The sequence below is a fragment of the Mchenga conophoros genome, linkage group LG13 (genome assembly GCF_057382185.1).
Source record: "Mchenga conophoros isolate Kocher_MC1m ecotype Shallow Benthic linkage group LG13, M_conophoros_male_GT1.1, whole genome shotgun sequence".
NCBI classification, from domain to species: Eukaryota; Metazoa; Chordata; class Actinopteri; order Cichliformes; family Cichlidae; genus Mchenga; species Mchenga conophoros.
This window is the reverse complement of record NC_140538.1, coordinates 10464477-10608655: the sequence shown is the minus strand read 5'-3', so window position 1 is coordinate 10608655 and position 144179 is coordinate 10464477. Positions and strand designations below refer to the sequence as shown.

The window sequence follows — 144179 nt, the reverse complement described above, 5'->3', positions numbered from 1 at the left end:
ATGTTTGCTTTGCATGTGTTTGTGTGAAGAGAAAGAGAAGGGAGGGTTTTTTAGCAATTCTTTACAAACCTTCTCCAGACCCCCAGCTCGCTACTCTGCAGTTTTCCAAACATGCACACACTTTCACCCTCTGACACAAACACACTCAAGGGACTGCTGACAGCAAGCAGGCAGGCAGGCCCGTTGTGCATTGGTAGTGTTTCTTAAGATCTGTGTGTGTTTGTGTGCGTGTGTGTGTGTTAAAGTGTAAGGCGTGTGCTAGGACAGGCAGACAGGGCTAGCTGCGTTATCCTCTTATCCCCACTGTTGTGGAATAGAGAGGCAAGCAGCTGGAGGGACTGCAAGCAGACTGATAATGCCAGCACTATTTTCTAACCCGCCATCTTAATCTTGTTACTCAAATGGTTGTGAAGAGAGAGTCATGAATTTTAATTTCACTCGTACACACACACATACACACACAGAAAGAGAGAGAGTGTGTGCATATGTGTACATCCCCCGTCTCCCTCACATGCATAAATAGTATCCCCACTGTGTCCGTGGACTTGCACTCTCTTCCCTGCCTCCTTTTTCGGGGCCTCTGTTTTTCTCTTCCTCCTCTCTCCCCCCTCAGCTGCCTGACTTAACCCCCCCCCCCCCCCCCCCCCAATTCTCCGACATATCTTCCTTCACCCTTCTCCGGTCTCCCTCCCTCTGTTCCCCTCTATCTTCCCATTTCCTACATCACGACCCACTTCTCTATTTATTCAAGCCTGTCCTTCTATCCCTTCTTCAACTCATCTCTCCATCCACCCAATCCCTCATTCTCTGTTTCCTAATCCTGCTGAGAGAGACCCCAGACATCCGGTTCATCCCAGCTTCCCTTGTCTCAGAGCCCCCTCCTTCCTCTTGTTCCACCTTGTTCACTGTTTTTTTGGTCTGCACAAGCAGGGCAAGAATAAAGGGGAAAAAAAGAAGAGGGAGGCAGAAGCTGGGCCGAAAGTGGCAATAAAATAAATGACTTGCACCTTGGAAAGAAAATAATAAAGAAAAAAAGATTTCAGGGAAGGTGGGGTGGGGGGTCGAGTTGAGAGCCGATTTAGCCAGCCACCCATGAAGCTGATTAGGCGGCCTGCGATCAGGAGGAACAGCTTTGCTTGTTAAACTTTTCACCTCTGCGAGCTCTCAGCCCTCACCGTGTTAAGCCCCCCCCCCCCCCCCCCTTCTTCTCGATCCCTCCATCCTTCCCTCTCTATCCCTCCATCCCGCAATCTATCGCTTCCCTTTTCCTTCTGCCTGGTAGAATTTGAATGTGAATGCTGGTTGTAGTCCCCATAGCAGGCTTAGTAGAGGGGGCAGGCAGCTGCCCATCCACGCCCAACCACCCCCTGGGTCGTCTGCTTTCGGTCTCCCTGCCACCCTCTTTCTCACTGACTCTCTCTCTCTTCAAGGGTCACAGGTTGAACTACGGGCCGGTGCCTGGAGGGATGGCTACAGGAAGATAACACATATAAGGGGAGGGAGAGAAGGGAGGGACCAAAGGAGAGAGTGGGGGGCAGGCTGGAGCTGATTGTTCATCTTCAACAAAAAGGAAAAAGAAGCACGAGAAGAGATGGTGTCGAGTTAGCATTGCATATTTTATAAGTCAAGGTGCGGGAATGACGTGTGATGAGAGAGGTGTGCCAAGCAAGCCATTAAAGTGACACCAACGTCTCCTGCAGGATATATACAAGAGCATCTTTGTCAAATTATATTCCTCTGTACAGCTGACGTGGACGTCTAACAAAGACCAATGAATAAGCACTAAACACTTTTTCTGTGATGAGATATAAGAGAAAAAAAAAACAGTTTAAAAAACACTAAGTCAAAAAGGTACAAGGAATGTGTGGTTGAACATATTTTAACCTTAAACATACTGTATTGTTGGTGAAGTTGCAGCATATAGCAGCTGAAAGCTGGTAGGTTATTGTGTCAGTCTAAAATCAGATAACTAAATCAGATGGCCTGTAGGGACTCAGATTTCACAGCACCCTTCTTCAGAGCAGAAGTCAAAAAAATCTCTTTTAGACATTGTTTTTTTAAAAATATGGCTTTACAATTGTGATATGGAGAAAACCCCTGCAATGTTGGTTCGATTCTGCTGTGGGCCCATTGTTGAATATCATCCTTGCTACGCCTTCCTCCTGACTCTTTCTATCACTATCACATAACAAGGCAAAATGTCATGAATAAAACAACCTCATGGCTTTATGACATTGGGTCAAATTAATTATATTTTTTTAGGTTTCAAATGTGAATTGTAAATTAAACCCCCCCCACCCCCACCCCCACCCCCACCCCCACCCAAACCACAGGATCATGATTTTCACGAGTGCTGCAAAATAGCTTAATTTGTTGTAAGAACAGCACATAATCAGTATTTGAGTTTGCGATGTAAGTAGGCTTGGGTTACTTTCAGAGCACTTGCTTGCAACTGACGGGAACGAATCTGAGGTCAGTCTCAGTTTTTGCTTGTTATGAAGAGTCCTTTTCACACAGTTCTCGACTATCCTGTTCTCACCCTGTACACACAGACAGGCACACACATAGACAGTCAAACACTCTCACATGAGCAGACCCACTAAACTCACTTTCATAAGCCTCTGATCATTTGGCCAGACACTAAGTGAGCTGATTAGCTGGTGCATGCACAAACTGCCAAGTCTGCTTAAAAGGGCACTGAGTGGGCACCAGGGGGGAACCCCACAAGGCTGTCTGTGTGAAACAGTGTATATATGTGTAGGGGGTATTCATATTGGAGTAGGAACAGTTTGTCAGTTAATAGATAGATTATCCTTTATGCACAAATGACCAACTCCTGAATATTAGCATCAGATTGAAGAAAACATGTAATTTCAATTACTTTAAATATGACATGGTTGTTTTTACCACATGGGCTGGTCTGAGTATGGGGATTTTCCACACAACATTCTGTAGGGTTTACAGAGAATCACCCACAAAAGAAAAAATATCCTGTTGGCGTTTCTCTGAGCAAAAATATCTTCTTGATGTGAAGTGTCAAAGGAGAAAGGGCAGCCTGCTTCAAGCTTATAGAAAAATCACAGCAACTCAAATAACCACTCGTTACAACCAAGGTACGCAGAAGAGCATCTCTGAACACACAGCTTGAGGCAGATGGGCTACAGCAGCAGAAGACCATTCCAGGTGCTCCTCCTGTCAGCTATGAACAGGGAACCAAGGCTAACATTTACGAATACAGCAAAATTAAAGATTAGAAGTTTGGAAAAACATTGCCTGGTTCGGACGATGGGACAATTTGGCCTAAACAATATGAAAGCATGGTTTGTAGAAACAGTTCAGGCTGGTGATTTTGTAATTTTCTTTAGACACCTTGGGCCCCAACTGAGCATAATTTAAATGCCACAGACCATGTATCTTTTTATGACCGCAGTGTGCACATCTTCTGATGGCTGCTTGCACATCACAAAGATCATATCAATTCAAACAGTTTTTCAATATGTCAATGAGTTCATCTGATCTCAATCTAGTACAGCGCCTTTGAGATGTTGTTATTATTATTATTGTTATTATTATTTGTAGCAAGTTATATCTAATAAACTGCCGAATGTAATGGATATAGGTGCTTTTAAGGTGTTTTTATTTCCTGTTAACTTTCCGTGTATGTGTCTCATATAAAATGTTCAGTATTTGAATTTATGTATACATTTAATTAATATAGTCAGTCTTTTCTTTTCTTTTCTTTTCTTTAACACACTGGTGTCAGAAATGAAACAGAATCCTGAATGAATATCTAATAAGAATTTCTGTAAGGTTTTTGGCCTGTTTATTTATTGTTTTCTATGTTTTGTGTTTTTCAGATGCTGAGGGAGGGAAAAGAAGTATACGATGAGAATATCCACTATCCTCACCTAATCACATTGACCAAAGGACCCCAACCTGTCAGCCTCACTCAGTAATACAGAACAAGTGAGCCTTTAACTGTATACAGTTCCTTTGTATTACTTGCTAGATATTTTAATTTAGCATCAAAAAGCTACTGTCCATCTAAAAGTAGTCTCTCACCAGCCATCCCTTTAACCAGGTGGCCTGCCATTCTTGTAATTGACCAAACATCTAAGCTCTAGTCAGCCTGTTACTCATCCCTTTTCTTAATCTTTCATCCAAGAAAGGGGATCACATTGCTAAACTGTCATCTGGCCAACCAGGTAACCTTTGAGTACTGTGTCAGACCTTTAGTGACCTTCACTAGCCAGTTAGTTGCTTAGTCAGTTAACCAGCTATTCAATCAGTCAGTTGCACTGACATTTTCTCCATCGTTCCTGATACAGGTGGCAGTTGTTCAGTCAGTTGCCCCGATTAAACTTAGTCAGCATTAATCCATGCCGCTGTGTTTCTGGCCTCAGCATGGAGGCCTGCTCTACTTCATTAACTGTTACAGGCTGCTCACAGCTTCCTCTCTTTCCTGTTTTAATGTCTTTAAATGCAACTCATTCATCCCAGTCAGAGGTCAATATTAAGAATTTATTTTCTACATTGCATTTGCATATTATGCACGTTCAGACTAACGAGCTACAGATTGGATTTGATACAACAAAATTGCATTTTCAAAGCTCTGTTGATGATATATTCTGTGTTTTAACTGTACAACAGACATTTGTTCTGAGTACCTGAAACTTCTGCTTGACTGGTATTTTGTTTTAAAAAAAAATCAAAATGCTGTTGATGAAATTATTAATCAGACTTACTTGTCATCCTCAGCTGCATATTTTCAGCAGGCTGCACTCAAAACAGTTACCGACAGTGCAAAGATATGAAACATAACAGCTACTGGTTTGAACCTTCAGGACATGTGTGTGTATCTAAAGAGAGAAGAAATACATACACAAATAATGACATCACCATTTGCATTTATTGATAAGTGACCCTGAAACTGTGGAATCAATAAATTATATTAGTATTTTTTTGTGAAGTAGATTTATTAATTATCCCTCAATTTCCACTAAGTAAAGACAATCTGCTGCTATTACTAACTGGCATGTTCACCATGCTCTGTGACTGCAGCACCTTGATCTAAAGTCCTGCCAGCCAGGAGCAGCTTAGATCTCTCAGTGTGACATGGCTGTATGTAAACGCCTATGATTTATTGAGCGCATTGCTTTTATTAAACAGTAGGCCTATTTGTTAATTAAGTTTTTCTTGTGTGGAACAAAAATATTTTACCATTTCATGAATCAGAAAAGGGTTTGTTTCTTTTCTTTCCTTCCCTGTGCCACAAATACAGAATACCTAAAAATATCTTTTTTAGTATTCATGTGACTAGAATACGAGAACAGCAACACACAGCTCAGTGATTTTAATGATGATGATGATGAGGATTTTAAATTAAAAATTTTTTTTTGTGGAATCATCCCTCAAAATCAATACGATAATAATATGATAATTGCTTTTACTTCTGCTGCTTACTGCATTTTTTCCCAGCTGCTCTACTCAGGTCTTTTCTCATGCATTCACCTGTTTCCTGTTTCTGCTATCGTTACAAAAAAACAGCAAGTGCCAGTGGGTCACTCAAATCTAAAGCTGTACCTAACACTGCAGGGGGGTTTCCATAATTCACTGTGATTCATTACCTTATACAGCAGCCAAGAAGCTATGCAGAATCTCCTGGTCGCCAGTGTTTACATTGTTCATATTTAAAAAGAATTCGCTGGTAGAGAATGCCAGTTTATTAGTGGTTTTGGGGGGTTTCAATTATTCAAAACTGTTTCCAGTGCAAAGATTTGAAAGGTTATTTAGTAATGTTATCTTTCTTCTGTACTGCAGTTTACTGTGTATGTCACATATATGTAGGATAACATAAATGTCCTCACAGCTGATTCTGAATATAGTGTTTTCATCACTGTCTAGTGTGACATCACCAGTGCTACCAGTTCGGTATTAGGCATCACTGTTTACTGTGGCCTCTGTGCTACTGTGCTGCTTCTTTCCAAATTATTGCCTGTGTTACTGGCAAAATCTTCTCCTGTGACGCCTTCAAACATGAACACACCGTCAGTTCTGTATTTATGATACTAATGCTTAGACTTAACACTTCTCACTGTGACAACAGACATTCAAGAAACTGCTGACAGGTGGCATTATTCTGATTTTGCTGCCTAATATCAGAAATATGGGGAAATCCTTAAAAAATGTTAATTTGCAGGCCATGTCCACAGTACTTTGTGAGAGTGTAAGGTTGGTTTTTGTTTTTTCCATTGATCTTTGTACAGAGCCTCCTGTTAGTGGTGTGGAAGAATAGCTGTAAGAGTTTTTATAATTGAGTTTTTTGATTGCATAATATTCAGATAAAATGTCAGATATATCAATAAAAATGTAATGACTTTTATGTATGTGGACATGGCCTTATGTAGTGAGTTTCTCCATTCAGTATTTTCCTTCTTCAGTGTAAATTTATGAGTGGGTGTTTTTTTTTCTTTTCTTTTTTTGTGGACAAATAAAGATAAACACATTTGCTTCAAAATGCTGACTTTCTCTTTAATTTGTCAATTTAAAAAAATATGCTGTACCAGTATATCATGTATTAAATGCTTCCATATACTGCTTTATCCATATACAAAACAAACGTACTTTTAAAATGTCAATGCAACAAAAACCAAGAAAACAATTACAAAAACACAGTTTATCCTTCTTAGATAGATTTTATTAGATGGGATATATTTGTTATTTTTCCTGAATAAATGGTCACTATAGAAAATTTGTGTCTCACTATTGAAATTTAGACTTAAATGTTCACAAATGTACTTAGTTTTCTCCAGGCCCAGATCATCTGTGGACTGTGTTTGAAACACAATGGCCTCCTGCAGGCTAAGCTGGCTGCAGACAAGGTAACACACACATATGCGCTCACACACATGCACACATATCAAGCCCAGTCAACAGTCTTCCCCTCCACAGGAAGAAAAGAGAGAGGGATAAAGGAGGGAGGGAAGGGAGTACACAGCAGCTAATCCTGCAGGCTCACTCTTCTGTTTATCTGTCAGAAGAAGGGGGGGAGAGTTTGTAGAAAGGGGGGCAACCAACGAGGCCTCCTGATCTGTCTTTTGATATTTTAAAGAGGTCTGTTCTCTCCTCCCCAACATTCTGCTGGAGAGGCGGAGAGGAGAGATAGAAAGACACTACAGACAGCAGCAGAGAGGGAAAGGCAAAGGCTGGAAAAAGACAAAAAGGCAGAGGAGGAGGAGGAAAACGAGAAATGGGACAAGATACGCTGAATGGCAGGGAGCAAAGGCAGATTGAAACAGCTGGAAATGAGGTGAAACTAGATCGAAACAGCAGGGAAAAGCTTCGGCCTTGAAAGAAAAGGGAAGTTGACTGAGAGACTGAGATTGACCGGCCAAGTGAGTGATCGAACAGAGAAAAAGAGCGCGACAGAGTGCTCCCAGCTCGACACAAGGGCCCCATTAACTTGACCACTTGCCCTTTGCACACAAAGGCAGGGCCAGCCCACTGCCCCTCCCACCCAATTATCCACGATTAGGCTCAGTGCACTGTGTCAAGATGGAGAGGGAAGGAAAAGAAGAGAGGGGAGAAATGCGAGCACAGGGAGGAGGAAGAAGGGGACAGAAAGAGCAAAGGAAAGAGAGCAAGGACTTAAAGGGGGAACGATGACAGGAAACAAAATTGTCATTAACAATGAATGCATTCGAACATTTTATTGAGCACCCTTCATGCAAAGGAGTCTTGTAGCCGTCAAGAGTTCAGCACACATTGTCTCCTGAAAATTTTAACCACTTTGAATTATAGCTGTCTGTTTTTTCTGTTTGCATGGTTCTTTATGTTTTATGTCTGTGTAGGTTCTCAGTCATCTGGGTCATAGTAATCTGAGAAGCTTGGAAAGAAAAGTGACTGGACTGTGACTTTAAGTTCGTTGAAGACATTTCACCTCTCATCTGATAAGGCTCTGAATTGAAGAACTGAAGAAGCTTCTCGGATGAGAGGTCAAACGTCTTCAAGAGACTTAAAGCAGTCCATGCTCCTTAGTATATATGTTGCATATGTTTTATCTCAAAAGCACTGAGATGTTTTTTTCTTGGGTTTTTGATGCTTGTTATTTTCCCTAGAATCAACGATATCATTAAAATAATCCCTTTAAAAATGCATATGCTTGAAGATATTGTTCCCTAGACATTAAATAACAAAGAGCAATGAGAGCATTCATTTGAAGCTGTGTTTCTGATCTTGTGACCAGTGGATGGCTAATATTCACTCTTGTTCCCTCTGTTTTGGTTTCTAGCAACTCTCTCTTATGCTTCCCATGTTTTCACTCACTAATATATTTTTTGTTTGGTACTGGCCAGGAAGTATACAAAGGGTTTTAGCTGCCCTCAGGTACTTTCACACTAATATTTTTATGTGCTACATTTACACCCCTACTCCACTGCTCTTGGAGCCCTAAAATTGAGACTTCTGAGACAATTTTACTTTAAAAACTGTGGGATTGTGTTTTAATATGGTAGCTAAAGATGGTATTACAAATTTTATAATTTAAATTTTGTTTCGTCCTACTTGTGAGTACTCCTTTCCCAGTGCTATAGCTTACACTAAACAATGATAAACCCCGTGCTACGCATATATATATATATATATATATATATATATGTGTGTGTGTGTGTGTGTGTGTGTGTGTATGATGCCACCTCCTACAATCTGTGTTATGCTTCACATAATTGTGGGTAATACTGCAGGTCTTAATCTTAACCAATCGCTGTCTTTCACCCATAGTATGCATTTTATTTTTAGTTAGTTTTATTTTTTTGTATTTATTTTTTTTGCAAGCAGCCCGCCCTCTGAGCACAAACATGCTCAACATATCGTACATTGTCATTTTTAAGCACAATTTCACACTTGTATTAGTTTGGTTGTACCCTCAGTAAACTAAAGCAGTTTGAAGGGTATTTAACCCAAACAATGAGCCGAAAAATGCTTAAAAGCTCAGTGAAGCTTTACCCAGCAGAGATGGGTAATAATTCACATCACACATTAACAGTTTTTTAATCCACTCTTAGTAAAATGGCGAAACTAGAAATGGCTACTTTATATGAAGTACGTTAAGCCGCCTTCAACTCTGTGTGTGTGTGTGTGTGTGTGTGTGTGTGTGTGTGTGTGTGTGTGTGTGTGTGTGTGTGCAGTGTTTTTGTCTCATGTGCTTTGTTCAAACTAGCTAGCATCTTTGGGGCCCTGGGTTGGTTGCCATTGCAGAATGCCACACATGCTGGAGTCCTGTATCATTACAATTAATTTTTCCACTTTTCCATTTTCACTAAGATGTTTTCGGTGCCCCAATTACTGAAGAGTTCCCCAAAATTTCTTAAAACATACTAATTTTGTTTTTTAAGTACAAGGTCAAAAATATGTATTTAATGTGGGATAAATGGATTGACTGTTTTGTTCAGCCTTTGTGTTTTATTCAATTTACCTTCATTTTACGACATTCCCAATTTCCATTCCATTGTTTTGTGTTTATGGGGGGGATTAGTAGTGCACAAACAATTTAAAGGAACCTCTTATTCATGACCTGCAGAACATGCACTAGAAGACATTTACATGTTTTGTCTTATACACTAAAACCACTCTTTACAAAAATGTATTTGTTATATTATGCGATTAAAAATAATTACTATAGATACTTAGATACTATAAAAGAATGTATACAGATGTAAATGTGTATAAATAGAATAAATATGTGTTTGTGGTTAATACATTTAGAAATGTCAAATAATACCAGTCCATCCACCTGCAGTAGATACTCTATGGCTGTTTGGTCATAAGCCAACCAAATGTTGTAATAAAGGAACAAAGAACATATGTGATGTAGGATGTCAGCTAAACTTTTACTTTTTCAAAATTAACACAATTTTGACCTTGACAGCTATCTACCATTTCGACATCATGCGGACCTGTAATGAACTGAAAATTTCACGCTGGATAAACTTGAATTCATCACTGATTTAAAATAGGCTGACGTGAAGTGTTTGTAGTTGCCTGAAATTTTATAGGTCATAATTGGCTAGACTTTATTTTAGGCTGGAAAGCAACACTCGTAGGATATTTGGCTCAAGTATTTAAATACAGATGCTGCAGTTGGGGTAGTGTCTTACACTCCTGTATGAGAGAGTGCACAGTGTGTGAGTTTCACAACCCAAGATCTTTACAAGACCACTGCTCACTTACTTTTGTAACCCCCCCCCCCCCCCCCCCCCCCACCACCACCACCACACACACACACACCAACCACCCCCACCTCACCACTCTGTCCATCGGTCAAAATCTCTCAAAACCTTTCAAGCCTTTTCCCTCTCTCCTCCTCCTCAAGGCAATTTAAGGAGGGCTTTTTAAATGATCCACTCATTATCGGTAGTGGAGTCACTTTGGTTTTTCAGCTTTGTCTGCTTGCCTTCCTGCTTCCTATCCTTACTCTCTCCTCTTTGCCTCTCACTGTTTTTTAAGGGTCTTTTTCTGCTTGCGCCCCTACCCACCCTCACAGCCTCCCACTCCTCCCTCCAGAATGGCTTTTTGGTCCGTTTGTTTGTGCTCATGAAGTGGAATGCAGCAAAGTCCCTGAGAGCATTTTTTTTTTTTTTAATTTAGAAAGCCATCGAGTATGAGTTGACGTGGCTGAGTGGGAGCTTCCCCACCTCTCACAAGTGCACAGAAACACACTTTTACAGCCCTGTACACACCTGATGCTGGCCTTGACGACAATAATGTTTTTCATTACAGGAGAAGGAACTGAGAAGCATGTGGAGGTGGAATTCTGTGGTATTAATGTAGTCACCTGGAGCAGAGTGGAATAGGATGTGTGGTTTTGTGTACTTTGTGCATCATTTAAACAAAAACAAAACAAGTTTTGCTGCTTCATGATACGTTTAACACAAGTATACACGCAACATTAAGTGTAAGTGCAATTCCCATTTGTTCTTTAGAAGGTTTGCCTGGCTCGGTAGGCGGCTTGTTGTTATCCTCAGTTACCTGTTCAGGCTTTCCATCTTTAATACCCATTAAACCTCTCCATCTGGACATGCAGGAGGCTAAGTTCACTGACTGACTTATTATCTGACTGACTTGAGGGAGCTGAGGTCAGTCCAGAGACTGGCGATGCATACACACACATTCAATTTCACACAGTACAGTGATGCTTACACATGAGCTTATAGCAATGGACTGCTAATTGAGTGGGCTGCACTGTTGACGAAAGCACTCGACTTATCGCTGATTAGGTCAGGCTGGGCGGAAGTGGGATACACTTAGACGGAAAGCAGAAAACAGGCTGCAGAACGTATAAGACGGCACGAGTGGTTTGTGTTGATTGAGAGTCCTTCCTATAAATGTTGACAGTCTCTTGTGGCAGTGTTTACCCTACTTTTAATGGGAGAGGGCCGACATTAGCCACCATAGGAGCCATGCTGAATTAACACCTGCCTCTTTGCATAAAGGCAGCTTCTTTCTGAGCTATTGTCTGTCTGTGACTTCATCACTCATTTAATCAGCGAGGCCACAGTGCGTCTGTGGAAAAACAGCTTTGTCAGTGAGCATGTAAATCTTAGCATTTAATGGCTATTCAGTGAGGAATCCAGCTGTATTATTCGAGAAGTAAGAGTTATATGAAAAAAAAGTGTTTTACTCTTACACAACAATATAGTTTTGTATATTTGATCAAAAATAGTATAATTTACACTTAATTACTATTGTAAAAACAAAACAAAAGGCCAATTTCCTGTGTTGAACACTGGACCACAACTGACTTCCAGAGAAGGTGGGTCACTGCTAGATTATATTTTAGCTGTAAATGCATATATTGTATTTTAAAGAGCAAAAAAGTGCAGTTTATTTAAATGCTCCTTGACTAAACACCTTTAGTAAAATGCCCAGCATTAACATGTTTACAGCCTGGTTTAAAGAAAATCCTTCCAGTCTTTCTCCTTGATGACAACTATAAGTTGCACTTTTTTTTAACCTAATGAACGGGCTTTTCTTGTGTTACTGACCACTTAAAGCGCTATAGACTAGCAACCACAAATAACCATACATGCAATACATGCATACTGTGGTGTGCTCTCAACACTTTTTCTTCCCCAGCCAGGAAGCTGGAGTACCCAGAGAGAACTACGTGTAGCCACTGCACCATTGCAGAATTAATATGGCCTCTCTCAGCTCCAAAAAGTAGGATTGCAGTGGCCAAAATGCTAAAATCAACATTTCAAAACTTGACTTGCCAAACCAAGTTGGTTGGTGTTGCTATTCTATGTCCATCTTTTATATAGCTTTACCTTCTAGGGAGTAATAGCAAAACTGAGTCATTGTGTTTAGGATTGCATTGTGCATTTTCTTTCCTCACCCGCCTGTGGTTCTCAAAAAACAAATAAGTTGTGGAATTTTTAAGTGATTACGTTTAATTTCAGTGACTTTCCCCCCCAGTTTTAATATGAATGTCACCAAGCTATCCACCTGTCATACTGTCTTTAAATCATCCAGCATAGTCATCTGACAGTCAGCCTCTTCACCTTGTTGTTTCCATCTAGCCATCATTTTTTTCTCCCCCTCTCTCTTGCCCACCCACCTATCCTCTTTGGCCTATGTGCCTGTGGTCGCCAGGGAAACGGTTCTAACCTGCCGACCCATGTTCCCGTGGGCCATGGGGCCATTAGGGGCCAGTCAACGAGCCTCTCTTCCTGCCACAAGTGGTGCTGGCGGGATGGAGAGGGCCCTCGTCTCTGCTTTGAAGGTCAATGAGGCCGCAGCCCGGCACTCTGCCATTGACTCTTAGGCCCCCCACCTCACAAACCAGCACTGCAAAATTCAGCTTAAAACGAAGGTCCAATTCAACCACACAGATATAATCATTGTTAGAAGCCCCAGGTATGAGGGCATATCCTGGCCATAACAGCAAAATTGCTGTTACACTTTTGCCCCATACAGATAGATCATCCTTAAAATAATCCTTTTTTGTAACTACATGCAGTCTGACAAATCTACTTTGAAAAACTTAATATAGCTTAAAATAACCTTATTGTAAACATGTATTCTCTAAAAGACATCACTATTAACTCTGAATTAGGTTTAAATGCTGCTTCCTTTACTAGTTTTATTTGAATTTTCCTTGCACACACGAAAGCATACCCATTTGCGCTATTTTAAGACAATGAGGTAATAATTGGGAATCTCAGGAAAAGATGATGTGGAGAAGAAAAAAACGATTGTGATTCTCTTCCATACCAGTAAATGAATCAGTAAACAGAAAATTAGATTAAGCATTTGACAGAATGCAAAACCGCAGTTTAATCAGTCACTTTTCCCACAGTCAGGGTGGCATGCACCTGTTCCAAACAATTTTCTGGTCATTCTGTTTGGGGGAGGTAAATACTCCAGTAGCCCTCTTGTCTGCCTCCTTAGGGGGAAATGTACATAGATTATTTCTACACTAATCCTTCTGCGACAAAAAGGCATTTTGCTTCAATACGGCAATTGGGTAAGGGTTTCAACAGATACACTCTTACAAACACACACACGCATTTCCCGTCCATATGTGCACAAGGACATTGGTGCAATTAACCTTTAGCTGATTCAGTCCTAGTACTCTGTTTGATTGAATAGAGCTGGAGTGTTCCCTAAGCCATAACCACAACCTCCTGTGAGTGAGAGAGAGAGAGAGAGAGTGTGTGTGTGTGTGTGTGTGTGTGTGTGTGTGTCAGTGAGAGAGAGAAACAGAGAGAGGATGAGCATTTCTTAAATGCTGAATTTTGTTCTTTAGGTAATAAAGAGTAAAATAAAAGTAGGGTAGGTGGTCCCTGTCAAAGTTCTTATCTTATAAATTCCAGTGCAGTCCTGCCTATAAATGTTTGTGAAAAAAGAGTGTGTTTGTGTATGTGTCTGTGCTCTTGTCCCTGAAACACTATAAGTGCAGCCACTTCTCCAGCCAATGAGTTTAGACTCTAAGTGTCATTGTTATGGCCTGGGTTTATCCTGCAGAGGGAGAATCCTCTGTTTCAGCTTGAGTCTAGCCTGTGGCCCTGGCACACTGTCATCTGTCAAGAGACTACTAGCCTCAAGTTCTCTCTTTGTTATTGGCTTCAATGGATTGAGCTAAGTATGTACTAAAAATATTGGAACCCCCCAAAATATTGGCAAAATTCAAAGGAGTCAGCTTACTGTTGCCCTGCATGTGTATATACATATATTATGTTCCTCTTTTTATGCATTTTATTGTCTTGCTTTGTGTACATGCATGTGTCATATTGCATCTATGATTACCTGTGCAACTGTTAACTTAGTATTAAGCCCAGTCTCACCAGGATCTAAGCCATGTAATACTGCCATTTGCCTGTAGAGCAGTTTGTGCCCTTTGGTGCCAGCTGATTGAAACAAGTGCCCAGCTGCTGAGACAAAAACTGAGCACTTTACTTGTTGCAGTTGCTGGCCTGATTCCCATGCAGCTTTGCTGTGCCTGCCAGCGAGCCTTGATAGGAAACAACAGTGCCAACATTTACCCACTTATGTCTTTGGAGAAATGATGCAGACGTAGACCTCTTCAGTTTTTCTGAATCAGCCGAGACTGGATATAAGCTTTTCATATATCGATTAAAAACACCACTAATCCAATTGTTTATTTGGCAATATAATAATCAGATACATGGATGTTGCTTTTACACATGCCATCTAAAAACTGTTGCAGACCGAGCATAACATCTACTCAATGGGAAGAGAATTCCCTGAGGACAGTGGCCTCACTAACACAGACACATTGCAAAAACTGCTCAGAAACAGTTTGAGGAACAGACCTTTGAACCAACTACCTTTAAAATTCCCAATACATCTGTGATGTACAACAGTTTTTATCTTTGGGGGTCACATTTCTACAGTACCCAAAGGTACTTCATCCAGCATCCCGGAGTCAGGCCTCATGAGTCACCCCCAGATGTGTTCGTACTCGTATCAGAGCTGTTTTGGTGGCATGAGCCAATAGCAGGCAGATCGTTTTGCCTGATTGTTGTGCCTGACATGTTGATCAGAGAAGCTACATGTCAGGATTTACGTCACTTCATTATTATTATTCTTGATAGATAACCTTTTTAGAGTTGAACTGACATTTAATTGATCATGTATCAGTTTTTATTTCACATTTTGTTTTTACTTTAGTAACAAAAATGAACTCAATGAGTGGTCCCTCTTTAATCGTCGACTTGTTGTCTGGATTCAGCAGACAACAGTATAATATATAGTAGTGACTGGAGAACCCAGTACTATGTTAGCTAGAACAGCTATTTAAATCACGGCTAACAATGTAGTAATACTTCAAAAAAGTTGCAGTAAAAGATTGTGTTTGCAGTCTTATTTCCATCTTGTGTCTCTACTTGTCCGTGTAATACTGTATGTTCAGACAACTTATCACCAAGAAGCTGATTTCAGTTAATTGAGCCTCAAATTAACATTATCTGTAGCTATGCAGTTTAATATTATGCTTTTTATACTGTTTAACATACTTTTGTCTCTAACAACTTAGTGATATTAATTGGTAGGTTTCCACGTCTCTGAGTATTTATGCATAAACATCAGCAATCTATTACCGTTTTGTGTTTGCTGGGTGTTGGGTAAATGGCCATGTTTATCCACCTCTTTACTTGTATTTTTATAGGTATATATAGTAACTGTTTTGAAACATCTGTGACCACATGTGTAGAAAGTGTGTCTGTGCACACGAGTGTTACTGTATAGCCCCGCGTCCCCTGCAGCGTACTCATGTTATAACATGGCTTCGCTAGCTTAGAGTCATGCAGCTTTCTGTTGTGTGCTGCTAACTCACACTGCTCTATTAATTAGCTGTTTGATGCTGTTAATTGGGCTCCCACTGCTGCACTAATTGATAACGCCATTGCCATTGACAACACGAAACACAAACACAGAGAAGTCTCTTGCCGACAACCTATTCAAGCTCCAGAGACTGAGAGTGGGTTGAGTAAAAAGCGGGAGGAAGTGAAGGATGAGCGTCAGAAGCAAAAGGCTTGAGAAGGAATGAAAAGAGAAACAAAAAGTGATGAGAAAGAGTAAGATGTTGGAGTTTTCATGTTTTACAATGCAATTTCCCAAAGTTATTCTACATACTGATTACTGTTTTGGTATTCACGACTTGTGGCTAACTCTCACAAACAACAGTCTGTGTTTAGGTTTCCATTGGATGAAAATGTAAATGCAATCTCATGTGTCAACACCTGGTAATAGCAATATCATCTTTCTATTGCTCTGTGATTTGCATAGCTTTACACCCCTCACCTCTCTAATGGCACTGTTCAGCTATTCATTGAAATGTCTGTTATCATATATAGCATGTGTTTTTACCTGTCACTATCTAAAACCTGAGATGCCGATGCTGAGCTTTGGAAGTCAAAACAATATTATATCAGCAATCACACTGTAAAATTCATTTTGAGAGGAGGAATTTTTATATCAGAATTTCACCAATTAGTATTTCACGCGGGTGCCGCTGAAAAGTGCTGTAATTGTCACTTTTTCAAGCAAAGGTCTCGTTCTTCAGAAGCTTTACCTTTATAGTTGAGGGCCCAAAGATTCGCCTTCAATTTTCACACTTTGAGATGGATCTCAACCACTAATTTATTTAACCTGTTTACTGAACTCGAGATGTATACAGAGCAGAGATAAAGGGGCTGTTATCGTCACCTTAGCCAGCCTCAATCAGGATGTCGGTCCTGATCAGAACTGAATAAATGGTTGCTCACACTTCCATTATCACCTGACTTTTTATCTAGTAGCCAAATTTGTTGAATATTCTTAGGTTTAAAAAACAAAAAAACTACATGTCTCGACACTATTGGAAGAATTCCCCTCAAGATGAGGATGAGTTGTATTATCATGGAAAGTCCAAAAACTGCAAAAGAACAAATTGTACAAAACAATGTTTTAATATATGCGCATTTAGCGTGCTAACAAAAACAGTGACTAGGGTGACCACTATGAATCTTATCTGGTAAATATCAGGATGTTTTCACTTAATTCAAATCAGAATGAGAGTGTAGCTCTACAGAGCTGCAGATATAGACTTAGCCTTCTTTGTCCTTATGTTTTCTCCTTTTTTGTCCTACTACAAGTGTGTGCATGGTTCCATAGTGAGTGCAGAACAGCCTTTTAATGGTGGCAGTAGTGACAAATTACAGACCAGACCAGGCTTAATACCACACACGTGCACGCGCGCACACATACACACAAATACACAAATCTTTGGACATCTGGACACGCACGTAACCCACCTTATGGTAGACAATGCAGCAAGCTCAACAGTACACGCACACAAACACAAGCACACAGTCTTTTGCTAAGGCTTTTTCATCCATTTTCTAAAGAAGAGTACTCTCACTCTTCAGCTGGTATATGGCCTTCCTACTCTCTTGCTATTATATGTCTTTCCATTAGAGGCAATTACGGCTCAGACTACATCGCTACCTCCAACATTCTCATACGGTTTTATCACTTTTGGTCAAAGAGCTTGCTTGTTCATGTCAAGTATGCATTGTACACGCCGGAAAACAAGTTATATGATACTTCGGTTAATAATGGCATCTAACTTAGTATTTTTTTTTAAATGCAAAGCTTCGTAACCTATATGCATTTAAAAGTAATGTATTTTTTAATTGTAGTCTAGTTTTTTTTAATTCAGCTTCACTATACCACATGTTTTGTTAAAATTAAACAAAGATAAAAGATTGAATTGATTTATTATATGCATAAAGAAATGAATCATCATAAATCTATTAAATCTATTGAGAACAGCATGCATTCTTCTTGAACACTTACAAAGCCTTAGTCAAACACTTGCTGCCCTCAGTTTAGATCTGCGGACACCATACAGTAATAAACGTCTGTTAAAGTCCCATTGCTCCTGAGACACTCATAAACCAGCCAAAATGGCGTCTGACAACATAAAAGACAACTTCCTATATTTGGCCCCAGTGGCCAATAGTGGCCTGCTCTCATACATCAAACACAGCTCAATAGGAAATGTCCCTGCGGAGACAATAACAACCTTGGTGGCTTTGATTTAGCTGGAAACCCCACTGTACAAACACTGCACGCAAGGTTGTGTCCCGAGGCCAAAAGGTACCCAAATCTTCCTAAACCGGATAAAGGTTTTTATTATGTTCACTGTCCAACTTCAAACACTCCCTGAACTTCCTGCCAGCAAAAAGAACATGTTTCCTATGTCACCGGGCCATTGTGATTGTGTGCAAAATGCAGTTTTTTTTAATGAATTTGCATAGATTTGTATAGTATAGATTGGATAGAACTGTAACCTTTATATATGTATATTTGGCTGGCTCAAAAGGCAGATGGGTGGATAGATAATGTATACACAACCTTGATTGTCATCTTTTAAAAAGCCACAAAACAAACCATACCTCTGCAAAAATTTGGATTTAGTTGGATTTACTTGTATTATTGCATAGCCGTTTGTGCTGTGTATTATCCCTAAAAAACAGAAACCAAAAGCAGAATGTCTTCTACAGAGAACAGATTTGCATATCTGCCATGCCTCCTGACAGGCGGAGAAGTGCTATCCTGACAGGCCTAATGAACTAGCCGTTTAAGTGGTCAAATTATACACTCATCCCTTTTTATCCTCTGATATCCTGTCTTTGTACAGGTGATGGAAAGGCAACTTTCCCCATTCACAGCCCTTTAGAAAAACCTACCTCTCCTAATCCCTACTCCCCTCTCTCTCTCTCTCTCACTCTCTCTCTCTTGCTCTCATTCTCACTCCATCTCTCTACCCTCTATTCCATGACATTGGTGGAAAGTGCAAGCATTCATAGAATCGTAGAGAGAGGGAGAGAGCGGCAGAAGGGAAAAGGCAGTGCTCTGAGGCCCTTTGTGGAAAGAAATCATGTCGGAAAATAGAGCTAGGGCAAGAGAGAGAGTAAACGAGGCAGTGAGAGAGAGAGAGGCTGTCACAGACCTCAATGGCAGCATTATGTAAATGGCTGACATCCCCTGATGTAAAGCTGAATAGAGACACATTAATGTCTTGTGTATATTTAAAAAGCCTGGGCCCAACTCCTCAGGATTGCGAGCGGCAGATCCCGTAATCATGTTGACGAAGTAATGGCAGAGAATTAGTTGTCCATTAAAAGTGTATTATGCACCACGCTGGCACATGAAATTACTCTCAAATAGTGGAATGGCTGAGGGGGAGTGACGAGGGAGAGCAAGATAGAGATGGAGGGGAGTGGGAGGAGGACGTTGATGGATAGTTTATGCATGTGTATATGCATGCTCAGGGGTGTGCACGGGCATTCATGTGTGCCTGTGTGTATGAATTCCCCTGCTCTGACTTGGGGAGGCAGGTGATTGACATCTTTAGACTTTGAGAAATCAAAGCAGTGTGAGTGTGTGTGGATGGGCGCACAGCGGGACCTGAAAGATTCTAATGAGGTTATAGAGGGCTGGGTGTCACACACACACACACACACACACACACACACACACACACACACACACACACACACACACACACAGACATTTACATGTGCACAACAACACTCTTTCCTCCACACACAAGTATACATGGGTGACAAGTTAAAAGTATGAGGGAAAAGCTTGTAATGGGATAATAAGATGGAGAAAAGGGGGGGGGGGGGGGGGGGATCTTCCAAATTAGTGAATAGATGAAGGCTTATTCTTTACCCCCTTGGCTTTTGTTGTTCTCTTGCACCGCATGAACCACAGCTGACGTTAATGTAGTACTTGATATGAAGAAGAAACATTTTTGTGATACAAAAAGTGGCCTCCTAAGTGGCACTCATAAAAGGAAAAATCTTGCTGTACATGCAGGTGGTGTCAGTTATCTCTTCTCAGTCGTCTTTGAGCGACAGTCTTTAGAGTCTGCTGTCATCTTTGTCAGATTGCAGTGTCCCTTTGTCAGGCCTCATGTGTGGTATTTGCAGACCGCAATGTGAGAAACTCCAGAAGTTAGTGATTCTTGAAAAACAGCTTCCAACACAAATTCCCCCTACATTTGTTACACTTGTCAAATAACACGAATATCACTTTTCTGTGAGCTCTTTCCCTGCAGCCTTATTCAAAGAGCTCATGTCACATGCACCGAGGTTTGAGTTTTTTAGATGCCAGCCAAATACAGTGAAGTTAAAATAAACATCTAAGTGATGGTTTGCCGTCCCACCTCCCACCCTCCTCCCATCTTTCTTTTTTCCTCCATTCTTCTCTCATGTCTGAGGCGATAGAAATGTAATTCAGATGTCAAAACGCCCCATCTCGCTCTCTCCCGCTCGCCCTCTCCCCCATCTCTCTGTCTTTCTCTGTCCTTTTCTAGTCCGTCGTTCCTATTGTTCTTCTGGCTGCTCCTTTATCGAGCGAGACATCGCCGAGAGGGGGAAGAAAAGAAAAAGATGACATGCTTTCTCAGCCCGTTGCAGCGCGTCCCCGGCAAGAGTGGCTTGTCATTTGAGCGATAGAGGAGTGACAGCTTCAACTGTAGAGGGAACACCCCTGCGCCATAATGGGACTGACTGGGCTGCCACAGACCTGTCTGTCTGCCTGTCAGTCAAACCTGTCCATCAGCTCTCTGTGACACAAACCTGTCTTTCCATCTGCACTGTACCACTGTTTGGCCTTTTGTCTGTCTTGCAGCCTATAGGGAAGTGTACAATCTGTGCCATTTTTTTCAGTCTGTTTTATTTACTTGATTGCATATTTCACAGATCGATCTACATGTGGCCCCTGTTCTTTTTCTGAGTCATTTACTCTCTGAACCTGCATTTACCCAGTATTTCTCCCTATGACATCCTACCTTTCCATCCACTACAGTATGTATCGGACCATCTAGCAACCCAGTCAGCTGTCGAATTACACATTTGACAGTCATTTGATTGCTATGACATTTCAGTATAGTTTATCCTGCTCTTTCCATAGCACCCTACTGTACATGATATATACAGTAGAACAATAAGATGCAGATGCCCTCCTCCTGTTCTCGAAAAGTGCACTTTTCTCACACCTGTAAATGGAGTTGCTGGAAGTGCACTGACTGGCTTTGGACTTCAAATGGTATGAAATATAGATGATAGGCTGCTTCCATACTGATTTGATCACATCAGATGGTACAAGGACATCTTTAGCTTTTTTATTGCTTTACTTTAAAGCTTGCCATCATTTGACATTTCTTGGCTTTATTTTCTTATGGAATTACAGTTGAAAAAGGTAAAAAACTATGAATTTGTAACATTTGACACCTGCCAAATAATTGTACAGATATAATGTTATGTCTGTCTGACACAATGAAAAGGTGAAGTATCTCCCAAGAAACATTCGTACGCCTTCACCCCCCCCGTATTGAAATGAACACATGAACACATCTGTTCACTACCCCCTAAGCCGTTCCACTATTCTGAGTAATTTCATGAAAAAAGATTTAAATTATTTTGTCAGATAATCAAAATGTGCACAACTAAACACGAAGCACACCCAGCGCTTCATTATCAATATAAATTTTACCTTTTTTAAAAGGTGGGTTCCAGTCAAGTACACCCTAATTTCAAACCCAATTTTTTTTCTCATCTCCTTTCCTCACTGCCAGTCTAAAACCGACAATAGCCATCTGAGCCCCTCCAAGGGAGGCCACTGGGGCACAAAAGCACAACGGAAATGAGGGATAACTTCTAGGAAATCTGGCCTCTCCTCTTTATTACCTCCCTCTTTCCTCCCCTCTAGTATATTTCTCCTTGTTTCTCTCTACCTACCTTTTGGAACTAAGTGATAACTTTTGGAGCACATTAGCCACTCCTGTCCTACTCCTATAGCACTCACCTTTATGTCTTTTCCCCCTTTTTAACGCAACATTCTTTTTGTCTTAGTCTCTATCTGTTTCTATCCTTCGTTTTCTCCGTGTAGGCTAATTTGAGGGGAGGTTTTTGTCCCTCGGACGCATTCAGACCTTGTGGTTTCTCAGCCATGGGTAACATGGGTTTACTAAGTCATAGTTAAAAGACCTTTTCTGTAAATGTGTGAGTATGTGTGTTTCTGAGGGGTTACAAGTGAGAGGAAGGGGGTCAGGAAAAGGAACAGAACTTTCTCTTTTGTGTTGTTTTGTGTTGCTCAGAGGAAGAGCACAACAAAAAGGGGAGAACCCAAATTATTTGTCTGCCCTCCCCTCCTTCCGTCCCCCACCTCCACCCTCCTTGTTCACGCACTTACTTATAAGACCCTGCTGAATGGGCAAAAATAGCCTCGAGGGTGAAGAGAGCCACACAGACAGATGGACCACAGTGTGGAGATGTTTGTCCAACAGAGAAGGAGAAAGAGCTGGAGAAAGAAATGGGGAGTCAGGACCACCAGAGTGTCACCCTCACTCTGTCTCCCCTGTCTTCCCCTTCCTCTTCTTTGGCAGTAGGTCACCATTCAGTCCAGTGTGATGACAATGATGTCCAGTGTGTAGTCTGGAGAAAAGAAGTCAGTGTCTCAGGGACAGCTTGACTGCTTCGCATTAACTACAGTGTGTGTGTGCATGAGTGTGTGCAGGGCTGAAGGGGTTAGAGTGCATAAAAAGGAAGTCGCTTAAGATGACTTAAATGTCTCCAAAATTGCAAAAATCTGGACAATATGGACATGTTAAAAATTCTATAGTCTGACAAAGTGAAGCTGTTGGGTTTCTCAAGAATGAAAAAATGTATTACACATTTTCCTTCCCGTTTTCAAGTCTTTCTTTTGAATTTCTATTTTGAGGCAGAACTGTCGAACACAAAGTAAAACAACTTAATAAACGTGTTTGTTTTAAGGTCCTTTCATTCATTTCAATGTCTGTACTTTTTCTTAATTTGAGACAATGTGAACAATGGAAAAATTACTCTTTCGTGTAATTTTCTTCCCACTCAGGATTTTCATTTTGACTAAATGAGAATCTTCTCAGAATTGTTTTAATTTATGTGTGTTGTTTGTTTGTTTTGTGTGTGTGTTTGTGTGTGTGTGTGTTATTTTCTGTGCTATGTTTGTTACAGAGCATGATTTACTTTAACATTTTAACCCAAATAATCATTAGTAAGTTAACTGAAAAGGTGAAGCAGTTATGTCTATTTGGGTATTTTAAACCAAAGACCACTTTGGGATAAAAAAAAATAGTTGCTGTCTCTTTTGCTTAATGCCTATTCCTGTTTTGGAGACTGACTGCTTCGCTGACTCTCAGCTACAATGGCTGGCTTCCTACCTAACTTTATACAATACTAGTTTACAAAAACAAAATAAGGTAAAGCCACCTGGGCTACATAAAAAATGGATTAGAATATTGCAATGTTTCCATTCAGATTACATTTTCAATATATACTCGTGCACATGTAACAGCAGCTTGATATTGGCACTTACAACAGTTTGTTAAGGTCAGTGAAAGATTACGGTCTCTTACCAAACTCTTACCAAAGCAACAATCTTTATATGTAAATTAAGCACCTTGAAACACATAATTTAAGAACACATTTGAATCACATTTTGATAGTAGATTTCCTGTCATAAAATCATTGGTAGGATAAAAATGGATTTTTTGCAACAGACTAACTTAATGAAGGCCATATTTTTAAAAAACAAAAAAAACAAAGAAAAAACAGCTCCCCCCCCCCCCCAAGAAAAAGCAAAACAAAAACTGGCCTTCATCGAAGATGGGAAATAATAATTATATAATTAGGAAGAATGTCAATACAAGGCATCAACGGTTTGATCTGTGGTTTTAAATAACTTATATTTTGAATAAAAAAGGAAGAAGTTTTTGTTTTACTTAATTTCCACATTTTTCTTTTACACTCCTAAAAAGAAGTGTTCATTTCAGTAAAAGTTGTTTCATTTTTTGGCACATCAGTGTGTCAATATAAGGCCTACACATTTCAGGTTATTTTTAACACAGCTACTATGTCGACAGTATTAACACAACTTTTCTGTTAGATATTCAAACACAGCGATTGTGTAAAAACTGACACAGTATGTGAGCTTCTTATAATGACACACTGACACATACATTACTGTGTTAAAAATGTCATATGGAATCACATGAAAACACTCATATATTTAAAATAAAAAAACAAAATTCTTCCAATATTTTTAACATACATATTTTTACTACATTTTATAATTTAAAATACGCGTCTAACATTTTATTATCATCAAAATATATAAATCCCCCCCCCCCCCCCCCCCCCCCAATTAAATTTTATCATGTTAGGTTATCAACAAACATTGCTGAAAATAGCTGGCATTAGATTGACCCACGTAATGATGTGTCTGGGATTTAAATAAGCTCTATCTTCCTTCCTTGCAGGGTCATTTATGTTGTTTTTTTCCAGCAATCCAACAAGTGTAAAAATTTGAATATGTGTGAAGAAATTCAACTAAATAGAATTTTGACACCAATACTGTTGCACTGGACAACCGCTATCGGCCGGTCCATGACTGTTTTTGCACATCTAATGCTCCTCTGTGACTGACAGTTGTTAGGTGACAAATGCAAGTGAGCTACAAATAGAGCAGTGAAGTCATTAAGAGCTGGAGAATTACCTGCTGGATCTGTTCCAGCCTCTACTACAACTTTGAGTCCAGAAATGTACACCTTATAAATCTGCTCCAGGAACCAGAGGACAGCCTGCAATTAGACAGGCCACACAAAGGTGCAAACCTTGAACAGCTGTTCAGCAGCACAGATAAGTCCTTCATCCCCACATGGAACAGCAACAATGACTGCATACTTCTGCATACTTCTGGGCAGTTCGGTATCTCCTGCAAATGATGCAAGATTGGCAGGCCTTCCCTAATGGTTCTCAAGCAAACACAAGGTACTTATTCTAGGCTGTATCACAAAAAGTTTGAAATACTATATTATGAAACCAGTGCGGTGAGATGACCACAAAGCAAAATCAAAAGAATGAATTGAGTGATACAACACTGCAGTGATTCCATCCTGCTCCTAATCCTGATGTCATCGGTGATGAACACATGAAGTGTTGTGAAGTTTCATGCCTACATGAAAATAGATAACAAATTAGATAGCTGATCCTTACCTCAGTTATCCCGAACAATTTAACTGTCTTATTTATTGCAATAAAACCCCCAAAAGCAGTCCTCATCCATTTGTCTTCTATTTATGAAGGAAAGGGTCATGTTCAAAATCTTGTGATTAAATAAAATCTTATGATTTCTGTGACATTTGTACAGTGTATTAAGAAGTTATTGGTGATTATAGCAAGAAGGAGTTAGTTAAGAGGTGTGGGATGCCCACGAATTGTGGACACTAATGATCAGATGCAGTTGCTGTGTGAGGCTGAACCATAGTAGGGTACAGTGGTATGGTGTAAGGCAAGAGAGCTGGAATAAGGCATCAGTCACTACAGTACAGTGCATTTAAAAATAAAAAAAAACTCAAGCATAGTTTTAAGGCAATTTAAATTTACTTGCATTTCATTCGCTGTGTATCATTTGTAACAACTTATGATCCTTATCTCTCCACAAAATCGTCGACAGTAACCTTTAGATCCGTTACATTCTGGAAATAAGTCTGGGGTCATCATTTGTATCTGTGAGTTTGAGTGCATTCAGTTCACAGCCATGAGTACACACATGTTAAGCTACAGCAGTATGATAAACAAACTGAGGTTTATGTTACATTTATAATGTATGTTTAGCAAGGCAAGAACTATTAGCTAGCTGGGTAGGTAGGTCTTGAAGGTTATTAGTTAAAGCTAATGTTGCATTTAGCTCAGACTAACATAGCACTCACTGCCAAGTAAAGTTCTGTGCAAAAGTCTTCAGCACCCCTCAATGTTTTTATATTTTGCTCCCAAAGAGCAAGAATTTCTTGCAAATTTTAAAGTAGTAGCGGTAGTTCTAAAGGCTTTCTGAAGGCATTTAAAAATGTTCTTTGGACATTGGCAGCTTTACACTCATTTTCAGTCCAGTCCTTGAACATTACTGTTTTCAGAGGAATTTTTGTTAAGACACTTAATGCTGACCTATGAATTGTTCAAGCATAAAAAAAAACACATCTAACTCAAAGGGATGTGTTGTGTCAAAACACAACAGACAACTTAGCAAAGAACCAAGTTTAAATTGTATCTTTAGAATTTGTTACAAGCAGCTTGTTGCAAAAATGCATAATTTGTTCCCATGTCTTTGGATCTATGAAAAATACCACATCCCACATGCAATGGCATCTGGAAAGTGTCTGATAGGCAATGGTTTTGATTTTCAGTTTGACAATGATCTAAAACACGCTGCCAATTCTGTAAAAGCATACCTGGATAGAAAACATACAGTGGCAAACTCTGGAATGTCTCAAGAAGTCTGGAGAAGATTCCTAAGAGGGTTTGGCCTGTCAAAGAGGGGTGGACATTGATTTTCAACCGCATCGTTAGAAATGTATAAGCTCTGTTTTTACCTTATGTTCTGTATTTCCATGTATATTTGCACATGGTTAGATGATTCACTACACATATGTCCCATTTTCCTGGCAAAAAATCTAAAGAAATGAGGGGTGGCTCAAGCCTTTTGTACAGTACTGTATTTGTAAAATTTCACTTCCTGCAGTTTTCATCTTAACAGCTGAAGTAAAAATCTGAATTCAACATTGAACTAAATCTCACCAAAATCTGCTTGTGTTACCCTCGAGCTGACCCCATCATTTTTCCTCCTCTTTCTCTTCACTTGTTTTCATTCTCCATGGCTTGTTTTCATTCTCTTCTTCTCAGAATAACATTGAGTTTGGCCACACGGTGTGTTAGGTGTACACTAGAGAGAGAGGGAGAGAGAGGCCTGTGTCCCATTAATCTGCCACATATGGTGGATCTGCAAATGACAGATCCTTAATGGTAAACATTGACGGATAGCGTTTGCTTGTTTCTATTGGTGAGCTGGATGGGTACACTTGTGATAAGTGCTCCATTGCCGAGGAGAGAGATGGTGTAAATGGGGCAGGAGAATACCACTAATAAAGCGCCCCCAGCCCCTACCCCCACCTCTGCTCCTCAAGCTAGACCTTTTGTCCCACCTGCTATTCTGTAGCTGCAAAATTAGGCTGCACCCCTCCTCTTTCTCATTCCTCCTTTCTTTATCCACCTCTTTTTCTTTTGGGTGAACGGCCATGTGAAGAGGTTCATTACCGCTGTGGCTGGCTCTACTCAGGTATGGCTGGGTCTGTTCCCACTATAGACCCATAGCTCTCTCTGTGTCTGGCCCCTCTGGCTCCCTGGAAAAGGGAAACATGGCACACAAAGGTCCTGTTAGCACTTCCTATGAAATCAGTAGTTTTCTCTAGAGGTACAACGCTCCAATTACCTAACACTCAGAAGATGCTATACCCCCCACACAACACAACTCAGGTCTTCAGGGTGTGTGTAGTGAGTGTCTTAGCCCTCACCATCATGGTATTCTTCAAGGAATGGCCCATGCTAGTTGGCTAATTAGCAGTGAAGACACTCTTTTCTTCCTCCCATCCTTGTGCTTTTCTGCTCCACCTCTTCTTGCTTCCTATGAGTGCATTTTATTATACATTCTTTCTCCAAGATGATGAACCCAGCTTCCTCTTATACTCCTGCCTTAACACTATACACTATACGCGCAGCTCATCTAGGCCTACTAAAATGCTCAGTGAGGACCCAAGAAGAGCCTTTCATGACAGGGCATACTACATGGAGATCAGGGGTCCTGGGTCCTTGGATGAATGGTTGTCCTTCTTGCTGATGCTCTCGCATCCTTGTTAGGGTGTATGTAGACTTTATTAATAGAAGACTTTCCTAACTAAGGATTGTGGAGGTTTGAATAACCCTTGTAAAACTGTAACACATTTTAAAAGCAACAAATAGGGTGGATGCGTAAAACTGCCTCGCTATTTTACATTACCACATGCAAACATCACTTTACATTCCAAAATGCGAAATTCATTCAGCATAAAATCCTTGACTGTTTGAAGGACAGCAAAACATGTCAATCTGTAACATTATGTAATAGTGGTGGTTTACCTACATACCAACAGTCACACTGTAATTTAATTTTGTAGTGAAGATCTTAAGCCAAACGCGACCCAGAGGCCAATACAGTTAGAACCTGGGTGGTCTCAAATATCACCATGAGAGTTAAGTGCAGTGAAAGCAGCGCATAAGTGAATCAGGAAGAAGGGATAAAAGTGTCTCCTCAGTACAATAAGACAGGTGTGGAGAGGAAAGAACTGCAGAGGTGGAGGAGGGGACAGAGGAGAAGAGGGAGATGAGAGGAAATGTGCATTCACTGACCACAGACGCGGACTTACGTTTCACTTTGCAAAAACATAGCAGCCCTCTTTTTTTTCCTTCCTTTCTCTTTATTTTGATGTTTTTGTTACTATTTAAAAAAAAGAAAAAGATATAAGACAGAATTTTAGATATTATTTAAAAGTTTGCCTTATATTTAAATAAAATGGCGAGATAAGGGAAATAGCATTGAATGTCACCTTAACAGCTGGTTTTAGTACAACAAATTTAGCTAATAAAAGGAAATACTTATTTATATATAAATTTTATGTATATAATAGTAAACAGAGACAACAAAACTATAGGTATTATTACAGTATTATTACAGTAACATTACCGCTAATGGTGTTGGTGCAGATTCTCATCTTGATTCCTATCATATCAGTAGATGGGATTAATGGATTCCTGAGCTTGATGCTTGAATTAAAATACACTTCCCCCATGCAAGGCGTGGAGATAAACACATTCAAGTCTGGACCTTTGAACCAGCAACAACTCTGCCCATCTGCCACTCAGGTGTAGGAATTTTAAGCCAAGGGAACATTGATACCTCACTCACCACAACTGTAAGCAGCCTACAAACCAATGATCTGGTTTGCAGGTTGACCTTTGACCCAGAAAAATTACTTTCATTTCAAATAATTCAACTATATATAGTTTATGCTGGTGATTGAGCTAAAATACTTAAGAAATCTGATTATGCTGTTGCATCCCTTTCATATATGTGAATTTCAGTTTTATCTTTTGCAATACATTTCAGTGTTTGTGTAGAGCACAGGCTCGAATGAAAGAGGAAAACACATTTGAATATTTTGAATGAACTGTCTTGGAATTTCCAGTTTTCATCATCAATACAGTGATATTAAATAAATTAGCGGTTGCAGTCAAATAGGCTGGCTTTTACATTGAAACACAAATAATAAGAATACCAACAACAACAACAACAACAACAATAATAATTATAGTACTACTACTACTACTACTACTACTACTAATAATAATAATAATAATGGTATCATTTGTAAGAATTAAAAAATTAACATGTACGTTATTTAAAGTTTTCCCCCCTTTTTGTGTGTCATCTATTTTCTCCTGCAGTTAAATATGTACAAATGAGTTTCAGCTCCAGAATAAAAAGCGATTAAGGCAGAGAGGATTATTTTGAATGAGGTCAGTGTTGATGTGAATTAAAACAGCGTCTCCACTGGAGGCCTAGTCACTCAACCAGACAGTGCCGAGGAGGCTTATATTGGGAGAGGCGTTAAAATCCATTTTCTCATCTCTCTCTCTCCCTCTCTCTCCCTTCCCTGCACCACCTCTTCTCCATCTCCCTTCTCGTCTGAGAAAGCCGAGTACTGAAAGACAAGACGCATCATCATGCCATTAAATATTTAAGCAAAACACTGAAACTATATGAAAGATTAAGGGTGCATAAAAATAATTAAGGATTATCGCAATGAAAAATGCATGCTCGGTGTAACCTAGGAGTTCATGATATGAACAATACAATATTAATGATCTGGAGTGGAGGACTGTGCAGGCAATTCCGTAGCCTCATTAAAAGGAATGTGTTTGTGTCTGGCCTGGGCAAAGCTGCAAGCTACAGATACCAGATCAGCCCTCACTGTTTACAGGTCGACTAAACAAACAAAGGTAATGAATCCATACAGTGTAATAAGAAGTGTGTGTGCCTGTGTGTGTGTGTGTGTGTGGTGAGATAGGGATACTTTACCACGGGTCTTTCTTAATAAAACACGCTGATATTAAACCATCTAGCAGGTTATGTGTAATGTAACATTTTCCTACTTGCACTTTTAGATTACACTGAATTGAATGCTGCAAAATAAAATAAAAAAGGCAGTGCGACTGTGCCAAAGAAGGTCATTTTCAATGCAGGTCGAATACCGGGGATATATTCAGGACCACAGAAATTAGAAAGCACCAATACCTTAAATTACATTACCATGAACATACTCCATTTCTTTCACTGAATTATAACAGAACAGCCTCATATATCTTTTATGTCTGTGGCCCACTTTTGAGGCGAAGTGTGCTCATTTCTCGCGGGACATTGATATTTTAACAGTTTTAATTATTGGACGAGAGAGGCTGCGAGGCCGGTGCTGTGATGAGGTTTCCCCACATCGTTGGTTTTTAACAATGTCAGCTCTTTGACACATTTTCAGGTCATTCTACGCTGAATGAAATACAAATGAAACCCATCGCCAATTGGAATAAGGTATCAATAATTGGAGGCACAGCGTAAAAGGCCGCGACCGGAGAATTTGGCTGATATGACCTCTCCTCAAGCTGAGGATTAGGGGCCAAACATAATAATGAGAAAGTCATTGTGTCAGCGGATTATGCAACTATCTTTAGGTGCCAGCACACACCCTATGTGATGGAGTGAAAATGTGTACGTTTAAATGAAAAATGTTAGAAAAATTAGCTCATGGTGCCTAAAGGGAAAATGCATCGTGCATATCCATAATAGCGCTCCCGGGAAAATATATTACTAAATCGCATTTATTAAACATCTAGTGTCCCTTTCAAATGATTTTACCAGTTTCCCTCTCAAAATGTGACATTAAAACGCTTTACTAGTTTATAAAAGACGATCATTTACTTGAAAATCCCCTAAACCAGTTGTAATCACAACCTATTATCCAACTGATTTAACTTTAAAGATAGAAAAATGATTTTTTTTAAACAAATGACGCACTGAGATTGATCTTTTTATACACTCTTGCGCGCATCTTGGCAGCGCTGTTGTCGGTGCCTTCTCACAGTGAGACGCTACCTCCATTAGTGCGGGTGACCGCACACTGCGACTCTGTGCGCGCCCCCCGCTCAAGCTGAAAGATTAGACGCAGATCCCGCCGCTATTATGAATTCAAATACATCCTCCCGTGATTGAAGGGAACCATTACAATAAGTCACGGGCGGCTGCTGATAATGGCACAAGGCAAGCACAGCCTTCAGCAGCATGACAGGATATTGAACGAAGGTGAAAAGTTAACAAAATTATCAAATAGCCAAGACCGTGTTCGCTCAGATGTCATCGGGCTGCGAAATAAAATAATAATACAAGAAAAAGCGGGGTTCTGCACAAATGCCAAAGCCTACAAGTCTAAATTATGCCCTGACATTCACTAGTAAAGAACAGAAGCAGCCACCATTATTGTGCGTAACAGAGTAATAGACTTGTGCAGCTTTACATGTGGTAGTTATACCTACACGTTAGCCAGGGGGCTATACAGTACAAAGGCAACGTAATGACTGTGCTTGGTGATTGGGTCTCATGTTACAAACTAATTTTTAGTCCGTTCGCATTTATGCCCACAACCTCTTTGTCAGTGTGTTTTTATTTTTAACCACACGTCGAAATTAAAAGGGTGGCCTTGCAGTGACTGTCTATTCTCTCCGCAGCCAGACACAGAGGGGCAGCAGCAGCTCCCTAATCAACTCAACAGACTCCCTGCCTTGTATTGTTCCTCGGTGGCATAATTTTGCTCAGCAATTGTCAGAGTTAAGGCTAGCACATTGCAGCTACTTAAACGGAAGAGAAGGGAAAACCTAGCAAATAATACCAGCAACAATTAAATAATCGGGAAAGCTCACCATTTAGAGGTAACAGAGAGAATAAAAACACTGCGTGATAAGCGTTTACTGATTCTACTGTATACTTTACTTTTAGTACTGAAAAAAATGGTTGTCATTTTAGTGATTTGCCATTTTAAACAGGTGATGATAATGCACTTTATTTTCCACACAAATGCAAAAGTTAGAGTTTTTTTTTTCTTTAAAAAAATATTTATGCTAATGTGAGTGTGCGCCTCATGGAGTCGTTCTGCGGGGAGAAATGATAGTCGCATTAACCCTTCAACTCTTATTTCATGGCTGCCTCGTTAAGAAGCTTGTGGATTTAATTACCAGCGGTGGAGGCTGGGAAGGTACAAGGCCCCGTGTCGCCGTGTAATTGGAAGCATTTCTCTCTACACCCAACTTAACATTTTCCACCCATCTCTAATTGTCGAGTACAATTCGTGCTCATTAATAAGGAGAATTATGTAATTTTCAAAACAGGACTTTGGTGTAGATGATTGGGGGCGGTAGGGGGACTTGAAGCCACATTCACTACAAATACACTGCATGGCCTGTACTGCCGCATATAGGCAAAGCTATAATTAAAACCATCAATTTTAAAAGGCTGCTTTTGTGCATACATAGCATTAGTGTTTGTGCAACTCCATGTGGCTATACAGTCTGTACATACATACCATATTTTAGCTTGTGAAGTCAATTTCAAAATAGCTGCCTTTTAAAATCTATTGTGCACCAGCTAATCTCCAGAACATTAAGCTGTCCTAACAAATCAAAAGAAAAAAGAAAAAAACAAACACCTATTAACTCATCTACAGTTTGCTTTAAATGGTTAAAATGTGGCTTGTACTGAAACATTACAAACTGGGGACCATCCTTTTTCTTCATACAGGTAAATCAAGCCCTTACCTTCCTAATGTATACAAATTGTCTAAAATTGTCTACTGTCTAAGCTTTTAAAATGAAAGCTTCAAGCTATCAAGTTTCTTTTATTTTTTAAAGCAAATACAAAATGAATTGTTATTAGATGTTTTTAATACAGACGTGGTTTGAGGAATTCAGGAGTACGTTGAGAAGGCTGTAAAAAGTGCTAAAAATATTTGACCTTTCCTTAAGAGCCTCAGAATCTAAATTAGTTTGACTCTTGTAATAGACAAGATGTCTTTTCTGTGGCTACTGTATGGCTGTCGCGTCTTCATTAATTAACTCCACCTCCTCTGTCCTTATCAGTTCTCTTTTTATTCACTTCCCTGTTCTGTCTCCTCCACACATAGCGGCTAACAGAACTGTGTGGGGTTTTTTTTACAGTTTGCGCACATAGTCATATCTTCTCTCTCTCTTGTTTTAATCACCATTCAGTAGCCCCCGATGACTGTGTGAATGGCAACATTTAATAGGCCACACTTCATTTGCTCTTTTAAAATTGGCTCGCGTTGATGGCAAACAACAACGACAGGCCCCCATCTGGAATAGAGAAATCACACACGGTGACAGTCGTGGCGAGGCGTGGGCTAAACCCTGTTGCAAATGAAGTCCTCAGCCACAAGACTCCATTAAAACGTTGCAATGTGATATCAATCTGGAACTTTATTATTGTCTGGCCCGCTTCCCCCACAGCAGCACTGCCATCACTGTAGCCACCGCCATACTTCATTCTGCATTATCAGAAAACACAGTCATTAAAAAGCATTTGACCTTTTTGCAGCGAGTATTGAGAAATTACCTTTCCTATTTGCTTCTCACCCCCTCCTCCTTCCCACCTTGCTCGGCGAATAAATCACTTCACAGCAAATTGTAATGCAACTCCTCCTTTGCTCTGAGTGGCGTTAGGTTCGCTTTGCCTCGACAGTGCCTGAGGAGATACAGCCGTAATTAAATGTTACATCTGCCAATTGTTTCACGGGGAAGATGAAGAGGGAGGGTTCGGCTGGAGAGCAGAGGAAGAGGGAATGGGGGAGGAAGCAGTGGAGGAAACAAGTAGAGATGACACAATGCTCCACTATGGACTGTTTGGAGAAGAGAGGAGAGGAAAGGAGAGTGTGGAGAAAAAACAGACAGACGGAAAAAGCTCTTGGCCTCACATTGAGCATCTCAGTGTCATCATTCCAGTCTATATTGATCTTATGTGCGTGTGTCTACGTATCCATGTGCAAGTGTGTGTGAACCAGACAGACAGATGGAGTATTAGAAGTGTAGCAGCGTATCCTAACACTTTGAAATCCTCTGCTCAGACAGCAGCTATCTCAGATATCTTGGCCTGACTGCCGTTCCCTGCCTCTCACTGACACCTGGAACCAATCTCCTTGCATAGCAGAAAACAACCCAAGTGCCAAGTGCCTTGTGCGTGTGATAATGAATACTTATTGTCTTATGATGCATCTCATCATACACCTCAGCATCTACCGACACACATTCGGGCTATGCACTCAAACCTGCTGCATGTGTATGTGCCCGGTGACACACACTAATGTAGCACACACAGAGCACCACCCCATGACTACAAAGTGAGCCTTTGTTTATCCCCCGGTGAAATGAAAACTACAACAGGAGTTGCTCTAGTTGTTACATATCACTCTGTGAGCAATTAGCAAACTGCACAGGTGATAGAAGGAAAAAAAACCAAACACCATTCCACATGACACCGCACGCCTATCTGTCCAATTTCTGGAAAGAGCAAGTGTGTGTATGTTTGAATATTTTACCTTCATTTTTGTATGAGATTGTTTGGGACTTATCTAGCCTTTTTAGACAAAAGCATGAGAAGTGGCATAAAAGTAAATGGAGCGCTAGGGCCATTTAACCTATGGCCCCTTTAACTCATCTGTATTCGAAGGCTCAATTTGCCCACATTATACAAAAACACATTTTCTCTGTTACCTTTAGTGGTATCGGTCTGTGCAAAACAGTTGTGCTTTTCTTTGCCCTGGTTTTGAGATATCCGTCTCTGACATTTCTACTGTCACCCCAATACAATGGATGTGAATTGAATTTCCTTTGCGTTGTGCACTGCATTGAAAAATGGCATTTAGAGAATTCAGCGTTTTTTTAGCAGAATCAGAGTCCCTTCCAGTTTTCTTGGGGATTATTCTTGTTTTTTGGCAGGAGATAGCTTTAGTTAAAGCTCAGAGTAAGGTGTGTAGCTTATCTATGAGAAAGAGGACAGTGATTCTGTTGAGGGGTGTAAATATTTTGTAAATATTATACAATCCCATTTACTCCCTCAACATCTGGATGACTAAAACCCAAACTCTGTAGTTATATGCTATAATTTTTTGTAAACAATGCAAATTTATTATGGTGTAACTGAACTAATAGTCTTCAGAAAGTACTTTTATTTTATTTTTTTAATTATAGTTTTTTTCAGCCACTTTTGTCAGGTGGCTTGCTGACAAAAGTGCTGCATATCAATACTTATCAATAATAAATACTTTAAAGAAATACAGTAAAATGTAGGCATTATAATACAATGTATCCCTAGGCTGTTACATTAATGTAAGCTGTGCCACAGTAGCAAATCTACAAGGGGATGAGGCATGGATAAATTGAGGGGTTGTATAGAAGAAACCCAGCCTTACGTGCCTTAGGGTAGAGATACATTTCCATAACAGCGATAAATTGGATTTAACGGCAAATCATAGGCAACAATGGTTGAGGACGCTAAGGGCTGTTGTCTGCCCCACCCTACAGCGAGGATCTACAAAGACGTCTCTGTGTGTCTGCATGCAAGTGTGTGTCTTGTTGGCTAAGTGGCCTCGTCTCAGTCAAGGTATGAAATTGCTCTGACCGTAAGCACCTTCTCTTTCCAGCCGTGACCTGTTATCCATTTAGTTGAAGAGAGTCAGGGGAGTCCTTGTTTCTGCCCACAGGCGAATGCCAGCACAGGCACAATCCGAACAAACCCTGCCAGACAGACTTCAAAAGGGAGTACCTACCTGTTACACCTGCTAGTCAGGTCTACAGGTGCCACCGAGGTATAGAAATACCAAGGCCTATAAGAGCCAGTGGGATGTGATCCAAAAGAATTTGCTTGCTAGGTGAAGTAGTTCTGAATTTCTAGTGTAAGCAAATATAATTTCAGCTACACTAAATTTATCAGAAACTTTTTGAATAGATATTTAAATGTCATTTATTTTTTATGTTGCAAGTTTCTTGGCTGGCTATCCTCTTGATTTTAATACCAGTGACAAAAGCTGTTGTTCCTGAACGAGTTAAATTTAAAGCATTTACTTCAAAACAGCTACAAAATGAACAAAATATTTGCAAAAATAGTCACAACAGTCAGTTTGAGCAGAATGGACCTCATTTTAAAAAGCAAAGAACACAGAGGATGATATTGTCAAAGAGCAGCAGACAGAGAAATCAGCAAAATACACACTCACACTCACACACAAATACGCACACCTCCCACTGCTGGTGATAACAAACAGTGATTAGCATGTGAAAAACAACACAGACAGGGTGTAAGCAAGCAGATGCCTGTTTCCTTATTAGCCATGTTGATTAGCCTACTGTCTTAATATCTTTGTTTTGGTGGATGTGTTTCTCTCCCTCTCTTTCCCACTGTTCACGACACACCCAGGGCCACCCTGTAAAACCTAAACTTATCCTAAAGCCAATTCCTGCCTCTTTTAGCCAGAAAAACAAATACACAATCAAAAAACACTAAGCCAATTTCCTCCCTTGCCGAAGCTTATTCACAGAGACACTCACACACACACCTCCTCTAATTTCCTGGGGCCGTGGTACTGGCAGAGAGAGTGTTGTAGCGCCAACAGAGCTCTGTGTTTGGGGTAATTGCTCTCTCTGCGTTAGTATGGAAATCTGCGAATGTGTGACAGGGCCAGATAGCTTCCTCCAATGTTGTTCTGATCCTGCCTCTAGGCCCGCAGCCAAACTATTTTATCTCTTAATGCATTAGAGTGATCTTCCAATTAGCCCACGCTCATAATACTCCCCCATTCCTGGTGGCTGCCTGCTCTGGGCTGCAGAGAGACGTGGAGGGAAGCAGCGTGTATGTAAGTGCGTGTGCAAGTGTGCGTGTCCACGTAAATGTGTGTGTTCTGCGGCTTGATGGGATGTTGGCAGTGGAGGAGGTTAGGGGAGGTGGAGATGGTGGCGGTGGGCGGGGTTGGGGACAAGCAAAAGTGAAGTGGAGAGGATGCGGCGAACGTTCCTGTAAGTGTGTATGTGCATGCAGGCATACGAGAGGGGCGGGTGGGTAGTGGGTGGTGGTGTGGCGATAGTTCTGCTTGAGAGGTGAAATGAGGTGCTTATTGTGCACGGTGTGGGGGTTGCGCCGTTAGTCCGGGGCTCCTGTTGTAAAGTTTGCTGATAAGAGGAACCCGGCCCTTGAGCATCCATTCTCCTCGGTGTATTAGCGCTCCCTTATCAGGGGCCCAGATAAAAACCGGCATGCCATTTGCCTTCGGTGGAATTAAGCCCTCCTCCTCCTCATCCACCTCTTCCTCATCCACCCTCCTCCCCTTGTCTGCCTTGGCTAACCGGGCGGGCTGCGATTAACCTCGACACTGTCCAATATCCTCGGCAGACTCCCGCCTGCAGATTAGCTGCTATTAGTTATGACCAACTAAATTAACCAATGCCGCTTCCCTGAGAGAGAGTGAGAGAGGGAAAAGGGAGTCGGAATGAGTATGAGGAGGTTCAATTGGAAAGAGAGGGACAAATGGGGAGACTTGTGGAAAGATGTTGAGAAGTGAGTGATAGAGAAAAAGAGGATAGAGAGGCCAAGTGCTCTAAGCATTTTGTGTGTGTGTCCATCTGTGTGTGTGTGTGTGTGTGTGCTGAAGACAGTTATTTTGCACCGCACACTCTGGGACTATTGCAAACCATGCGCAAAGTGTTTGCACTGATGTCATGACATAGTGATGATATATGCACGTCAAACCAATATTGGCATTACCTGGACAGATTTTAAAAGAGAAAAGATTGTTGTTTAGAAAATAAGTTATTATTATTAATATTATAAAAAAAACAAAAAGCAAATTTGTTCCTGGAAAAACTTTTCTAATCATCACAGGTATTTTATGTAACCCTACACAATTTTGAGACATTTACTTAATGTAATAATGCTCGACTGCGTCTTAAATGAGAGAAATCAAACTGTCGTCTCAGTGGTTTGAGTCAATCATCAGAAAAACTTTGCCTTTAAGTGTCAGTTCATTTGAAATTACCATAAAGTGAAAAAACCCACAATTTTCTAATGGTCACAAACACTGTGGCTGACAAAATCTCTACAGTTTATGAGCATACAATTCTCACATTATTGTAGTTTCTATCAATGTATGAAAAATAACAGAAATGCAAAGTACATTTGCACTATTATTTGCAATCAATGTTACATAATAATTATTTTTAGTGGCATTTACCCTGTGAATTTATTGTAAATAAGATAAAGATAATTTTTGGGTTTTGGTTTATGTTGGTTCTTAGACCAGCTTGCACATAGAAGGTCACAAGAAACAGTGTGACTGGCACAAAAGGGCCTCGCCTTGTTTCAATGTGTGTGTTGACTTGGGAGATAGACAGAGTGGCTGGGGGGCATTCAGCGCACACACTGCCTTTCTGTTTGCATGGCTTGACCTCTTGCACACACATCCAAAGGACACACGCTCACAGTGTCACACCACACCCTGCTAAGCCTGCGCTAACAGTATTAAGCCATCACATCTGGGCTGTATTGACAGGAGATGCGACAGGGCAAAGCACAGCAACCTGCGCAAAAGCGCTGCAGCTTCTGTTCCCTCCAGTCCACTTCTTCCTCAACTGCCTTTTTTCTCCATGTTCAGGCATGATATTGGTATTAATGAAGGGGAAAGACACAGTGTATTTGCACAAACAACCTCACAGATCAAAAAATCAATACTCAGCAGGTTCATTCTTTCAAAGAGCTGACAACAGTAATAATTAAAGATATGTTTTGAATTCAACACAGTGTTTGCTTTTCACACCAACAGTTCAGCTGTGACAATTATTCTGTTAGACTTTTATTTTTTTCTGTCATTTATTTATTGTTTTTTTGTTTTATTTACAGAGTGAGGTCAATCACACAGGTAAGTAACGGTCCAAATAATTGTTTTCATTTATTTTGTTGCAAAATTTGAGTTTTAAGATAAATATTAAAGCATCTTTTCATTATAGACTTAGAATTTAAAACATTCAAAAACTTTAGAAACTATTCAAATAAATTACAATTAAAAGCATACAGTACAGTACAATATTTATGTTTACATTTTGATTAAAAAGCACTTGCCACATAATGCTCCCTGTGGTCTCACTGTGAAAAATACTTGAGCCACTTTGAAATGTGCTCCTCCAATAATGCAACCTGGTGTCTGACTGCCTAACATGCCTATGATGTGTTACGGGGAAACATATGTGCGCGCTTTGCACATGCTCTCCTATTTGATGTTGCTGCGTCTGCTTCACAAGATTGCTGTGTGACAGTGTGTCTTCCCAAAGCTGTCTTCTCCTCTTCCTTTCTACTCAACTGTCACTCAGAAGCCTTGAGTATTGGATAATGTCATTGAAAATGGTCCCTGTAATTTTAATGGGGAACCAGTGGGCTTCAAAGGACAAGAGAACATGGCATGGTTGTTGCCCTCCGCCGTGTAAAACGACAATAGAAGTGCAAAGCTGGTAGCCCCCCGCTCCTGCTCCCATCACCACCTTCGTCCACAATGGAAAAAACCTGTTTATCTCTGCGTACAATTAAGAGTGTGAAATTAGAACATGCCGAATTAACTAAGAAACCCTGCTTTTGTTACAAAAGAAACAAAGCCTCCGGAGAGGAGAGAGAAAGAGAGAGAGGAGGGATAGAAGACAAAAAAAGGATTTTTTCAGTCATGAGAGAGCAAGACAGCTTGGCTCACTGATATCCCGAATAATCACATTTCCCTCAAATAAATCAGACTAGTTGGCATGTGGTGCAAATACATTCACTCGCAGACACATGCTGCAATGCATCGACAGACACAAACACATGCGCGCAGGTTTAAAACCATCCTCAAGAGAGTGTTACGTTTTCAATGACTTTGCACACTGACTTTTATTTTCACCATCCTGTGCCTCAGCACTTGTGAGACCAACCAAGGACACACACACACACACACACACACACACACACACACACACACACACACACACACACACACACACACACACACAGAAGGAGTGAGAGAAGCCTGAAGCTATATGACAACATGCCAACCCCACCCTGTGTACTTGTTCATTCACCCACTGTTTTGGCCCACTAACAGACCCCTGGCATGGACAGCCAGCTAGACCACCCTGACTGTCCTCCTCTCACCATCACTCCATACTCTCCTTTCCTCAAGCCAGCAATCCACCGGTCAGGCTCAATGTGGCTTTACTCACTGCCATAACGACTCCACACACTGCCCCACTTCCACCTTAAGAGAATGAGTAATCAACATACTGGTAGCCATTTGCAGACTGTCAGTCAAATCCAGGACTTCGCAATGCTATCAGTCCTCCTCCCGTCACCAAGCCCTCCTTTCCTTCCTTCCTCTCCTCTAATACCAATTTAAATCGTTCAACGTGCCTTTTCTCCTGCTGCCATTATTCAAAAAGATCATAATAGTTTTCCCTGTGCCCAAAGCACAAAAAATCAATTATTTCCCCACAAAGACTTGAAAGTACTTAGCGCGGGCCTGCGAGGGGAAAAGCTGTGGGTTATATCAAATTGAAACTGCACTCATTACACAGGCACACAATTAGTTACCTCTGGTCTGCCTGCCGCTCTTTAATTTCCGAAACGGCATATCTGTATTATAACAGAAACAAGCATGCAAATGCTATTGTTGGGGATTTAGAGAAATCAATAGGACGGCTGGCGAGAGGCGTTTGGTGGCGCTGTCACTCAAAATCTGCTGCCGGCGACTGATAAAGGTCTGAATTCAAATTAGCGCCAAAGCCGGCCAGTGACATCAGAAGTGACATCCGAAATAAAAGGGACAGCTTCATGATATATGTAATTATTCTCCTCGCATTTGCGCTACATTTTTTTTCTTCACTGTCTCTCCTCTTTTCTCATATCCCTCATTCTCTCATTCTCTCATTGTGTGTACTTGTGTAACTGTGTTTTGCATAAAGGGATTAGGAGTGTCTTAATGAGAAACTGTAATTGTTTTTTCAGCCCCGCTCTATGGATATGTTCGCATGTGTGTATCTCGGAGGATATTTGTGTGAGAGAGACAGACTGAAAATGTCTTGAATGAATGTGGCTTGTTTAATGCAAAATGAATACAGTAGTGAAATTATGTGGCCTTTTTTTTTTTTTTGCCTCTTCCATATCAGAGAACTGTTGGTATGAACGCTTGGAAGGTCTGGCAGAAAACTGTTTTGAAATACACTTGCCTACAATAATGAGCCAAGAGCTGATAGTGAACAGTCAAAACATAACCCGCCTCAGCTTTAATTCGCCTCAGAAACCAAATTGACATCTTTTCATTTTCAGTTTTACCAAACTTTTCAGTTTTGCAGAAATCTTGATAAAGCATGAAAGGTAGCAGCATGGCTTGAGCAAATATGAATGTTGTATGGCAACATATTAGTGCACGCAAAATACGCCAGCTCTTCCATGAATAGGGCCTCCCAAGTTAAAGCATTCATCTGACTTTTAAAGTGAATAACAATGCCGTTTATCAGACCTGAGGAAATTTCAGAGTTAGTGAGACAAGAATGCCTAAACTACTGAGGCACTTCAAGCCATCACAACTATAGTTTTTTTTTATGTCAAGATGATGGAATACTTAATAAGATACTATTCATGCAAATATAATGCTCCATATTACATCACCCTTTAGGACTTAAGCTCACACCCTGACCTTTATGATGTGTTGAAAAAAGAGTGGTGAAACAATAATTATATGACTTAAAGTGGAGGGAAAACTTAATTTACTCAGTTTTCCATTGAACTTATGATAATAGATTCAAATTTATTAGAGTTTATTATGAGTTATATGTTTAAATGACACAAGACTTTCTTTCAAATGTATCTGCTTGAGCTACAGGTAGCTGTTTGCATTTCCAAGGCAAGTTAGTTATACTGTTAAGAGACTGTTTTTAAAAAAATATTTAATAGGTAGTGGTAGGTATGTAGAAAGCACTGTCTATCACTTCAAAGATTTGGGATTTATTTCCTTGTAGCAGAATCTGCAACTTTGATGTGGATTTGAACAAGTGAGAAGCCAATAAGGATGATTTTCAGCTCCCCTCATGATTGGTCAGCTGACTACCTGTATATTGGGAGAAAAGTACGCGATAACGAGAGTTTATCACTCACATGTGAAAAGAAGCAGAGATAGAAAAAACAAAATGCTCTCAACACCTTTCCCAGCAGTAGTTTGTGCACTGCAAAGGAAGCAGGAGGACTAAAACGGGGAGCAATGTGAAGAAAATACCAGTTAATACAAGGTTTTTCTTGGCGGAATTTCATAGGAACTTGATCAAGTCAAATGTGGAGTGCACATTATTCAAATAAAATGATACAATTTTTTTTATCACTAAGAGTAAGTAACATGGAGTGATGTCAGTTAATTGTAGGACATACTGGTAAAAATTATGTTACTGTTCAGGCCATAAATATGCTAGTCTTGTAAGTGTGTGTATTTAAAATATATATATAAATACTATATCTACTGTTTTTGAGGAAGTACTGAAGTCATGCCCCCAGTGATACCAGGGCAGGGTCATATTTAAACATTTTTTGGCTCAAAGTCTGAAGTCTGAAGGTTGAAGTCAACCTGTTCCCCTGTCTGAGCCCATGGGAGCGTCATAGCATATGATTTAGGTTATTATTATTTTTTGACCTGTCAAGCAGGAAACATCACTTTTATAGCTTCCAACCCCTCACTACAGCATTCCTGGGATCCTGCTCCTCTCCTCTCCACCCTTCAACCCTTCTTTCCATATTGTGATGCTCACTTGGAAGAGCGGTGTGATCAGCCATATTTCTGCCTTGTCCCGGAAACAAAGCCCTCTTCTCTGGGCTGGGCCAGAATGAAGTGGGGCAAAGTATGCAGGGGAGGGGAGAATGTGCCCTTTGTTGCCCCCCTGCCCTATTCTCTCTATCTCTCCATATCCTGCCTCCCACCTACTCCCTCCCCTGCTAGTTCTCTAGAAGTGAAGGGAATGGCAAAGGAGGGAGGGAGGGGGTTGGCTGGCTCATTCACCATCGGTTAAACGTTTTCACAGCGGCACAATGCTGGGGCGGAGTAGGCAGGTGCAAGGCAGGGAGAGGGAGGAAAAGAAGGAAAGGCAGAGAGAGACAGAGAGGGGAAGAGAGAGAGGGGAAGAGAACAACAGGTTGACCTACAACGGACCATAATCATGTAGCACCATTAACCCCCAGAGACCCCCCACTCTCTGTCTTTCTTGCTTTCTCACTGTTTCTTTCTCTTTCTCTCACTCCCTCACCAGTGTACACAAGCTTGCTGCCCCGGCACTTGTAAGACCAACCAAGGACACACATACACACACAACAAGCAGCGAGACTGGCAGAGCATACAGGCAGAATGCTATACAGACACACTCACTCACACCTCAGCAGCACATTTGCACTCATTTCACATAGATGGCTAGTCAAGTGCAAGTAAAACACACATTCACACGCGCACACACCAATAACAGAGTGGGCATATAATACGTTAAATCACACATGCTTAGATAAGCACTCGTGTCATAATATGGACACACTCAAGCACGCACACACACCAGCTTTCTCCTGACTCAACCAAGTGTGTGATGATCAGTAGGAAGGCTGCAAAAAAGAGGAGGGAGTGTGTGTCTGGCTGTCAGTGTGTGTCATTCATCTGCTACCAAAGAGCAAATCTTATTCAGTAAAGGGCTATTAGAGTTTATTTGTGTTGTGTGCATGTGCATGTGTGCACGTGTGTAAGGCTGTAGGTGGACATGGGCAAGGCTGCTGTGTTCAGCAATTTACCTCTTTGTGATATGTTTTCAACCCCAAACAAAATTTCATTACGACCTTGGAGCATCAAAAAATATGTTTTCTTCCCGTGTGTAAGCAGCGTGATAGCTTTTTTATAAACGGACAATAGACTGAAATAATTTCAACCATTGATTCAGAAATGTGTGTTTGTGTTTTTATTGTTCAACATTGATTGGTTATGATCCTTGATGGTTTTGTACAAAATTTGCAGTCCTTGGAAGCTACACGCTGGCTTGCACAAGAAGTCATTGCAGAGTTTAACCAGTGATTAAAATCATGTTAAATGAATTCAAAGTTGCATAAAAGATGCAGAGGTGTGGGCTTCCTCGGAAGAAGCCAACAATAATGACAAGCTGACAGCAGTTTAATAACAAACAGGACAAAATGTTATGACCAAAGAATAAAAACACAGAAAAGTGAAGGATTTTAGCAATCATTACGACAACTAAAATATAAAAAATAAAATGATATTGATGACTGGGGAATTAAACCTGTTAAATGTAAACACCAAGACAACATTAATTTTAAATAAAACAACTGCCAACCATGAAATGCATATATTGTTCTCAGTATCTTTTACCCTCTAACAGCCCATGAACACACTGAGCCTCCAAGGCCTCTCTGTGAGAGATTATTCTGCTTGAAGCTTCTTCTTCTTCTCCTTTTCTTTTACCAAATATCCACATAGACAGACCTTGAGGTTTTTGGCTGAGATGCCAAAGGGAAGTTCAACTTGCTGGGAAATTGAGCTGTTCAAGATGTTTACTTTGTAACAATTTTAACTACTGGTAATAATCTCTAGCTGACAGTCTAGCTGAACTGTATCGATTTCCCGAGGTGGTCCAATAATTCTTCAGCTTAATTAATCGTTTGATTTCAGAATTATTAGGTGTCAAATGTGTCAGGTGTCAGATAATGACAGATAATTTAAATGAACACATTTGTATTTCATCAAATGCATTTAACTAATTCCGGTTGCATCTCTTTCACAAAGTTTGCTTTTTCTCCTCCACCCTGAAACATCTCTGTTACTCTCTTATACCCTCGTTCGTCTTTAACCTCACTCTTCCACACATCTTTGCTCCCTGAACACACCTACTACTCTGAACCCATCTCCCATAGGTGATCGATGACCTTGTGAACATGAATCTTCCATTAGCGCAGGAGAGACAAGTTAGGATACACTTCCTAGTTTGCTGTCAATTGCTTCCTTGTTCTTTATCCTAATATCCTCCCTTTGTTCTTTGCATATTGCCTTTTAATTGTCTTTTTTCACTCTTTTTCATTATAACTCCCCTCACACCTCATATATCTTCCTGTTTCCTTTCTTTTAGACATCCTTGTCATTCAAACACAGGTTCATGTCCCTCTCAATTCTAATGTTCTGGGTTATTCTGTTTAGTGCACTGTGTAAACACAGTATAATAAACAACATCAAACAGTGAAATGCAGAGTATGGACAGATTCTTGTGGGCTTAATTTGCCACACAACTGCAGAGACATCACACACATACATACATGCACCAAGACAGAAGTAGGCCTACTAGTTCAGTACCATTAAGCAAGCCAAACAGTGGCTAGAGTCCCGTGTGTCCACCTTGCTAATTTTGAAATGCCATGTGGTATTAACATAGGCAAATCAGGTCACATCTAGCTCAAGTCTGGTTTGACAGCCACACAATACACTTGGGCAGCTTTACCACTAAAACTGCTCGACCCACCATTCTGCTCCCCCATTGTCTTCATTGCATTACCAAGACAACATAAAGTGATGACAGAGCCTGCAGTCTGGGGACTGTTTGTTTAATCTATGATTCAGAAATACACGGTTAGGCTCACTAAAGTGGATGTAAGCAACCCATTAGCTGCCATGTAAAACCAGCTACCAAAAAGAAGCCACTAAAGCCTTAAAATAATTCACTGGTTCCAGTTACTGCACTTCTGCACTGTTGTCAAGGAGACTGACCACTGTGTTTGCTCAGTGGAAGAATAATTGTGCCTGTGGTTTTCATCACACATTTGTCACACTGTAAATTGCTGCATTTGAAGCTTGATTGTTTTGTTGTTGATATTTGTACCTGAATAATTTGCTGGCCTTAATTCATCTCAGCTAGGCAAACTGACCTGAAATTCACACCAGATTCCAGAGACACGTAAATGTTCGTGCAGAAAATCTGTACTAGTTTCAGTCACTGTTGTGCTAACCATGCTGAATAATGTCCAAAATTCAAGGACCAATGATGGTTTTCATGTGATATTAACATAGTTTCTGTAATGAGTAGGGTGACCAGGTGTCTTTATGTAGGAGAGTTTTAAATGAGACTACACAATGAGACTGTCTCGCACATTTTGATTGGCTCTGGTTGTCAAACGTCAAACTTTCCAGACAAACATGTTTTGAAGTCTGGCTTTTATCCAATGGGTGTGAATAATGTAGGGAAAGCTGTCATCATGAGTCAAGTGCAGGTTAACCTGTCACAGGCTTTTGCTGCCTCTGCTAAATGGGGAAAACTGCAAGTTACCACAAATCCTCAAGCTATGCAGATTCTGGTGAAATATGATGGCAACACCACAGAGGAAAGAAGCCACATTCATGATAAAGACTGAAAAATACTTATAAAATAATGGGTAGAAGGAGTTCGTTTCTTTTTTCATTTTCCCTTTGTCTTTTCATTTCACATGGTTGACAAGATGTAAAATGCAAATTTCCAATTGCATCAGTGCAAAAATCCAAAGATGATTACATTTTTCCCTTGACCTAATTGTTTGTTGACATGCAACAGTGTTTGTGATTAGTGTCTAAAGACTGTAGGTTGTGTAAGTTTGATTGCGTGAGTATGTTGTGTGGGTAAGCTGCAAACAAATTGCCCTTTTTTATGACCAATAAAGTTATCTGAATCTGAACTTGAATCTGAACAGCGAGGCTAGCAGCTGGAATACCATCGATCTGTTGTAACTGTTTTTGGCATAGAGAACTGATATAAATAAATAGTTAATCATGGACCATTACCTACAAATAAAATATGATATTATAATCTTAAATGCAATAGCAATAATGAAAGTGGAACACCCATTTTGGTCATAGTAGATGGTGACTGATAAACATACAATAGTATAAATATATTAATTAAAAATTAAACAATAAACACTTTGAGATGCGCAGACTCAGTTGTTGAAAGGAAATGTGGGTTGATTAGAGGGAGGTGGGTTGATCCAAATATTGTTAGCATTGATACCAATACTGGTATCAATACTAGTATTAGTATTGTATTAGTATCCAATATTAGTATTGGAATCAATGCTAGGATGATAGGAAGAATATTTTTTGTCTATCCTCTAAGTTCAGCATATAATTCACTAAATTGTGTTAAAAATGTTCTTTTTTTAAAATTGAAAAATATACCACAAACAAGCACAGTTAGAAATGATAAAACCTTTTTTTGACTGTCCCATATATATTATATTTATAGCTTATGTCACATTAAACAACAGAAGATGAGTCAAAGAGATCGGCACATTTACACTCCAAGTCTCCAAAAAGCCCAGTTTCAAAATGCATTTAAAGCTGCAAAGTTTGTTTTTTTTTGTATTAATTAATTAATATGAAAAGTAAAAATCACAGTGAGTGGTCATGGTCACATGGTCATTAAAATGTGTTCAGACTTTTTAAAATTATGATGATTCACCTCATAAATCATGACACACTGGTCTCTCCTCCTTAAACTTCCTTTATAGGTTAAAATATTGGTGTTGGTATTGGATTGATACCAATATTTGCAGTATCGCACAGCACTAGTATTGACTAAAGAAATTATGCAACTCCCTGTCCACAAATTTCAAGATTTGCTTGTCATGCAACGTTTTGCAGTTGACAGCTCATCACTCGACACTTCAGGCTGCAGCTGCATACGTAACACGCTTATACGTTTACTACTGTCAATCTTCCCTCCTATTGTTTGCTGCCTCAAACTCTCAACTCAAACTTCTCACCTCAGGTTAGTTTAACTTGTTGCCTTCCCACTTTATGTTGAAACAGGTCAACAAAATGTCATTGACATTCCACCGTCTCTGGTTCACCATGTCAGTCTTAATCTGTCCCTGTGTGTACACCTCCTTAAGGGCATAAAGTAAACATATTAGACCATTAAAAATCCACTTGGTGACTATTAATGCATTTCTCTAAGTAAAGCCATATCAGCTCTATGATCCAGACATTTAAAACACTGATTCAAAATGCCTGCTGGCATTGATATCCTCTAGTCAAACTCCCATAGAAGTGTTGCTTTGATACAAACTCTTAAACATCATACATTAGTGGTCTATTGGGCCCATCTCCAATTCTAATGATTATTGATCTACTATTCATAGTCAGCTGTTCAAGGATGGGAACAAGAGTAACACTCCTGAATGTCACACCTCTGACCTTTTTTGTTTTTCAGATCATGTCTGGACAGCCAGGCACATTTACTTTGAGATTTCTCCACAACATAAAATATCCTTAATTTGTCTAAGCTGAGTGGGGATTTCCACTCCTCAGTCCAGCACTGCTAGAAATACAATGGCTTGTTCTTGTTGTTATCCAAAGTGAGGAGTTTTAGTTTTGGATAGGCATTTAGAGGATTATCTGAGTGCTTCTAAACATTCCTGTGTAATTAGACACCACCTCTGTCAGTCATGCAGAAGCAAAAAGCTGATTGGCTGAGTGTCAAATGAACTGCTGCCTTTGGGAATGTCCCTGGTTGGAGTGTCAATAGTTCGTCTTTGAGCCCTCGAGTTTATTCACCTCGTCTGCTTTATTCAAAGTCACTGGAAGAAAAAAGACCTGGAGGTGATTGAGGGTTTGACTGTGTGAATGTAAGAGAAACAGAAAGAGAGAAGAGAACAAGAAAATCAAGGAAACCTCTTTTAAGATATGTCAGAGAGAATTTGAAAAAATGGGAAATGTTGCGTGAGACTTAAGGGCAAAGATAAAAGCTGATACAATTTGACCGATTAAAAAGAAAGATGGAAGATATCAACAGCGACAGAGAAGAAGCAGAAAGGCGGACCTTGAGGCAGGGGTGGGCAAGTATGAGGGGAGCTAAATGTAGATCTTGTGATCCAGATCATATAGTCAGCACTGATGAATGATAGATGAACGCAGCATTACCACCCTGTAAATGACAGAGAAGAAGGGAAGCAAACAGAATAACAGCAAAAACATTAATGCTGCTCCATCCTGGAATCACTAATCCTGCAGTTGACACTTTTTTCTTTATAATTATTTATCTCTTCCTCTTTCTTTCACAACAAGAAAAATAACAGAATTTGTTATTTGTACACAAGCGTAAAAGAAAGCTGTTCATTTTTGACAAGAACGTGTTGTGGTTGTGTTAGATTTTTGTCTGTTGTATGACAAGGACAAGGACCTCCTAAGGACTCAGCACTGTCCACTAAAAATGTAGTTTCTACAAAACTGAAAATTTTAAGCATGATTTAAAAAAAAAAAAATTCTTTGAGAAAATCATTGTGCAAACCACAAAAAAGAAAGAAAAGAAAAAGAAAACACAGAGTTTCTTAACTCTCACTTAAAAAAAGAGGTTTTGCCTTTATTTTTGGTGACTAGAAGAAAAGGTCAAATCAAGGAGATGAATGGCAGAGATGCTTTATTTTTGAACCGTCAACCTTTCAACAGGGAGCCAAATCAGGCAAGCAAATCAAGATAATTTCTCCTAAATGTCCTTTTTTAAGCATCTGAGAGGATTACAATAAAACTACACTGGACCCTGTGGGACAAATTCATGGTACACAACTCTGTGAAACAATGAAAGAAACAACAAGTGTGCTCTTGCTCACAGTCCCTACTTGATGTGCTGCCATTGGGCTTGCACATTATGGACTCTTCTGCTGAAAACCCCAGTGTTACCTTTGAGGAGATCTAGCTCTTATCACCAGTGATGATCCAGAACAGAAATGTATTGCTGTTGCTGTTGTTGAGTTGATGCACACATGCACATGGTCAGAGCACAACTTGTAAAACTTGCTGTAAGATTTAAATCAAGTGTGCCTTTGGGTTTTTGCAAGCCTAATACATTTCTAACCAAAAATATTATTAGGAGGATCAGGAAATTGCATGCATTTTTGTGATTAAACCAAATAATTTTCTTGAAGGAAATACCATAACATATTAGAAATGTGCAAACACACATCCAGCCATGTTCCAATTTTTTATGCAATCACCTCTTTCATCTTTGGTAGAGGTTCAATGTTTGTAACAATCATCAGTTTACTGACTACAGGTCTATTTGATATATTTCCATCACAGTTCTGCTTCTTTATCTTTTGATTTTAACATTTCCTTCTTTTACTTTTCTAAATATTATGACGATATTACTATCTTTTGTTTTTCATATGTCCTTAATCTTTTTTTTCTTCCTATGGGCGTCATAGTGTACGCTTTCAGTAACATTCCTGTGTCACAAATGCAGTCAGTCTTGCTGCTTTCCTAACAATATTATTATGTTAATGTGTTTGACCTCAGTATTCAAAGAGCTACATTTCAGAAATTCACATAGTAGTCACATTGAAAGTAAGAATGAATGAGTGAGTGTGAAACAGCAAAAGAGATGAGCAAAAGTTTGACTGGGCTTTTTCTTTTTTTCCTCCCCACATGACAAGGTTGCTTTACACAGGCATGCACAAAAACACACACTGTGCTCCCGCGTCAAGGTGGTGAGAGGACGAGAGAGGACAACACAAAGCCCTATTGACTGATAGCCTGCGCACAATGACTTTCATTTTCCACTTCTTAGCAAAATATTATCAATTCTTAACAAGACTGTGGACCTCAACTCTTTCTATTACACGGTCACAAAGGCAGGGATGCATCTCTCAGGGCGAGGAAATGATGACATTCCTGCGGTGACATCAAAGCAGCACTTTACAGTAATAATGTCACATCATCCAGTGAAAGGAATAGTTTGCTGCTGTATTTTCAGCATCTTTGCAATTTTTTCAGTTCTTTTTGTACAATCATAAATTTCCAACCTTGAAAACTGTAGATGAATTATTAACCACCCTACTTATATATGGTTGGAGTTATGTTTTTCTTCAGGTCTATATCTTTTTCTAAGGCACATAGTGCTGTCATCACTCTCAATGGCACAAGAAAAAAAAAATATTTATTTATTTTGCAAATGAAGTAAATTCTGTTATATCTTATTCTATATTTATTAAGGTTAGTGAGTTTTAGGGTCTGAGTATGGCTTTGAAGCATCTCTGTGTATAGGTGTTTCATATTACAAAGACGTCCTGAAAACTTAAATTAAAAACTGGTATGCGATTAAAATATTCAAGTCATATAACAAATGGCTCTTCCACTAGTTAATCAAAGAAAAGGTTCAATAAGGAGATTTACTTTTTGTGTACACTTAATTCAAACTTTCAAGCTGCTGCAATAGCCTTTCATGTGTTTTTCTGTGCTTTTGCTAACCATTTGAATTCAGTCTAAAGTATTTTTTCAGACCTTATATACCATTACAAAGTCAGCAAAGCTACACCGCCACTCAACCATGATTTATTAAAGGAATTTGACCTTAAGCTGAAGCTTGTAGCCTTTCCTAAGGAGTCGAAAAACTACATTGAGCCTTTAAACGTAATTATTTATGGAGTACTACAAAAAGCTATATTGAGATAGTATTGATAAAAATAATGTCAAACATTCCCCAACACTCCCAAGCATCAGAATTAGCTTGATTACTGGTGATACAATTCTGAATACGTTCAGTTCAAGCGATGAATTAAATTCCTTCTTCAAAACACTGTCAGTTTGCACAGCGCTGCTCGATCAGCTGCGAAAATGCTTAAATTCCCCCTCAGGTAAGGATGTCCTCAAAGAAACCTCAGGCTACACACACACACACACACACACACACACACACACACACAGAAAGAGAAAACCAAACACACCTGCAAAGCAGTGGTTAGGTTTAAATGCCTTTGTTATGTTAGCTTAACATTAGCATGTCTTTGGGTAGGGCTAATGAGGAACTGAGTGGTAAACTACGGAGCCCCGCAGGGGACATGGGAAAAAAAAAAATTAGGGAGAAAAAAAAAAATTAAGACGGACTTTTGCGAGATCTCGCAAAAGTATTGCGAGATCTCGCAAAAGTTTTAGCCGCATTCTTCGGAGGCCGCCAGCCTCGCAAAACTCCAACAATGGCGGCAGCTACTTAGTTGTAATATTACTCTTTCTGGGTCACAAAATACACTTTTAAGATATTTTGAGGCGTGATTGTAGTTGTGTAAACGTCAGATACCTGCTCGGTTTACAAGACATCACATATTTGCAAAAGTGCTCCGACGTTTTTGGAGATCTGACACCCACTAGCTCGAAGCTAACAGGAGGTCGAGACCTACTACAGCCGGGAGGAACACCGCTTTCCCTGCACATCGTGCCTCGACCTCCCGGTCGGCTTCGAGCTAGCGGCCTCCGAAGAATGCGGCTAAAACTTTTGCGAGCTCTCGCAATACTTTTGCGAGATCTCGCAAAAGTCCGTCTTAATTTTTTTTTTTCTCCCAAATTTTTTTTTTCTCCCTAATTTTTTTTTTTCTCCCATGTCCCCTGCAGGGCTCCGTAGTAAACTGTGTCTGCTGTGTGTGTGAGTGTGTGTGTCCGCCTGTAAGTTACATACTGTTGTAGCTAACACATTAGCAACTTCTGACTAAACAGCCACTTTGTCTAAAATAAAATGTTTTATCAATGTAGGAAATGTTACTTATCCTTAAATACTTTTCATGCATATACTTTTTTTTTTCAATTTCATATATTTTTCCAACATTTTACTTTAGAATGACAAAAAGTTTCATCCGATGTTACCAATGTCTTGAGCAAAATGAAAGCACTTTTCTTAAATCATATACATTTTCTTGTAAGATGGGAAGGAGTCCATGACAGATTTTCTGCCAGCTTTCACTGTTTTTGGTTGCATGACAATGTCACAGTTGCTGCAGATTTGCCAGCTACATATTCACAATGCCAAATCTCCCATTGCACCCCATCCTACAGATACTTTATTAAATTGAGATTTGGTGGCTATCGAGGCTACACATTACCATACTCTAGAAATCAGTTTAAGATGATCTCATCTCAAGCTACTGTCAACGATCACCTCCAAGCTTCCACATCAGGTCATGTATTCAGAAATGCTCCTCTGGATACCTTGGTTGTTACAAGTAGCTATTTGAATGTCTGTTGAAGCAGTCTGGTCAGTCTCCTCTGACCGCTCATGTCAACAATGCATTTTGTCTAAAGACCTGCCAGTCCCTTGATATTTTCTATTTGTATCTCAGTAAACTGTAGAGATGATTGTTTGAAGAAAATCACAGTAGATCAGCAGTTTTTTTTTATTAAAATAATTAGACAATGCCACGTTCAAAGTAATTTAAGTCAGCTTTCTTCCCCATTCTGTTGCTCAGTTTGAGCTTCAGACACTGTGTGTCTACTGTGTCTTCATATCTAAATGCATCAGATATTTCTGGTAATAAGCAGTTGAAAAAGTTAGTGAGTGTATATTGGGAAAGAATGAGAAATATTAGAATCAGAGCCATGTTTTACTTCTCCTTGGAAATATTAGGCAGGGATGATATTTTTAGTTTGAGTTTTTTCAGATGTCATTTTTTGGCATTTCTCTCACAGTGTAATATTGTTTGTGTTGCATCAAGCTCAGAGAAAGAGAAAAACTTTATCTTTATTATTATTATTATTTATTATTACTATTGTTATTACTTATAATCTTCTATAGAATAAATGTGAAAAAATATTGATAAATAACACATATCATAAAAAGTTTTAAAAAACTAAAACACATTTTTCCTATTGCTATTTGTCTTTTAACTTTAGAAACAACTTTATTCTTTGAGAAGAAGCAACTATCAATAAAATACACTAAGAACTTTGCCTCAAATGTGTAAAATACCAACAAAACAGTTAAAAGAAATGTTGAAATGCACTAGAACTACTGTCATTACCGTCATAATGTCAATGGGCAATATTAAGAGATCTCAAAGATCATCATGACTTGCACTTTCTACACCGAATGGCAGAGAAGAGAAGACCTTTGGCTCGATGTGGAACATATAAATTCAGAGATTATTTATAATCTGAATTATAGTACTTGAATTATAGTAGTCGATTGGGGGGGGGGGACCATAATAACTTCAGAGATCCCATGACCTTTATCACTGCATACAATCAACTGCCATTATTTTTCTGTGTGACATTTACTGCAAAAGGCAGACGTAGACTAAGACTGCCTGTGTTTTCTTCAGCATTACAGAGTTTATGGGAAGAGAAGTGAAATATGGGAAATTAATTAAAGCTGGAGGATGTGTCTAATATTGATGCACTTGTGAAAGTCAGATTTAACAATGAAAGATGGAGAATTTCAAGCTATTGCACCTTTTCCATTTGGGTTTGGTGGGACTTTATCATTTTGATCCATAAGGCGGAAAGAGTAATCTTTCATGGGAGAAAAACCAGAGTGATGAAATGAAGGGGTGTCCACACGGGAAGAGACTAGCAGCAATGCAGCAAACAGCTCATCATAAAATGTCAATGAAATTCAGCGACTTGCAGCAAATACAGGTGAAGCATCACAAAGCCCAAAGATCCTAAGTTACTCTTATCATAACTTTAAGGTAACTGACTGAAGTACTGACCGGTGAGTAAACCATAACACTGGCATATGACAAGTGGTAAATAAATTAGAGGGTTACCTATACAACTGCCACCTGCAGTCTCCATTAATAGCTAACTGTAAGCTACAAAGAAATGCACAATGAGCAAATGAGCATGGGGGCTTTAGGCTACAAACTAGCTTGTGAGCCTGAGGCTAGATTTAAGTGCAACTCCCTGTCTTTGAGTTATGAATAGTTCACTCACTGCTTAGCTGGCAGCTCAGGAACAAGTTGGGAAACTTTGATGAATCACGAAGGACAGATGCATCCTTACTCTGAAAGTTTAACTTTATCTTTTTAGATTTAATGTAGATTCTGTAAGAAAAGACTAAAAAGCCCATTTTAAATTCCAGTTTATTTGCATTTAGCTGTTTTATTTATTAGTAAATATAAATAAAAATGTTACTCACTGCAAATCAAACAGCCTTTAAGCAACCTTTGCAATGATTTTTTTACATTTGAAACCTGATGATGCATTTACAGACTGACACTGCAAAATTTGTAATACCAAAACTTTAGCCATGTAGAAACATTTTTAAAGTGTTTCTCATAAGCTTTAAAGCAACAACACTGTGTTCATATATGTAAAGATATGTTAAGTTTTAAGAACCTTTAAAAAATTAAATAACTTTCAGCAGAAACTGAATTGATTTACCATTTGAAGATGAATATCTGGTTGACTGCACCTGACATTCTCATCCAGTCTGATAATTACAGTGGAGAGCAATAGACGGGTAGCGAGAGAAAAGATCACTGATTGAATAACAGAGGAAAGATGGGGATGAGTCATGAGAAGCTGATTATTAGAACAGTGGCTAAGATGTTAGACTTACAAAAGGTCGTTAAGATATGGCGGCATTAAGATATCGCAGATGAGAGTGGTAAAATACTGGGAATGATGTGCAGACGGTACAAAAGAAAGTGAGGTGTGTACATGATGGCATTTGTGCTTTTTTTGTGACTGTCCACTTGCATTCTGAAACTTCCCTCTTTCTCTTTTTTCTCACCTTTTATTTCCTTTTCTCTCCCTTTGCTTTTATTCTGTCACACTCTCCCCTAAATCTCCCTATGAAATCTACACTTGCCACACGTAATTACAATGAACAACTTCATATGTCTGCTTCTCCTGCTTCTGAGATAAGGCGTGGTTGCGTGGCATACACACCCAACTGCATTCACAAAGACACACACACACACACACCATCATCCACTATCTTATCTCCATCGTCACAGAACAACCGCCTTCTGCCCAATTCTGCCCTAATCTTCACCGTAAACAATACTGATATTTTACCCCCGTCCACAATGAAAAGGGAAGGGAGGAGGGGGCGAGGAGGAGGTGGAGGATAGAGGGGCGGAAGGGGAAGGAGAAAAGGACTAATGCAGGATAGATGGAGGAGAAGTGCACATCTGATAAAATTGGTTGCTTATAAAAACTCACCTCCCCCGTGCCTCGCCTGTCATTCAGCCTAGGATTTGCTAGTCTACATTTATGTATGTAAGAGTATTGTGCAGTGAATTAATTTTCCACACATAGTCAGAGTCTATTTGAAACTCTATAGGTTCCTTCAAATAGTTTTTTTTTTATTACATTTTTAACTGTTAAAACTCCTAAACCTAGTTTTTCTTTTTCTTTGCCACAGTCAGCTTGGTGGTAACTTTAGTATGGATTTGTTGTGAACAGTTGGCATATTAGAGCTACAATTTTACTTTAACTATATCTTGATGTGTCCACTTGTTAATTTTCACACTTTGATGACATCTTGCAGAAGAATCTCAGGCTTAGAAGTACACAATTCATCCCTCCCACACTCAATCGCTCCACAATGTAATGTTTTCTCTTAAACTTGATAAGATCATTTATTTTCTCTGAGGAAAATCCCAAAAGTTCTCGGTCATGGCACCCATTCCTGATCTACTTTAGTTCATCATAACCATAACATATCTTTCGGGACAGTATGTATGTATGCTACTGTTTTTTGGGGTTTTTTTTTTGTTTGTTTCTGTAGAGTAACACCAAAATAAAGTGAAACCAAAACAAGGGAGGAAATATTAATCCGCTCTGTTAATGGTTCTTTGATTGTAATTGCTTGGTTTGTGACTAAGATTCTTCACCATGTCAAACTACGTTTTCCTCCTTTACCTAAATAAATATATTAAACAGACAACAGAAAAAGAAATCAGTTCAGTTTAATATCTGTAGTGGTAAAACACAACAGTTGCATCAAGGTGCACTTTAAACTTGAAAAAGTGAAACAGGTTTTAATGTTAATAGTGCAACTTTTAACGCTAGTAACTTTATTAAACTGCAGCTAAATTGTTACAAAAATAATTTTGATAAATTTTAAAAGGTTCCTGTTCTTGATTTTGATCACCATTCCCAGTCGTTTTTGAAAGCTGCAGAGTTAAGAATAAGTCAAAGAAAACATGAGCATCCAGGTTATGAGACAGGTTTTAATCAGACAGATTTCTTCTGGCTTAAACGGTGACTTTGACCGACACACCTTCCATGTTTGTGCAGGTATATAGGCATATGGGTAAACTGCCTTTTCAGCAAAGACAGATTTAATCAAACGTTTTGTATGCTCTTGCTTTTTGCTTTATCTCTAAATAAAGGGCTAGAAAAGGTCCTGAGTTAGTGACGTTCTTACGGTCTTCCGGTTCATATTTTCTGCAAACTCTGTAAGATGCCTGATGATAATAACTACACTAAACTAACTAATCAAAAATTTCTCTAACCCAGGAGTTAGAATTTCAAGTGTGTTCAACAGTTTGCTTCTTCTGACTTCTTTTCACTTCTCAGTCAGTCTGTATGCTTTGTGATTTATGGATCATTCACAAGATAAGACTAAACAACAGTGACAGTTATAAAGTGTTTTAAGTAAACCAGTTTTGTTACAACCGATTGTAGTTAAAAAAAAAAACACACATTTGCAAATGTAAATGAAGCTGAGTAATGAACATTTCTTTGCTGTTATAAGAATCAGAAATATGACATTGCCTGTAAACTCACTAAATGTGCAAATCCTGCATACACCTACATCAGCTTTGACTGGCATCCCACTCAACAAGCTTCAACAGAGGCTCCTGTTGTGAAAACAGTACTGTTTGCTTTTAGTGACCTTACGCTATACCCCAATGTAAAACAGTGTGAATCCTCCAAAGTGTCTTGGCATTTAAATAGTTTTTGCTGACCTACAAGTCCGTAGGACTGAAGCGATCTGAATGCTGAGGCTTTTAAGAGAATGCCCAGCTCTAGAGCGGAGCAGCACAAACTAACAACACATCAAAGGTTTATGTATATATTAAGATTCATAATTCATCTCCTACACTCAGTCGGCTTTCATTCCTGAAGCCACAGCCAAAGGAACACAGACATGAGCTGCGTGACCTTTCAGCAGAAGAGTGACAGTGAAGAAAGAAAACATTATAAAGGAAAATAAAGACAACCTCTATCGTGACTGAAGCTCCTCATCATGCTCTGTTTGTGATACGTTACATGTATATCTTGTTATTTCCATCTCCTGCTTTTTGTCATCCTATAGCCCTTCCGCCACATGCCCTCTACTTCTACCTCAGTGGTGATACAGCAGGATAACCCTGGAGGTCTGAGGAGAATTAGAAATGAAAGTTGATTTAATCAGTTGTCCACTCACATACACCTCCTCGAATCAGGTTACAGAGGGACAAGGTTCTGCAAGTGCACGTGTGTGCGTGTGTGTGTGTGCGTGTGTGTCATTAAAACACACTGGCTCACTTCTTAAATCAGCCGGGACATTTTTATTGTCAACACTAACAGCAACACTGAGGCCATCTGTTTTCCATGGGAAACTGTCCAACAAGCAGCTTTACAGCCTGTTCAGTTATATAAACATGTTGTTACTTCTACTGTACATTATCAGGAGTTTTAAAACAAATAAAGCTTTTATAAATATATTTATTCTATTTGTATCAGTATTTTATTTTCCAAAAAGAAGCAAACAAGCAATATTTTTTTATGCATATAGCTGTTTTCCACATGCAAAAGTGCTTCACAAAAGTTAACATACAACTTAAAAAACTGGAATTAAAATCAATGCAAAATAAAAGGAAAGTACAAGAGATTTAAAAATACTCAACAATAAAATAAAAAAATATTGGAAATAAAACCAATAACAAAATCAATACAAAGAAAAACCTAAAGAACTTCATGTTAAGTTGAAATGAGTACATAATGAAAATGAAAATTGGTATTGACTCCACAAACCTTACCTGTACAGGCAGGATATTCCATCTGTTTAGTGTCACAGCCTTTTTTGGTGAGTCTGTGGGACAGAAAATCATTCTAGCTTATGAGTGAGATAGAAGTACTGCGCAAATGTGTGAGTGTCTGAATAGATGAATGGCAGCAAGGCAAGCAGAGTGATTTACCTTGTGCATTATCATTATAAGCTCGCTCATCATTAAATATTAACCTATTTTATATTTAAAACACAGTACCAGTGTAGCTGTCATATAATCATTTTTTAAAAATAGTTGTATAGTGTAACCAGCCTGATAGGCCAGATTTCCATTTATTATTATCTGAAGTTCCTTTAAAATATTCTCATAAGAACTCCATAAGAAATAAAAAGTTGGACAAAAAATTCTTATTTGTTGTTGGTGGACAAAATATAAAACTGGTGGAATAAGATACCATGTGTAAGTTTGAGTTTGTGTAGAATTCAAAATTTTAAACTTAAATTTGGCCTCATGGCTAATATGCACAAGAAAAGCTCCGCCTATTCATGTGCAAAACTACCATCAGATTTTTTAAATATGCAACCAACCTATTTTGTTCTTACCACTGTGTACTATTGCATGCAATCTACTGTCACTGGCATACTGCCACATCCCCATTTTGCCATATAGGAAAACACATTTACTTCTAGATGAAGTGGAGAAAGTAGTGACAGTGTTGGAAGAGAAAAGCCTGACTGAAGGAACTGAAAGAACCTTGTCCAAAGAGGAAATCAGGTAAGGCACAGCTGAAATAACCGAATCTGAATTCCATCTCCTCCTGGTACACTCACTGTGGCTCAAGTAAAATAAAAGTTGATATTTAAAAAAAAGAAACGGATTAGCAGAAAACAGGTAAAGCACAGGAAGATGAGAAACTTTTTTTTTAGATTCTATAACATTCGTGGCATAGTACCAAGAAATTAGGCTGTAAGTGATGAAATTCAGCAATGATAGAAGTCATTTATTGAAAGATGAGACCGTTTAAGATAAGATGAGACAAGAAATATTTAAATATGTTTAATTTTCTTCAAATGGAGCTCAACTTTAATGTTTAGTTTTTAAAAAAAATTAAATTGTAATTTTGTTTCTTATGTTTATTTTTTCTAAGCCAGGCCTACGACTGTTTGTACACATGGTCAGAGTTCTAGACTTCTTTATAAAGTACGAACAAATTCAGGTACAAAAATCTTAATAAATCACTGCATGAAGCATTTGTACGCATGTTTTATGCACAGATTTCATGTGTACAAACTGTTAATAAATGAGGCGTATTGTTCCCTCTACTAAAGAAACCCTACACAAAATCACAAATAAAGGGCCTTCATAACACAATTTAGTTATCTCAAAATAGAATTTAATCATTTAATAATAGTAAATAGCAGAAGTAGCTGATTTCTAGTTCTAATGTGAGTTTGTTTACTGCTTTTTCACTAACTACATTTATTTGTGATATAGCTCTGGTAATTAGTTTTCATTTCAAAATAAAGAATAACAAAAAAGCTCATAACAACAGCTTATTTTCCATTCCCCTGAGGGAAGAATTAATGTGTTTTTGTAGCTTCACGTACTTAAAGTAATGTGATGGTAGACATCACAGATTGTGTCTTAAATGCTTCATAATGAAAGATAACAGTGGATGATAGATGGAGAGCTGATCTTGCGATGCTCCTTATTTGGCAAAGTTGTAGGAGTCAGCTAAAGGAGGCAACTTTTGTTGACAGATTTTTAGTGGTTCTAAATCCACAGGATAGCGAGAGCCGTTCCCAACCTAGCTGGGGGTAGGTTTCACTGTGTGTTGGGGAAGCCTATTTGTTGTGGAAAGGATTATGGTGAGCGATCTAGTCACAAACAAGATTAGTGGTAGCGGATCGTGTTTGATTGGGAAGCTACAAAACAGCTCTCACAACTGTGACACAAGTTGTTGTCCAGCTTGTAGCAAACAGAAAAGAAGTCATGAAACACACAAGCAAACAGATAATTACAAGAATATGATCTCTTCTCTTTTATACCTAACATCCTCTGACCAGCTATCTCTAGACATTATATCGCAAACTGTTTTAGATTCTTGCAGATGTGTCCAGCTCCCTTTGAAAAGCTACAGACAGCAGAATTACTCTAAAACCCTTTAAATTTGAGATTAACCTGTATAGTCATGTCTTTTTATAGAGCATGACATAGACCCACGTACATAGCCATGGTCACACACACTCAGGAGTATCTGTAATCCTGGTTGAGACAGGCAGACACCCTTGGTGCATCACTCTCCCGTTCATTTCATAGATCTGTCATCGTCCCTGGACAAAAGCACCTCACCAGGATGACTAATCTGTGTTCGGCTCGCTGTCCTGGCTGACTCAGGCTGCCATGTCGATTCTATTTCAGACGTTACTCAGCAATCGCTGAAGCGAGTTATGATTGGAATGGAGACAAGGCACACAAAGGGGAGACAAAGGCAAAGATAGAAAGGGGGCAGCATGGGGGTGGGGGTGGGGGTGGGAAGGGTATTTTCAACTCATTAAAACTTTTTCAAAAGCTGAAAGATGACTTGAGGCAGACTAGTGTTTATATCATTTTGTGTATGAGTGTGAGACAGAAAGTGTCTCAGTCCTCTCTTGTCTCCCTCCAGCAGCAGCAGAGAAACCTCCAGGGCTGACACAGGGGACAGCCGAACTCAGCCTGGCACAGAAACCCTCACCTTGTCTGGGCCACTAAGCACACAGCAGTTCCCTCAGTCACTGAGCGTACACATCCAGACAGCGATGCTGCTTAGCTGGGGAGCCTGAGACAGGAGTGGTTTGGGAAGTTACGGTGCAAGCTGACAGGCTGTCATGGCAAATACACACACATACCGAGAGATAATACTATATCAATATGATGATACGTGAGAAAAACTGTATCACTACTTCTCTCATTACCTTGTCTTTCCTCACTTACCACCAAACCCATCAACCTGCAGCGTCCTGCCATATCATCCTCAATAACCCCAGCTGGTGAGCTAAGCAGTGTCTGACATACATGCACACCAGCACATACACCCAGATACTCAAACACTGAAAGATGCTTACAGGCATGAGGTCTATTACGCAGAGAGGTAAACACTCACATGTAACCACATACAAGCTGTGTGCACATTTGCAAGCAAAACAGCAATGAAAATTTAAATGATTTAACTTTAAATGTCAGTTTAATTTAGAGAAGTGTTTTGTTGTCCTGTGCAGGGTGGACCAAATATCCAACATTCCACACAAACAAAAAATTAGCTAACTAACCACAGTATATGTGGAGATGACTGCCACAAGCTGTGGTATATGGTGTGCTGGAATGGAACAAAAACTCTTGAGGTTTTTGACTGGCAATGCCTATTGTCAGATCCGAAGACTATCTCTTCTGTCCTCACTCTCTCCCTGTACTTCCCACAGATACATTGCACGTCAGTTGGCCTGCTGTCTTTTTGAGGCAGCGGTACACCATTTCTGCTGAATTATTCACATCTTGTGGAGAAGAGGAGCTGAGAGAGACAGCCCGTAAAAAGCCAAGCTAATTAAAGTAGCAGTATTAAATGTGTGCCCGTGTCTCTTCCAAGAAGAGAGGAAAGAGAGATCAGCGGTGATACCTTTCCTCTCTCTGCATCTCTATCACTTGTCCCCCCGCCTCCCTCCTTCTTTCGCTTCACTTATCCCCCCTCTTCCCTCAGCTTTCTCAGGAAAATTACAACCTGACTGCTCACTTTAATATTTCAGCATCTAAGTGAGTGTGACAGCCTCTCCTTTGTGTCCCCCCACACCCCCACCTCACTGCTTCTTCTGTCCCTACCTCCATCCATCCACCCACCCACCCAGCACTCTCTCTCCCAGCCCCAGCCTCCTCGTGTCGTTTGCTTATCATTCCCCCGACAGTTCAACTTTTACCATGTGACAGGAGAGAGACAGACAGAGATGGAAAAAAACAAAAACAAATCAGACTCAAACCGAGGTCGCTTTGCCAGGCTATCAGGCTGTCTCTCTCTGTCTCTCTGTGAGTTCTGTGACATGTACACGACCATGAACCTACAATGAGGAGCGGTATCGCTTCGCGCTGATGTATGCCACTCATGGTCAGACATAGACACACAGGCAGCATTTCATAGTGACAGTTGGGGTAGTGATCTCATCCACAGAGACAGACACTGACTCAGAATAGAGGTGTGTGTATGTCCTTTTGTATATTTGTGCATAAGATGTCACCCCCTATACATGAGCCACTTCAGCGCATGAGATACCTCTGAGAAGGCTCTTTCTGCAGCCATAACCCCAATAGTCTTTTCTATGCATGCTCACGCGTGTTATTGTTAGTGATATGAATATGTGCGTAGGCATGTATTATACACAAATGTATTATACATGTTCGGGTGAGAGATGTACTTGTTGGTGGAGTGATAGTGTTATTTGAGGTGAATAGCCAAGAAGATGGCTCAGTATGTTGTGTGTTCATAGGCACTATGATACACATCAATAATTTAGCCCGTCTCCCCTACTCCCCATTCATTCTATTTTCATCTCTGCCATTTGATATCCCTCTCTGTTTCCACTCTCAAAGAGAGCATATCATGCCCAGAAAGTGAGAAAGAAATATAAAAAGAGCCTCAGGAAACAAGCCTTTTATACCAATAAGTGAGAAACTAAATGGTTTCTCAGCAGCACGCCAACAATGTATGGACAATAGCATTCAGGAATTACATATCTGTACTTACACATGTATTGGTATGCCTGCACACTGGTATGCTTGTTCACACACACAGAGGGAATCACACATACAAATAGAAACTCTCAATGTGAGGAGATACTGACATTGTACACAACATTGATCATATAATTTACTCCTCTCTATCAAGCTACAAGGGTATTGATCAAATAATTCCATATGTGGGGCTCGGCTACTGCCAAATTGCTAAAATGGGGCTGCTCTACTTAAAGTGTGTCCCATAATGGTTTTGGCATTGATTGTGACTCTCCCTCGCTCACTCCCAATGCAAACAAACCCCATTCAAAAGGGTATGCGAATATGGTCAAACACAAATCACACATGCACACACACTGCCAGTTGAGCAGCTAATGCCACATACGGAGACCGACACTTACACAAACTAGAACACGCACACACACACACACACACACTTTCATTCTATGTCCTTTTTGATATTTGTGTGCTCGTCAGGTGATGAAATTATCTATTATTCTGTGAGTTGCAGAATAGAGTTGCCTCGTGGGCATGCGGGTTTTACAAATGACTGGAAGATTAAGAGCGGTTGAAAAGCCAATTTGACCCCGTTTCTACTTTGATGGCTCAGCTGACCGATTTGCTGCAGCCCTGAGGCGGGTGTCACACACGTACGCATTTACAGTAGGTGTTCTCATTTGTGTGTTTGGCACCAGTGTTTGCACGCGTATACAAAAATATACCTGAGAGCACATGCTTGCATGTGCACATGGATATATATTCACGCTTTTCAGCTAGAGTTGTTACAGTTTCTTTAACATTGAGAAACATTTGAAAAAAAGGAAAGAAAAGACACAATTGAACACCTGAGGCAGAGCGAGTCAGAAACAGTTACAATAGTGTTAGGTGTTGATGATGAAATCTGATCGAGTGCCCACCCTTTACCAGTAAAGTGTTATTTTTCTGCTTACATGTGTTTTTAAGTTCTTTTTGGGGGACAGAAATACTGTGAAGAAGTAACAGAAAGACCCTCTTCTGTCACGGACCCGGTTCCGGGGACTTGGGGTCCGTGAGCAATGTGGACCTTTAGTATTACTATTGCTGTTGTTGTTGTTATTATTATTTTTATTGTTATTATTATTGTATTGGATGTATATTTGCTGCACTGTGCTCTTGTGTTCCATGCTGGTGTGTGTACATGTGGGTGTCTGCGGGTGTGGCTGAAGGATGAAGGACAGCCACCTGCAGGCCTGATGGGCGTGGCCCTGCCGGCTGCCGGTCACGTCTAGGTTCTCACACACCTGCTTCTGATCAGGCTCGTCGGGGGAGCTACTTAACAGTGCGGTGGAGCTTCCTCCGGCGCAGGATCGTTGAGTTAGACTCCATGCCAGTGTTCATAGTGTTGGTCAGTGTATGCCTACTGGAGTTGGTGCCATAACGACTGTGTCTGTCGTTTTTCCTCAGGAGAGCGGAACACGGGACTGCAGGACGCACAGGGTGTGCGTAGGCACAGGAGCAGAGAGCACGGAATACCAGCACTTGGGAGAAGGCACAACACAGGAGTTGAGGGAGCACTCTGGAGACTTATTGCGTGGTGTACATTTACCCCCAATGTAAATAAATGCACTGTTCATTGCACTAAGTCCAGCGTTTGGGTCCTTTTCTCCAACATCCCCCACGGTCTGCCACCCAGACCGTGACATCTTCTTTGTCAGGGATGTGTATGAGAGCATATACTTCAGCAAGTTTGTTAGATGTCAATCTCAAACACCTGGCAGAATGACACTTTTCTATTATAAAAATGCAGCTGTCTGTACAAACCTGCATAACAGCTTCTAGCTGCATCCTTTTAGTCTCTGAAAGAAAAAAACATAATTGGCCACTCATGTGTACTGTGGCTGATCACATCATGTACTCTATAGACTGACAGAGAACTAAAGTCACTATTGGAGCTGGACTGCTGGCATCCTCTTTTCACTCCAAACCCTTTACAGATATAGTGACTGTATACCCACACTAAGCTGTGGGACAGCATGAATCTGGATGAGATACTGAAGCTCAAACTAGTTCAGACAAAGAACTTTATGTACAATATAAATGTGCTGCGTGGGTGCATACAGTAAGACTAAAAAATGTCTATTTACTAAAATTAATATCTTTTCTTATTGTTTTTGGCTGCAATCAGCTGACATTTTTCTCTAATATAAAAACTTGCTGTCATAACAAATAATTTCTGTCACCTCTAAACTTCTCCATGATCACTAGTTCTAACTGTCCTTATGGAACGGTAGAGTTTAGCTGCCTTGTTGCTTGCTATTCAAAAGAAAAGGCAGGATCATATATAAATACTTTATATTAAAATGTATATTTATTAAATATTTACATAATTCTGGGTAGACGTAGGTACACTTTTACAAAAATGACCTGAAAACAGAAATGACAACTCTGAAAATTTTTTTTTCTTTACAAGACTTATACAGGCATTCTGAGAAAGAGTAGAAGGATTAACCGAGATCTGTAGTGGTAAAGAGCTGAGAAGTTGAGAAGTGTGACAGTGAGAATGTAACACAGGAAGTGAGGCGAGACAGAGAGGACAGAAAAGGATGGGAGAGAGATAGAGTGTGACAGAAAAGGAGAGAGAAGGAGAGTCCAGCTGGTGGCAGAAACAGAGAGAGATGTAAGGATATGACACCTCCTGTCTCTGCACTGGCCTTTGCTGGCCTTTGCGGGAACATACATGACAGCCTTGTCACACTCACTTACTTTCGCTCCCTCCATCGAGGTATATGGAGTGCGTAAGAGGGTCATACACAGTAGGCAAGAGAAGGACAGACAAGACACAGAAAAGGAAAGAAAGAAAAAAGAAAGAAAGAAAGATTACAGGAAATTTTGGTGCTACATTTACTCACTTCTGCACAGATTTCTCTCAGCCTGCTATAGTACTAATGTCCTTGGCATACCACTAGTTTGTCTCTGTGTGTGATTCTTATTCTCACAAAGCAAAAAGAAAAGATCATTTCTTTTATTTAAACTTTTACACAGCTTGTTTTCAGAAAATGTAACTTATGAGCATCCCTGTCAAATTAGTTTTTAACCTTCAACAAAAGGTTTAATTACCAAAAGAGCAGCTGCCCTGTATACACACTCATTTTACTCTAATTGTGTTCTGCAGTGCTTTTTGGCAAGTACATATCTGTTGTTGTTGTTGTTGTTGTTGTTGTTGTTGTCAGGGTTCTCACAGGATAAAAAAGAATGTAGGAAATAGCATTTTTCTTTCTTTGCTTTTTTTTAGTGGCAGAAGCAGTTGTAGTATCATCTAGAAGTATGTCAATACTCTAAACTGTGGGTATTACCTTCTACTTCTACCTGTCTGCTGAGATGGTATTTTGCAAGCGTTTGGAAACTGGCTGCAGGGATTTGTTCCCACTTCCAAGAGCATTACCGAGTGTTCAGTCCAAAACTGAAGTACGTAAAATAATACGTCAGCACATAATAGCGCAGTGAGACACAAAGATATGATCTCAGTAGGCTTGTTTGAGTAATTGAACCATTAGTGGTCTTTTCTACCAGGATTGTTTGCATGGCCATGGTTTGAGTTTGCATTGTGGCAGAATTTCAGCCAAGTTCAATTATTTCACCAGACAAGCAATAACTTTTGTTTTTGCAGCGTCATCCCAACTGCGTCAACACATAAACTTAATTGAAGTAAATGAGAGGCAGCAGGATTGTTTGTTTTCTCACAATACTAATGATGGTCAGAATACAGCATTAAAGAGTTATAGCTGCTGAACCATAACGCACAGCTTGTGTAGATTTTATACACAATGCAAAGAGAATTTGTTTCAATGTGGATGTTGATTTGTGAACTTGGGTGTTGTCATCATCAATCTTCCTATTAGAAGAGTAGTATTGTCTAAAATATTGCATGATTAGAACCAAATGAGAAAAGAAAAACAACTCCATAAAGGTGGAGTGGCAATATAGACAATCTAATACATTGCTATTACAATAATATCAATAAGGTCACAAATGTTAATGAATAAAGAAAACTAAATAGAGAATATGCTCGCCCTCCCTTTTCAACCTTGCTTTGGTCCCAACATCCGTATTCATGCCTGTAGACGCAGGCAGGAGAAAAAAGTCAATTTCTAGGCATCCCATGATTTGCATGTGATAAATAAATGAGATGAACCAATCAAGGGAGCTCTGCATGTGTATGTGTGTGAATCGCTGTCTGCTTATGTCCATAGCGCTCAGCTGGTTAAAATTGCTTGACAGGAGGAAGGCAAGAGGGACTGTGACAGAAGAAAAAAAAGATCAGTCCAGCACAGTAGTAGGGAGTGGGTGAGATAGGAATGGGGAAACACAGTCTTGGAGGGCCCCGTCGCACCGCTCAACACAATAATGAATTTCAAATAAGTTATTCAATTCAGGAGTAAGTGGCTGGCACCCACTCCTTACAGCTGGTTTGTTGAGATAATTGATTTTCAAATAGTTTTGAGGACGAGGAATGGGGACGGGGGCTGGGGGAGGGATACTGGGGAGGGGGCCTGGTTAGTGAGGGTGGGGGGGTAGCTACAACAAGGTAGTCTGCATGTATAGCACTGGCACTTCTGAGTGTGTGCATGTCAATTACGTGTGTGTAGTGTGTGAGAGAGAAGTTACAGGGATATTTTAATTCACGCAGGAAAGAGGCCGTGTCGGAATGGAGGCCGGGGCACTAGCAGTAATTAAACTGATACAGCTCGGCAGGCACACACACACTCATGTAGGGAAGATGAATTTTTCATGGCTAGCACGTTTACTTCATCTCTGCCGTCTCTCCTCTCTCGTCCTGGCTCAGGGCGTGTTGGCTAGCTAAACTTTGCGCTGGTTTTTCACTGGGCTGTTAACATGGCAGCCTTCCATTGCTGGCTGCAGTGACACAGATAACTGAGCATCCGGGATGACAGCGACACAGACTCAATGAGATGCATTAGTGGCAGGATTTGAATTGACAATGCAATTTACCATGTCTCTCTCGCTATCCTCTGCTAACTCTCTCCCACTCTATCTGTCTCTGCCACCCTCCTCTTGCTATCTCTCTGTTAAATTCATAGGAAGAGGGAGAAAGTGAGGTGAGGAAACTCAAGCAGCCGCTGGGGTTTCCATCATGAATATGCTTAACACATGAAACATCATAAAGGAATGAGTAGAGTAGAGACTGCAAAGCAGACAAAAACCAACAAACAATGCTTGTCATCTTACACCAAATCTTTAAAAGAGGATATCTAAACATAGTCCCATGTTGGAGGAAGCCAGAGAACCTGTTGAGAACCCACGCAGACATGGGGAAAACATGCAAACTCAACACAGAAAGACTCAAGACTGGATTCAAGCCTAGGACTTTCTTGCTATGAGGTGACTAACCGCCACAGTGCCATACTTTTTATTTGACTGCTAATTTTTGCAAAATGAGACATTTTAGAGGTATATGCATTTCATTTGACAGATCTAAGTATTCCATAATTTTCCGTATTTTCCTCAGTTAAACTCTGATAGGTTATCAGTTTTTTGCTCTTGCTTGCTTTTTAAGTGTTACAACCAGCACTTTCTTCCATATTTAACAAAATTGCAGCGACAATATGCATGAATCAGTAGTGGAGCGTGCCATTCAGGGCTCCAAAGACAGTGTGGAAATAGTAGCATGTTTCCAGTAAGTGTGTATTTTTTTTGCTGCCGAATTCCTTTTTTTTTTGTTACACAAAAATGTTGAGAATGAAGTTCAGCAAACTTTGTCACTGAACCTAATCCAGGGTTAACAGAAAACTCCAGTGTGACACTGTTGACAGGTGGTTGGTAAATACACCTTTCTTTCCAACACTTGAATTCACAGGCATTTTGACAGTTTTGGCCTTGGGGCCTAGATACTCATTGAGACCATAATTGAGCTATAAGCTAAAAAGGCAATCGTTATACCCTCTGTTTAGCACCTAACTGTCAGTCTGTGTGTTTGCATGTGTGTGTCTGAAACCAGAGTCTTGCCATCAAGTGACAGGAGAAGCCAGGAGCAGGATCTGCGCAGACATGTAGACAATCTCTGGAGCCAAATTTTCGCACTGGGCATAGAGTAGCAGGGCTAAAATCAGATGCACAGATAAGCGTGTTAAGGAAGATAAACGTACATGCATACACATACAGGCTAATTACACACACTCGAAAGCACAGTCTCAAAACACAATAGTTTTTGTGTGTTTGTGTACATGTGTACATGTGTGCGTTCTTTCTGATTCGGATTGACAGGATGCTTAGAAGGCTGTGCGCTCACTATAATTACACACACTTGAGAAATGTCGGCTCTCTGTGCTGGAGAGGAGGGTGTAATCAACGCTCACAAACACGCATACGCACACACCTGACATTCTTGCAAAGATTAGCAACACACCTCTTTGCTCTGGAATCCAAATCTGAGGATGAAGAAAATAAGTCAGGTTCACACACTCATACACACAGACTCAGACACACTCACTCACTAAGGAGGCATCACTGTCATCATAGTCATCATCAGTGACGGCTGTTGTCTTATCATCAAATCTGTCACCATCATCACTATCATCATCACCTTCATCGTTGCATGCTGTTGGCAGCAATCTTTGTTTATTATTTTTTAAGTGCTTGTAAAACATAATCCATTTGTGTGCACAAACTCTCTCTCTCTCACACACACACACACACATACACAGACATAGAAAGTCACTGTGTTGAATTGTCATAAACCTCCGTAATATATTCATTCCCATGATGAGGTTATATATTTAGCAAGCACCATGAGCAGGAAAAACATTAAAGAAATATTTTGTCCAAATATAAATTGATTATAATTATATATAAACAGTAATTATACCAAAGTATCTGTGAAATTAGCTGCTTGAGGCCTTAATGGTTGCATGAGCACTGAATGCTGTTAAGTAGAGATGTCAAAGTCACAGATCAAGTTATGTGTGCTTTTCCCATTCACAGATGTCAAGACTGCAACATCTTTTTTGCTGGACAAATGTATGAAAATGTAAAAATCTTATTTTAACAAATAACAATTGACAGTCAATGTAAATTTTCTTCTGGATCTCTAAACTTGTTTGTTAAAGCAACTTTCCAAAGCCAAAGCTTGCTAAAAGGGTTTGTGTTTTCTCTTCCTACTGGGCACCTTAATTACCTCAGGCACTATTTACCGGAGATTATTAAGGAACAGCTGTCTCCTCCCTATGTTTATGTATGTATGTTTCTGCCCTCCCATCTCAGCCCTTAGGCTACCAGTCCTGCCTTTTTGCATAACAAGTGCACACTCTGCAGTCAAGGTTCCATGGCCATTATTCTGCACCCTGTGGTCCCTGAATTCCCAAGTAGTCCCTCAGGTCCTGGACCTCCTGCGGGGCAGTGTTGAGGGAACACTGTTTTCATTAAGACGGTCATTTTCTGCACACTGTGATTTGTGTGCATTCGTTTAAATAGTTTTTAAAAAGCCAGGGCCCCTTGCATTAAATACCGCTGGAGTAGAACTATTAAGTGGCGTGAAGCTGTTGGACAAACTGTCGTCGTTATGGCATGTCAAATCTATCACAATGGGATGGCGTTAAGACACACAAATACAATACAAACACGCACACACCACCTCCGCCTCTGTTATGGACAGACAGCGCACAGTTGAACATCTAAACGCCACGGCACATTTTTTATTTCACTTTTATGTCCTTAGTGCTTCTTCTGCACAGTTTTTGCTATTACTCATTCCCACAATGCCCCCACATGCACACTCACTCCGCTTTACCAGCAGCTATTATTCCTCTTTGCCGAACTTCAAGACAGGCAAATTAATTATGGACTTCTTGATCTAGAAACAATTATGATTACAGCACGGCCTCCTCTGCGGAGCCTCAAAGTGTCATGGCTGCCACTCCCAGCCTCTTTGAAGTGTCGTGCTGGTGGATGGCACTATTAGTGTGGCACTGCAACTTATCACCATGGCCCCATCAACTGCAGAAGAACTCTGAGGCAAAGTACCCTCTAATATTTAATAATTACCAAATCTCACAGCAGATAGGCTTTTTTCTCATTAAGAAGGAGGTACTTGATCATTTCTCTGTGTGTGTGGAGTCTTGTGCGGGCTTGAGTGTATGTTTGCTGCGCGTAACTGTGCAACTGAGCAACCTCTAAAAATATTTAGTGAATCAACTATTCCTAGTTTGGCTATTATGGGGAAATTATAATTGCTGCCTTTGGTTTGACTAAATATGACCAAAATGCTAATCATGCTAATCTTTCCGAGCTAAACCCATATTTGTGACCAGTGTATTAGAATAAGAATTAAAAACTGCAGTTCTTGTAATGTGCTTGTAAACAGTGCAAAAAAGAAACATTTTTGAAGTAGGCCTCAGAAGCAGAAGTTGAAAAGCACCAAATGAGATACACATCCAGTGAACTGGTTTCAAATATATTCATCATAAACATTTATGTTGTTAAAAAAAACTATAGCAGCAACACTGCTTTGCTTAGAAAAAAGTGCTATTAATGTCTTAATTATCTGCAAAAGAAAGGGCAGCATACTATATCATTTATTAATCCAACATTTTAAAAAATTAAAAGTTAATGGTGGTAAGCACGTAAGAACTAGTGCATTTTAAATATTCTAAAACTGAGCTAAGATACATTCATTATTCATAAATTAATTGTAGTTTTAGGATTACTTTTTGTTTTTAAAAATGTTGATTTTTGGTAAATCTTTTTTTTCCTTCTTTTTTTTATAGGTTAATCTGACGAACAAAACTGCAGAAAAGAGAATTCGTGCAATAAGAGCACAACAACTGTCCACTGACATAAATATCATTGTTTCTCCTGAGTGGACGGAGAGGTGGTTTTAGCAGACAGGACTCCCCTATCATAACTGAGACACGCACTCAGTCATGTTCACGTCAACTCACTGTCGGTAGCATAGCAAAGTCTGCAGGGGGCATGCTCACATATGCACACACACATGCACGCATCCCAGATTCTAACACAGAAAAGCACTTCATGGACAGGCTGTCTGGGGAAAGGTGCGAACAAGATATTTTGTGCCTTTTCTTGGAGCTGCTGGGCTAGGCTAATAGTTCTGCATGCACACAAACACACACGCACACAAGGCTTTGAGAGACAGGTCTCACTCTGCGGCGAGGAGATGAATCCCTGACAGCATCATGCCGCACAGTAAGAGACCCCCATTTCTGCCACCCAAAGGGAGGCAGGAGAGACAGAAACCAGTGAGAGTGAAGCCGGGAAGAGAGATAAAGTTGTGCCTGTGTTTTGCTTCATCTTGCTGTTGTGCAACACATCAGCAGTGCAAGACCTACATCTGTATATAGCCAAGCAGTGAAAATTGAATTATTTTTCTCAAATGATGTGTGACCCCAAAGGTCATTCCCTGTTCTCAAGTCTTTGTGTGGCAGTCCATGTTTCCCTGAATGGAAAACCTGCTTATCAATAAAGAGGCCAAGCACTATGAAAGGCCAGAATGTGGAGACCGACTTTTAAAAGGTCCGGTCCTCTGGAAAGGCGGCAGACCAGAGCTGACAGAAATCTTTACTTATTCAGCTCAACGGCAGAATTGAAAACAACAATAAGTACCAGCAGCCTGAAGACTATGGAGGCTGTGTGTTTGTGTTTAATTTAGATCTGCGTGAGAAGGGACTTGGTGCAGAAATGTATGATTTTGAAAGGGTGAATGCATTCTGTGCAAATAAATTTCCATGTTGATCTAATGTGAGTTAAAGTTCAACAGTGAAAAAAATGATGCAAGATTTTTCTCAAGTCTTGTGTTTCTTAAGGCCTGTGTTTTGTTCTTTGTGAAGTGGGAATACATGGAGTACAACGTGTGGTCTACAGTAGTTTAGCTTCGACAATGAGGTAATGACAACAGGGATATAAATTATAAATCACATATGTCACAGAAAACTACTTCCCTCTTTAAAATAGAAATAACATTTGAAATTTAGGTCACTGAAAGTACAAAACAGCATACTTCTTCTCTTAACTGAAGCCATTTAACCATGCAGAGAATTCATAAGGACTATTCCTTCAGTTCCAGCATTTTCCAAAACTCTGTTGTTTAGCTAGACTGATTCTGAAAAGACCCTTTATGGTTGATTTTTCAATTTTTTTAGTTCTGTGGGCACCACAAGAAAATCTACTCCACTGTACTTCTTTGATACAAATTTCAAGCAAAGCAATCAATTGCTAGAAAGACTAGATTTAAACTACATTTTAGAAAACAAGGTTCTGTAGTTACTGAGTTTCCACTTTAAAAGGATGTTTTATGACTGCCAAAATTTAACTCAGTCTGAGGATCTCTTGGTTTATGTTGTGAAATATGCAGGCGGAAAAATGTATGGCTCAACCATTCAATTTATTTATTTAGAAATACTATGGAAATAATCTTGAATATTTCAAATTGTGAAACCCAAAAATCAGTGCCTCTTGCTCCTTTCTTGGAGAACACCCTCCTCCTGTCACTCTGTATTTCTTCATGTCTCCATTTGTGTCATATATCCCTCAGCTCTTCCTTCTGCTGCTTGTTCTTAACAGTTTGCCTAGAGGAAAATAACATTACACCCTGCTACTGAATGAACTTTTTGCATGTGAGCGTGCACGCATATGCTCAGATGCCAGCGGGTAAGCGATGGTTGGGTATGTGGCTGTGCGTGCTTGTAACCAATTCCATTCATGCTCAGTTATTTTCCATGTCTATGTGAACATGCTCGTGTGTGCGTGTTTATGAGTATGTGCTTGTGCATATGTGCGCATGTGGAGGAGTTTAGTTGATTGGGGCCGCACCCCATCCTCAATCAACCTTCCGCTTCCTGTCTCACCACACTGACCTGAGCTATTGTCCAGCTACAAGCCACTATGGAGTGCAGCACCTCACCAGGCATTAGCATTTTAATCACAATATGCACGTAAACAATGCAGTGTGACATGAGTGTGAAGCTTGTCGACAAAGAGAGAATGTGTCATTAAAAATGATGCTATTTTTCTAAAAAAAAAAAAAAAATCCATCACAATGGAGACCAAAAAACAGAGAACATCCACCCGGACAATATGATAACAGTGTTCTTCTCAGTTAATAAACATTATATTTTACTATACTTCCTGCTTCAGCTTGCCTGCCTTATCTTTCTAACATTAATTTGACTACCTTTCTAGTTCCTCTACAGGCTTTCCAACAAAAGGTTTATCCACACTAACTAGTAACACTTAATTCTTATGGCCATGCCATAGTTTTTCTTCCTAAGATAACTTTATTTTAACTCTTTTATATCAAGTAATTCAGTAAGCCATTTAAGATGAATTAGTAACAATAGCACAGGAAACAATTCAAAAAAGCCTAAATTCTCTTATGTGTAGTGCTTGTGTTGTATTGCTGTGTGTGTTTTTTCTATGTGGGCTCCGCACGAGACTGCTTACTGTCAATCACCTGACACCCACGGGGAGAAATGGAAATCTCTGGCAGAGATATATGTCTGCTTCACATCCATGTTTGTCATGTATCTGGAGCCAGAATGTAAACTTCCATTTATTTACTTTAGGCTCGGTTTGTTTGTTTTTTACATATTAAAAGCCAATGTTAAAACATTTACTTTTATAACAGGAATTTTAACTGTAAATGGTATTACTAAACATATAAATTATAGAAGTTAAATTTGTCTCACTGAGACAAATTGTACATAAATTGAATAAATACTAACTTGAGATGCCTATACTAGCTTGAAGCTTGGTTGGTATGATCATGCATGTTCAAACTTTTTGCATTATGCTTAAATGGCAAATATGACCATCACAAGCATTCAGGGTGACTTAAAGTATGTTTGTGGCAAATGTAAATTCAACATTCACTGTTTCCTGTAACAAATGTCTGGATCTTTATCTAAAAAAAATGCTCCTCTGTGTTCACCAGCCAGTAACCTTGTCTGTTTTTAGGTGTTAAGAAGTTATGTGTTGACTTATGCAGCGCTTTTAGGATTTTGCCTGTAAGTGAAGGTGATGCGAGTCAGTTTTAAAAAAAAAAGCAGAAAGGTGCTGAAAGGCTTGTCAGAACTAATAATAAGTTGTCGTTCACTGCAAGTGTGTGGTTTACATGTAGCCACTGTGTCCATTGTTGATATGATAAATATTAGCGCTGTTTTAAGCAAGCATTACATTTTATATATTTTACTTGTTTTTTAGGATTCTATTTCATTTCACACAGTGTCTGCTTATCTACTTATACTTAGCGGTCTGAAAGCATTTGGTCATGGTTCAAGCAGATACAAGGGAGCTGGGAATTTGTTTACACAGAAATTTATGTGTTTTGTCTTGCCATGTCATAATGTAAACCCTCCTGAAAAAAACACTGACATTTGGCAAGAGGAAGATGCAGGTTCCTGCAGCTATAGTGAAAGAAATCCTCTCACTTACATGAAAATCAGCCACTTATAAAAGGAGGTGTCATGATTCAGATGACTCTAGAGCCAAAGAGTTATGACCTGGCTTGATAAAAGTAAAAAACAAAACAAAAAACATAACCAAGCTAAAAATATGCAGCCTGTCTGAGTGAAGGCAATGAGAAGGAAGATGTGATATCCTCCCATCTTAAAAGCAGTCTTCCTCTTTCATGCCATCCCACTCTCCGATTGGTATAACAGGTAATTAGTGGTGTGTCATGGCCCTGGGGAGCTTAGGAACAAGGAAAAGGTGGGTGAAGAAAGAGACGGGGAGAGTGAGAGAGAGATTTCTGATTACCTGACAAGTTAGGGCTGGAAAGGCTACACTTAGCCCATTAAAGATTTTTTCTCCAGCATGACATTTGAGAGCAGCTGTGAAGCCGCGCGCCACCTTGCCATTTCCCTGTACACTGGGCATCCATTTAGGGACAGGGATGGAGAGAGAGAGAGAGAGAGAGAGAGAGAGAGAGAGAGAGAGAGAGAGAGAGAGGGGCCACCAGGCCATCTCAGCAGCACAAATGGATTTCATTCACCAAGGTGAACTATAGTACACTGATAAATGCACTTCCTTGAATGTCAGCAAATGTCACCCGAGAAGCCATTTGCCACCGTTTTAATAGCTTCCCTAGACTTACCGAGGGAGTGACAGAAAGTAAGAAGGTGAGGTGAGCAAAGGAAAATGATGAGTCACATTGAGTGAGAGACAGATAAAGTCAGGGGACAAACAAATGCACATATGCACAGCAAGGCACGGCACAAAACGATAGAGGGATTAAGGCAGGGAGAAAGAGAACAGATGAGAACAAGGTTGGGCTTTTGTCACTTCCACATGATTAAGCAATTAGCTATTTGAGATGTCTCCATCAAGGTGGGGGAACCAGACAGAAGTGGCTATTTAGAACTTAATCCCTCTCGCTTTCTTGTTCCCTCTTTTCTCTCTCATCGTTGGACTTATCTCCTCATTTGCGTGTGTCTTTTCACCTGCGCATCCTTCTTCTTATTGATGTATTTTGCAATGTATGTATTTCTGTCTGCTTTTCTCTTTCTCTGCGTGTACGCACATACATATACAAGCACAGGCACACACTCACCCTTGACTGTTCAAGCGAGAGCTGGCATCATTAGGTGTAATGTGAGAACCTGCAAGTACAGTTGAGGCCTCTGCTTTCTGAGAACTGTCACACAACAAGACGGGATAAACACACTCAGCCACCTGGAATGTGTCGGTTAAATCAATAAAGGTAAAGCACACTAATTGCTGTTAGTTGGCAGCTTATCATTGTGAGGCTGCTGACTAACCTTTTAACTGTTGCTTCAAGTTCTTCTGTGATTAAAAACTAGAAGCATCAGGTTCAGCTTTCTTATTTGTGCTTCTTTTTTCTGTTTCTCTTCCATGTGCAATCCTTATTTTCCTTGCTCTTATTTGAAGTTTTATATTAAGTATGAAACCTCATTTTGTCTCCATGCACAACTTTTCTGTGCATGCACAAGCGCTTTATGCTTGACTTTAGTATGAACAAATACAGTGTGCGCGAATCTGTGTAGGTTGTTTTGACTGCATGAGGACAACGCTGGCTGCAGCCAATCCTAATCCCCCATTCATTTCCACCAAGCAGTTGCTAAGGTTACAAATTACCTTTGGTGCTGGTAAGTGGTTTCTTTTATGACACTGGACGCCCTAATCCTTTTACTGAATACATATTTCATTTAGGATTAGCACAACAACGGATACAGTTGTTCTTAGAATATTCCAACTCCAGCTCTCTGTTTTGTTCATGCTCATCAGGTAAACCACTTGCATATCAACTCTGACTCTCATTTAAAATAACGGAATAAATTAATAAATAAGCCTTTTTATATTTTAGTCTGCACTTTCTTTTTCTCAGACTAGAGTTATGGGAAAGCCTGAGGGAAGTGAAACTCAATCAGCCAGGTACTGTTAGATAAGTAACAACAAGGCTTTTATCGGGTAAACAATCGATTAGACCACATTATTCTCTTTTACAGATTTCTATGGTGTGTTCAGAGTGTCTTTTTACAGATGCCAACAATGGAGACTGTTTCTTTTCTTTAATACACACCATTTTAAAGCTTTGGATTAAAAAAAAAGGGAAGGAACTTTTATGTTTTTCAGGAACTGAATTTCCCTGGTGGAAAATAACAAATGCTGGTTTTAGCCGATGGCTGACATACTGAGAATACTTTATGGTGCCTGAGAGGTGTCAGGGGGGCATAACTACTAACAAAACGAGTAGATACAATTTTATAATATATTTTTATTTTTAACTAAAGAAACATGACAAAGCTCAGATTTGAATACAATGAAAGCAAAGAATACAAATGATGTTTATTCATATGGGACATGTCAGGCAAGTTACATAACCCATAAAACAGCCAAATACGAAATGCAATGCAATACATTTTAATACATTTTACATAGAAAATTAAGCGTTTGCAATTTGCAACGAAGCAAATTATAAACTGTTTGTTTGGTGAATGAACATCAGTCGGTTGGAAATGCATGTTAGTTGTATGCAGTGCAACTAAATGCTGCATCTGCATGTTTTGTAGGAACAGTTAACACACTACTATCGCATGACATGAGAGCTAAAGAGTGCAAATACAGTAAGACCTACACCAAAAAAAACGTTTTGGGTCTATTACCATGTGGGGATTTTCAGAGATACAGTGCCATTGTTAATTTTACAAGTTCTGTTTTCTTCTTCTTTGTTAGAACAATCAAATCATCTGCAGCCTCAAAGTCTGTTTGGAGGGGAGACGTTATAAACGGTCTCCTACAGTTGATCCCGATGGAAATGAAAGTGGGGATAGATTCTTTAAAGATCTTGCCTGAACTTGAATGCTCCAGTTCTCCCAGTTTTCAGGACTTTTTTGTTGACCTGGCATGCTTATTAGGATTTCAATCTGAGTCTTCAGCAGGAAATTCAAAGACAGAGTTTGATGACAGAGATGAGTTTGTGCCTCTTTCTTCTGTCTTTCTGTTGTGTATGATGTCAGTTTTCTTCTAAAGAGAAAGCAAATTTTAAGGCTGACGTAATGACACTCAAATACAGTCAGCTGGCTGAGATTACATTATCTACATTATCTGATATCTAACTCCCCACCTAAGTGCCTGAATAACTTACAATTTTGATAATTAGCTGTTGCTTACTGACTGACTGCCTGGCTGCATGACTGATGGCCATATTGACTGGCTGCCTGTCTGTCTGCCATACTGACAAACTGGATGACTATTGAGGCTCAGTCCTGCTATGTGGTGAGATCATCATCACTGGCAAGTGCAACAAAAGACTGATGGGAAGAGGCTGTCTATGTGTGTGTGGGGGTGTGTGTGCAAGTGTGTGATGGCTTCATTCCTGTATTAACACAGTTCTCTCTGTGGATGAGTCAGTAGGCCAAGCCTGACCATCATCCTCTCTCATCTCCCTTTCTCTGTCACACACATACACAGGAAATCAAAAAGCTCTCAGCACGCACACACACACACACACACACACACACACACACACACACACACACACACAAAATGTAGGCTTAGGGTGAAGTGGTGCTTAGAAGAAGCGAACTTGGGGTCAGGGTAGAGAGAGAGAGACAAGAGAAGGGACAGATAACACTTCTGTGGGAGACACTATGTTTTATTTTCAGTGCATCATAAATGGCTGTTTCCATTGACTAATCCTTTAATTTTAAAACCTGACATCTCCTCTAAACTATTCATAAACTACTCTACATTTTACAATCATATCATAGTTTTATTTTATTCCAGGGCTGACTCTTTTCTTCTGCTTTAAAGCACGAGCTATGAGATAAAGAAAGGAGCAGACACAGAGAAGTGACAGAAAGAGCAGAGCCAGTGTTAGGAGGAACACATGGGGGAGAGGATTTAGTGTAACACCCAGCTGTCTACCTGTCTGTCTGACTGAGGGAAAGTGGGGTTTTCAGTGTAACACAGAGCCAAGCTGTTCTCCTCAGCGGCGGGTAAAAGTGTGTGTGTATGTGTACTCTCCTTGCTTGCTTGGTCTCAGGGGCGCCATGGTGAGGAGGAGATAGGCAGACGACCAAATTCTCTCTCTCTCTCTCACTCTCCTGTCTCCAGTATAGATGTCTCTATATGAACACAAAGCGAAAGAGAGAGGATGAGAGACACAGAGAAAGAGAAAAACAGAGGGAAGGTAACAACAAAACAGACCCTCTCCATGCCAATGCAAAACCCCACTGTACCTCTGTTGGTCTCTCCTTCTGTTTTTGTCTTGTTTCTGTCAGATGAATCTCAATCCCCTGCTTTGAGGATATATGACTTCTCAGCTCTTTCTCTTCTTACAGTCTCTCTATTTCTTAAGTATTTTCTCTTTTTTCCCATTTCTCTATTAACCCCTTTGTTGTCCATCTTTTTATCCCACCATCTTTTCTTCCCCTAAAAAAGGGTATATGAGCAGTTTTATGCATTTGTTTATTTATTTTGCTTTTTAGATTCATCTATATGTAACTGTTCTCTTTGTTAATGTATGTTTTTACATATTTAATCTCACGGGTTATCCTCTATGTGAAATTATTGACTACATGGGTTTTATTTAGCAATATGTGCAGCTGAAAATTCTTAGTATATGAACAGAAGGATAAAACTACCTTTATTTTGGTTTGTAAAGAGTAATTATAAATGTTGTATTAATGTCTTTTAATGTGTTACAGTAAATTTGATTTACTCTACATTCAACTAATGTATTCTATTATAAAGGGACAAGGTTAGTTTCCATTTCTTTACATAGTAAAAATATTGTTGATCATGTGATAGTATTTTCCATGTGTACATGTCTTTTTTGTACCCTGCTAGTTTTCCAAACCATGTATAAATCAATTATTTAAAGCAAATGTGACACCAAACTGGTTTTAAAACACGTTGTTATTGTTGTTTTATTAACAAAGCTGTAATAGAAAACTAACTGCAAAAGAAAAAACTTTTTCAATATGGACACTAATATTTTCCTTGTCTTGTATAAAAAACTATTTTCAATTCAGATCCCCTTGTTAAACTTCACAAACTAGAAAAAGAAGCTGTAAAGTAAACTGAAATAGCACCTACCTGCCACCTGCAGAGACAGAAGACACACAAGAATAGAGAGCTAGAATGGCAAATACAATAGAGGAGGAAATGTTATCATATACGGCTTCAATGATTAATATTTTACGTGGTTTCTCAAGAGAATAATCTACATCATATAGAGATGCAATTTCCATAATGCACACATCCTCATTTCATTAGAGGAAAACCCTATAAAATGGTTAAAGGCCTGAATAATGATGCAGCGGCAATTAAAATGGCGGATAACCCAGCGGACCTGCAGGCAGTTATCCTTAATGAGATAATAATAATCTCTGCTCTTTTTTTCTCTTTTAACAACTTACATCATTGTCGTGCTGCTTAAATATGGTTTATGCTCCGGATTCATCAAAAAGAAAAAACCTTGATAAGGGGCGTAGGTGACTGTTTTGTTCATTCTGAGGGAGGTCGCTGTCTTTTTTTGATGACAAAATTTATTAATGATCAAATGTTTTTAAATAAAGTACAAAGAGTGCATGGGAACCTCTTTATTGGGTGAAACAGCTGAAGTTGTCCTTTATTGTTTGTTATTATTAATCTGATTCTTGGTGTACAATAAAAGTTATTTTTTTGTTTTTTGGATTTTATTTTAAAATGTGTCAGCTGTGATTCTGGAACAAAAAAAACCTTGAAAAAATCTTGAAGAAATATGATAAACTGAAGGGGGAAAAGTGTTGAACAGACAGCCTGCATGTGAGGATATAAATAGACGCGAGACTTCACAAGTCCAAACACAAAAGCGTTCTCAGGGAGCAGAGGAGGGATGCAAAGTGCTAAACTCACCAGCACCCAGTGACGTGGTGATACTGGTCGTTTTCCTGCCGGGGGAAGATTTAATAAACGCAGAAAAACAAACACGGTCTGTGCAGTGACGGGGTTGTTGCGAGGTGAGGACGGTGGCACACTGGACACATCCTCCTGTAGGAAGGAAGCGGAGTTGTGGAAAAAAAGAAAACAGGAGCCACGGACGGGTCTCTTTAACCCCGCCGTGAACTCGCGACCCTACCATCCGACTACTTCCCATTACCTCTGCACGACATTTAGCCCACATACCGCAGAGCGCTCACGCACACGCAGCATTGTGTGGGTCTGTTTGGATGGGGTGGAGGGGAGCAAGCGAGGGCGGCGGCGTGCTGTTCATGGAAGGGTCAAAAGAATGAAAACTACCGTGTTCACAGGGCAATTACAAAGTGCGGACGCTGGATGGTCTGTGCAGCCTCAGCCGACAGGGAGAGAAAATATTAGGCTGAAGCAAAAGGATTTCTTAAAAATATTTTTTTCTCACTTTTGGCTAATATTAAACTTAAAGTTAAATCTCTTTTTATCTCATTTGATGGTGGATTTAATGGGTAAAATCAACATTGAGTAAAAAACAAACAAAACAAGAACAACCCGTTCTGAAATTTGGAAAAACCTTTCTTCTTTTCTTTTCTTTTCTTTTCTTTTCTTTTCTTTTCTTTTCTTTTCTTTTCTTTTCTTTTCTTTTCTTTTCTTAACGTCTAATTTTAAATTGTATGATAACGCAAATAGCCTGCCTCAAACCTCATTATAATCTCGATATTATTGCTGCATAACAAGAAATTTATCAAAAAGAAAAGCGTCACTATTTCCCAATCCAATCAATCTAAGTTAAGGCTCGTTATGAGCGTGCTGTACTAGTGCTCCAGTGTGAACTTATCTGAGTGAATTTTCTGCAAAGAAAAAAGCTCGTTTGGATCTTATTTTGCTTAACAACTAAAAGTCGCATTAAAGCAATAAAATAGTGACGCCTTTGATGACTCCCGTCAGAATTAATTGCTCTGCATACTGTCAGACTGTTTCATTAGGATGTTTACAAATCTGTCATTAGCTGTAAAGACTAATTATGGGTAAAGTATCAATAACTTTAAGCAATTGTAAATTTAATATTCATCTAATTTGGACTATATAATATTAAGACGTTCTGTTGCGCATTTTTACTTACTGTGCTATTCCGGGTGTTTTTCGACACTTACAGTCTATTGGACATTAGACAGCTTTATCCTATCTGCTGAAAGGCCAGCTGATACGCTACTGTGTCGAGCTCGCAATTTCAATCTATAGTGTTTTCTTCTACATGGCTGTGCCATAAAGGGTTACGTTCTTTTCTGTTAGATGTATATTTTTTCACATATATTTCTTTTTCTCTGATATATAGTCTGTGTCTAATGCTTTTAGATTATTTCTTCTTCTGATGGAGTAAAGCTGCCTCTAAATGTTAAAGATAATAGGTTAACTGAGTGGAAAGGTCGTGGTTGCTTAAGAAGAGAAATGAAGCGGCCACAGGAGACACGACGGAGGGCAGATCCACAACTACAGCTGCCACACATGAATGTTTGATAAGCGGGCGGGATAATGGCTTCTTAAATCAGTCAAACATAAACATCTCCATCACGCTCTGACATCTGCCATCCATAATAATCTAAACCTGAATAATGAACGAACAACAACAAAAACGCTGAAATATCTCAATGCGCCATATAGGAAGGCGGATATAGGTCAAGTTTGTTTTGTTCGGTTTATGTTAGTATGTATGTGCTATTGCAATACTTGCGGTGACTGTCGCTTTGTGGCCTGGGTATCACTTCAGGGTTTTTGTATATGCGCAAGTAAGCTGCACAGAAAAGATTGCAGGTCATATGCAGGCTCCACTGATTTCAGCAGCGTGTGTTTGAGCCCAGTGCATGAAAATATTATGGTTTCAGTAGTAAGGACTGGGTGAGTGCACAGCCCACTAACCTGATACAAACTACTGATACTGCAAAAGCCAATCAGCCTTGTGTGGAGGCAAAATTTACCCCCCACACACTCAGATAGGAAATAATAATAATAATAATAATAATAATAATAATAATAATAATAATAATAATAATAATAATAATAATAATAATAATAATAATAATAATAATAATAATAATAATAATAATAATGTATTTGAGCATTAATAAGTTAAACTAATTTTAATGACAGGCTAAAAAGAAAAAAAGAAAAATTGAGAAAATAAAATATTGATGAGATTATATATTAACGGTATGATAGAAGTTGTGTGTCTAATAATGGTCATTTTCTATTTAACCTGTTGCACCTTTCTTTTCTTTTCCTTTCCTTTCCTTCCCTTTCCTTTCCTTTCCTTTCCTTTCCTTTCTCCCCCCTCCCTCCCCTTTCTCTCAGACATCAGCTATTGATCCTGGGAGTCAAATGGAGATGGGTAGCCTACACAAATCAGATTGGACTGGCTCTGTTCACCCGTGAGTAACCGGCTCATCGGTCGCAGCATCCCTCCGTTATTATCTTGTAAACTAATATCTAGTTATAGGACGGTTAGTTCCGTTCCCCGTTTCTGATTGGCTGCTACGGTGACGTATTCGATAAACACACACCTAAGACTGTGTAAAAACAAAAGTCACGACACCTACGCCTAATCTGTTGCCTAGCAATAGATTGATGTAGCTAAGTTTCGGGAACAATTAGGTAAATAGTTCAGCAACTTCTTTTCTTCTTCTTTCCCCCTGCACACTCGGATGAATGCAGGTAACTTAAAACACCATGTAGCTTCAGTTTTGTCCACTGGGTATTCCATTAAACTTCTTCAAAGGCTGAGTGGCCAAACAATAAATAAATATTGCAGACTGTACTTACTAGACTTTGCATAAATATAAGTTACTTCGGATTAAATATTTATGTTCTCCAAGTGAAATAATTATATTTAAGAGTCGTCTAGTAGCCTCATCATGAACTTATATAAGGCAAGTCTGTTTCTCTGAGACTTTTTATTCGTTTAATTCATTCAAATAAACTTTAATATGCACCTGGGGCTGTCAAAGCAGCTGTGTTGTTAAAGTAGTTATTTCATATTAATATTAATATCCTTGAAGTGGAGTCCAAGTGGGAGAGTACCCTTAGATTATTTTCACAAAATCCCTTAAAGCAAAGTAAACGCTATAGTAGGCTAAATGATTTTAATGCAAGCCAAATCTATCCAAATATACAAGCAAAATAGGTAAACTTCTAAATGCGATTGTGCCTCACATAAAACCAACCCATATTTCTACTTCTGCCGAGAAAACCTTCATGATCCAACTTTGATACTGTTCTTTCTCTGATATGCTACCTTCCTGCTTGCCCGGGCACTCTGTGCATGAATTGTTCTCCCCAACAATAATTACAGCCGTGGAAGCAGACAATCCCATGCACACTGAGCGGATATGACATGGCCCACCTCTTTTACACTTCATGCCTACCTCAAACTTGACTTGGGGGTAAACGGGCAATCGAGAGGAGTAATGTCAAAAGCTGCAGTCAAGGAGAGGAGAGGACAGGGGAGAGAGAGGGGGAGAGCGAGTAAACCAAATTATGCCGCAAGCTAAGGAAGCCAATTTGAAACAACGGAAAAAGGCAAAGGATATTAACATGTTATTTGATCCTAGCAAGAGATTAAGAATAAACAGGAAATGTATCTAGATATTTAAAAAAAAAACAACAACAACAAAACTCAGAAACCGAACCAAGTGCAAGCTCAGTCACAATAAACATTCAAAAAAAAAAAAAAAAAAAAAAAAAAAACCCTCCACACAAACACAAAAACCTATGACAGTCCAAGGGAAACAGGATATGTGTTCATTGTTCTACAGGTGAGCTTGACACGAAGATGATCGTTCTCCTAAACTGCAAAAGAATTCATGGAAAATGGAAAATTTAGTTTAACAATTTATAAATTAAAATGTGAGCGAGAAAGATGCTAGGTGCATGCTTCGCTATCACACAATCATCCAAACAATCAGCATGTGACACGGAAATATGGGTTAAACTGTGACTGTGACCTTCACATAGTCACGCGAAAGGGGAGGGTGGATTACTCAGTCTGGATCTATAGATTTCTTACATTACTCTATTACAAACTGAAGCATCAATTAGAGTTTTATCCACTGAGGAAATTAGGCTCTGTAGGTTTTGTTGATGATGAAGGGCTATTCTATTGTGAGAGAGGCAGCAACTGCATGTACTAGAGCATTGCATACTGGTTAAACTTATGGCAAAATCCAGCATCTTATATTGTGGAATGCAATGTAGGTAGATGACAGGTTGAACTTAAATACAAAATTTAGATTGTTAAACCACGATGTGCTGCCAGAACAATTTCAGGTTCTTGACATCTAAAGTCTAAAGTCACTGGAAGGACGGGGCACAGTTCTTCCAAAAGTTCTTTGCTCATTTGATGTTTTGTCAGTTGATGTCTGTGAAAGCAACTGCATATGATTCGTATGATTTTCATACTCTGCAAGCCATCCAGGGAGCCCTCATGAACTTTGGATGGGGGCAACATCATCCTGGAATGGTCCACTTTCATCAAGACAGAACTGTGTCGTAAAGCTAAAAGTGTTCACTCAAAACCACTCTGTATTAATATACTGCAAATGTTCCCTCTAAAGGGACAAGTGGAACCAGATTGTGCCAGTAAAGCGCACCCCACAGCATACCAGAGCTGCCAGTCCCCTCACGGAAGGGTCAAAAGTTCATGTTTTTCCTTTAATATGTCACCTGTCTGTATTTATAAAGCTTGTCTTATAAAAAAGATAAAGAACCCTAACCAGGCTCCCAAGCAGCCACAATGTAAATGTACTTCACTGAGTAAAAAAATCTTGTGGTTACAGTTTTATTCTGTAAAAGTGGAAAAGAAGTTTTAGCACAATTTTTTCACTATCAAAAGTAATACTGCAGTTATTTAGATTACACCTTTCGCTGATGTACTGGGATTTTATTGCTGTATAACTGCTGTGGAAGTAAAACATAAAAACATAAAACATGCATGATTTCCCACTAAAATGAAGGATTAATTTTAAAAAAACAGCACAAAATGAAAGTATTAAAGCAACAGTACCACGTGTTCAGTATGTGAGTATTTAAACTTTCTGTTATGGATGTACTGAGTTTACCTGTATTACGTCAATGAAAAATTAACTGGGGGCTGGAGGTGAAAGCCGCATCATTACATAATATCTTCAAATGATCATGTATTTGGGTGTAACATATTCTTCTTTAGGAGTGTTACATAGCTATAGTTGTCAAATCAATGTAACTTAACTGAAAACAAAATAACTGCATGAAAGTTAAAGAACTTTTCACCCGTCTTATGTGTATTTTTTTCTCATTCACATCTCTACTGCCATATCACAGCTCGCAAATAAGTGGCTATTTCATTACTGAAATGTTAAAATGGAAAAGGTCATCTGCGGAGCATGTGGCCAGCCCAGCAGCATCTAAACAGGGGTTAAAAAGGCACTACGTGGCCAAAGTGTTGAGTAGCCTCGACTGTGTGCATGCTGTCTGTGGTATCCACATCTCTCACATTAGTAAGCTTTGAGAGCGACCTGTCAGCCACAGTAATTACAGCTTGTCAGCTCCTGTGACACCGGGCTAAAGGGCCATCTCCGCAACTCCTATCTGCATCTCAGAGACTGAGCGCTTAATCAGCCTAGACAGGCAAATCCAAAACAGTCAGATTTTTTTTTATGTAATTCTGTACATATTTTTTTTTAAGTACCAATCTGGTTATACTGTTAGTTCTATACAGGACAATTTGAGATCTACACATGCAGATTAATGAAGATTCTTCAGGGGTTAGGTGCTGGGAGATAAGAGTGCTGTGAGAGTAGGGGGTTGCTTTGCTTTAAAAATTGTTCAGCTGTTTAAAAAATTAAATAGGAAAACGTATAAGGCAAGGTGAGCATCATATGTAGCGCTTGGGGCAATGCATTCGATATGCAGCCATTATATTTATTTCTCTGTTTCTCTGTCTCCAAATCAGCCTATCCACCTGGAAGAGTGAACACGAGGCCTCCTCCAGCGCTGTGTCATATTGCTGCACATCTGTAACACGGAGGACCAGGCGCCTGAGCGGTTAAACCGCTGCTGGAAAGGGCGCCATGAGAAAATGCGCATTAAATACGTTGTTGACGGTATGAAGAAAGGGATTGTGTAAGTAATGACATTACTTAAAAACCTTCTTTTCCCTTTATAACAGATATGGAAATCAAACTGTTTTCTGTCACTTTTACCAGCAGGTGATAAAGTGCCAACAACCGTGAGAATATAGTTTGGGCCACTTTATCACCTGCTGGCTGCTGGTGGATGTAGATTTGGCAAAACAAAGTGTACATTATCGTGTGCAAACATATTTGACTTTACTTTTCTGTTTATTTTATCTTACAGTCTGTCAGATAACCACTTCTCAAAGCTAGAGGGTACAAATGCAAATTTTCCTTCGCAAACGAAGAATCAAAAGTTGGATTTTGGTTTTAGTCCTTCCTAAAATTTGGTGTTCCCACCTGTTTTTTTCCTTCTTTCTCGCTCTCTTTTTTAAATAATGACTGGCGATGAGGGAGAGACTAGACGAGTCTAATTGATTTTTAAGTGGTGTCTCTGTGGTCTAGAAGAGCAAGAGGGGAGTCCACTTCAGGGAGCTGCCAAACTCCTCTAGTTTGTACCTGAATTGAGGGGCAGTGATGTGTTGCTGATGCGGCTCAACAAGCCTCACTAGGGGCCAGACGAGGGGTGGACAGTGGGGCCAGAGCCCGATCTGTCCTCGGTGCTCTCGTGGGGATGGAGGGTGATTATAAATGAACTTACTTCTGCAGGGGCAATAAGCTGACATGTCAAGCCTCATTCACCAAACAATAGAAGACATATGGTTTGTAATACGTGCACGCAAACACAAACACCCTCTTACGCCTATGTCTTGTCTCAGAACACACTTCTAATGAGTGTTTTTTTTTCTTTATCGATTAAACACATTTTAAGTAAATATACAGCCTACGTATAATTTTACGTTGTAGTCCAATATGTATTAATCTACATGGAGAAAAGCCCTTTTGCACAAATTTAAATATATAATGAAAACATTTGGATTCCTAAAGCCATATTCCATGAAGAGGAGACGTACCCACACACAAACATGTACACACGCAAATACACACTGCATGCATGCATCATAGAACCGGGCCTGCAGAGAAAAAGCAACACTCCCTGAGTGAGCGGAAGAAAAGGAGGTGGGGGAGAGGGAGGCCGGCTTGCAGCTCCACTCTTCCAAGGTCTCACACACAAGATCCGGGCGCACGGCTCCATTGAGAACGAGGAGGCTTTTGCATGGAGGTTCATTAGAAGTAACGAGTTGACACAAGGTAAATCTTAATGTTGAGGCGCCTTTCTCTACCGGCCCGGGGAGGAGCCCTCATTAACTGTCGCTAACAACCCGTGTAAATACACTGATTGGACAGCTCCGATACAAGCTCCCAGCCCTGCCAGGAAGTCCCCCTAATGAGACCACACAATAAAAACAATAAAAGAAAGGAGGGAGAGAGAGAGAGAGAGAGATGTTAAAACTTTTGTAAAAGCTTTACTATTAAAGTTGGAGCCACGTTTACAGATCAGTCACATTTGCGGTGAAAAAATGTTTTAAATTCAATCATGGCGTTTTTCTGTTTCTTTAAGTTTAAATTTAGACACTATTGTGCGTCGTGCATGTATCTGCAAACGTAAACAGAGGTTTTGCCTATTGCTTACGTGATCACAAGTTGTTATTGAGTGGCTGTTTTAAGATATTGCAACCGACTTAATTGTTTTGGCGCTTGAGTTCACTATGGAATGAACCAAATCGTAACAGCGTCACATATGCAGGTCTAATATATATTTTTAATGCTTTTAAAAAATAGAATGCAGTTGTTAAAGCTGCTGACTATATGCTTAAATCGTATTTTTGCACTGCAAAAAATATCCAATTTGTTTTCATTTCGTAAAAATTTCCTCATATGCGGTAAAAAAAAAAAAAAAAGAAGATATATTCCAGTGGCACAAATTTTATGCATAGCATTTTTTTTTTTAAAGAAAGCGGTATAATATTTCTAAAGAAAGCGGAGTTCTGCATTTCTTGTACTAACTTAAAATTTTTACGAGAAACTTTAAACAGAGGCAGACAAAGTTATATCAGATTGAGATGTCTCCTTCTACATCCTTCTCCCAAATGTATGATAGAGCCATTCATTTTCCCCAAAATAACCCCGTATTTTTAAAACTTAGTGCTACATTAAATGACACCTTTAGACTGATACTTTTTACAGTGTGGGGAGAAAGCAGCGACTCCGTACCCTGGACTAGCCAGCAAAGGGATGGAGGCGATTGTGCGCCCGTCCCGACAGCATCACACATCTGCTCTGCAAAGACAGATCTCCCCGATTCTCGGTGAGAGAAAAGTCAGATAACACCAAATGTAACTTTTCTGATCTAAAGGATAGATTAGCCTCATATCAAGGTCTGTTAAGGTTTCTTTTATGCTTAATTCCATATTTTTGTTTAAATAAATGAATTGTCCGCAAAAATAATGACTCGACAACGTCGCAGACGGAACTTACAGACGTTGCAGCTCGATTTCCATCCTACTTTTGGACAAACTGACCAGTGAAATAACCGTGAAGCGGTGCCATCTCCAACGACAGCTTCCAAGCTCAAATGGTGACCGCTCGTTGACTGGAGCCAGCTTACAGCCCTGCAGGAGACAAGAACGAGCAAGGTGGGGGGGAAAGGTAATTCCTAATATTCTGAGAGAAAAACACAAGCGTTGAGTTTCCACGTGATTAAAATAAAATTGCATTTCTCTGTTGGCAGGATAATAATAAATGCATCCTCTGACGCGTGCGAAAATAAATTCAGCAGAAACTAGACTGCCTTGTTCTAAGAGAAAAGCAAAGGAGAAAACCTTTTTTTTTTTGTACGTACCAGTCATTTCTCCAATGTGTCTGTGTAATGTTGAGATGAATCCAGGATGGAGCAGTAGGCACATGTGCCTCTCCTGTGTTTGCCAGGAGGGGTGTGCTGCCTTTTCTGGGAAGCTTCTGCCAAACCGGGGTCAACGAGGGAGCAAAAAATAAAACAAGACCCTTTCTTTCGTGCCTTCTCTTTCCCTCTTACCTTTTACAGTCAACACCTTTTCTTTCTTTCTCTCATCCGGTCCCCTTCTCCCTCTCTCACTCCCAAACGTGACGTAACATCAGCTTTGTTTATTTGCTCCCCTTATTGGAACAGACAGAAAAAGAAAAATAACTACTTAATGGAGATTAACGAGCACTTTTAGACGCAATATGTTCCGATAAGACTAACATATCGTGGTCAATGAACAGTATTACCCTATTATATTAAGAACTTTTAAAAAAAACACAGTAGTAACTTGTTTTATTTATACAAAACTTTTCTACACAAAGTTTGACATTCCATTTAACGCTCTGCCAAAAGGAATGGGAAGCGAGATCCGGCTGCTTAACAGACACGGACGCCTGTTCCTGCTTGACCAGCATATTTCCAGTTTTTAGCATGCAAAATGCTGTTTGTGTTGTCTTGTTTGGAGGTTTAGGCTGTAAGTAAACGGAGAAGACGCTAAATGCTCAATGTGCATTCAGAGCTCTCGTCCCCCGCTGCTAGGAACATTCAGCAAGCTCTCGGATAAACACACAATTACGGCAGGTGAATAAACTTGTTTGGGAGGTGTTAATTACATGCTTAACGTAAACAAAAGCCATGTAAAAGAATGTGAATTACCAGTGGCTTTTCTCCTTCAATCCCCATTCAGGTTTTACATTTCACCTCTAGTCTTTTCTAAGAGTGATTTCCGAATTGCCTGCGAGGGCTACTCCCAAACAAGGCTCCTCCAAAACATAATGCTACATAATACCTGCAGCCTTGGGTTGAATGGTGATCAGCTAAATTGGTACACCAGGAACCCGGTCAGGTAGGAGGCTTTGCATATTTGGAGAAATGCTGCTAAGCCCACACTCTCAACTTCATGTTGGGGTCGTGCATGTGTGTATATGTGTGTGAGAAAGAAAGAGAAAGAGGAGGGGGTATAGGCTAGGAGGTTAGTTTTAACACCAGCATGAAAATACCAGCCTTTACTTCCAGTCCACAGAGCTTTCCAACGGGACCAATTCAAGTGCCACTTGGAATTAGTCCTCCTGAGGTTCGTATAGGACAGCAGTGGGCAGGTTTGATCCCATACTCTACCCTGCCCCCACACGCACAAACACGCGCGCAAACTCCAGAAGTAACACACGAACCAAACGCCTGACCCTGCTGCAAGATCATCACAACGCCCACTCTGCATCACATACACCTCCAGACACAGACACTCCGCAGCCCACTCCTGCACGCACATGTTCGCACGAGTTAAAGCACTGCTTTACCTAAAACGCGTTTTAGTGCGCCAGTGTTGGCTAATTGCTCGGCGGCAATCACGTTGTTTAAGCGCGTCAGGTAAGGTTTGTGGTGGACATAAACAGGCAGCACTGACTATACATGCACACTGAGGTACTCACTGTCCCTCCAAGCTTGAAGTCGTTGGTCAGCCGGGAGAATGTGTAACTCGGAGTGGGGAAAGGGAACGTTTTGAATTCCTGAATGATTTTGTAGAAAGGCGGCTTAGGATCATTATGTCAGCTTTGCTGAGGGTGGATTAAGCGAAGTCCAGATTCTATGCCCTGCATACGGCTCTTTCACAATGTGAGCACTGTTCGTGTTAGACTGAATTCACACTATTTTAACACCCTATAAGCTCTGTCTAAATATGAAGCCGGTTTAGCCATAAACATGAAAATCACACCGCCGTGGCTACCACTACTACCACTAAAAGCCGAGTCCTATGACTGAATGTGGACATTGATCATGTCCTTGCCACTAGATCAAATAAATGAAATAGCTTTTATGTCCCCAAGAAGCTTTCATGTTGCCATTTGATTGTAATTCCAATACTAGCCTAATAGTTTTAATTAGAGGGCCGGGCCATAAAAAACGCGATAAACTGTTAAAAGGGCGATGCCACTGGCAAATTAGTTTTCCCACTACAATGCCGTGATCTTTGTTCTATCAACACAATGCTGCGCGTCGATATTAATTTGTAACAATAAATTCTGTTGGTTGGAAAGAAGGCAACGGGCAGGGGGCCAGGACTGCACCCAGCGTCCCAGAGGCAGGGCCGGGGACAGCAGGAGGGGGAGCGGCATCACTGCAGTATACCCCCGGACAAGTACCCACCCATCACAAAGTGACCACACAGAACAGCTAGGCCGAGTAAAGTCATGCGCGGATTATGTCATAAAATTACAAACATGCAGTTTTTTAGACCATCGACGGATCCAGGGCAAAAAACAAACAACAAACAGAAACAAAAGACAAAAACCCTCAAAGGCTTAAGGGACTACACCATATTTTTTTGTTTTTTCAAAAGAAAAAATAATGTAAAGCGATTACTTGTATCTATGAAAAGGAAAATGTAACCCAGAAGACTAACGCTTTCATTTCCGTCGCACAAAAATGAATGGAGTGATCAAAAGATTCTAAAAAGTAGCTACTACAGGAAAAACTATACAAAAACAATGTGCAAATTGACTCGCTTCTATTCAAAACGTGTATTCCCGAGTTGCAGTCATTGGTTGTCCATTTGTCACCCATTTAAAGCTCCCTCTGCCTCCCTCCCTCCCTTCCCGTCTCTGCTAAGCATCTCCAGTCTACATATCTTCTTTAGCTTTAACGAGCCTCGTTAAGATCGCAATAATATTCCACCCTCTAATTGCTCATTCCATTCAGCAGATAGGCGAGCATTGGCTTGTGCCTGATGCGCGCGATGCGGTGGGAGGGTTGCTGTGGAGATCGGAGACTCTGATAACCCCCCGTGCATGCTGCACAAGTGGTGAAAGCCTCGCGCTACGTACTGGCTAATGATTGGCACGCTTGACAGTGATTGGCAGGGCTGCCATGACAACGCTACAACGACACCAAGAAGACCAATAGAAAAGGGAAACAAAATGTTTCAATGCTACACTCAACGGCGGATTTAGGGGGGAGATATTATGAGGCTGGTGTCATTAGGCGATAGCCATTGAATCATTCAATCTTTTTTACTTGCCGTATTTTTCGGTTTTTCCCTTTTTCTCGATAATTTTCTTTCTCTCTCAGGTCATTTCCATGGTTTTCAGATCCCCTTTAGAGCTTTATCCCTCCCATTTCTTCCTGCCAAACTTCGCTGATCGCCCTCTGCTCCTGGCGAACAGCGCTCCCACCACCAGGTCTCCAGAAGACTTGTCCATGTTTCAACTACCGACCCTCAACTTTTCCCCGGAGCAGGTGGCAAGCGTCTGTGAGACGCTGGAAGAGACCGGGGACATCGAACGGCTGGGCCGCTTCCTCTGGTCCTTGCCTGTGGCTCCGGGAGCGTGCGAGGCGATCAACAAGCATGAGTCCATCCTGCGCGCTCGGGCCGTGGTGGCGTTCCACACGGGGAATTTCAGAGACCTCTACCACATCCTGGAGAACCACAAGTTCACCAAGGACTCTCATGGCAAACTGCAGGCCATGTGGCTGGAAGCTCACTACCAGGAGGCCGAGAAGCTCCGCGGTCGTCCCCTCGGACCTGTCGATAAGTACCGGGTACGGAAGAAGTTTCCGCTGCCTCGGACCATCTGGGACGGCGAGCAGAAGACGCACTGTTTCAAAGAGCGGACACGGAGCCTGTTGAGGGAGTGGTACCTTCAGGACCCATATCCAAATCCCAGCAAGAAAAGGGAATTGGCTCAAGCCACTGGACTCACTCCCACACAGGTCGGAAACTGGTTTAAAAACCGGAGGCAAAGAGACAGAGCTGCGGCTGCCAAAAACAGGTTAGTGACTTTTCTGTGTGCCGTCGAAACACGAGTATGCACACAAGTTTGTCTTTAATGCACATTCAAAAGAAAATGCGAGCTTTTTAAAGCCTTATATTGCGATTGGAGACTGTCTAGGAAAAAGATAAGTCTGGCTGTCAGGTGGAGGGACTGCGCTGCGGCGACATTTTGTTATCAAACCCGGATAAACGTCGAAAATATTCCTTTTGTAGATCTCCAGAGTTCTCCTAAGCATAAAAACTTCACTATTATTATTAAAAATTAGCTTTTAAACATTTTTTGCAGATTGATCATTTTTAATGTATTTTAAATTGAATGCAAATTGTATTTAAGAATGAAAAATACAATTAATCTAAAGTTTGGAATTTTAAAAAACTGACTAATAAAATAATACAAACACAAACTACATTTGTTGTCAATCTTGATAAGAGAAAATTGAGCCGAGTTCTTTTTAAACAGAAACTCCTTGTTTATATTTTTACAAGAGGCGAAGCATTCTTGCAACATATGAAGATTATTGAATTTATATTTAGAAAAACCATCCGCTGCAGGATTTGTTTAATTTTACAACTATTTCGCTTGTAAAATTGTAAACAACCTAGTGAATTATTTCAATCAGCTGAAATAAAAACAGGACAGTGTTTAGTTTTTTTAAAAAAATAATAATTATTCTAAAGTTAAATCGTCTTATCTTTACATTTAAACACATATTAAATTGTTAAATTTAGTAAATGTATTTATTTATTTATGTGTATTGGCCAATTTAAGTTCTTAATGCAAGCATTAAGCGTTTTAACATCAAATGTTGCTTAGTGTTGTTGAACTCAACGACTATCTCAAAGGATAATAACGATATTATTGATATCTGAGCATGCGTAGAGAAAAACATCTGAAGACATGGGCTGTATTCATAACATTAAGTGTGGTATCATTCCACTGAAATGCCATAATTGATTAGAAAATACTTTGGAGAGCACTAAGCCATATGAACAGTACTCTAATATTTTTGCTAAATGAATAGATATATTTCCAGGCTGACATTATCCCCACGCGATGGCGTTATTATCATGAGTGGATTGGAGATAAACATTTAGGATGATTGGAGTAACCTGGATCTCGACGTCACTCATTCATACACGTCCCCTACCATCAGACTAAAACACATCTGTGCCAAAGGCTCACGGCAGTTTGTCGTTGTGAGAATACCCATATTTTATTTCAAACAATGATATATAATTATTTTGGGGTTTTAGGCGTGCAAAGTCCTGTTGATGAGCATGAATACACGTGTGCAGAATGAAGAAATAATAATAAACGCTGAACAAACTCAGAGCAGTAACACAGATTTCCAAATGGAAAATGACTTCAAAATGCCTATATCAAAGACAGCAAGTTGGATTTGAAGCTTCCCTGCACTGGCAACATGGATCAGTTATATTCCAAAGTGTTGACTAGGACGTTGATCTCTAAGAAAAAAAAATTAAGTTAAAAAACAACAACAACAACACAGCCCTAGTACATTTCATCCAACATTTGGTAGTCTAAATAGTGATGTGTTTTGTCCCCTGAAAGCTGGCTATTTGATAAAAGCACGCATGCATGCCTGGGGCCGGCAGGGGGAAAGAAAGGCGAGTTTGAACCCCTATTTTGCAGGAGGAGGAGGGGAAGGGGGACATTCTCAGGTCTAATTGCCATTTCTCTCATTTTTTCTCTTTTCCCCCCCTCCTCGTTTCTTTTCTTCTCCAGGCTCCAACACCAAGCAATAGGACCAGCCGGTATGAGGTCCCTCTCAGAGGCCGGTCTAACCCCTCACAGCTCGGCAGAGTCGCCTTCAACCGCGGCAAGTCCCACCACCAGCGTTTCCAGTATGACAGAGAGAGTTGATACTGGGACGTCCATCCTGTCCGTCACATCCAGTGACTCGGAGTGCGATGTATGATACGGAGAAAAAAAACACAAAAACAAACAAAAAGAGAAATATTTACAGGGAAAATGGACCTGAGAGGAAGAAAAAAGACTATGAAATATCGCGGATGAAAAAAGGACCGATTGATATAAATATTAAAATAAAAAGAGTTAAAAGCACGTCGGGTTTTTTTTATTTTATTTTATTTTTATTAAAAAGCGCTTTCAAAGGACCCACGCCTCCCCCTCCTCTTCATCCCCCCACACCACTACCACCACCATACTACTAGACTACTTGCATGATGGGTTTTTTTATTTTATTTTATTTTTGATTTTGTAATCAGGGAAATAATCCTGAATGCAAGATTTTCCATCAGGAACATCGATCAGAGGGAATAAAACAGATCGTCTTGGTGTTTTCGTCGCACCTTTTCCCATCTCCGGTTCTAGTCCAAGTGATGATGATGATATGACGGTGAAGCAGCCGCCATGCAGACAAGATGCAATCCTGTTTTTACTTTGTGTTCATCAGACAATCATTTTAAGTCGTAAGCACCTTTTTTTAATACACTTCTGTCACTGCCTGTGGGGTACATGGTCAAAAAATGTCGAACAGAACCGTTTATGACTGTATCAGAATTTTATTTTCGAAATTTTATATTGAATTATGTATATCTCAAATAATGCGATCATTCTCCCGGTCTGTAATATACGTGTAGAAATATGCTTGTACATAATTATTGCTCTCCCCCGTGTCATCCTCTTTTCTATCCCTTCCTCACTTTTCTTGACTTGGTGTTCCTACATAAAATATTTGTCAAAACTTAAAACTGAAGTGCTGTAGGCGTTTTTGTTGGTTTTCTTTGATTATGGGTGGGTTGTTAATGGCAAAAAAACTGAAACAGAAACAAAACCAAAAACATATATATACTCTTCCGTCCACCGGGGTCACTCTGAGCGCTTATTTGCATTTGCCAATGTCATTTCCCTTTCATCGCGTAGTTATTATGTGTCTTGTAGTTACGATTCTAAAGATCAAACGCATTATTCATTTTGCTATACCTCGTTGCATGTTGATGTCTGTATTTCCATCCGATTACGGATAAGGACAGTGATAAGTGGCTAAACACATGTTCATATTGGATCATTATTGGATTGTGGAAGCATTAATGCTCATCGTGGCTTATCCAGCCTCGGAGCAGGTTATTCAGTCAGGGGGCTGGTCTCACCTAAAATTAGTTTGATTTCATTTCAAGTACAGCGTTAACTCAGGATTTCATTATTTGTATCGTCTTGGCGTAGACAGCTTGGTCGTGTGCAGCGACAAAAGCGGCACAACGCTGTAATTCATTTTTAAGTTTGTAATTTTATTTTCCAAAAGAAGACGTCTGCTTTATTTTATGATTACACCCCTGGCTCAAACGTATATGATGCAGGCAAAATCGCCTATATGACTGCCTCAGTCTCCAAATTCTGGCAAATGTCAACGTCATGCAGCACTTAAAAATGTGAGTGCCATTTCCCCTTTTGTTTACCGTTGCTAGTGAATACAGAAATTAAGTAAACGCGCCATTAAATGGGCTAATCACGATGGGACTCCTCCCCTGTCCCAATCTCCCATTGTGGCCCCTGAAAAGAGCTTTTCTTCCTCGGACGAGAACCATTTCCCCCTCCAAAAAAAGGCTTTCTCTCCTGCAGTCCCTTTGCATCCAAATCCCCAACCAATTATTCTGCAGACTAGAGTAGATTTGCCACAGGACACTGTTGCACGAACTGCAGTTTTGGTGGAAACACTTTCTCAGAGATTTGTTTCCTAGAAGCAGCGCTCGGGCTCTCCCCATGTAAATGTGCTACACGCAACTCTGTGATACGAATCGAGTCTGTGAGTGCTGCGGTGGTGTCTTTAGTAACAGAAAGTAGGACAGTAGCCACTGTTTGGTACGGAGAAACCGCAGGACTTTCAGAAACTGAACACTGGCATAAAACCTGCGAAGAGGACTCCAGCAGTGTAAACTTCCATTTATTTAATCATGACAGATTTCTGTCTGATTTTAAAAAGAGAACTAAAGTTTCCTTTTTCCAGCACCCGTTATTACCTGTGGTGTTACAGATGATTCGCAGATCACTACCAGGATATTTTATTTCTTTCCTTTTTATTACTTTTTTTGTAAAAAAAAAAAAAAAAAAAGAAAGAAAGAAAGAAAGAAAGAAAGAAAGAAAGAAAGAAAGAAAGAAAGAAAGAAAGAAAGAAAGAAAGAAAGAAAAAGAAGAAGAAGAAGAAAAGAAAAAGTGAAAGCCTATATACAAATGATCATGAGTGTGCCCACGGAAAATGTGAGGAGGTATTTAAATTTTGAATACAGACCAAGACACCACAAACGCTCCCAATGGAACTACTTCAATGTGTTTTTCTAATGACTTTATTTAGAAAAGCAATGACAAGGGGATTGTAAAAATCATAAAAGCAGTTTTTTGAGATATTTGTTGGACTTAATGAAATTCTCTCCACTAAATGTGAAATTTGGCTTGAAAAAAGTTATGGGCTATGTTATGTTGTTTTTTGTTTTGTTTTTTACACACTGAGTAAATGTAATCAGACCACTGGATGAAGTGACCACATAAAGCTATCTACCTGCAAAAGTCCCCACCAGACAGAAACCAAGCAGGACCTAAAACAAGTGTAGTGTCAAAAGCCTCCGCCATTCGACTCAATAGGTCTGTGATCCTGAAGTAACCGAGGACATGACGCAGACAAACGCAAGGCTCAGTTCCCCGCTTGGCTAAAACAAAGCATCTCCAGCCGCACTCACTGGCAGTCGATCGTAGATGAAGTAAATCTGTATCATATTTTAAACCCATTCCGGTTCTTAAACCGGCCTGCAAGAGACAGATAGGCCCTATCAAGAGCACCGTGGGGACATGGCACCGCCGCTCCACCAGACCTTATCACGCACCCCCCGCCTCTCCATTTACGCACTCCACAAGTTTTATTGGCTGCGACAAGTCCCGGCTATGATTGAGATTAAATTAATCGTAAACTGAAGAGCATTTTTATCGGCAAAGGAGGACACGAGGATTAGGGCTGTATCTGAGAGATGGAGCCACAGATAGGGACACATGAATATAAAACAAGCGATGAATGGGCTTCATTTGCGCAGAATTACGTTCATTAAACCCACGGCCCTGGAAAACGCTGTTTTATGCACATAAACTTAACTTACTTAAAAAGAAATACAAGCGTTTTTTGAAGTAGTTTTTTTTTCTTTTTTTAAGTGAGCTAAGGATGCAAACTTTACAGTCGCCGGTTACACTCCTTCGTAGCCCTTATACTTGCAGTTTTAATCACCACGAGAATATTTATAAGGCTTTGCAGTAAATACTCCAGCAAATCGTGTGTTAGAGCCCTATCATCATAATTGAACGGTATAGTGTTATAGGAGCAACAGACAAACAAGTCAATATTAATTAAATCTCAGTGAGTTTTCCATTAGAGCATGTTAAACAATGTAAATGAGAGCCATGTAAACAGATACAGAATTGTTCTAGCTGCAAACATATGTAGGCCAGAGGAGCGGCAGGAAAAAAAAAGAAAGAAAGAAAAAGATCTGGAAGTGCGAGTCTATCTGTTGCTCACTGGGGTCATTAACAGTGGGGGAGCTCTTGTTCGTGATCTGTCAACTCAAATATGGATCACAAGACAAAAGAACTTAACGAGGAGTAATCTCTGTGTGTGATACTTACATGAGAGTAAACGAGAATGTGAGACAAGTGCGGCAACAATGGGGATTCACATGTTTTTTCACCCTTTCTTTTCGCTTCCTGGAGTCGATTTGCATTTATGTGGGGAAAAATACTGCGTCTGTCAAAAAAAAGGAAATAGAAAAGATTGGCATGAAAGTCGACAACGTAAAGACGATTATTTTTTGATCGCTTCCAGATTTGAAGTGCCTTTACAGGGAGAGAAGCAAAGCGGGTTCTCTTCTGAACAAAATACAATTGATTCGTGTTTGAACTGATGGTTGTTTGCGTCGCGATGATCCGCTTAGAGGTCAGAGTTGAACTTTCCCTTCGTTCTCAACTATAACATCGTGTACAAAGAAGTTAATGCAGACACTGTCAACGCAACTATAGGGGACCAGAGGAAGGAGGGGGCTATTAGACCGGAGTTGGCGGTGAGAAATACTTGCCCTGCCCCGTTTTTTCTCGGATTTCACCGGTTAACTGAACACAACTTTTCTATTGGTGTGTATTCATGCAGCAGCCAAAGAGCACCAGTTTTCCTATAGCCTCAGCCGCACGGCTGTCAGTGCAGGAATGAACGGGGCCTTTGGACTAAACTTTCTGTGCCTCCTTTCTTCAGTAGGTAAGAAGCAGGGCTCCCAGCATTCCTCTTGACCGAGTGGTAATTTATAGTTGTATGACCGTGACCTGCCATTCAGTGTTTTAGACGGGGAACTACTGTTCTCTTTTTTTCCGGGTCTTTATGTGAAATATTAGCTGCAATTAGCCATCTCTGCAGAGGCCAAATGCTTTGAGTCTGCATTGATTACACGTTGTTTTTTCACCTTACCATCACAGTTCAACACAACTATCCTTCCAAACATTTTAATAGACAGATTACAAGAAATACCTATACATGTAAGCATTAACAAATGTGTTATGATAGATAAGAAGTAATTAAAAAAAAAAAACCCAGCTAATTCAGTTGTATTGCTATTAGGTTATAGGTGAATGAGATCGATGGTTTTATAATTTTGCGTGGTTAAAAGCAGGCAGGTCTGACGAGACATTTTGATATGGTGTAGTTTTGATAAAATGCGTCTGTGCACGTAAATTGTGCTGATTTCACTAATGCCGGCGCCATGCACCTGCTGCTTGTTGCAAACTGATCGACCCCCCAAACCTCATTACACACACACACACACACACACACACACACACACACACACACACACACACACACACACACACACACACACACACACACAGTTTCCTTCATGCAAGTCATTTATTACACGCACACACTTTTTAATTGAGAGCAACATTAAAAGGAAAAAAGTTTTTGAGCATTAAATTGTAAATTGGAGGTCACACAAGGTAGAAGAAATGATAAAAGGTCCCCCACCCCTTTCTTTCTTTTCTTTTCTTTTTTTAAATTTGAAGGCTACTGGGGGGCAGATGGGCTCATACTCTCTCTTTCACAGTCAGGTTGGGAGGAGTGAGTGTGCATGTGAGGCGAGAGGGTGTCAAGAAATACTCCAGTCTAATGCTTATTAGTGTAGGCTTCTATAGCACAAGCCTCATCTTTTTAAAACAAGCATAACATGACAGCAACCCAAATCTAGCTTACTCAAGCGAATATGAGCCCCCCCACCCCATCCCACTCCTCTCGCGCGTGTACATACGCCCGGCACGTATGGAGCTGTTTGTATGTGCGTGTTGGGGTGGGGGCGCTGGGTGCAGGCTGTGATCTCTCGGCTTGTGCACACCGAGTGGACAGAGGGCTGAGCAGCTTAAATGGAGCCCCAGCACCTGTGTTTTCTACCGCCGTTCTCAGGCCTTCTTAGCATGGTACGGTACTACACGGCACTGATGCATGCAATGGGAAATGCGCCGTGAACGTACAGACATTATACACATCATGTGCCACAAATTAAAGAGGGGGTGAGTTGGTTTATTTTGTCTTTCAGCACACCGAAGGGTTAAATTGCCCCTCATTCGTGCTTGGTTAAAATCATAATAATGATAATACTGGATTTTTAGTTTTATTTATTTTTTCGCAAGAAACTTGTGAAACACACTCCCTCCCGTATGTACTCTCGGTCTTGGTACATTTCGGTGACACATCCCTCTTTACTCCCCCCCACCCCCTTCCTTCCATGAATTGGTGATTGTTCCCTGGTCTGATGCTGAAGGCTATTGTCTGTCAGCTGGAGCTCCTGCCCACTGGTCGGCCGCTGAAAGCACTGAATGAACCTGGACACAGACACCCGGTTCCGCTGTGCTTAGACACTTCATAGGCCGACACTCCCAACCTTTTCTTTAACCACTAAGGTTTTGGGATGGCAATGCATGAAAAAAATATCTGTCCCTTTTAACCGTAAACGAGGTTCTATTTCGGCCTAATGCCACACAAGGCACTTTACATCATAGGCTAAACTAAACGGTTTGTCTTTTTGACGCACATCTCTCAAAAGCTAATCAAAACAAAAACAATTCTGGCATGTGTTTTTGTTTAGTGCTCCAAAACCAGCAATGACGAGAAAGCAATTTAGTCAAAGGGACACTGTATATCTAAAAGCTGATATCTAAGTTAAAGATGCTGGGTCTACTCTGATGAGCTCAAAGTGTTTGGGGTATTTCTGACGAAATAAAGCTAAAAGAATAAAATGGTAACGCTGACCCGACTATGCCGTGTCCTATATAACCTATATCTGCTTTTGAAACAGAGACATCAGCTCACAAGAGTCTGCGCAAAGAGGCTATAGTTATACAAATATATACTGAGCAATAAATGATTAGCATATGTGACTAATATGTGAAATACGATAAAAGCATCAGCTTTAGTAAAGCTTGCCCGGTGACACGCCTCCTTTTTGTGCCCATGTACCGAACAAAAGGTCGGGGATTGACTGATGCCTGGGTGTCCTTATCAATTTAACCTCCATTTACAAAGCTTTGGAAAGGTTTACCCTGGATGCCAACGACCCCCTCTCAAACAGCCGACCAGAGGAAAAGTCCATACTGTGAGTGGAAAGCGGTGGCCAGGAAGAGCTGAGCGGAGGGCCAAACGTGTTCCTTGACTGCCATCTAGAGGAATCGTGTGAAATAAAATAAAAAAATAACCCCAAGCTTTGGTTACCTTTTTGTCAAGCACTTCCAAAGAAGAAGAAAAAAGGCACCAAAATTCAAGGTTCTCTTGAATTTAAACAAAGTTTATCACAACTGCTGCAGTGCTTTATGTCTTAATTGTTGATGTAAAAGTTGTGTTGGAATTTTTGTAACAAGATGTCTCTTGTTACAACAATTTTATTATCAGTATACATCAGAAAGGCAAACTGCCCCATCAGTGCACCTTCCTTGTGCTCTAGTTGATGTCATGGTAGGCATGAACATCCCTGCAGGCCAGTGAAGTCACATCATCCCCACACATAGTGTATATACACTGTACAGGATGCAGTCTTTAAAGTTTAATAGCATGAAAGTCAAACAATGTTGGAACACTGCATTTAATGCTCAAGGATTCAGATGCCAGGGACTGTAATGGAATCACCAATCCCTAGTTAATTTTTCAAAACTGATACCCAGAATTTTACAGAGACTGGCAAGGAGCCAAATGACTGACCAGTCTGTGAGAAATAGGGGAACTGGTAGTGATGGTCACAGAGAGGGGAGAATAATGGTGTCCGCTGGAGCGAGGCCTTTTAGAGTTTAACTCCCCTATTGTGGAGAGCAGGAGGTGCTGCTGGTGGTGGTGGTGGGGGGGGGGGGGGACAGAAAGTATGCAACAGAGAAGGGTTCACTGCAAAGGGACAGTGAAATGCTTATGGCAACCAGGCCTGAATCTGCCATTAAATCCTTGCAAGAGGAGAAGTGCATCCCACCATGTTGCATGCCATAAGCGATCACTTTCACTTTCCCATTTTGCACTCACTCATATATCTGGGGTCACTAGAGTTGATTTATAGTTCAACCAGTTAGATGGCGATACATCCAACATTTATAGACATATTAGCAAATAGAGCCTGGAGTAAAAAATGCACTTTGGATCAGTCGACTTTAAATGTACCTTTTAAGAGCATGTACTTTGTCTATATCAGAGAGTCCATAGAATATTAATTGAAATGTGAATTTAAAAAATGTAACATACATAAATTTAGGCAAACAAACAAAACTACATTCTGTATTCAAATATAACTACATACTGCATGACTGCATGTATACTTATCATTTTACACTTTCCACCTTCTGTAACACACATTAGGATTCCAGCTGAAAGGTATTACTTGGTACAGATGGGGGGGAGCTTAAGCATCTGCAAACAAAAACAAAAACAAAAAAGGAGAAAAGAAATTTCATTTAAATTCCTGTTTCAAATTTATCCTTCACAGTTTATCATCTAAGAGAGCATTTAGTTAAGATGTTCGTGTAACATGAACCTTGGTTGTTAATAACTGGCTCATGTGGTAGAGGCCCTCAGCTGAAGCTGGCTGTTTTGTTTAACCACTTTTTCTATTTTTAATAACTTCCTGTACAGGACTCGGTTGTGGAGCACCTTTAAAGCGCCCTTTTTAAAAACGGCCTCTGTCCTGAGGTGGCCTCCAAAACACATGCATTATTGATGCATACACCGGCCTTGTCCTCTGCACTCCCTTCACTCAGTCCAGTTCATCAAGCAACAGCAGCTGCATAGCTCCCATAAGAGACAGAGAGGAGAAAGAAAACATGGCCAAGTGTTCAGAGCTCAGAGACCTAATGTACGTCTGTGGAGGTGGATGAAGCAGGAGCAGTTACAGTTCGAAACAGCAAAAACCCTTCACAAGTTCACATTTTTAAGGAAATTCAGTGATTTTGGTTCAGCTAAAGAATGAACCAAAATCATTCATTCAAAAAACTATTTAAACTGACTGGGTATTGATCTGTCAACAGATATAGCAATATGCTCTCTTCTTTACTCCATCATCAAATATTTACCTTTAGTTTCCGTATCTTCTCTCTGACTGCTTTTATGCACACACACACACACACACACACACACACACACACACACACACACACACACACACATTTGCAAACAGCATCAGAACTGAACGTGAACAGTTGGAGAAAATCGAGTGAGGCCAAAGGGAGAGGCTGAGAGCCATGTAAATGGTCAATTGGCTTAACCCAGTGGTGTCTGTTCTTGGTGTGACAGTGTCAGTGGGCGATGCGCAAATGTGCACTCTTCTGATTTCCCTGATGTAATCCTCTCTAGCATATTGGTTACCCCCCAGGGAGGAGAGATGAGTGAGATGTTTGATAGTGTTTGCTCTGGGATTAAGATAGCACTTCCTCACATTCATTCATTCATTCATTCAAATGTGAATGAGTGAGAAAAAAAATATATATATATACACACCATCTTCTATGAGTGCATCAGCGTCTTGTAACTTTATATACTTGCTAGCTGTCTCATTATGTTATACTGCCATCTAGTGATTCATCCACCAGAAAAAACATTCGTGGAGTGAAAACTCTAAACTGCTTCCATTTGCATTACTGGGAACATTCATGAAGTTGCCTGGAGGGATTCTTTGCCTGGGAATAGCTTTATAAGGCAGCTGCATGATCTTTTCTACTTCAGCATGCAACACTGGCGCATGTCTTGTAGCAGTCAGATTTCCATTCAGCTGACTATCATACCCCTGACAAAAACGAACAAACAGGAAAAATACTTCTGAAAACATTTAAAGTGTTATATGTTTATTTTGTCACATAAACTGTTCTTTCCTTTGGTTGTGTGTAAGGAAGTGGAAGTGTATTTTTTTTTTTTTAATCTTAAGATCAAATTGCCATGAAACCAGATTTTATTATGGGCGTTAATGTATTGGCAGGATGGGTTCAATCAATATATTTTGCAAATAGCAATATGAGAGTCAGTTTGTGATCTTATAAAGCCAAAGTTTATGGCCGTTGCTGCAATTGTTAATTGGCATCCATGTACCATGTAATCACATGGTAATATCTACAGTAGGATGTCCTGTTTCCCTTTCCTGGTTTGAGTTTAAATGGACCTGTGGGAATAAGATAGGAATGAGATGCTCCAGATTAGCTGTTGTATGGATAGGAGTCATTATGCAGAAAATGAATTGCTACGAGATGCCAACTTTAACCACAAGGTGTCATCATGAGCTCGCTCCTTTTATTCATGAGATGACAATTGTAGATAAACCATGGGATGGAAACAAAAGGTATTAAATGATCCAGCATACTTTCACTAAAAATGTATCACATGTAAAGCTTTCCACCATCGAACTTTATGCATTTACTTTAAAGCACATGCAGCATTTCTTGCGGCCTATTCAAGCTGCTAATGGCATTCATGGCTTCCAGATCCATTCCAGTAGTTACACGTGTGTGTGTGTCAAGTCAAGTGTGCAATAAATTACAAATGATGTATACAGAAGCTTTAAGGTCACTGACACATACCCCCCATCTACGTCTACCTCTTATTGTGTAGTGAAATTATACCCGTGGCATGTTTTCTGCATTTCGCACTACAAAATTGCTTTGGCTGAAACCCAGGGACGTTTGATGTGCAGCGGAGGAGCTAATCAAGCAGCAAGTTAACGGCAACAAAGCAAAAACGACTTCAAGCAGCTGCCACTGCTGTGGGTGAGGGAAAAAATCACAACAAGATGAGTCCACAGCTCGGGGACCAGTCTAGTGTAAGTTATTAGGAAGAACTGGGCAGATGGGGAAGAGAGTGGAGAGATGAGAAACAAGGGGAAGGCTGGATAGAGAATCAGAAAGCTGTAGTTCTATGTCTTCCTCCGTTTTTTGTACAGACATGTGGGTTTGAAAACCATTGTTCTACCAGTCAAAATGTGCCTGTCATTGTGAAGCATCACCCCTTACTATTACATTGCCCATGTTTCAAAATAACTCTAAGTTATCACAAAACAGTGTATCTCTGTGCAGCAGTAAGACACCACGCCCATGAGCTCAATCTGTTTAACTTAACCTAAAAGTAAACGTCATACTTGGGCTCTAGTTACATATTTAGCCGCATAGCATGCTTGAAAATATATTTTAAAAAAGTTCAATATAGCCACAAACAAACATATTATTGAAATGTGTAGTTAACTACAGGTATCATTGTAAAACTACTGTTGGTCATTCATGCTGTCTTACTCATGTTTGTCTTAATGTTTGCTCATGCAACTTTTGGTTTCCTGTGTGTTTGACAGTTATGCAAAATAGGACAAACGATACTTACTTTTCCTAGTCTGTGCAAACACAGATGGGTGCATGAATGATTTCACCTGTCGACCTTGATGAAGACGTGTCATTGTTTTCACAGTTTTCACCTAACTGTTAGTTATTATTATATAGGTACTTTGTTAGAAGTACCCAGTACTCCTCATTTTGCTGTTATGCTTTTACCTGCTTATTGCGCTTCAGCCCATCTGCTGGAGTATCCAGTTTGCGCACTGGTTTTATGGTCTATTATGTTGATCAGTATGCGGTTACACATACTGATCGCTAGGTGGCAGCAGCGGTCATGATTTCCAGGCCTTTTGCTCCAGTCGTTTCCCCTAAATTTTGAAGAGAGCCAAATAGTTACCCTTCATCACTTCTGTTCTGAGGTTTTGTTACTCTTCCGACAAATCTGCACAGTACTGAGTGGAGTGAATCCGTGGCAATGAGTGTTTTAGTGAAACTTTGAGAAGCTCTCCTTCTCTGGTGCATGGAAAGCATATTAGAAGCAACAAGCTGTCTTTTGTTTTTTCTTGTTTCTCTCTTCTTTGTAACCATGCTTAAGTTTGTGGTTACATTTACAGAAATGATATGAAGTAAGAGCAACTAATATTAAAACTATAACCTGCAAATTACATGCTATAATGTACTGTGCACCATTACTCATATGCAAATTGTTTTTAGCAGTTTCTGAAAAGTTCCTTCATATTTCTGCACAGTGCCAACATCAAAGCATGTTCATGCATACTGTAAGGTGAGTCAACAGTCTGGCAGGTTGAACCCGTTACTGTGTTTCATTGGAAACAGACAAACCTGCACTGTACACACTTAGACATACAGGTCTAGTGTGCACAATCAACACTAATACTGACTGATCGAAATTAGAAGGAAGTTCCTGCTCCTGACTTGGAACAGACAGACTCTGAGCAGGATGTGAATAAGTTGCACAACCTTTAATCCCTTAAAGCAACAAATAGTTTTTTGAACAAAGCATAACATTGTTCCTGTGTCAAGACCCATCTTCACTTCTTTCACTCACTCATTTTTGTGTTAGTTGTCATCCTTTTCTGTGCAATATTCAGGAAAACATGATTCAAATTACAGCAAATTGGGCAATGTACAAAATTCAGTTAAAATACACCAACAAAAAGAAAACTAACAATAATTTTTACTTTTAAAAATTGGAGAGAGTGCCAGACTATCTTGTCAGGCAGATTATCTTATATGTGCAACCCACATTCATGCTGGTAAAGTTCAAAGCTACCGAAGTCAGATCATTTATTTAAGTTGATACAAAGTTCTCTCAGAATGGCAGTTGTCTTACGGTTAGCTGTCAGATGAGACTGAATACACTAGAATAATATGCAGAATTTGTCCTATACTGATGTCTTGGCCATTCATAACAGTTACATAAAGTAACGTATGCAAAGCAATGTATAAGAAAGTCTTCAACTTTGTACCATTAAAATTTAGTGATCATGTGCATCATAATGATAAGAACGGCTATCTAAAGTCAGAGTGTACTAATGGACTCGGCAGCATAGCCTGCATCTACCCACAGAAGTTCTCATCTCACAAATGTAAATGTATTTTAAATTTAAATGAATAATGAATAAAAGTACCATTTAATTATTACTGGACTAAAAAAGACACACACAGGTTTGATCATAATACAAGCTGGTTACTACTAACAAAACAGAAAAGCTGGGCTGTGATTAATGAACTTGTTTTACTATAATTTATCTGTGTCACCGTGCATTGCTAGCTGATATAACATCAAGTAAAAAGGCTAGATAGGCTGAACGTAAAACACAGCACACTATGAAAATCTTGTGCATGATTTAACCTGCCCTTTGGCGTTCAGAGTGAACACCCAGTGAAAGCATAAAGAATGGTGCTGTTAATCTTTTAGCTGGACAGATTTAATGGAATGGTGTCAAGTGACAATAGCTGGAAAAACTATCGGAGTGAACCTAATGCGATCAGAATAGCCTGTGTCTGTCCTCTATCTTGGAATTTACAGTAGGGGCAAAAAGCCCAGGTGAGCCTTCTTTAACCCTGTAGTGTGCACACTCATATACATTAGTACTACAACCGTTTCCTCCGTCTCAGTGAAACAAAGAGACTGAAACCTCCTAAAATAAGTTCTTTTAGTTTTCAAACCAACTCTTTAAATCATGTCCTCTGTGCATAACTGGTTTATGACATATTACTTAATGCATTAGTGGTGACTCGTGTGTAATTGCACAATAATCAACAACATAATTAACAACATAGTGAAATATTGCCTATATGCTTTCTTAGAAATCTACATTAAACAGGAATCCTGTAGTGCTTTAAAACCCATTGTACTGTATATCTTTTGGAAGTGCTGAAAAGGGGATTTAAGGTATAGTGTTCCTGTTTTCACTTTGTACCGTTTAATTGTGTGTTACTGAAGTGAAAAAGTGTAGTGGTTTCCTCTAACTGAACTTTATTTCCTGATATGCCTCTCCTTGTCTCAGGTCTCAGGATGGAAGTCAGGACTCGGTCTGCCAGGTGACCTTTTACTTGAGCAAAAGGCACCCGCAGTGTGCTTATGTGTGTGTGAGAGCGTGTGTTTTGTAATAGTACACGTCCAGCACACAGGGAGTGCATTAATGCTCGTACTCCCCTCGCCATGTCTCTCTCTTTCTCGTTTTTGACCGTAACTAAACACCGCGCACCCCGCCACCCCCCTCCTCCTCCTCACTCGCCAGACCCCCTACAGTTTTATCCTGTTTTATGGGACACACCTGATACACTAAAAATGCATAATGGCCGAGGAGAAGGTGAAATCAATGGGTTCATCAATAATGTTAACACTGCGATTGAGCTCAAAGTGCTGTAAACTAAAAGAGAAAAATAGCTAAACAAAACATAAAGATGCATTCTAAAACAAAGTATATCAAATGGTCTCACTCTATCAATGTTGATGGTTTTTTTTACTAGTATTTATTCAGTATTCAGCATTTATTCCAAAGTCCAAATATGCTTTTCAGTATTTTAGAAGTTATAGTTTCACAACACAAAATAATTTATTCAGCCAAACTAATTATAATCCCAAATATGTATTGCATTTTTTTGCTCCTACATATTAATCATTACCAACATCAGAAATAGTTAGAATCTTTGCATTTTGATTTTGTTGCAACTAGCTATGTTTATTTTGGGTAAGCAATGAAGAAGGAGGACGTTTTTATACAAACCACCACCACACTGACGATGAACTTTAATCTCTGTGTCCGACCTGGGCAAGTATTCTAAAAAAAATTTATGCCAGTAAGTATCTCAGATTCTATCAATATCAATGTTATAGTTAAAAGAAGGCCAAAACTTCCCTCATTCATAAAACATTGGAGATTTATTTTAAATATAATACCAGTTACGCAATTTAAAAATATTTTCATAAAATAACAAAGATTTCTTTGAGAATGATTTATGTTGACATCCATATCATTTTTAAATGCATACAAATAATATTCAGGCCATGCATTATATTTATACTTAAAAACACAAAATCGTTTGGTAAAACTTATCAAAGGTGAAGGATAATGTTTCTATTTTTCATTTTTTTTTCCAGCTTCTCCTCTTCCTGACAGTGACACATGTTTGCATTCATTTTTTAAAGGTGGTTTTCAAATTATGAAAGAGGAATTTCATTCTGAAATATGTTCTTCCCATTTCACGTGACTCTTTTGTGTGCACTGATGAACAGTCTGATGTCAACTATAACAAGAAGAGAGGGAAGAGTATATCCTCTTCGCTAACTATTAACTGAGTCTGACAGTTTAGATCCAGTAAAGTTACTTTCGGCTCTTGTCCTATTCAGAAAGAGCCACCTCAGCAGGTAGTGCAGTATATTTTATTTGACAGATTTTTACTTAGGATGTCCTTCCTGATGTAACCACCGAGGGATTTGTGTCTCCTCAGGATCAATAAAGGGATCATTTACTTGTTAGATGTGAACCATATGGTGTACACTATGTATCCACTAAAAATATATATACTAAACTCAATCAAAAAGACTAGACCCTGAAAAGAATTCAGACCTGTATGCAAAATGTAATAATAACTTTTAATGATTATGACTTCATTCAAAACATATGGATGCTTAAATAAAGATTTAACTTTTTTTTTCTTGTTTCTGTGCATATGAGAAGAAAGATGTAATTGTGTGTACAATTGATATTTTTTTCTGCTGTCTGATTTAGACTCCACATTACAGTGGCAGTGTATCAGTAATGTAAAACCCAGCTGTCTAACACACTTGTTAGGACAGCTACCAACCGTTGCAGTCAACAAGTGGGGTGAATTATTAACTGGTTACATTAATGCGATCCTTTGTTTCAATATATTAGTTCTGTATTTTGTCTTCCTCATGGCCACACAAAACCTTTCAAATTGCCAACAAAATCAAAGAGTCATCATTTGCTGCACATTTTGTCCGTAATTATTTTGAGGGTCATTTTAAAAGTGCTCATGACTCAGAGGACCTGAGTCTAAGCCTATCTGCTCTGCTGAAGTTTCCTTGAGCAACAACAGTGAATCCCTTCCAGCTCTGAGGCCGCTGCCATAAAAGTTTGACCTCTGACCTCCCTGAAGGGGGTCTAAGTCAAAAGACAATTTCCCCACTGGGGCCAATAACGTGTCACATTATAACCACCGTTTCTGTAGCTGACATTTCTATTAAGTGTGTTAACATCACTTAACAAAAGGTTCCGGATTAAATGTGTATTGAAAGAAACCTTTTATATTCAGATTTGGTGAAGTATGTGGATTAAATAGGTTTGATTAACTCATCCACAGAGAAGAGACAGAAATGCGGAACAAAAATCTAAATCTTAAAGCTTCTGTTTTTATAGTAACAAAATACATTTTCGCAGTATTTAATTATAACTCATACAATAATAATTCAGCGGTTTTATCTTCTCAATAGTTTGCTAATACACGAGCAGAACATCTTTATCGCGTGTTTATCTGAAGGATATTTCATTACAAAATCTCAGTCGATGATGAAAGAAATCGTCACTCAAAGTCCTAAATGACGACAGCGTTTCTTCTCAGATTGCTGAAAATGTAATGGAAATGTATCCTCCTAATCTGCACTATAAAATAATAGATAAACATAAAAATCTACACGTGGAGATGATAGATTTTTAATGAAACTCTTAGGTACTTTAAAGAGTGTGACAGCATCAATAACAATCAGTGCTTATAGATTAATAGGGTAACGCGTTGTTTTTTGCGCCGTTACTTGTTTTTGTGATATTATGAGTAAAGGACGGCTCGAATACAGAGCTGATAAATCAATCTTTAGAAAGAGAAAATAACTTTTTCAATTTTAGTTTAACAGCTGAGAAACTTTCAAATCAGACTGTTTCATTCGAAAATTGAAAAAAAAAAAAAAAATCAGTGCTGTTTTATGTCGCACAGTTAGTGAAAGTTGTGGAAAAGAGTCCAAAAGTATATAAACATATAAACAATGATTATAATAAATAAATAATCACTACTAAGTATTTAATGTTTAATACAAAGTCTGATGTTTTTAACACCAAAGAGTCCGTATTTTGGCTTTTCTGTTTTTGCTTCTTGTTTTAATCGAGAAAACCAAACAGAATGAATAAAAATCACCACCCTACCATTCACTAAATCGGGCAAAACGCGTGTGTAAAATGCCTTTTGCGCTAATGACAGTGCGGAGATGCAATAATAACAGCTAAAACTGATCTTAGGTCAGAACAGCTCTGCTTAGTACATGCATTTTGCTGTGAAATTGCATGGATGTGATCTTTACGAGGCCAGGACTCAGCATTCTCTCCTGATTGTTTCAGGATTTTGGTCTTGGGGCAAAGTGGCATTCGCTTCTATTTTACGGCGTTGTTTACATGGTGAATTGACAGGCGATTAAATACCCTACAGATGAAGAAACCAGGACAAGATACATCTGTCGAACAGTTTTTCCTCCCTCATCTGTTGCTTTGGTGGGTCTTTACCCCCATAAGCCAGCCTAGCAGAATCACGTCAGTGCGCCTCGTTAGGCGTTTTCTTCAATGCTGGCAGATTTTTCATCTTCTGTTTAAAAAAAACCAAAAAAAACATCCAAACAAAAAAAAAAAAGTTTAATAGCCTCCACATTCCGGGCACACATGGCGCACTTATAATACCAGTTCAAGTTCACATTTCAAGCCTTATGGGAAACAAGAGAGTGAAAGAACGAGGAGACGAAAATCACAGCTCTTTGTAGGGTTGTAGGGTTGGTTTGGTGAAAGGCCAAACATTCAGTGTTATGTCTCCTCAAAAGCCGCTGTTTTGGGCTTGTTGTGAATAGACCCATGTGTACTTAAATCCTTGTTAATTACAACCTGTGGGCTTTGTGTTGAATATGTAATTGACCTTCAGGCGCAGGAAGCTGTTCCCAGGAAGCTGTGACCGATATTTCACATCTACAGACAGTTCGCGCACTCTCTGAGAGCACTTCTCATATTTGCACTCCCATTAGAGCCACCTGGGTCTACAGGATAACTTATTAACGAATAAAAGAGTGTTTCGCCCTTGTTTCAAATATTAAAAAAAATGTTTGCAACCCATTAACATGTGAACCAAAACACCCACTTAACAATTAACTATATGCTGGCATCGTTTTTTGTTTTTAAAATGCGAGTAATATTGTAAAATAATATTATAGTATATCATGCATAATGTGTAACATTTATCAATATAAACATGCAATATGTAAGAAAATTATGAAACTATAAGCTACTGTTATATTCTGATATGAAGATACAGAAGACACCAGAAAATACACCGAGCACGCGCCGGCCTGTCGAAACCTGAAATAGGGGAGGTACTAAAGCCTTATGATGGAAATATGAAAGGCAGAAAAGATGTTTTTTTAGGTTTATTCTGCACGAACTGATCAGGCAGCAGAGGGGAGGAGGGGGCGGGAGGGAGGCTGGAGGTGTTGCGCGGCTGAAGCTGTTCAAACAAAGTGTCTTCTTTCAGCGGTCGTTTCCAGTTCTGTTTTTTTCCTACTCCAAACACTACGGTACTTTTGTTCTCCCGGACTGAGCGCGGAAAGATAAGGTGTCATCACTCGAACGTCAGGGTTCCCAGTTGGAGAAGCACTGCTAAATTTCGCCCAGCTTTGCCTGCCATGGCCACATGCCACATGCTTCGAGTGATGTTTTTACAAAACATTGGACTGCGTGCGGAGCTTTTCTTAAAAAGAAACAAAAAATCGGCAATAATCACTTGGATGAACTTTGACCTCATGTCCTTAAAATTGAAAAACCTATCTATCTATCTATCTATCTATCTATCTATCTATCTATCTATCTATCTATCTATCTATCTATCTATCTATCTATCTATCTATCTATCTATCTATCTATCTATCTTCTTGCAGGAGATATATGTGTCAGAGGCTAACAGCTTTTGATTTTCAGTAATATCTGATCATGTATTTTCCTAACGTTGGGAAGTGGTGGCTCAGAGCACATTTAAAAAGCCTGAGGAAATAAGGCTGAATACATGGTTTGTGCGTTGTTCTGCATTTAAAATTACATAAATGAGCTGAAGGGAAAAATATCTAAGTATCCTCAACTGAAACTACAAATGATCATAAATCCTAAATACTATCGTTCAAGCAATATTTCTGTAACACTGTAAATATCGACGTTTACGTGCAGATTCTCTAAAATACGTTTTATATATTTTGTCCTCCAGCTTATATGGTTTTATAATATTATAAGGAGGTGACCCGTAAGAGACAAAAAAAAATGCCAAGAAAATGTCAAGAATCATTCAGAATCAAAGAAATTCTCGACTTTATTCCACGTGTTTCTTTTTTTTTTTTTTTTTTTTTATTGTAAAGGGTATATGAAACTATAGGTGAATCGTTTTATGTTTCATCATTTATCGCAGAGTTTACATGCAGTCTCTCCCCAAATTAAAATGCAAATAATTATAACAATAATATCAAGGGGTTAGAATATTTTATCTTATCACAGCCCCTATGAGACACGTTTAACTGGCATACTCCATCAGCCCACCCTCCCCCAGACAAACAAACAAACAAACAAACAAACAAACAAACAAACAAACAAACAAAAATAACCTTTTATGGCTCTCTTTAAAAACCCCATGTAAACAGAAAGGCGATGGGTACACGTAACTTTGTGCCCATAGAGTCTGGTGATAAAGGTTAATCTAAACCCCTAAAATAACAACTGTAGGCTAATAGTAACAAGAATTAAGACACTTTATTGTTATTGTTTTCAACAATATAACATATTACGTTTTTACATTCCGGTAAAGTTTTCTTTCTTTCTTCCTTCTTTTCTTCTGTTCTTTCTTTTTATCAATTTTTTATCCCCAGCCCTGCAGCAAAACAAGCCATCTCAAAAAACTACTACTTTTACTTACTTTTTCCAAATTATATTTTCCTCAAGCGAATTAACGGGGGGGAAAAGTTCGGTAGGGTCCTGTTTAAGTATATTTGGAAAGTTCTTAAGTGCTCTGCTCTGAACTCTTGATTCTAGAAAATCCCCGAAACAAGGGCTCGTTCAGTTTGGGGATAAGAGGAGGTGTTGCGCTCACTGGCAGGTTTTCCTCTCTCCACTTGTTGAAAAAGATTTTAAAGGTTGAATATGAGACTAAATGATTTGTTACGGTGGCTGTTTTCGCAGTGTTCCAGTCTGTCTGCCTTGCACCGTGCCGCAAGTGCTTGAAGCTTAACTCACACCACCTCGTAAATTATTTTCCCCAAAAAATGGCGCTCCATTCAGTGACGGCTTTTAAGAGCCGAGGTCCACTAGATTAGAAGACATAGGGTTCAGTATGGTGTCATGATGCAATGAGTGGTGATGGTGCATCGAGTCTGGGCCGCTGGGTACCGGGATTGCGCTGGGTCCCGGCGGGGGCGCAAGGCCATGCAGGGACGGTAAACCGGGGTTTGCGCCGAGGAGCTGAGCCGGACTCGGAGACGTATGATCCGGAGTCCCAGAAGGTGTTTTATCGTCGTCCGAGCTCCCCAAAATAGTTTTATTTCCATTAATAGAAGAAGTCAATGGGTTGTGACTGTTGCCGTTGGAGTTCTCGTTGTTTTCTCTGCGAACAGAAACCAAAGTCACACATCAGTTTGGTACAAATGCGGAATTACAGCACATCTGCGAAAAAGTGCATAACAACCAGGAAGATTTAGGTGAACTGAAATTTTCATATCTCGGAGTAAAACCTACAGGAACAAAGACACCAGCTAATTGTAGCTTAACATGTTTAAGATTGCATTAAAAATATGAACATGAACACACACTTGAATTAAAGTGGCACACACAATTCTGTTGTGTTTACTAGAATATTTATTGGGTTGTGACACTTTTACAACAGCCATAATAATCTCATTAATGTATCAGTTCTTAGTCTGGTTATTTATTAATGTTCACACGAGAATACGTTGAGGCACGTGTGCCCAGATGCAATCACTTAGCCAGCAAAAATAATTAGAGGGTCAATTCACTACAGAAGCGCTATATTAAATATCAGTAGTAGAGAGTGACTGGAAGATAATAAATCCATCTGACTACTGAACTTGCATGAAACTTTTAGAGCAAGTTAATTTAACCATAGTGACCCGTGGAGAAGCTCAACCTGAGGAAGTCCTCGGCCACTCGAGGAGAGCTTGTCCACAGCTCTAAATAAATGACAGGCCTAATCATTCTGAAACGCGTGCGTACTGCGTATGGCATAGTTCATAGGTTTGCTGTGAGGCTTTTCTCAGTGGGAAGACATGATTTACGTGGAGCTTTCAGCCCAAATTAGTGGCCAGGGGGTGAAAGAAGACACCGACCCAGTGAACACCTGACAAAAACACATCTCCCGCACCTCTCTACATGCCTGGCTGTATAATTTCCAAACTCTGAAATGTGCAAACGACTCATAATGAAATGTCAGCCTGGCTGATATGAAGACCAGACAACAAGCCACATCAATTACACCGCAAAACATCTTTCATACGTGTTCTGATATGTTTCCTTGCATATACCATGTGTTCATCCAGTGTCTGTGATTCACAGTAGTCTGCATATATTTCTTCTCTGATCTTAACGTGAAAGTCAAGTTTCATGTTATAATCAGTGTGGTTACTAAAACATAAAAGTGGGGTAAAAGCAACTTTTATAACCTTGTAATTTACCTGACAACACGTCTTTCATTTCGTGCGTTTCAACTTTTAATAGGGGCTTATACAGTTATCACAGAAATACACACAGTGTAACTTTAATTTGTGGCGATTGAATAAGATCTGAGAATATGTCCATGCTATCTACGTTAAATAAATTTCCAGATGTAGGTCAGAAATTTATTTTTGCATACAGAGTCAGCAGTGGCAGTCCGTGACTCAGCAACAGTTTGGAACTACCTCCTATGTTTTGCTTGATGTGACAATGATAAAAAAAAAAAAAGATAATCTAATCTGAGATTAGCGTCTGTTTTAAGAAGTAAATATACTCCTACCTTTCCTTTGCCTCAGCCGCTCGATCTCTCTGCCGTCGGTTTTTGAACCAGTTGCTGACTTGCGTGGTCGTGAGTCCCGTGGCCTCGGCCAGCTCTCTTTTCTCCCGTGGGGATGGATAAGGGTTGTGGGTGTACCACTCTCGGAGGATACTCCTGCTCTTCTCTTTGAAGCAATAGCTCGTCTCCTCTCCGTCCCAGATAGAGCGGGGCAGGGGGAACTTTCTCCGGACGCGGTACTTCCCTACGGCGCCGAGCGGACGGCCTCTCAGCTTCTCTGCCTCGATGTAGTGCGCTTTGAGCCACAGCTGTTGCAGCTTCGGGTGGTTGTGCGGCGAAAACTGGTGGCTCTCCAGGATCTTGTAGAGCTCTCGGAAGTTCCCCCGATGAAAAGCAACTACGGCTTTCGCTTTGAGAACACTCTCATTTTTGTGGAGGTGCTCGCACGCCGGGAGGGACCACAGAAAGCGCCCAAGACGCTCGATGTTCCCCCCTTGCTGGAGGACTTCGCAGACACAAGCCACTTGTTCTTGCGTAAAACCAAACGTCGGAAGCATGGACATGGCGACAAGTAAACCAATACAGATTATATTGTACCTTACTTCCACGTCTCTCCTCTCAGTGTCTCATTAAATCAAAACGCATTAAGTCCATAAGCGTCAAAAAGTCCCCAAAAGAGTTACCTAAAACGTAAAAGTGCCCAAGGTTAGGCAAAGTCCAACTGCGTATTATGGAATAAGCTCAAGTCCGTTCAGCCATGCGAAACCCCAGGCGACTATTCTCCATAAAGTTGCTAAGAAAGAAAGTTGCTACTCCTTCCACCGTCCTCCACCTTTTCTATGCCGTTTCAACATAAACTACTCCCGGAGACCGGGCTCGCTGGCTCGTTTTAATAATATTATTCTAAACTGGCAAGACAAGCGATTATATGAACTCTGATTGGTCGGTTATCTGACCCACGGATGGTGAGGATAAGACAATAGCCTTAGTCAAATTATTTGCCATGGTTACGCTGTCACTCAAAGTAACCCGATATGCTTTGAGGTGGCTCCCTGGCAAAATCAACCTGATTGTTCCCTTCACGACCAGCCCGCCTACCAATAGAAGAATTGCTCAGATTTTTCCTTCTAAAACACTTTTTTCTTCCCCTTCACGTTGACAGACACCTCAGGCAGCCAAAGAGCGTAAAGCTGTGAGGAGCGTGGATGAGAAGAGCGGCGTTGATCCCACAGCCCGGGGAAGGATGGCGCCAGAGTGCACGGAGCCTGCTGCAGTTTGTCTTCATGTCCCTGGCAGCTCTCACAAATCAATCAAGATCTCCTTAATGCTTGGAACTTTAAAGTTAGTGTCTTCATTATTCCAAAGACGTGAAATAACTGTCAACAAGTGACAGATTGTTAGACGGGTTTGAAAAAAAATGTTGCCACTTTTTTATAAAGTATATTTTTCTTCGAGTAAACGAAAAAATATAAATATGACCAAAAGTGAGTCAGACTATTTCTGCTTCCGAGGATTGAAACGAGACTTAAACTCTAAGGTGCTGATGTGGGAGTGCAGTGAACCATCACCCGATTTGTTAATTATAATATTCACAAACCGGTATTCTATAGAGAGGTATTTAAAATAACAAAAAGACGTTAGAATAAAGTTTAAAAAGTTATTTGTTAAACAAGTAGACTTTGTCATACTCTCAAATACGTCGTATCAGTTTTAGACCTAAATAAACGTGAAATTTCTATATTAATAGCAACTAAAGAAATCTTTTAATTGTTTTGCGAAGTATGTGTTGAGCTGAACTGGATTATGCATGTGATGACAAAGATTATGAATATCTAAATGAGTGGCGAGGAAGCAGCTGCAGGAGCGCACAGATTGGCAAACAATCTCAAGGTGTGCAGCCGCTTCATGGGGAAATAAGGTGGTCGTGTGCGCAGTGGAGTGTGCGGGACAAAGAGCGGAGAAGAAGGAAAGTCTGGCAGGCGACATCGAAGAAGAAAAACGGCTTCAATCAGCAGACCGGTGAGACAAATATTTTCGTCCGTATTTCAGTCATCTGACTCACGAGGTTTAGCGCATCAGCGAGTAAATTATCTCAAGGACTGACATATGAGATCTGAAGACAAGACCTAAGTAATCATTTTAATATGACGATTACATTTTTTTTTGAGAGTATGGCTGTAAGGAGGGGAGCTTATGTGAAAGTGAAAGGTGTTTAAGGGTAAAAGGAGAGGAGGCTTTATAGTTAACTGAGGAGAAGTGAGTGATGTGAGGTACTTGTTGAAATGGTAGGGCGACCTAAAAGAAACCGGGAGCAGCCCGATGTGCGCAAAAACTCAGGTTTGTAGTTGGACTCAGGTACACGAGGGAATGCGTGCGTGTTACTGACTGCTGAACCAAAGATTGACCAGTTGGTAGATTTCTATCGCCTCACCATGGGACCGCTTCATTAGAGATACGATTGTCAAGTACACCCACACTCGGTGTCACATCACTTCACACACACACACACACACACACACACACACACACACACACACACACACACACACACACACACCATCATCATCCTCATGTCCTCATCATATATTATCAGTGTAGAACTAAAAAGCTCGGAGAGATTATTATTATTATTATTATTATTATTATTATTATTATTATTATTATTATTATTATTATTATTATTATTATTATTATATGTTGTTGTTAATATGATTTAATAGGAGCAGTTTCGTCATAGGCTTACTTGAATTTTAGAATTTTGGAAAGGTTGCAAATAAATTACAGCAGCTACCTTAAATCGCAGGCATGTAAAATTAAAATGGTATTGTCGGTCGAAATCATTTAAGTAAGTTACCCAATCCACAGTCCACCATCCATCCAATCCATTGTCAATATTTCTCGCTAAGGCAGTGAGGCATCGCAGTCGCTGCTGTTTTTCTGTTATTTTCTCTTTTTTTAAAATTAAATTAATAAATTATTAAATTAATAGTGTAATTGTGAAATTGGTTCATCACCACAGACGAAGGCTCCTGTAAGAGAAACCTCATTCCTGTTTCCGCCCTGTGTCCTCCCTCAGTTTAATAAATTGACTTTGGTTTCGCCTGAAGCCCAGTTCTCAGAGTATTACGGCATTAGGCTGACTGACGGTAATCGTCAGGGGACCGGCACCGACCTGGCTCGCCTGGATAGTGAGAAAATTAAAAGGGCAATTTAAACTTATAATAATAATAATAATAATAATAATAATAATAATAATAATAATAAGATAAGATAAGATACGATAAGATAAGATAAAACTTTATTAATCCCTCGGGTGGGTTCCTCTGGGAAATTCGGTTTCCAAAAGCACAGCACCGATAATAATAATAATAATAAAAATAGTTTACATATATTATATTTAAATTATAATTATATTTATATATATATTTTAACTTCACCCTGCGCTTGCACTTTTAATTCAGACTATTAATAAAAATCATTGTGAGGCCTGTAAACAAAATTTGACTGATATGAAATTTTAAACCGATTTCAGATAAAGCTTATCATCTCAACTCATCTAACGCAAACACCCAAATGCCCCGTAATCGAGTTTGATGATCGAGGTTCTCCCAGTGGCGAATGTGCTGCTGCGATTACACCGGCAGCAATCCAAAGAAGTTACTCTGTACACTCAAATATTTGTGATGAGGCTAAATAATTTGTTCGCTTGTCCTTACAGACTGATGATGCTCCCTATTGAACTCTTTTTATTTTCTCTTTCTCTCGCTTTTTTTTTTTTTTTTTTTTTTGCTCAAATGTCTTGATCTCAGCTTAAACTTCAGCACTGAAGATTTAACGAGAATAAGGTCTGAGGCTACATGTGAGCACCTGTTCAGTTCAGTTCATCATAAGTCTTTGTGTTACTCTCATATGATCATACCTTCTTACAGGTATTCAGTCTAATTTCCCATCTCTGTCAAAATAAGTTTACATGGTATCAGATCTTTGACATAAAATTCTTTCAGATAATCTAACTGTCCCACTTGTGTTTTTGACATGCTCCTGCTCACACTGATATTTGTTATTTTTGAAAATGCCTGTTACATCTTATTCACTGTGCATTTGATAGGTTAACGATTAGAAATGTCCATAGCCAAATCAGAGTAGAGTTAAACAAGCACTGACAATATGACTGCATATACAAAGTATCTTCATCGCAGTGGGATTGGCCAGGTCAGATCTGTGTCTATATATTGGCAGTGACAGGGGTCCAATGTCTGGCTCTTGACAGTGTTTGTAAACCACTTGTTTCCAGGGATCAGTTTGATCAGAAGGATCTGTTTCTGAAATGGTAATTATTACAGCTGCTGATGAATAGAGATCATGTTTCTCCTAATAGCCAACCCCCTATTTTCACAGCCTCCCACTGCTCACCTCAGCCACTCTCCACCACGACCTCCTCTAATTGAGCTGATTATTGCAAGATGTATGCATGTGTGTGTGTGCGTGTGTTGTATAGACTGTGTTAACGTATACAGGAATAGGATGTGGCTTGGATTGGGTAAGACTGCTGCTGAATACACTGACCTGAGACAAGCACAACACAAGCTTGATAAGTATCAGTTTTTTGGGAAAGACATCCAAATGTTAGATAGAGGGAAATAAATTATTAAAGCCAGAACCTCTGTGTCTATACTGGTTAAGGGGATGTGAATGAGGGCCTATCCAATAATTGGTTGTTTACATCTATCTTGTTACCCTAGAGGCTAGGGCTATCCTATAGCACAAGGAGGAGATTTCACTAAACCACACATGCAAGCAACAAGGAGGGGGTCGTCATTGAGGGGCGGGGCAGAGAGGGGTGGGTGAATTTGCTTGTGTGGGGTTCCTGTGTTCATCTCATGAAAGGCTCTGACCGGTTGGCAGGTTCATCAGATTGGACGGTTTACATTTCAGGCCCTCCCTGCACTATACGGGCCTGGCAATTTAAATGGCAGTTAAAAGGTGAGTCAAGCATCACCTTCAGTTGATATTCATCACAGAGTGCACACACACATAGCAGCATAAACAAAATCAGATAGGAAAGATTTTCTCAAGCACCTTCTTTTTTTACTTGAAGCGCAAGCTATAGTAGGCCTCTATGAATTTATTATGACAGCAGTATAAATAACTATAAATGTTAACTAAAAGCAAAAGATTCGGTCTTAATTATTTTGCTTTGTTTAGGTTGTAAAAGCTTTTGAGACATCAAGGTATTATTGTAATCAACCATGGGCTAAAAAATGCTTTGAGTATTCAACAAGTCTGCCATATTGTCAATTGATTACCTTCCTGGATCTCACATAAAATAATCAAGAGGTCGTACTCGACCAAGATAGTTCGTGAAAACAAAACAAAACAAAACAAAACAAAACAAAACAAAACAAAACAAAACAAAACAAAACAAAACAAAACAAAACAAAACAAAACAAAACAAAACAAAACAAAACAAAACAAAACAAAACAAAACAAAAATTCCTACAATTAAAATCATTCTGTGCCTCATACAGTTTGATGTACCATATTAATCACCTAACACCCCACTGTCCCCTCACCACCACCACACTGCTCTGTAACATGCCTATACCAAAACTGGAGCTGGTCTGAATACTGGAGCAAATCGCTACAAGTGTGTGTTTTTCTGCAAAGCTGGTTAACAGAGTTTGTATATATGCATCTGTTTTGTGTGTGTCTGTGTGTGAGAGAAAGAGAGTTGGTTGCTGCTGAAAGTAATTTATTCGATCAATCACTCCATTTGATTCCTGTTTATTTTCAGGAGTTGCATGGTCACTTCAGCCACACACTGAGCTCTTTATGCACTGCCAAGGCTTTTCCCCTCAACCAATAAGACTGTATTTGGCTATAATTTGGAGAGGAGAGCGGTTCCAGCACTTCTCAGATATTTCATGGTTCCCTGCCTTTATGGTGAAATCCCCTCAGATCTGTTTCTTGTCAAACTGGCAGTGTGCAGACATGCAGGTATACCAGCTTCATACATACACTGATTTATATCAGCGCTGTGGGCTTGTTTTAAATGACTGCAAACACGCTCCTGTGTGGAACTAATAGTTATCATCATACATAATTTGGAAAATAGGGCAAAGTATGCAGCCTCGTCTTTTAAAGGCATTACTATGAAGTAAGGATTTTATTTCTTTTCTTGTTTTTATTTTGCCTACATTGGATAAGACTAATAAAAAAGCCTTTTTAGAGTAAACTTTTTGTTTAATCTTAAAACCTACAGTTGATATGAACTTTCATGCATAGTTGGTGCATCTTGTGATGCTGGTTGTTAACAATAAATTGCAAACCTATCAAGAAATTAACTCGCTCCTTTGCAGTATTTTGTTACACCAAGCAACTAAGAAACCACCATGGGACCAATATGTAGGATCAGATAAACTTTGGTCTGCTCTGCATCAAAGTAGACAGAATGCTGGGCGGTATAATTGGATCATGATAACCAAATGCTTCTGATCATGTAATATTTGCAGCAGAACACAAATACCTCTTTTGCCAAGAAATAGGAGGGAAGATTTTGCTCCACCCCTAAAATAAATATAAAGGGGACTTGAATGTGATACCACAAATGTTATTTCAGTGTGAATAAGGTCAGAGCTTATTTTGGAAACTGGAAGCAGTAACACACAAAACAACATTTCAAATTACCCACAGAAATCTCTATAGCTCTCTGCAGGTTTTACAGTCCTGTCTGCTTGTTAAGTCTTTCAGTAAAGATAGCTTGGATGGCCAGGTTTCTATTTTTGTTCAAGAAAATATGTGAATTCATAAACTGAGTTTTCTCTTTGGGTTGAACCTGGGAGACTGTAAGATTCCTGTGTGAATCTTTGAGTTCTTACAATTGTATTTAAGCTTTCTACTTATGGCGAAAGTCTGCAGAATTTCCTTAATGTTTTTTCCTCATGCAACATTCTTCCTTTTTTTACAGTGCTGGAACTCGTATGTCAGGAAAGAATTTATTAAAAGCAACTGGAGTAATTAGCAATGTGCTAATGCTTGAATTTGTATCCATTCCTGTATGTAGGGTTTTTTACAGCACTTCGTGGTTTTAGTTGAAACACAAGGCCTGACCCCATGTCACTGGCCATATGGGCAGTAAATACTTCCATGATAGAGTCAGTGGTTGTACTGATACTGTACCAGAGAGAAATGTCTTGTTATATCACGCCACACTGTGTATTTTATTGCATGGAGATGACAGACAATGACTTTTTAATGTGATTGGTGCTTTGTTTAACTGTGTTCTGATACACTGGCTTGAAAAGTTTACTTATTTTATTTTTTCTACAAACCTCAGTTGCATTTGCGCTTAGATACTAAATGCTAATGCCAGCATTGCAACATTCTCGAAGAAGCAAATCCATCATTGTCTTGTTTAGTAGGATTAATGCTAATAATCGTATACAATCTGGTGCCACTCAATAGCCCATAATTTTCACAGTTCGTATTTTAACATTTGTTGTGGGAAATGCACAACTTGAGGATAAATTTCATTTCAAAAAGTACTTAATTTCATTGAGATTTCAAATAAGTCACAAAAAACACAAGTGCTGGGTTACCTAAAATGAATGGGGCTATTTTTAAGGTCCTTAGCCACACCTGTTCATTTCCTTCTAAAGATTTGAAAGATAAGCAAAGTCAATAGGACTTATCCTCTGGGCACAGTAAATCTGCCAAGTTTCATGGAAATCTATCCAGTATACCTTGAGACTTTTATCTCTACATACCAAATCTGTAAGAGACAGACAGAGAAATACCTAAAGTCAAGTCAGTTTCACCTTCTCGACACCATGGATAGCTGTAACAAATGAAAAAAAGTTGGCAATTCAGTGACTGAGATATTTCATTTTGAACCAAAGTGATGTACTAAATAACCATAACAACATTCCCAAGAGCAATGCTGTAACCATGGATAATGATAATAAGAATGCAAACATGCACAAAGAAAGATAAATTCTCTCAGACATCTGGTTGTTGTTTTCACAAAACACAAACCTCATTTGGGGACTTATTCATGGTGTCATCACTGGTCAGATCACCCCAGAAAGAGAAGCGTATCCTTTGGATAACATTGTGGTGCTGTTGCCTTGTCTTTGCAGTGTAGTTTTTTTAATCTTTTTTTCATGCATTCAGTAAATCTGAATCCTTCAAAAGAGCCCATTAAATGTGTCTACTGTCATCATCTAAATGACTTCTCGGACTATGATTCAAGCCATCCATCAAACCTTTTGTTGCATTCTGCTCACTATTGAGGATAACATGAGATATTGTGGAGATGAAGGCAAGTGTTTACTTTGTAAATAGAAGTGTGCACAGTGTGCCACTCATTTGTTTTTATATGGAAGCATTAGATTTCGTGATAGCTTTTTAATCCTGCCTGCGGGGTACATTAAATGCCTGCAAACCTTCGTCCAGGAAACTAACAATTATACTCAATCGGAGCATATGGAAACCGCAGCTATTCAAAAAAAAAAGAAAGAAAAGAAAAGATGGGGCCTAAGCTGAGGAACTGCCTCATACATCATTACACAATATTGCTTATAGTGTTCCTGTTTATGCCCCTAATTCAACGTCTTACTTTCTAAAACTTTAGTTCAAATTAAATCTGGATTTGCAAAGCTGTAACATTATTAGATTTCTCAGTTCAAAAATGTCTCTTGAATCGGTGCATACAATATAGGTACTAAAAGCAAAGACTTATATTCTGAATTATCGTCATATGTATTTTCTCTCTGGACCATAAACTTTTCAGCTCCTTTAAGTCTACAATCTGCTAAAGATGTTTTTAATGGCATTTGCAATTCTTCAAAAATCACAGTCTTAGAATATTGTACTGTGTTTAGGGGCTATAGCTGTGTGGGACTAGATCAGATTTAAGCCATTTCTTTACATAATCTTTCGACTTAAATGTTCATTTGCAAATATATATTTCTAAACATACAGTTTTACATTCCCTGTATTATCTGCAGCCTTAGCAAAATTACGGCTAGATGAAGATCTTCCTGTTCTTCCTGTTCTGTGTTTTGAGGCCAATGTCACTGTGACCTTCTCACCCTGATTTCTATATAGTAGCCACACCTCATACTTCCTGGATGAAAAAACAACAAAGCAGTAAATACAGCGCGGCGGCCGAGCAGCAGGCTGAGTTCACTCAGACGCTCACTACTCGCTAACTGAATCTGACTCCAACTGCCACTCACACAAAACTTATTTAAGTATCTTGTTCTTTAGTGATTTCTCGGAGGTGAGGGAACTGCCCGCTGAACTGAGAGTTTATTTTGTGGGTCAACTCTTTTCGCCACCATAAGCCACTGCAGTATGTTCAGATTTGCCCCAAAATCAAACTTTAGGTAAATTCTTCCGTAGCTCAGAGGAGAAAAGAGGCCATTACTGTATTTGAGTTTGCTATACACCAACCTACTGTGAAGCTATTTAGGATTTCATGATCAGGTTGCTTATTCTTATTACTAATGGTTTCCATATATTAGTCAATACAGTAGAGCTCATGACTTAAGTACACGTACGACTAAGTTGCCATTAGTGGATCTGCACGTTTTTTTCATCGAGTGTATTATTCTCTGACGTGCCTCTACAGACCACCCCGATAAAGAGCGAGACGAGCAGATAATGATACAGAACACGAGCTACGACGTATATCAGCTCTGGAGGTCCGTTCTAGTGAAGATGCGGCTGCTGGACGGTGAAGGGATGATGAGCTTTCACATAAGCAAGAGGGGGATTACTGTCAATTGCTCCTAAATTGCAATAATACCCGCTGCGGGGCCACCCACGCATGTGCTGAGAGACAAGTGATAAATTGCTACATATGTCCATTCCACAGTGGCAACTACTGATACCAGCACACTGCCCTCAACAATCTCCATTCCTTAATGCTGCCTGTCGTACGGAAACAAGCTTTTACTGTAAGAGGTATTAAAAATCTAAAATTTAAACTTGGTTATGCGGGTTCAAAATAGTGGGCTGTCTCGTTTCCTTAATATGTATGGCAGGCTAAATATTTTTGTGAAAATCATAAAAATATCTCTAAATAATTAAGATCTGAGAAGTAGTTGAAAGTGCGCCTTTTACATTCACCTTAAAAATCCAGTTAAAGTTTAAACAGGATATATAAACAGCACAGGACCCCATTTTAAAGAATTCCTCCACATAAGGAAATTCTTTGCCGCTCAAGATAAACATGGCCTATCGTGTTTTGAAACTAAAACCTTCTGTGTGTTCTCATGAAGGAATAAATGGTAATTATTTCAGATCAAATCATTCCTCTGCCAAAGAGCCAAGCAGATGGCTAATCCAGTCTCAATATCTAATCAGAGCAGTCATCCTAATGACAGTATAATTTCATAAGAGGCCTTTGTCTCAGAATATTCAGGAGCAGCATGGGGAGATCGGAGATATTCATCATCAGCACAGATTGGAAACAGGCTCTAATAAATGACACATTTGCTTCCTGCCTGTCTGTGTAAGAGGAATGGTAGAATGCAGTGAATGTGGTACAGTGGGCTTGATTGTGTTGGTGTGTGTGTGGAGAGGCGGTGGCATGGTTGGAGTGTGTGGGTGGTGGACAGCTGCTGCACGGCTCTCCGTGTGCTTTTCTGAATATGCACGTGTATGTGTGATATGTGTACTGGTGTGTGTGCGTGGATGTAAAGGATGTGTGTGTCTGCCTGTGTTGTGTGTGTCCTTCAGAGTTTGGTTTAACTAATAGACGAGGCATTAATGTAGAATTTACACCTTGAGGTCAGGGCAGCAAAAACCTAATGAGTGCATGCCATGCAGCTGGTGTCTCAAACGTGTGCGTCTTTTCTTGCAGTTGTGTTTTAGTGCACTTTGATCATTTTCACATTTGTTTTTCTAGAGCAACAATGATGAATGTCTAATTCAAGCAAAAAAAAGGAATAAAGAGAAATGACAGCTATAAAATCACATGTGGCAGTAAAATCCAGTCCTGTTCCCGAGTGTGCATCGCATGGAGACATCCACCTGTGAAAAGACATATTATTTACAGCACAGCGGGAAGTCACAGCAGCCCAGCATGGACAGATAAAAAATATATACACGCATGAAGGCAGGATATTCTTTTAGCCAGCTCAATGCTCTGTGCTGTTTATCATGTCGAGTCTCAGCTCGATATTTCCGGCAAACTGCATGAAGCCTGACGTTGTGCTTCTACCTGGGGAAGGAGTGTCCTGGGGTCAGGAAGCGATTGCGACACACACACTCACACAAACACTTGTACACAAACACTGATACACAGTGAACTGGGGCCTGACTTCCTTACTCGTTCGCGCGTTATAGATGAGCAGACGTTAAATTCATTCACCTCCACACGCACACACAAGCACAGATGCGAGCTCCAGGTTTGCATTAGGATGACAGAGGGTGGAGGCGGAGTCATATTTACATCAGCCAGTGTAATATTATCAATAAAAGCCAAGAGGACAGCAGCTTGCCATAACTCACTTAGGCAGGGAGTAACACAGCTGCTCAGAGTTCATCTTCCTCTGACTCAACAGAGGGGATGAAAAGTTACAGCGGTGACAAAGAAGCAGTGGGGAAGGAAAAAGCAACGACACAGAAAGGATAGATTAAGAGAGTGTGTGATACTAATTTACAGACTGATATCCAACCTAAAGCTATTTTACCAAGTTGGAAAATAATAATAACTAATTGATTTGTGTGTACTGTTATTAGTTCAGGAAAAATGAAAGGCCTACAAATGCCTTGTTTTCGCTAAACGCTGATTTAAAAACATAATAAAACAGACAAAAATAAACAAGAGGAAATCAGAGCTATAAAACGATCTGTTGTAGGTGATCAACTGATTGTCAGTCTAAGTCCAGACTAACCTTGCAATCAACTTTTTCCGCTTTTGGTTTCAATCTTTGGTGATGTAGTTCATGGCTACATTATTATGCCATATTGTTGCTCAGCACAAGTTACTTGTCCAAATAATTTCACACATTGCTGTGAGAATACTGTAGCAAACATACATCATGCAGTTTGGAGCACAGGTGATTCCACTAAACATTAGTTTGATCACATATCGTATTTGCCATAAACATAACAATATGTAAGGATTTCACACACACTATATCACCCAATCATCCATCTAATTTAAAAGGGTGTTCATTTTAAAGCTTGTCAAAAAACATCTGATTGCATGAAGAAACTGATTTTTTAAGTCAAGGACTGCGGTGAGCTGTTAACTTCAATGCAAGTCAGTATGAGTTCACTCTCATGCATGCTGCTAACTTTTTTTCTTTCTTTTTTATGTGAAATTAGGTGTCACGTCTCATTTTGGAAAGCTGCTCCTCAAAAACTTCATCACTGGCCTCCTAAGATCCACTGCGGACGCTGGCTGACCTCAGCGAGTGACCTCTCCAATCATAGATCAAAGCCGTCTGCTTCCCAGCTAGTCGGGTTAATCAGAGGACCACCCTGGTCCATCTTACTGGACTTTAAGGAATTATACTGCATTTGACAGGCATATGTACATTTCCTTCAGTGATGTACTGGAGCACATGTTTGAGGTTTATAGGTTTTTTTCTAAGCATGTCAGTGAATCTGTTTTGGGGATCAAGTGCTTTGTTTTCAATTACATCAGTCATAAGTCCTTTTAATTTGCTTACATTAGGCTTTGAAAGACAAGGGCATGCACACAAAAGAAGAGTATGTGACCCAACTGTAGCAGAAGAAAAATAATTAGAGGCTCATACATAAAGTAAATAACTCTAGAGGGCTAAAGCCTCATATTGTAAAATCACAAATTGCTTTTTGTTTTACTACTTAGAGTAGTTTCAACAACATTATTGAAATACAAATTTACAGTCTGAAAATAATGTCCAAGAACAAATATTCCAGTCAAAATGGAGCCCGAATAGTGTGAGTGAAATGTGTGTAAGTGTCCATGCAAGTGGTTGTGTGTGTTGTGATGCTAAGAATGGAGCACTTGTATCACTTGCCCCTGTTTCAGGGGAAGTGACATGAGATACTTAAAGACCAAAATTGCCTCACTTAGCCAAACAAACTGGCTCTCCTGACACACACACACACACACACACACACACACACACACACACACACACACCAACACAATCTTACATGCACACACACATCTAGAGCTCTCTAATGGCCAATAAACTCAGGATGTTCGTTCCTCCTCTCAGGCTCACAAAAACGAACAGCAAAATTATGAGAGTAAACGGATTCCACTGTAGCTCTGCCTAATGACCACACACACACAAAAAAACGTACACACAGTTTGTGTGTGTGTGCGTGGGTCAGTGAAGGCTGAGGCAGATAGGATGTACATAATAACCCTAACATGGCTTTTATAAGCCTTCAGCTCTTTTGAAACGACCTCGACTGGGAGAGAACCCAGGCCTGCATATAAAAATACTGAACATACTAGAACATGACTTTGAAGTTCCTTCTGCTTGACATCAACAGAAGAGATACCCATGGACACATGTGTCCAAGCTATTATAGCTAACAGGAATACCTTTTGAGGTAACACTTGATCACAACCTCTGCTTATAAAGTCCAGATAATAGTTAATTGTACTTTAATAAATTTTTATTTTGCTTCTTTTTGAATGATTTTTATTTATATCATTAGTTTATAATGCATGTTTATCTATATCATCAGTTTGTGTAATAAAATAATAATTTATGGATTATAATGTTTTATTACCACAGCTATAACAAATACACTTTACTAGTATCAACATTTTATATTCTCAGTTATGCGTTTTTAATGATCACCACATGTTATTACCATTTAATAGCAAATATTTCATTACTGATCAGCGAGCCAGTTCTCATACCTAGAGCTTCAAATACTGCCAGTACTGCCTGTAATTTAGCGTTGGTTCTGCGACATGGCAATAGCCAGACTAGTGTTATTTCCAGCTGACAGTATTTTTATCCAAATCACAATCTTTTCCTACGCCTAAACAAACGTGGTCTCAAAACCTCACGGAACCTCGAGTAAAAGTAAACAAATGGATGGGTCATACACACTGGAATCGTGTGCATCTCTGTGTGTGCGTGAGTGAGTGTAAGACTGAGACAGAATTCAAGCACCACCCCCCGATACTTCTAATGGTTTCTTTCAGGACCATATGTCCTTTGCGTCAGCACAGCAACAGTACGGCCTCTACAATTACAGTTGGCTTCGGTGTGAAAGACAGACATGTTGTATAATAGGAGGTGGGAGGTGGAGGGCATTAAGTTATGTGTGTAGAGCAGGAGGGAGCTGCAGAGCATTTTTGAAGAAGCAGATCTCCCTGTATTGCCTTACCATCAATAAATCTTGGAGCTCGCTATAGTGCTGACATAAATTAGCCTCCACCTACCCATCTAAAACCTAACTACTACCTAACCCCCCCCCCCCCCCCCCCCCGCCCCCCAACCACCACCACACACAGGCACACAGACACACAACTAAAACACCACCTCCTACTACACAAACCCTGTTTGAAACTTTCTTGAAGCTTTCTTCTTGCACGCACATGCAAAACTCACAGCAGCAGAGACACCCACGGAGTTTGGGGTAATTAGTAGTATTTCTCGGTGGTGAATGCATTTCCTCCTCAGGGTCACTGATAGCAAAACGCTTGTTAAACTTTATATTCCCTGATGGGGTGAGAAAGAGTGAAACAGAAGGAGAGTACACTCTCATTAACACAGTCCTCTGTGTGTGTGTGTGTGTGTGTGTGTGTGTGTGTGTGTGCATGTGTGTGAGTTTGAGCGTGCATCTGCAGCTGTCTGGCTGATGTCTCCATGCTTATAACAGGTCTTATAATGGTGAAAGATACTCATTAAGGTAAATTATCAAAGTCAGATTTCATTAAAGCAACAAGCAAACACAAAATAAATTATTCAAAGGATTTGTCTCAATTCTTAAATATATATATCGATAATTATTTACAAAGTTGTTTGGAAAAATAGATGGGAAAAAGCTATACAATTATTTAAGCCCTATATTTTAATTTTAAACAGTAGAAACACAAAATATTAAATGCTGAAACTGAGAAATGTTTTTCTTTAAAAGGCAAGGATATAATCATTAATTTAATGAACAACCTTTCAAATAGTTGTGCCGGACAACAACAGAAAATATTAGAGAAGTGGAGTCTCTTAAAACGTTGTGGAAGGATTACCACTTTTTGGGAGACTGTAAGAATTCACAAAGTCAACATTCAGATTTTTGTGGTTTTATCATTATCAGTAAATATTATCATTAAAGTATTGTTATCCCAGAGAAGACTCTATACAAGCTGAAAACTAATACAGAATGGCTGCATGGCCCTCAGGCACCATTGTATTTGAAACAGACTACAGTGGAAATTATTGCATAGGCTCAGGACCTGTTTTAAAAACCACTGTCAGTGAATACAGTTTATTTCTGCATCCACAAATGTAAGCCAAAACTCTGTCATACAAAGACAAAACTAAACTGGTACAAACAAGATCCAGAAACATTGCTGCCTTCTCTGGGCCCAAGCTTATTTTGCATGGACTGAGGCAGAGTGGAAACTGTCCTGTGGTCTTATGAATCAAAATTCTTTTCTAGACACCTCATCCTCCAGACTAACGTGGAGAGAAGAACCATCTGGATTGTTATTAGCACACAATTTAAAAAGCCAGAATCTGTGATTGTATGAGGGTGCATTAATGCTCATGGCATAGGTAACCTGCACATCTACGAAGGCGCCATTAATGCTGAGGAATATAAACAGGTTCTGGAGCTATATATCACTGAGAGAAGATCTGGTTTATTTTAACAAGACAATGCTCATTCTAAATATATTACAGCAGCATGGCCCAGCAGGAAAAGGTCCAAATGCTAAACTGGCCTGCCTAAACTGGTCCAGAATTGTACCCCATTGAAAATGATTTGTGCATTATGAAAACAGATGACAAAGGAGGAGATGATAAACCGTTGGGCGACTGAAATGTTGCATCAGGCTGTTTGCAATTTTTAAAAAATCACAAACATTTTAACAGCTCTTGCAGTGTTATTTAAAGAAACAATGGAAGAAATCAGTGCAAAACATGCAGATGCCAAATTCAACATTAACATTTTTTAACTTTTTTATATTGTCTTTATACTACATTTAATTGTGTAAAGGCTTGAAATTGTTTACAAATTATTGCACCGGTTTATTGTCATTTAATAAATTTTGTTATATTGTAGCAAAGTCAAAGAAATACACATATAATAATTCTGTAATGACTATAATAAATCTGCCTATAAGTGTTACAAAAAGAAGGAATTTGAAAGACATAAAAATGAATAAATTATTCCCAGAGTGAGTACCTCTGTGTATACTGGCTAACTCCATCAATATCGAACAATTTTTGTGTTTTGCAAAAGAAGGATGTGGGAAATTTTAATGGACTCAGCAAAAAAGAAGCTGCACTGAGGCACTTTGACATTTTAAAACACACACACTTTTGGGGAATTAAAGAGATTCTATAGATAGGTCTGAAAGCTTATCCTGTGCACCTCAGCAAATTCTAAAGCTCTTTTTCTTATGTGATCATTTTAGGTAATTTAATAAATTCCCAGAGCTCTGGGTGGAATTAGAAGAAGCTAGACTTTGGTCAGAGGAGAGCTTTTAAGAAAGCTGGGATCGTACATCAGAGGCCCAGCAGTCGATGGTAATATAATGAACGTTTACATTTACCTGCTTCTCACCTTTCCTGTTGGTATATACCCACAATCTAAACTGCACTTGTCAAAGCATCAGTCCAGTTTGTTTTCATAAATATGCTGTATCTCTTTTTTTCCATCTCTCTCCTCCATGCTCCTGCTCGAAAAATTAGATATTTGGTGTTTTAGTGAAGGGCTTGAGGTGTGGTTAGCGTACACACGCGTGTGTGTGTGCAAGCACGTTGGGGTTGGGGTTGCAGAGAGCTGCTCACGATGCCAGAACTAGCACTTCTGGTTGGAAAAAAGGAGTCTGAGTTTTCGTCAGACGTGTAGGGAAGACAGACAGGGCGAGGGAAAGGCTTTTTGAAAGTGCAGTCCAAAAGCAACAGAAAACACTCCCTCTTGACCATGTGGTCAAAAATGGGTGTAGAGGGAGAGGCGGCATCTGGCGTGATGCCTGGAATGAAAAGAAGCAAATATACCCTCCTCGTCCTGCAGTGTGCACCTTATATTGCCAGCTGCAAACCGTGTGTAGACGAAGAGAGACAGGAAGGTAGAGGGAGAAACAGGTAGAGTCAAGAGCAAGACGCAGACAGACAGATAAAAAGCGGATCAGCAAGAAAGACAGACAGACAGACAGAGAGACAGATTCACATATAAAAGCGCCAGGAAGGAGTATACTGAGAAGCGTGGAGGCATATCATGAACAAGGTCAGAAAGACATCGCTTGGCAGAACAGGAAATGATACAGGATATATCTTCTCTCTCTCACTCGCTCTCTGTGCTCTCCAAGGCCTGTGCTGTAAGTGACAGCGCTGCAGAGGGAAGTTGACATTGCTGAAGTATGAATTTCACCCATTTGTGTTTTGCGGAAAACACGGAATCGAGGCTGTCTGTCTGGATCAGGGGCTAGGCCCTTGACCTTTTAATGACCCCTTCTGAGCAGACGGCAGGATTTTATTGGCCAGTCAGATTCAATTTATTAAACACTATGCAACTCTATTTGAAACTTCTTAGTTATTCTTTCCAAATGTGGTTGTGATATCCATTTGGAAATGGATGTGAAAGATGTTCAGCGTCTTTTATGACCACTTTTGGACCTCTTACTTTACGTGCTTTGCTTACTGCTTTTTTAGATAAACCAGCGTGGTCATGTATTTAAAAATAAAGGATATTTTTAAATACTGTATATATCATTAATCAGCCTGAAATGCTTTTTTAAGCCCAGCACAAATCCAGCACGTGGCCAGAGAGTCAAAACAGAGCAAAGGGGAGATTACTTGGAAATAATTGGAAATAAATCAATACAAGAGCAAGCTTCACATCAATGTTTTTTAACCATGCGAGGCAAAAACTGCTCTAAATATTACGTTGAAATAAATGACTCATGCAGCAGAACCCAGACAATAAGAGGCCTTAATCTGGAGCCCAAATAAAAAGCACTAACATATCTGCATACACATGTATATTGACACACATGCACGGGCAGAACAGTGGGTAATACAATACACACAGCTATGGAGTGGTGGGGTAAAGTGAGACCTTCCTGTAATCAAAAGAAACGGTGTGCTATAATAAAGCCCATTTTGAAACGGTCTATGGCCTGAGGGATCAATCCTTCTGTTGGAATGAGGAAGAGAAAATGGACACTAAGCTGTGTCTCACAAAAAGAACAGAATAGAATAAAGTAGAATAGAGCGCTACAGAAGTGGATGATTGTACCGTCTTAATAACACTATGTTTTGTTGACTTGAGATCTCGTTTCTGTTCTTCCTTTGTCCTCTTTTACCTTCTTCCCTCTTCTTTTGTGGCATCTTCTCTCCTGATGTTGCAGGTTGCACTTCGTTTGCGAGTCTCTTGGGCGACATCCATCAGCTGAATGGATAGAGGCTGTGCAACAGCAGCGCTACAGCAAAAAGAGGGCAGAGGGTATTACCTTTCCAAAAACCACAGAAACACCAGTCTGGAATCAATCTGGTATCACACTACTAGCTCTAAAACACACACAAAAACACACATTTTAATCTTTAACCCTGGTGAGTTTGCTCGCTGCAATTTTTCATCTGCGTGAGTTTATGCGTTGTAGTATCGTGTCAGGCCCGGGATATGGTTCTCTGCTATATCTTTGACTTCACCTGCTGCTGAAGCTCTTTACCAGAGCACTGAGAGTTAACTGCTGCCATAAATAGTCAAAGGAGTGTGTGCAGTGATGTGCGGGGCAGTACAGGGCAAAGATATATCTGACAGGAAAAGAGCAAATCATCTCTCCTTGCTACCTGCTGTAAAAAATCCAGTTTCAATGCTTCAGATCAGCCTTCAGATCAGAGACCAGTTGATTTTGAAGAAATCCAAAAAAAAGGAAAGCATGAGGTGTCTCTGGCATACTTAATTTGATTTGTAAGGCTCTGTCTCAAAAATAGATCACACATGGGCAGAGCGTTTACACAGGCAAGTTCATCATTACATTACATACTCTGAAAGCTGTACTATTTTCCACCTTTGCTGCTGTGGAATTTTACATCAATTTCAATTTAGGATTTCTTCTGTATCTCTCTTTTTTTAATTTGTCTTTGATGTGGCAGCTGGTCAGTTATTGGATATAATATCACCATTAGCTATACTAGAAGGACAAAAATATTATTTTTAGAAGGCTAACTGTTTTATTTATTATGTGTTTCATCAAGCCATATGAAAAATATATTTTAAGCAAAGTCATGTTTACTGTATTTAACAGCTTTCATGACGAATGCTGATCATTTTTGTTGGCAAACCTCCATAAAGCTCATAAGCAGGAATTATTTCCTAATTTGAACATGCTCTATTGAGTATTGGGTGAGATTCTGGGGCCGTAACACTCCAATAAATGAACAGACAGTGTATTGTTCCTCTGTGGCTCTTTGCTGCCTTTCCTGCTTAATTAAAGGTTAATTGCATAGAATAAGTCCGCATTTCTATTTCCATCGATGCAAAGCTGAGTTTGTGAGAGGGCGGCAAGGATATCTGGAATTTATCAACTTTACCTAACTCAGTGTGTGAGCAGGCACAAAACATGTGGGAGAGGGTATATGTGTCACACAGCATATGCACACGGCACACAAGGCACACAGACACACACAGAAAAATTCAGAACTCCCTCTGCCATTTTTAATCAAGAATTTGATCCCTCATTCCATCTGGGTGTTCTGACTTGGTGGGCTGCAGTGTGCACACAAGAACACATGCATACATGAAGCAGCTAAACACACACAGAGATACACATATATGTACATGGAGATGCAAACACTGATAGATAATCTGTGGGGTGGCTAAAGCGGGGACCACCAACTGCATGCTGAGAATTTTGCCTGAGCCATCAAGCAGCAGATGGTACTAGTCTATTATTCGACATGGTTTGCACACACGGAAAGATAAACGCATGCATATAAAGTTGCTTAGAAGCAATGTAATTAGCAAGTATTGGAAGAGCATGCACGAAGAGCTCTAGTATATTTCAGTGCAACTTCAATATGATCTCCCTGTTTCGTGTCTTTGTTCTGTTTGGGCTGATTTAGTGAGTAAATCCTTGTCCTTCTGTCAGAGGCCTCCTTATCCTTTCGTGATCACCTGTGCTCATTTAGCAAATAGGCTCTTGTGTGTTGCATGTGCATGTACGAGGACACAGGTTAAAAAGATAACATTTGGTGGACCACCTGCCAGGAAGCTCAGTTTGCTAAATACAAAGTCTCATCTTACCCAATACTGTGAGTGTGTGCATCGAGGGTTTACAGTTGACATGAATGGCTGAAGAGCAAAAGTGTTTGATTACTGATAAATGTTATGGAACAAGAACTACGTAAAGAAGATGAAGTGCAAATGACACATGCTGTGACTTTTTAGCAGTAGAGCTGACATTTGAGCACAAATCAAAACCAGACACAAAACCATGCAATTTCCATGCACAAGCCGTGTCATCACTTCAGTAAGATGTTTTTCCATACTGCTATAAACCCTAATTGTTACTGTAACTTCAACTATTAAAAAAAACAAACTTAAATCATCACTTTATAGCGACCACGTTATTAACTGATTTGAATTCTTAAATGAGGCCTATGGCAGGATCACTCAACCACTTATCACCTTTGCTTATCATTAGTGCAGTGCCGCAAGGCAAGTGTTACTACTAAAATGGCCATTAACAAGTTCTGCTACCAGCTCTTTGCCCCATAACCTGGAGTGTCTACATCATTAGGTCTAACTGGCTTCACTGATCATAACTCACAGGGAGGTTCACGTGCAGAAAAAAAGATGGAGACAGGTACAGATGGAAAAGGGGAGAATTAAAATGCTCAGTCTTCTATTGCTAAATGGACTGGTTCTCATAGTCAACTTGCCTCATTTACTTTCCTTCTAGGCTCTTTCTAACTAACATTCACACACATTCGTCCATCAGAGAGCAACTTGGGGTTAGCATCTTGTTCAAGGATATTTGGCATGCACTGGAGCAGACAGGGAACGAACCACCAACTGTCTGATTAGTAGGTGACCTGCACTACCGCCTGAGCTACAGCCATTCCATGTGTGCATATGTGCATTACTGATGAAGAGTTAAAGACATTAAGGATGGAATTAACAAATTTTTTGCTTTGGCGCAAATGTGTAAGGGTGTGGCAACATGTACGCTCTGTATTTGTGGGTCCACATGACTTAGAACCAGAGGAATTTTAATTGTCTGAAACAAAGGAGGATTTAATTTTTTCCCAGTACATCTATCTTTCACTCCTTCGCTCTCCTTTGCTTCTTTTTTTTCACCGTCCTTTCTTCCATGAAACAATAAAATCGTCTGGCCTCTAAGTTATGGAGAGCTTTTGAAGTGGCTAGAGGAGCCAGTAAATTTAGTGGGCACCTTTGGGAGTCGGTTCAGTGGTGCAGTGGCTGTACCTATATTTCATGTGTTCATGTGCTCGTGCCTATGTGTGTGTGTCTATGTGTATGTTTGAAAGTGTATGCGTGCTCACATGAGTCACGGCTGTGCCTGCGTTTCTGTGTGTGACACAAATGTGCTTAGATTTGGTGTGTGCACTTGAATATGTGTGTGTGTGTATATGTGTTCATGTGGCTCTCTATTTCATAGTCATGCTGATTTGTAGCCGTCTACATCACGTTTCCCAGGACACCATAAATCTCACTGGGCAAACTGCATTGGAGATAGTGTGTGTGAGTGAGTGAATAAAATAGCATGAGGTCTATGTATTGTGTGATCATGGGCACACCACTGACCATCTGTGCCTGTAGTATTTGCTATATAGTGATTGTTGGCCTTTAATAGAGGTTACTCAGTAAAATTGATTGGTAGCAGATGCATTCAATTGGTGAAGAGAATAAATGAAACCTAGACTGAACAAATGGGGAAAATGCATTTCTCTGTCTACCTTCTTATTTCTTTACTTTGGCATTTGCATCTCTGTTTTACAAGAAAGTGAGTTAAAACAACAGTGCAAGGAAAGGCAAACTATTTAAACATATATTTTGCATTTTCCACATTTTTGTGACATTACCTACATACTAAAGTGTTCACAGGACATATGTGGACAAGTATATAAAAGTGAAAGAATAGGTTGTTGGACAAAGCTCACTGAATTCAAGTATGGTAGCAATGGAATGCAACCATTCAAATTTCTTGTCTCCTACATATACCATGATCGGTTGTAAGGGATATTATTGCAAAGTTGAAGTGTTTGGGAACCACAGCCACGAGGAGCAGATCATGTAAAGTTACAGAGCGGGGTCACCGAGTGCTGAAGCGCATAGTGCGTTAAAGTTGCCAACATTTTGCAGAACTCCAAACCTCCTCTGGCATTAACATCAGCACAAAACTTCCCCGCTAGCAGCTTCATGGCATGGATTTCTATTGCTGACCAGCTCCTGTAATTGTGATGTGTAGGTGGACCAATACCTTTGTCCAGTGTTTCAACTACTATTTAATGCTAATGAGAAAAACAGCTGAGCTTTTGCAATATACTGAAGTACTGATGCGTGGTATCCCTCCCGTTGTTTGTTGCATCCCCAATACAGTGAATTTATGATAATGTATAAAAAAAACTGTTTACTACAAGATACTACTAGAAAACATAGGTTTATGAAAACAGAATAGAAGATGTGGACACATAAATATGATATTTAGTGGTAAAAAGTGTGTTTATGTTGCTTTTTCTCCTCTGCTCCTTGTTGTGTCTTTCCACTCCTCTCTATGCTTCTCTCTCTCTCTCTCTCTCTCTGTCTTTGCTCTCTCAGTTTTCCTAGACACCTGTGCAGGTCTAATGTTTCAGCCGAGTCCCTGAAAAATAAATGCGGCGCTCCAATCTCTTAATCCACTCGGCTCCATGTAACCACGTCACATGACACCACGATGGACGCCACCGTCTTGATGCCTAGACAACACTGGAGGGAGTGATTGTTTTGTGCGTGTACATGTGAGTTTGTATGTCGAGTCTTTTAGGAAACAGGGCCAAGGAAGAAAGAATTCAAGGATACAGTATGGAATTGCTTCCCTGACAGTTTTAGCTGTATATTAGGTTTGTGTTTGCATTCTAATACTGTATATAGGTGTGTCTTTTTCATGTGTGTGGTTTAGGGATTGCATACTTTATGGCAGAAAATAGGTAAAGTTGGAAGACCAATCTTTTCTAATTTAAATCAAGGTCCATGTGTATGTTTGTAAGTGTGTGTGTATGCGTGTATGTGTGTTTTGGGATGATACCCAATCCACAGCAATCAGTCTGACCTCCACTCTGGAGTGAACTGCTCTCAATGATTAATGGATCTGCCTCCGTGCTTGGTTGCCAAGGCAACCCGAAACCGGATAGCCCTCAGGAATTCGCTAGCTCGCCCTCAAACTTACGTTGTGTGTGTATGTGTGTTGCTAGGCTGTGGGTGGGAGACAGAGTGAGGCTAACAGTGACTCTTTGGAAAGATGGAGTTGGCTATGGTGAAGGTGGGAAAGGAGGTCCAGTTCAGTCAATAAAAGAGGGTGATTTCCATTCTGCATTTTTCAACGCGTTATTGTTTTCTTAAATTTATATTACACATTTTAATGTACTGTCAACCGTTCAGTCTTAAACATTTGTGTCCAAAGCAAGTATTATTTTAGGCCAGAGATACCATAGTATGTAAAATTACACCATTGTTATGGGCCACCTCTGTGTCGGTATGTGGTTTAAATTACAAGGACCATTATTCACTTTCAGTGATCTGTAGTTTCGGCCAAATAGTTATTTATACAACTAAAGGTTCGTGACAGTAATTAAGATTCGTGCATAATTATTTCCATTTGCGTGTGTACATTACTATTTACTATGCTATGTGAGTAGAAGGTTGGGCAATGCCCTTAGTCCATTTGAAACTAGTGATGAGTAAATCCATGTTAACAAGATGGCAGCTCTTAAGTTGAAGTGCTGCTGCCCAGCTTGTGGATTGTATGCTTGACAGACCAACTTAACACTACAGTGTTATTTTCAAAGGGCCTCTTAACACTTTATTGATCTGGAGACCATGGGGCCTCATTAGATGAAGGCTCTGGGTTAGCGCAGTATGCATGCAGTGTGTAGTGGTGCTTTCATTACTGATGGACTAATGATATACATCTATATATATATGCATTTCTTTTTGGTGAGGAAATAACCAGTTTCAGCAACAAGGAAACGCTTTTTTTGTCATCTTACATTGTACTGTGGTCAATTGTTGTTGTTTTTTTAAACTATAGACTCAGTATCTTTAGCGTATCTGCCCTGATTAACACATTTACCTTCCAATGAAAGATCCCTGGTTCAGGAGAAGCCACAAAGCCAGTTCCCCCCACAAACTCGCACAACTTAAAGTCTTCAAACACTAATCACAAACACTGTTGTGTGTTGAGGCACAGATCAATAAACAATGAGGTAAAAAAAATCAAAAATTAAATAATTATTATTAAATAAATAGAATAACAAGATCAAATTCAAGATCAAGTGTTTTAAAACCAGTAATCATAGAAAAATAATCTAAATAACCCCTGTCTGAAAGGTTTTCAGTATCTATTGGTTCTACACTGTGGTGCAAGGTAGCCGCAACCTGAACTCACATGACAAAATGTGGTCAGGACGGTTGATGGCTGATGGCTTTTTGCTTTCTTTATCACCTGATTTTCCCTCATGCTGGTGTACTACTAGTGCCAGTCCTAAGGTCAATTAATAGGAGGGTTGTGTCCAGAAGGACAAATAAAACATGCAAATCCATCTGGTGTGACAACCATTTAGGAATGTAGGAAAGGAAGGAAGGAGCCAAATGTATCTTTTTCTGCGCTACAGTGTTACATGTATGTTTTCACATAGAAGTAGAACATAATAAAGAGTTTACCATAAGTGCATCCAATGCATTTGTTCAGATGGGTGTCTTGAATCTCTGGCATTGTGTTAGCTGAATGATAACTCTCTGGCATACACATATCGCAGATTTAAATTTTCTGCCCTGTCTTTACTCCATTAGACTTAATGGAGGAACCAGGTTATCAAATTCAGGATTAAATTCTGACAAATCTAGTGATGCATCTGTGAGCTTTATGAGTTTCAAGGCAATCAACATTTGGTGTCTGTTACATAGCTCTAAGCATATCAGACTGCTGGTGGATTTAGTTGTGTGTCATCAGCATAGCAATGAAAGCTGTTCTTGTTTCATGAGGAAGTTACTTTATGTCAACATATGATATATGAGACCCCACCAACGTTTGTAACTATAGACAGTATAAAAGATGGACTTAGCCACCGAGACATTTTTGTGAAGCTCCATAACAAGCCCAGCACCATTTTGGTATTTTGAAAATGGATGTGATGAGCGAGGGGTGAAACTGCACACTCATCGGCAAACAACCACAATATAATTCTCTATATGGAGTGAATGTTGTATTGACTGGCAAATTTATATGGTGTCAGCAACAAACTTTCATTTTGCTGGTTCACCTATTTTCCTACCCTCACATATGTTCATGAGATATGGGCAATAACCAAAGAATTCAGACAAGTGCCTGAGTTTCTTCTCTAGGGTGGCTGGGCTCAGCCTTAGAGATAGAGTGAGGAGCTAGAAGTAGAGCTGCTGCTCTTCCGTGTTTAAAGGAAAGGTTGTGCATCTGGTTTGGATGCA

At 39.7% G+C, this 144179-nt stretch overlaps 3 protein-coding genes and 1 long non-coding RNA gene across 6 annotated transcripts in view; 2 read left to right on the top strand and 2 right to left on the bottom strand.

Annotated features, from left to right (window-relative positions):
* camkmt (calmodulin-lysine N-methyltransferase) overlaps positions 1-6587 on the top strand; it is a 122925-nt gene extending 116338 nt beyond the window's left edge. For both annotated transcript variants that reach the window (XM_085296399.1, XM_085296400.1), the window contains one exon: positions 3858-6587. In XM_085296399.1, coding sequence (XP_085152525.1) covers positions 3858-3956 — 99 coding nt within the window. In that variant the 3' untranslated portion in view covers positions 3957-6587. The remainder of the gene's footprint in view (positions 1-3857) is intronic.
* A 71751-nt stretch (positions 6588-78338) lies between these two features.
* LOC146560858 (uncharacterized) lies at positions 78339-93711 on the bottom strand. 2 transcript variants are annotated; one of them, XR_014894805.1, is made up of 3 exons: positions 90988-93711; positions 90624-90757; positions 78339-89529 (listed from the first exon to the last, which is right to left on the bottom strand). It is a non-coding gene; the product is annotated as an uncharacterized LOC146560858 (long non-coding RNA). The 2 variants fall into 2 exon arrangements; XR_014894804.1 differs by having other exon boundaries at positions 78339-90757.
* A 162-nt stretch (positions 93712-93873) lies between these two features.
* six3a (SIX homeobox 3a) lies at positions 93874-98943 on the top strand. The gene is made up of 2 exons (XM_085296387.1): positions 93874-94913; positions 96663-98943. Exons 1-2 carry the CDS (start codon positions 94222-94224, stop codon positions 96853-96855), a joined length of 885 nt encoding a protein of 294 aa, XP_085152513.1. The 5' UTR covers positions 93874-94221; the 3' UTR covers positions 96856-98943.
* A 16397-nt stretch (positions 98944-115340) lies between these two features.
* Positions 115341-119339, bottom strand: six2a (SIX homeobox 2a). The gene is made up of 2 exons (XM_085296386.1): positions 118314-119339; positions 115341-116909 (listed from the first exon to the last, which is right to left on the bottom strand). The coding sequence occupies exons 1-2, from the start codon at positions 118871-118873 to the stop codon at positions 116597-116599; spliced, it is 873 nt and encodes a 290-aa protein (XP_085152512.1). The 5' UTR covers positions 118874-119339; the 3' UTR covers positions 115341-116596.
* Between the last annotated feature and the right edge of the window lie 24840 nt (positions 119340-144179).

Excerpts from the sequence above, each read along its gene's own strand:
- six3a (XM_085296387.1), top strand. The coding sequence starts at position 94,222 with ATGGTTTTCAGATCCCCTTTAGAGCTTTATCCCTCCCATTTCTTCCTG. Across the intron at positions 94,914-96,662 it reads GCTGCGGCTGCCAAAAACAG|GCTCCAACACCAAGCAATAG; the intron begins GTTAGTGACTTT and ends TTTCTTCTCCAG.
- six2a (XM_085296386.1), bottom strand. The coding sequence starts at position 118,873 with ATGTCCATGCTTCCGACGTTTGGTTTTACGCAAGAACAAGTGGCTTGT. Across the intron at positions 116,910-118,313 it reads GCGGCTGAGGCAAAGGAAAG|AGAAAACAACGAGAACTCCA; the intron begins GTAGGAGTATAT and ends TTCTGTTCGCAG.